The following is a 117,008-nucleotide window of genomic DNA, read 5'->3' on the forward strand; positions in this document are numbered from 1 at the left end:
ATAGGGTAAAGTCTTTCCAGACAAAAACTGTAAGAAAACTAAAAGAAAATTTTGATGAATTAGGCTATGTAAGAAGCAAAAACTTATACGTAGAAAAAAGAACAAAAAGTCAAATCATAAATACATTTTCTTAAACCTCACCTGAGGATGTTTATTTGTTGTTTTTGTTTAAGAGAGAGAGGAAGGTGGTGGGGAGAGAGTGAGAGAGAGGCATTGATCCTTCGATCTGTTGCCTCCTGTACATGCCCCAACCAAGGACTGAACCTGTAACGTAGGCATGTGCCCTGGCAGGGGATCAAACCCGCAACATTTTGGTGCAAAGGACAACTCTCCAACCAACTGAACCACCTGGTCAGGGCCATAATACGTTTTAAAACATATGGCTCTGACTATTTCCTTGGTACATAAAGAGCTTTTACAAATCAGTAACAACTAGAGGCCTGGTGCATGAAATTCATGCACGGGTAGGCTTCCTAGGCCTGGCTGGCAATTAGGGCCGATCAGGTTCCCCACCTCCCCGCCTCCTCCTTCCCTCACTTCCTCAGCACCCCACTGCTGCTGGTCTCCCACCATGTTCTGTGCCGCCTCCTGGGGGTCAGTGCACGTCATAGCGATCGATCAAACTCCTGTTCTCCTGGTCAAACTCCCGAGGGGGCACTTTGTATATTAGCCTTTTATATATATAGATAATAACAGCAATAGAAAAAGAAATGGGCAAAAGACATGAATATACACAGGAAAGAAATTTAAAATCCAATAAATATACAAAAAGCAGCAAGACAATAAGATAATCTTTTTTCATTAACAGACAGTCCAACATTTAAAACTTTGATAACCTCCAGTATTGGAGAGACTATAACAAAACCAATACTGTCATACACCACTGGTGAGGCTGTAAATTAGTACTAGATTTTAGGAAACAATTTGCAATGGCTATCAAAATTTAAAATACGTATATGATTTGATCTAGCAATTCCACTTCTAAGAATTTATTTTAATAGTAAACAAATCAACAAAGATATAGATAGACAGGTGTTTGTTTTCACATTGCTCTTAATGGGAAAGCAGGTAGCGGAAGATGGGGAACAACCTAAATGTCTGTGGTAGTGTTAAAATTCATCCCCAGATGGTACTCCTCCCTTTGAGTGTGGGCAGTAGCAGTGACTCTGATCAATAGAATGTGGTGGAAGCGATGGTAACAGACTTTCAAGACTGGGTTATAAAAAGCATTTTGCCTTCTTCCTCATTCTGCCTCTTGAATTAGTCACCGTGGAAGAAGCCAGCTACCGTGTTGAGAAGACACTGAAGCTGCCCCATGACGAGACCCACACGCAGGAACTGAAGCCCCTCGCCCGCCCATAGCCGCGTGAATGAGCCACCCGGGAGGTGAGCTCTCCAGCCCCAGCCAGGCCTTCCGGCGGCTTCAGCTCCAGCTGATTCCTTGGCTGAAACCTCATGAGAGACCCAGAGCCAGAAGAACCCAGCTAAGCTGCTTGTGAATTCATTACCAGGGGATCATGGATAAGAAATGTTTGGTTTAAGCTGCTAAGTTCTGGGGTCATTTGTTAAGCAACAATGGATAACAGATATAATATTAAATAATAAAAAGCTGGTTAATAAAGTATTCTTCTGACATAAATTGGAACTCCATGCTGCTGTTAAAATATCTTCTGCTTGAGATGTAGAAAGCTGGAAGGGGTACTATCTCCACACTTGCAAGATTTTTAAAAATCTGGAAAATACACAAATCCACAACTTTTCTTGAACTCATGAGAGAGCTGAGTTCACAAGGCAAAATCTAACCTGAAATTTAAAGAAAAACATTTCTTTCCCCTTCTTCTCCCCTCTGCTTCTATCCCCACAGGCACGGATCTCCTAAACTCTAAGGGTCCCTCTGGGACTTGCAACCAGGGGAGCAATGGGCAGCGGAAGCTCATCCAGGCTTACCCCCTGACCCTGTCTCTGAGGCCCCCTTTCTCTGACTTCTCAGTGAGCCGCAGCAGCCCAGCCTGGGCTCATTTCCCCACCTGGTCCTCTCCTGTTGCCTCTTCTGTCCTCGGCCCTTCCTTGTTTCACTGTCCCTACCTTAATAAACGTCCTCTAAAATTCACCTGGACTCACGATGTGAGATGTTTCCTGTGTGAAGTCAAGCACCCACACACTACCGGCCAGCCCTAGCAGACCCGCTCAGGGCCAGGGCCCCTTCCAGCAACCGTCTTCTTAAGTGCACCAGAACATCTAACAAGACAGACCATTGTTATGGGATGAATTGTCACACACACACACACACACACACACACACACACACACACACCCCTCTGTGTTGTATTGATCTCATTCTACTGATAGTAAACTATAGGCTACGAATGTATATTCTTCACTCAGACTCATAGGCCTGAGAGATAGATAATCCTCCGTTGTTTCGTCTAATTTAATAGAGGAAGGATGTAAGACATGAAAAGGTTGCCTTTCACAGATATTAAGTAGTTTTTGTGTTCCAGGAACTTTGGGTTTGTAAAACCACCTGGGAACAGGCATTATTTTCTCCATTACACAGCAGGAGAAACCAAGGCTCCGTGGGGTCATCCAAGGTCGTACAACTGGGGGATTGCAAAGGCCAGGTTCTAACCCACATCTCCCTGACTCCAAGCTCAGCTTCTCCTGCTCCTCACCAGGTGAAGCCCCAGGTGAGGCGGCCGTGGCTGCCTCAGACATTTAGTGAGCACACGGAGACGGACCATGCTCTAACCACTGAGCTTTAAGACTCCTGCCCACCCTCGTGACGGAGGGGCTGACTGTCTCCTGGCTGAGAGGCATCTCTGGCTTAATTCAAGGTCTTAAGGAAAATGAAGACCCACTGTAAGAGAGAATGGGCGGGCGCTGCCTCAGACCCCCACCTCTGGTGGAGATATGATCTCAGGTGCCCTTCAAATTGGCGGGAGGGGCGTCCCCACACCCCATCCCCCACCCTCACAAACCCTAGAGCCTGAGATGGAAGTGCCTGCTTTCTCCCCAGGGCCACTTGTGGTTCCCTCCCCATGGGGGAGGGCCTTCCAGCTACTCTCACTATGTAAACCACCAGCTTCTCTGCCACCGGAGGAGGAGGAAGCTGTCCTAGAATTAGCCTCGGGCTATTCAGAAAACCCAGCTGTGCTGAGCCAGGCCGCAGAGCAACAGCGCCAGCCCTCCGGAGTCCCAGGCCCCTGGCTCCCAGCCATGCCCTGGCAGCTCCCTGCAGCGATGGTGCTCTTCCTGTCCCTGGCCGGTGAGTGACATACATGCCTTTGCACAGGGACCCTGCCATGCCTGGTCCTAGTAAACGTAACTGCATTTTGGTGCCACTGACCGAGGTGAGACAGGACAGACTGGGGAGCTGTGGTAGCGTCCGTTACTGTGGGTACGTGGCTCCCAGTGTCTTGTCTCCTTATTAGCTTATGCAGGTGGGCGCACTTCATGGTTGCCAAGGGCTTCCACGGGTGCACTTGTCTTCTGTGCGCTGGGCAGAGCAGGTGGCAACCCCAGAAGAGTGACACTGGCCCTGGTTCCCAGATGGGTTTGGGGCATCTTCTCAGGGAGCGTCTGTAGAGATCGCTTATATTTAAGAGGGGGAGACCGGAGCCGGGACTTAGCAATGGGGCTCTCGCTCCACTGTCTGGGAAAAGCACCCCGTGTCTTGCTTTTCCTCTAATGGAAATGCCACGTTGATATTATATAGGCAGTGAATTGTGAAGATGAATGAGGTGTGATCTGACAAATCGCGCCATTTCCCAAAGTGGTAAGCCAGGGTGCCAAAGATTTGTCAATGTCACCCTTATACTTCGGAGCAGAGAGCCTGTCTGGGAAGCTGAGCTTTCAGTGACCATTTTATGTGCCCACCCCCTGCTTTCACCAAGAGCGCTGTCCCTCTAAGACACGGAGTCCTCTTGGGTGCCGTGATCAGGTTTGCCGGTTAATCCACAATTCCTTCCAGAACCACTGCCCTGAACACGGGAGGGAACTAGCTCTGTCCACATGGCCCTGCTGACGGGCTCCGGTGGGGACACAGTGGCACTGCAGTGTGACATGAATTGTTAGGGGCGTTGGGTGAAGGGTCAGACCAGCTGCCTTAGTCCAGCCTGTGTATTCTTGGGCCACATTCTCAGAATTGGAGTTTCACATTCTGTTGGAGGCAGAAGGGAAGGCATCATGTCACTTCGCAGGGCAAGCTAGTAAAAAAGCAAAAGGTCTCAGTCTGGCAGTAAGCCTCGGTGACCTGTGTGTGACAGCCAGTTCTATGGCTGCCCGATGACTGACAGATCCAGGAGCCATGGGTGCTCGGTAAGCGCAAGTGTGAGAGGAGATGCTGCAGATCCTCAGAGGCGACCTGAGTGAATGAAGCTTGCGAAGGTGCCCCGTTTGCCACACGAGGGTCCTGAGGCTGATTAAGGAATCGTCCATGGCCACTCCGCTGGCCAGAGCTTTCTCAGGGTGATAGCCCTGACACTGGCATCGCGAAAGCCCGGCTTGTGGCCCGGGCTCTGCACGGCTGCACCTGCACACGTGGGTTCAAGAAATATCTGTGGAATTGGAGATGAGAAAACCATTAGACACTTTGCTCGGAGAGACGTAGCTTCCAGGTAAACTAGCTGGGTAAGCGTTATCCAGTCACTTTGCTTCCCTGCTCTCAGATTCCTCCCTCGTGGAATGAGGGCATCAAATCTGTGTCATTTGAAGCAGCGGCCACCACCCGGTGGTCCGTGGACCACTGGGGGTCCGGAGGTCCGACAGGTTGGCGATGGCTGATGAAAAGTTTAGGTTCAGCTGCACATCAGAGACAAGCCCCAAAGGACAGTAAATTAAACAAGATAAATGTTCCTTTCTCTCTGATGTGAAAACAAGTCCAGAGGAACTCGGACCAGGTCTGGTGTGGGGGCTCATGATCATGGACCCACCATCCTGTGTGCAACTTGTGCCCACAAGGTCTCCCCGTGGTTCTAGACGTCTGCTGCAGCTCCAGCCATCACATGCACAGTGTCGCCCCAAGACCTGCCCGGCCTGCTGCTGTGCCCGCACCTCCCCTCCCCCTTTCCCACACCCTCCTTATGTTCCCGCCATGCTGACCCCCTGCTATTCTGCAGACACACCAGGCTCTGAGGCCTCCGTGCCTTTGCACATAGGCTTCCTCCTACCTGGGACACTGTTCACTTCCTTGTCCGAGGAACTTCTCCTTCGGTTAGATTCCTCACCCAACCCCTTAGCACTTGTCACATGGAGGGTGGTGGCCCGTTCTGCCTCGTGAGGCTTTGAGCCCCTGAGAACAAAGTGCCCCCAGCGCCAGCGTGCAGCTTGGCTCACAGGAGGCTTCTACATTTCTGGGGAATTGGGTGCAGCGGGGAAACCAAACAAAGGCTACCTGGGAGGGACTGACCGTCTGGGAAACACCTAGAGGAGAGGCCCTTGTGTGGCCACTGACTTTCCCAGAGCCTGCAGGTTGTGGGAGAACCAAAACCTTCTCACGCCTCTTCCTGCAGCTCACTCTCTAGAGGAGTCCCAGTCAGTAATGGGTCAGGCCCTGGGGTACATGTTTGCTGAGTCTCCTGAGTTCTGGAGAGGAGATGCTGGGAGGTGAGGGGCAGTCATCATGTCACTTTGCAGGGCAAGCTAATAAAAAAGCAAAAGTGTGTGGACTCCATGGCTGTGTTGTTGTTGTTTTAAGTAGAGGGAGTTTGACAGGTTCTGAGTTATGCCCTGCCTTTACTTCTGCCTACTGCCTATATATACGTATTTTAAGTGTTGGCATTTTTTAAAATATTTTTTTATTGATTTCAGAGAAGAAAGGAGAGGGAGAGAGGGGTAAAAATATCAATGATGAGAGAAAATCATTGATTGACTGCCTCCTGCACTCCTCACACTGGGGATCAAGCCTGCAACCCGGGCATGTGCCCTGACTGGGAATCAACCCTGGTTCATAAGTCAACATTCAACCACTGAGCCATGCTGACTGGCTAAAAATATGTTTTTTAAAAAAGGAGTTTAGGGGTGACTTTCATTAGCTGTGAACTTCAGGACTCTATAAATACCATCAGAGAGAGATCTCCTTTGTCTTTTCCCAGCGTTTTCCCAAGTCACTGCCTAGCACCAGGCAGCTACGTCTCCAATGAGTATTAAAATGCAATGAAATCACAGCTTTGAAGACACAAAGCCATCTCTCACTGTACCTCATCACAAACTCCCAAGGAACATCATCTGCCTTTGTCCCCTTTTCTGGCTTGCTAGGTGCCTGGAGGGAGATAAGGATAGAGCTATTGGTTGAAAAGAGCCACAGGCCTTCAGCCCTTCAGGAAAAGCCCAAGAAAGAACCTGTGACAATAATACACACTGCTTAATGCTCCATGAAGGCTTTCCCTTACACCAGCTCTTTTGAGCCTTACAATAATCCTACAGGTCTACAGTCCTCTTACCCTCATTCACTCATTCCGTTATTTATTCACCCCATCCACATCCACAGAATGCTTCCCATGCGCAGACACTGGTGGTGAAAAAATATGCATAGTTCCTACCTCAAGATTGCTTTTAATCCAGTGGGAGAGATGTGCAATCAACAAGTAAGTCAATAAGTAAACATTTAACCACCGCTGATACTCTTCTGGGACACACTGTCTGGCCAGGCTTATCGTTAAATATTTGTATTCTATCCCCTTATAGAATTACAAGTTGTGATCAGTACAGAGAAGGCAACAACTATAACTCTGTGATGGAGAATCACGGAATGGGGAGCTAGTTTAAATAAGGGGGACAGGGAGGACTCTGAGGAGCTGACATACAGGGCGGGCAAAGGTAGGTTGACAGTTTTAAGTATACAAAACACAGTTTATCCTTGCATTATTATTTATTTACTAGTGGCCCAGTGCACGAAATTCGTGCACAGGGCGGGGGGGGGGGGGTGTCCTTCAGCCTGGCCTGCACCCTCTCCAATCTAGAACCCCTTGGGGGATGTCTGACTGCCGGTTTAGGCCTGATCCCATAGTCAGACATCCCTCTCGCAATCTCACAATCCGGGACCATTGGCTACTAACAGCTCACCTACCTACCTGCCTGATCACCCCTAACCACTCTGCCTGCCGGCCTGCTCACCCCAACTGCTTCCCACCGCCAGCCTGCTCACCCCCAACTGCCCTCCCTTCCTTGCCTGATTGCCCCTAACCACCTCTGCCTCGGCCTTGCCACCATGGCTTTGTCCAGAAGGACATCCGGAAGGTTTCCCAGAAGGTCTCCCAGTCTAATTAGCATATTGCCCTTTTATTAGTATAGATTAGTTATCATATTATTTATTTGTATTATTGTTATTATTTTATATTCTTACTTATGACTTACCTTTAGGTAATGATGGCTGGTAATCTAACCTACTTTCGCCCGCCCCTTATAAGCCAAAACATGAAGGATAGCCCACCAGGTGTATCAAAGCCATTATGGCTTAATTTTCTTTCTAACTTGAGAGAGGCTAGGCCACTCAGAGGTTAAGGAAGGAAATGACAGGAACTGACCTATATTAAGAAAAATTGGCGGCAAGGTAAAACATGAAAGGGTACTGAATCTCCCATCATTGGAGATAATTAAGCATAGAGCAGATGAACACATGGCCACTCGTCGGTCCAATTTACACATCTGATTAGGGTTTGGACTAGAAGATCTTTAAAACCCCTTTTGAATCTGGGATTATATGGTTTTATGCAAACTATACAACTCTGTGTCTTTTTATTACCATTCTTCACACTTCGCCAGTTGAATCAGGTCAACACAGCCGCGCTCTACCCAGGAACACCTTCTTCCCAGGAACTGTCTTCACAGGTGAAGATGCGGAATGAAGAATGGACACTTAGCTGTCTTGCTGAGTGTGATCACTTGGTGTGTTAGTACCACACCCCATCTAGACAAGGGGGGTTGGATAGAGAAGACACAGGGGTTGGATGCAATATGATCACATCCTTGTAAAAAAAACATGGGTACCACCAAAACATTAGAGTTGTGGCCTTGTGGTAGAATCTCGGGTGATCTTCCCTTGACTCTTACATGCTTTTAACTTCCCCCCAAATCTGGAAATACGCATGTTAATTTTTAATGAAGAATGGGGGAAGACCTTTGTGAGCTGTTAGTTGAGTGTTATCCCTTTTGTTCCCCAATTTGCAGTGATTTTGCATCATGGCAGTCAAGTAAGAGCAACAGGGTTTCCAGAAATCACAGGCTCTTCTCAACCTACAAGAGGGGCAACAGTACAGGCCACAACAAAACCTTCTTTCCTGCAACTGACTAGCCAAGTGCCTCACAGAACTACAGCAGCAAGTTCAACAGGTGGTCACGTCCCCTCTCAAACCGCTGCCACAACCTCTAACTCTGAGACCCCAACCACACGCACAACAATAAAAACTCTAACAACGACCTTCCTGATAACTACAAACAGCACCCCATCCACCAGCCCAGAAATCCACACTCCAGGCACAACCCTGGCCACACCCAACAACTCACACACGGCTGCTCCCATCACCGAGGCTACAATCGGCCCCAGTGCAGCTCCTGGTTCACTGCCCCCCACCATCACCCCACCAGCCCATACAACTAGACCCAACCCATCGACTGTCAGCCACACAACTGGGAAGACCACCGAACCCAGTAGCCAGACCACCCCTCCAGCCACTTTGTCCACCTCACCACACATCAACACAGCCAGTCAGAAGTCCACTCAACCCACCCATGCCCTGGTCACAACCACAGCTGCACACACAGCCTCACCTGCCACCATGGCTCCAGGGCCCACCCTTGCACCTCAGCCATCACCAGCCAAGACTGGAATTTATCAAGTTCTGAATGGAAGCAGGCTCTGTATCAAAGCAGAGATGGGGATAGAGCTGATGGTTCAAGACATGGAGTCGGTAAGTTGGGGCCTCGGGACTATAACACTGTCTTCAAAAAGTTTGAGTGGAGTTTCCCTGCCAAGAATGAGCATCCCCCTGCATCCCGCATCTTTTAATGAAATAAATAGCGTGAGCATCTCTTTCTTCAAGGTGCTCCATTAAAACAGTGGTCGCCAACCTTTCGGACCTCACGGACCATCCATGGACCACTGGTTGGCGACCGCTGCTCCAAAGTAGGTGAATCTGTTTTAGAATACGTGTAAAAATAGAAACCGACAGTGACAGCTGGGAGAGAGGAAGGCATTCACCAAAAATTTAAATATGCACACCTGCCGCAACCTGCACGGCGGGGGTTCAGGATCTGAAGGAGGGGCTGACACACAAGTGAAAACACTAGACAAGAAATATGAATTTAGAAGGCATGGGGGGCCAGGTGGAGACCTCTGTCTTGGAGAGGCACCCTGAAACCTGGCCTTATCCGCTTTTTATTCAATTTCACATACACATCTTGCCCTCAGTAAAGCACAGCAAACAGGTAGCAGACAGACCGTCTCTAAGGTCAATAAAGACCAGTAAAGGCCAGTAAGGTCCAGTAAACATTTACTTTGAGGCTATCAGGTCAGGAAATTGCTTTGAGCCACCGCTATCCCAACACAGCCCTGCTAACGCCCAAGGTCCATCGGCCCTCCGAGTTCCTTGGTGCACTCTTATGACAGTATTGGGAAAGCGGTGGCTTCCCACACACACCCCTCACTTTTGGCCACCGTAGGCAGAGCACTGGGGGTGCTCAGTGTTGATCCCAGTCTGGCCCTATCCCACCCCGCCCGCCCAATGGCCTCCCAGCCTCAGCAACTTTTCCTGTGAAGTGAGAGGTTTGGATTAGGTGGTTTCCATGATTCCAGCCAGCTGGGACATGAATACGGAAAATCCAGATTAACAAGAAGATTGGAGAGGATGGAGGTGAAACTGAGATGATTTGATTTACTAAAGGAATCACCACAAAACTGTACTTTCTTTTTTTGTACCTTTTTTTTTATTATTGTTGTTCATACTTACCCAAGGATATTTTTCCATTGATTTTTAGAGAGAGGGGAAGGGAAGGGGAGAGACAGAGAGAGAGAAACATCAGAGACACATTGATTGGTTGCCTCTCACACCTGCAATTGAGGTACGTGCCCTTGACCGGAATTGAACCTGGGACCCTTCAGTCCACAGGTCGATGCTCTATCCACTGAGCCAAACCGGCTAGGGCTTTTTTGCATAGTTTTTATGATTTCAAACAGAACTTCCACATTTGAAACTGAAGTACATTACATAGCAAATCTTTCCGGCCGTACTTTTCAACATGCGTAATTTAACAAAAATTAACTTCCACACAGTTTATCAAGAATATAGCTGCCATGAGTTATCTACCAAGGAGCTCCTCTCTGAGGGAGAACTCCTTTAAAGAATCCTTTGAACCTAACTGTTTGGAAATGTGAGGTGTCATGCAGGGACTTTGAAATTCTCAAGTGAACACCCACTAGCCTTGAGTTTCAGGCTCTCTTACTAGTCTGTGCTTTTGCTTCCCCAGCTAGACTTGTCTTCTGTATCGACATGAGCTGATCTATTTTATCTGGTTTAGGTTTTTTCACCTCAGAGACACTTCAACATCGACCCCAATGCAACTCAAGCCTCTGGGAACTGTGGCTTCCGAAATTCCAACCTTATCTTGAATTTCCAGGGCGGATTTGTGAACCTGACATTCACCAAGGTGAGGACCGAGCTCTTCACACTAACTGGCTTCAACATCTCTCTCCCTCCCCCTCCCCCTGGGGCCCAGTGGTACAATCCCACACTTCACTTTGCGTTCCAGGGAAATAGATCTCAGAGCCTTTTGAGATGTTCTCTGATAAAAATGAGGGGCATGGAGATGGAGAGGAGGAAAGTGTCGACATCTTATATTTGCCTTCTCCCCCCTCCTGCTGCCTCTGCGCAGCTCAGAAGGCCTTTTGATGCCTCTTGGGGGAGACTTGGCCTCAGGGAACCCAGCAGCAGGTGCTCTTTGCAAACCACCCAAGGAGGAAGTTGTAGAGATGAATAGACCCAGAGGAGTTCCCAGTGAGCACCAGAGAAACAAGATTATTCTAAGACCAAAACCAAATGTCACAATGGGTCTTTCCAGCCACAGCAGGCAAAATTCAGGGACTAACCAGGCCCTGGGTTTTCTAGACCATATCCTGGGAGGGCGTAAACAACAGAGTAGAATGGAAAGAGCATGGGCGTGAGGCCAGAGTGTCACTTGTTCTCCTTGTGACATCAGGCAGGCAACTCAACCGGTCTGAGCTTTATTTTATCACTTGAAAAATGGGGGAAGGGAATTCGAGTTCACTTCTGTAAAGAGCATTGGCATTGTCCAATACAAGAAAAGTAGATGTTCAATAACCAGGAACTATGATTGAACTATGAGAGAGAGAGAGAGAGAGAGAGAGAGAGAGAGAGAGAGAGAGAGAGAGAGAGAGAGATCAATTTGTTGTTTCAGTTATCTTTGCATTTATTGGTTGCATCTTGTATGTGCCCTGACCGGGGATCGAGCCCGCAACTTTGGCACATCAAGACGACACTCCAACCAACGGAGCTACTTGGCCAGGACTGGTAATTTATTTATTTTTCTTACTTTTAAAAAATAAAATGTTTTAAATTGATTCAATTAACAAAGATTTTTAAGTAGAATAGAACTTAATGTTGGCAAGGACGCACATAACCAAGTGCTCTCAACATTTCTGGAAGGAGTTTGCATTTGTACCCTATGACCTTCGGTCTTCTATGTCTTTTTCCACATCTTGTAGTGAAAATATTTTTCCACCTTTTATGTGAAGGGAGATTTCCATTAAATCTGCATAAGAAAACATTAGAGTAAGTATGAGATGATAAGTGGCAACTAATAAGGCCTCTGTAGAGAGGAGACAAAAGGAAGGCTATGGAGTGCCTACCTCCCCGGGGGTGGGGGGGCAGCCACGCCACAGCTGAGGCTGGTGGGGCCAGTGGTGGGGCTGGCATCTAGCCCAGGGCACTTGTCACTGTCTTTTATGGTAGGCACTGCCCTACTGCACCAGTTGTTAAATATTATACACATTACCTCTATCAGGTGATAATGAGACCAATGTTGCCCAAGCTTCTGATTGTTCAAAGGAAGGCAAACACTCAGATCCTTTTATAAAAGCACATGATTTTTTAAGTGTTGCCAACACATTTTAAAAAATTTGAACACTCTCCTGGCCAAACAAAACATAGCTGTGGGCCAGACTTGACCTGTGGACTGCAGAGTGGTGCCTTCTGCCCTAATAGGTGAGTCGTGTGAAATGCATGAAGGCAGGAAAGCCATCTAGATTCTTCCACAAGAGAAATGGCTCAACAGCTCAGTCAGCTACTTTTCAAATATTGTTGTATTTTATACCAGTGTTTCTCAACAGGCGCAGCAGCAACATTTGGACTTAGATGAGTCTCTGTGGTGGGGGCTGTCCTCTACCTTGAGGGGACACCATCCCTGGTTTCTACCTACTAGATGCCAATCCCAGTTGTGGCAACCCAAAATGTCTCCTGATAGTGTTTAATGTCCTCCTGGAGGCAAAGTCACCCCTGGTTGAGAACCAGTGCTCTAGAGAAAAAGAGAGCCTTGGAAAACAGGAGTATATTTTAGTTATAATATAATCCTATCTAATAAAAGAGAAACATGTAAATTGACCGTACCTCCACTGTACCCACAAGCCACACCCACCAGCCAATCAGGAGCAAGTATGCAAACTAACCCAACAAATATGGAGGCAGCCACAGAGCTGGAGCAAGCAGGAGGTTTGGGTTGCCCCTGGCAATGGAGGAAGTCAAGCTTCCCGCCTGCCCTGGCCTCTGCTCAAGGCTACAAAGTTTCAATTATAGAAGATAAATAAATCCCAGACACCAGGGCCTCCGCTTGGGTCGCTGGTGGGCATGGCCGGCCTGCAAATCACCACAGGACCCTCGCCCAGGCCGCCCCACGCCCCAAGGGAACCCCCACCCTGATCCGGGACACCCTTCAGTGCAAACCAGCTGGCCCCACCCATGCACCAGGCCTCTATCCTAGCTAATAAAAGAGTAATATGCAAATTGACCATCACTCCAACACACAAGATGGCTGACCCCATGTGGTCTAAGATGGCTGCCCCCATGTGGACACAAGATGGCCACCACAAGATGGCCAGCAGGGGAGGGCAGTTGGGGGTGATCAAGCCTGCAGGGGAGGGCAGTTAGGGGTGACCAGGCTGGCAGAGGAGGGAAGTTGGGGGCGACCAGGCCTGCAGGTAAGGGCAGTTAGGGGAGACCCAGGCTGCAGGGGAGGGCAGTTAGGGGAAAACAGGCTGGCAGGGGAGCAGTTAGGCATCAATCAGGCTGGCAGGGGAGTGGTTAGGGGGTGATCAGGCTGGCAGGCAGAAGTGGTTAGGGGCAATCAGGAAGGCAGGCAGGCGAGCAGTTGGGAGCCAGCAGTCCTGGATTGTGAGAGGGCAGTCAGGCATCCCTCGAGGGGTCCCAGATTGGAGAGGGTGCAGGCTGGGCTGAGGGACATCCTCCCCCCACCCCCCATGCATGAATTTCATGCACCGGGCCTCTAGTCTATAATAATAAAAGCATAATATGCTAATTAGACTGGACATCCTTCCGGATGTCCTTCTGGACAACCTTCCAGATGAAGCCGCAGCAATGGGGCCAAGGCAGCCGCTGAGGTGGTGGGGGCCAAGCCCCTTGCATGAATTTCGTGCACCGGGCCTCTAGTAAATGTTATAAGTGAGAACAAGATTGTGGAATAATAAATGAAAGCTGATTAGCAAGCCTGATTTTCAACCAATTTATCAATAAGAATTTACTGAGCGCCTATTTCATCCTCAACACTGAGCTAGACATTATGGAGGAAAAGAAAAGAAATATAAGCAATAGTTGTAGGTTCTAAGTCATAGACAATAATTTGTAATTTTAAAAATTTAAATATAGTGACAGAAACATAGAGAAAAATCTGCCTCCTATACTGTCATTTGATGCCATTGTCCAAACAAGACTCTAATTCAGGGTTCCTCAAACTTTTTAAACAGGGGGCCAGTTCACTGTCCCTCAGACCATTGGAGGGCCAGACTATAGTTTAAAAAAAAAAAATTATGAACAAATTGCTATGCGCACTGCAAGCCTGAAACGAGTCGGCTGCTAAGCAGGACAGGCAGCGGCACCCGGCGGGCCGGATAAATGTCCTCGACGGGCCACATGTGGCCCGCGGGCCGTAGTTTGAGGACCCCTGCGTCTAATTACCCATATCATTTCCATGTGTCCATGGACAAGCTGCTCACTTTCTCTGAGCCTGTTTCCTCTCCTGTGTAGTTCACCTAGTCCAGGTGCAAGTGCTAAGTATGGTACCTGGCCCATAGTCGGGTTCGGAGAGGTAGGTTTCCTTTCTTGTTTTCTTTAGTTTCGATTTTTTTAAAGAACCAAAAACCTTTCTGTGACAATTCTCATTTGATTGAAATGACTTGCTGAGAGTTGTTCAGACCCTTCAGGTGCAAGATAAATATACCTTCCTTCCCCTGCCAACTTCCTTCCTGCCAGATTGTTTGTTTTAAAAACACCTTTCAGTAACTTTGGGTAGAGTTCATTTTTCTGTGCTCAACACAACGCCTGGCTGGCAGGGCAGCTCCAGGGCATGGGAGAAACCAGTCACCAGCGGGGAGGGGCACCGGGGCTACGCAGGACATTGGCCAGCTCAGGTCTGGAAATCTGCTAACCCGCCTCGTGTTTCCAGGGGCCTGCAGAGTCCTCTGAGCTTACAGACTCCTGAGAACTCTTACCAGCGCAGAGGGCACTATTTAGAACTTCCCAAGTACATGGTACCATTTTATGCTCTGTTTTCCCTTTCACTTTCCCTCTGCCTGGAATGCCCCTTCCACCCCTCACCCCCCTTTTGCATTTGTCCTTTAAGATGGCTCAATTATCTTCACCTTAAGAAGTCTCCCCACTCCACCTCCATCCCAGGTAAAACTGGGATACTCTTCTCTTGGTTCCCTGAGCCCCATCTGTTGTTCCGCCACCTCCATTAGGGCCCTCATCACACATTCTGCCATCATGAAGGCAAGTCTATGACATTCACATTTCTCTCTCTAGTGCCCAGCCCTGACTTGGTACATAGCACATAGCAAGTGCTTGATGACAAAATAAATCAATAAAGGAGTGAATCTAAATTTCACAGAGAACTGGGCCATGGTGCCCTAACGTAGATCAGCAGCTCTAAGGAAACAGGCCCTTTGGCTGTTGTGCTAGTCACACAATGCTGAGCAAAAAGACCTGATTGATGTTGAAGACAAAATTTACATCCTGAACATCTGTAACTATGAAACTCCTACAATGCATTTTGCAGAAGCGAAGGAGAGGACCCCGGGGCTGTGGTCAATGGCATGCTTCCTTCCTGAGCAGGCTTGACTGGCTGGCTTGCTCTGGACCCTGTCCTTTGCTAAGGAGGGTGTTTAGATTCCTTGAGGAATTAGGATCTCTTTGATAAGATATATCAAAGCTCCCTTTTGATACTGGCATCCCATTGATTGAATAGTGAGATGGGACTTTTGCAAATGGTCTATTCAAATGGACATGCTGTAAGTGCTATATACAACATTAGGAGACCTTGACCCCCTTTTGTCAATGTTGATGGGTCCACAAAGGATTTTCATTTTGTCTTTCACGAATCTGGCATGGGAGATGTTTGCCATTCTCCAAACCAAACCCCAAACAAGAAAAACACCTGGCAGAGAATGACCTCATGGGTGTGGGCGTCAAAGAAAAAGCAGACACTGTAAACCGAATAATGTGTGGCATGTAACTTCCCTTGGGTTTTAGGTTAAGTCTGACACCTGCTTGAAGCTTCCCACATCCTTGCCCCCCTCCACCGACTCCTGTCCCCTGGAGCTGAGCTTTCAGGTTCTTTAATCAACAGAGCTATGGAAGCGTAGCTCACTTGCTTGCTCTCTTTTTCTATTATCTGAATCTAGATCTGAATCTAGGAAATAGATTAAAAAATATATAATTTGACTTCAGTGAGAGAACTTTACTGGGAAGGGGCAATCTAATTTATTGTTGCATTGTGAATAACACCAGGTAAAATCTGAGTAAAGACTCTGTGATAAGTTTTTTACATGGATTTCTTCATTTAATCCTCCCATCAACCTAAGAGGTAAATCCTGTTATTATGATCCCCATTCTTCCACTAAATAAGTAAAAAAATTAAATTTTGACAATTTTCACAAAGATTCAACAGTCCAAACTAGGCTGCAAGGGAACAAAGAGATATTTTCAAAATAGTATTAAAAGAATTTTAGTTATTCTCCCAAATAGGAGGTAAGCCACTCTATATCATTTCATTACCAACTGATTTGTTTAACAACATTGTTTTTCATTGATGGTATGGACCCCAGACACAAAGCTATGGCTCCCAGACCAAATCCAGCCCATCCCCTAAACATATATGACCTGCAAGCTAAGAATGGAGGAACATGTAGGGCAGGATCCTGCGGACCAGCTCTTGTTTTGTCTGACCTCCAAACAATGAGAACTAAGGCTAGATGCTTAACTTCTGAGCCTATTAGTTCTCAGATGTAAAACAGGCTAATAATATTTATTCTGTCTCAGGGGGTTGTTGTGAGGATCAAAGGAGGCAATGTAGGTAAAAGCATGTGCTTAGTAAACTGTGAAACTTTTATAGAAATACTAGAAGCCCGGTGCACAGATTTGTGCACCGGTGGGGTCCCTCGGCCTGGCCTGTGCCCTCTCACAATCCGGGACCCCTTGGGGGATGTCGGACTGCTGTTTTCAGCCCGATCCCCACAGGCCAGGCTGAGGGACCCCACCGGTGCATGAATCTGTGCACCGGGCCTCTAGTATGCATATAAGATCTTTGGTTAATCTCTTCCCACCCTCCCTCTCCCCCTTTCCCTCTGAGATACATCAGTTTGTTCCATGTTTCCATGCCTGTGCATTGAGCATCTGCCCCCTGGTGGTCAGTGAGCATCATAGCTACTGGTCGAATGGTCTATGGTTGCTTAGGCTTTTATATATAGTATATATATATAGATAAAGCATCCTTTCTTCGTGTCAGGATGGATCAAGGAGATGCCACAGGAAAGGGGAACTGTCAGGAGGTCTCTCATGGGGCTCAGAACTGGCCTCAACCACTCTTTTCCTGCTGCTCCTTATATCAGTCTCACATGGCAGCCCAAGCAATTTCCCAAACAAAGTCATGCTCATGTCACTGTCCTGCTTAAAGCCTTTCAATGGATCCCCCTGCCTTGAGGATAGAGCAGGGGTTTTGCAAGAGTGACTTTGGGCACTGAAGTGCATCCAAGTGTCTCTTGAACTAAAAGGGAACCCAAATAAAATCTGAATAAACGGTATGTGAAAGCAACCCGAGAAGGGACTGGCTCACAGATGTTCCTCGCTAAAATGAATGGATGGTCCAAGCACACTGTTCAACTCGCCTTTGAGACCTGAGACTGAGCACCTCAAAGGAAAGAGCCAGGTTTTTTCTCCCCAGACTTAGAGCAATGCCTGGTCTAGAGTGAATGTAAGAGAGGTCAAAGGCTAGATTTGGAGACAGGCAGCTTGAGGTCATATCTTTTTGGCACCTATTGACCTTGTGCAAATCTAGGGTTCAGTGTATCAATAGCAGTGACCTTCTAAAAGCGTTTGTATTTCTGGAACCCTTATATTGTATAAGGAATAATTCCATCCACTAACAATATACAAATGGGCAGTAATGTAGTCAAGATTATTACTGTTAAATTTCTTTAATGCCTAGATTTGAAACTTCTAAAGGTAATTCAATTTGAAATTCTGTTTGCTCTACCACTTTTTGCACCTCTTATTTGTGGATAGTTTTCTAATGAATGTTTCAAAAACAATAACAATGTTTCAAAACAATAATCACCTACTTTAAAAAATAAAAACCTCTTTTTTAACTTAATTTTTTCATGTCTCAGTTTAGTTCCCTTTAATGTTCCACTCCCTCAGTCTCTCCAGAGATTATTGGGCTATTTTGTAATTTGTTTGTTTGTTTTGTTTTCCCAAAAAGGACAATCTCTGGGTATAAAGCACTGCTTTATATTGCTGAGCACAGCCCCCTGGGGTCCTGTTGTAGAGAACACTCAGTGATCTCAGGGTAAACCATTTCTTCCCAGCATCGCTCACTGTGGCCGCATGTAACCATTTTGGAAACATGAATCCACTAATCTGTTTAAAGTACTTGACACTCTACCCAGAAAAATTCAGGCAAAATTTTGCACTGCACTATTTTCCCCAGAGAGTTTATGGACCTGATAAAATCCACCCACGGTAGCCTTAAAGATGAGTGGTCTCAGTTTGAATCCCAACATAAAACATTAATTACAAAAGCTTACTCCAACCCATCCAGCTTCCAGACGGATTTACATTTTCTAGGGGGAAACTTGGCGCAACTGAAGGGACTCAACTTGTACTGGTGGAAATTTCACGTCAGGCTTTAGCAACAAGCATGCAGTAGAGAATTTTGGGCCAGGGGCAAGCCATTACTTATTGTTTATTTATCGTGTAGTATACCTACTTTTTTTAAAAAAAATTTCAAACACAATTATGGCTCCATACCATCACAGTCCAAACCCTTATATCAAAGATTGAATAGCTGGGATCCTGTTTGTACGCCAGAATCAGAAACATAAAAACAGAGATTACCCAACGATTAATGCAGTGATGTTTTACAGGATGAAAACTCCTATTATATCAGTGAAGTGGGAGCCTATTTGACCGTCTCAAATCCAGGTAAGAAGCTAGAGAAGGCTGGTCTATCAGCAAGGACACTGGTTCTGGTTAGCTCATTTTTCATCCCCTTGAATTCTTGAGTCTTTGATGCCGCTTTTGAGAAACAGTCTGAGAGAGTAGCCCACAGTATTTATAATTTGGGGGGACTTCGTACACCTTTGCGTACTTCAGTTTGCTCGTCTGCTCCCAAAGGAGGTTGGACTACATTAGGTCAGAAATCATTACCAGCAACTGTTAAGAGCGTATTGACTTTGGACAGATTTGTTGTTGATGGTGCAGTTGATTCCATATTCTTGTAATCATGCATTCATCCCATAAAAATGTAGCTAGTGCCCTCTAGTGCCAAGCCCTGGAATACAGGGGGAATCCATTACTATCTAAGAGTATCATCTTTGCTCTCAGAGAACTGTCATTCCAGAAGGGGAGAGAGGACCGTAAAGAGACACATTAAATTATAATACACAGTTAAGTAGTGATAAGTTCTATGAGCAAAACACAAGCAGGGTGGGGTGGGAGGACTGGGGAGTTACTTAGGTAGGGCATTAGGGGAGCCCCCTGAGGAGGAAGGCAGGCCTCTCTGAAGAGGTGAGGTTTGAGCAGAGAGATATGGGGACTTCTGGGCCTGGGGGAGCTCTTTCCAGGTGGCAGGGACAATGGGTGCATGGGCCCCAAGGAGTGAACATGCTGGTGTGTTCAGGGACCAGTAGAGACCAGTGAGCGAAGCAGCAGATGAGGTCTGAATGGCAGCCAGGCCAGGGCATGCAGGGCCTGTGGGCAAAGCAAGGCGAGGACTGTGGAGTTTATTCTAAAGTGTGAAAGGATGCCATGGGAGGGTTTAGTGTAGAAAAATGATATATCAGGTTTACATGTCTAAAGGTTCATTTGGTTGCTGTATGGAGGGTTGCCCAGTGGGGCAAGTTGAGAGAACTTCTACAATGTTCGCTCCCAGAAAGGCAATGCTCCCATCAAGCCGGGGAGTTTCTCAGGCCTCAGAGGAGTCTGTGGAAAGCCAGGTTTATATAAAAGGATCTTCACTGAGCACCTCCTCTGTGCCAGGTACTTACTCAGAGTTTTCATGTCTGTTTTCTCCTTTTGAAAATTCTATTATCTTAGTAAGGAACTTATACTAAAGAGACATGCCAAGAAATGAAATGTGGAGAAATGTCTATTTTATTAATTAATTAATTAATTTTTTAATCCTCACCCAAGGATAGCTTTTCCCTTGATTTTTTAGAGAGCGTGGAAGGGGTGAGAAGAGAAGGGGAAAGAGAGAGAGGAAGAGAGAGAGAGAAATCAATGTGAGAGAGACACATTGATTGGTTGTCTCCTGCTCACACCTGGACCAGGGTGGGGATGGAACCTGCAACTGAAGTATGTGCCCTTGGCTGGAAATCAAATCATGACCCTTTGGTCAGTGGGCCGGCACTTTAACCACTGAGCCAAACCTGCCAGGGCAAGAAATGTCTATTTTAAATATTAATTATATTATATTGATATTGTTCAGGAGGGTGTTGTCAATGATTATGGGTAAAATGTAAGTAGGATGTCAAGTCAGTAACTCACTTTCACATACATTACCTCGCTTAGACAAGTATACTCATATAGGCTGGGAATAAATACTATGACTGCTAAGATAAATTAGCTAATGTTACCACTAGGCATGGACCAAATTTTAGCCAATAACAGGGGAGTAATGTCTCAAGAGGCAGGGGAAAGGAAAGGAAGGCCAGAAAGTAATTTAGAGGCCGAGGGAGGAGATAAAACAACGCCAGAGCCCAACAAGCAAGGCTCAGCAGTAGCACTGGAGCTGTACCCGTATGACAGCACAGTAATGATAATGCTCATGTAAGTGGTGGTGGGGCTATTAGAAAGAGTAATTAGTTGTAATGACCATTGCAATGTTAGTGAGGGGCGGGTAGTAGTAGCCTACCCTGGGACATAACACATGATACCGTACTGTACACAGATCATTCAGTACGTCATGTAAGACATTTGCATGTACAAATGCAAGCGTCTACAGTAACTCCAAACAGAGCACCAGAGAAAGTTCCTGAAATGCAGGAGAGTGGTGATTTTTCATGAGGAGGAAGCCACATCTAAGGGAAGGCCATTTAACTGCACATGGGCCACCCAGGAATAGCTGGGACTCAACAGATAATATGCTGAGATTCACATATGCCTTTATTTCACCTTTGTTTTCAGAGAAAACTTACCAAGGAATAAAGAGCTCTGTGATGATGTTTGAGACCGTGATCGGGCATTCCTTCAAGTGTGTGACTGAGCAGAGCATCCAGCTGTCAGCCCACCTTCAACTGAAGACAATGAATGTCCAACTTCAAGCCTTTGATTTCGAAGATGACCACTTTGGAAATGGTAAGTAAGGGTTCGCCATGTCACAAACATAAACTTCAGAGACCCATGGGTAGTTTCAAGGTCTGTTTTTTGTTTTTGTTTTTTGTCTAAAGTTGTCAAAGGGACAAGAATCACATGAGCTTTCTAGAACAGTATGATTCCACAAAGCTCTTAGGGCCAACCCTCCCTCCTACCATCTCTCTATGAGTCAATACCAACCACAGAACCAGACACCTTAACCCACTCATGTCTACTGCTCTCCCATAGCAGAATATATTGTCCTTGTCTGAGTCATTTAAACACACACACACACACACACACACACACACACACACACACACACAATCAATAAGCCGGAAAACACCATCTTCAACCCCCCTTTATAAGCTGTTGAATACTAGTAAACTCAGGTGTGTTTGGAGAACAATTTAAAGATCCTGCGTGTTAGTGATATCTAAAATTCAAGTTTTCAGAATAGATTCTTTCCCACTTACAGAGGGAAAAGAGGAAAATGCCATGATCCAAGATAGAAATGTACTTTCTATCTTGGTTGGACCCCCTCTTCCCAATTACACTATTTCCTCATATGTTAGTTTCCATGTAACTTCTGCTTTGAGTTTTAACCACTGCAGAGGGAAGTGGGTCTTAGAAGGAAGGCCAGGAGCAGACTAGGGTAACTTTCCCCAAAAGCCCCTTTTGCCGCTGGAAGAACGGGGCTACAAGGATTTCTACGTATGTCCAGGCATTGAACTTCAGTTCCTGAAACATCCCTCTCATAATAACTCAAGTGTAAATGCTTAGCCTGGTCTTAGGCTCTACAGCAGCGGTTCTCAATCTGTGGGTCGCGATCCACAGGTTGAGAACCGCTAGCAAGGTCGCCTAAGACCATCGGAAAACACAGATATTTACATTACGATTCATTAACAGTAGCAAAATTACAGTTATGAAGTAGCAATGAAAATAATTTTATGGTTAGGGGTCACCACAACATGAGGAACTGTGTTAAGGGTCACGGCATTAGGGAGGTTGAGAACCACTGCTCCAGACCAAACCAATGCTTCTCCAAGTTGGATCTGCCTCCCAGCTGCATCAGAATGACGTGGCCCCACCTCCAACCCACTGAATCGCAATTTCTTGGGCCTAGGTATCTACCATGTCATATACATACACCCCGTAAGTGAGCCCAAGCACACAGTCAGATCACTGTGCTGCCCTTCCCCTCCCGGTTTGCACCCATCAGTATGTCGGAGGCAGCAGGTGGGGGGCCCAGCAGCTCCCTCTCTCCCTTGGTTTCCTTCTCTGCAACGCCGAGGCAGGCAGGGGCAGGATGGATCCCCGGCATCGTGGCTAGCCTGTAACACCTGTTACTCTGACTTCAGTTACAGCGGATGAATGCTTCAATGACAGAAACAAGAGAGAAATCCCTGTGGCTGTGGGCCTGAGTATCGCAGGACTGCTTGGCGTTTTGCTAACAGCATGCTTGGTGGCCAGAGAGAGGCCCAGTAGAGGATATGAACGCATGTAAAACCCCAGCTCCTTCAGAATGTGCGAGTTAAGGCCTTGGGAATTCTGGTTTCATATTCAGCCTAAAGCAAAGGGATTGACGTTTCTAATGGCCTCTCCCACCCTCCCAGTCTGATTAGGAAACCCAGCTTTCCACCAAAAGGCCATCCAAAGGCTGGCTAAAATGCAGCCCCCCCTGCTTTTTCCTGTTAGTGTGGGGAGGCCTGGCCTCATGGGCTCAAATTCCACCCTCCACACCTGACAATATGGACCTGGCGGTGAGCTTTGGGAACAAGTGGTAGGGACACGGGTAGGGTGCTTGTGAGGACAAAGCAGATACCCAAAGGGAGAACTGTGGGAAGGACACTTTCATATTGCATTGCTTTTTCTTATACATTTTTCAGAGTCTCGCTATCCAGTATTTTTATGCATATTACTTTAAAAAAATCCATTTCGAAATACATTCTAAACTGATTTCAAACTCCTGGTATTGCCCAAATTTTGATTTATTTAAATTACAGATAGTCTTAATAGACTATCATTTTTAAAAAGACATATTTTGCACTACTGTAATGTACTATTAGTTAAAAACTAGAAAACTTTCTAACCTTTCATTTTTTAAAATGTAAAACGTGTACTAAAGATCTTGGCAAACAAAAGAAGCTCAATAAATGTTAGTTCTCCAATTCCTTCACCTTCATTTGTTGTCTGTCTTCTTAACACGTTTTTTTCTGCTTTGTCTCTATTTTTCTTATTCTAGTCTATCCTCATAAATTGGTTGATTTGGGCCCTTGTGGGGTAGGGGTGGTGGGGAGGGCCAAGCCTGAAAACAATCAGAACTGGCCAGCAGAAGAGGTAGATCTACCCAGATTGTGTCCCACTTCCCTTTTTTTAAGCAAACATTTACCAAAAGAAGTTATAAACTGGGAAATTCCTGATGAGAGTGATTGCTATCTGGAGGGAAAGTTCTATTAAAATAAGGCTCAGAATGTTATTCCTGTTTTTCTCTTACGTGGTCTGTTTAAACAGGAGAAGTGGGGGTTTTATTTTAGAGAAAGAGGAGAGTCATGGCTGTCTGGGTGTTAGCCGCTTTTACTAACAGGAAGTTTCTTGTTTTGCTACACTTTCCAAAGGTGCTATTCATTATTCTTCACAGCAGGTTTATGAAAGTTGGCCACAACTCCACAGCCACTGTTTATCTAGGACGTGTACTGGCTTTCCCTTGAGGTATTTCAGCTCTCTCCACTTTCCAGAAGTGAGGCGGAGGGGAGGGCCCACAGCAGCTTCAAGAAGGTTCGAGAGCCCCGGACAACGTCAGGAGTGTCAGGAAGTTCTTTAGAACAGGAGATGTTGATGAAAAATCTGGGATGTGAGGACCCGGTGTTCTCCAAAGTGACTCAGGTTCAACAGCGAGGGCTTGGCTTTGGAGAGATGCCCTCTCTCTCCATGTGCCCCTTGTTGGATCCTGTTTCTGGTCCTGCCTCCGGTGGCCTTGAAGGACCAGAGCACGAGTTGTTTATTCAGCCTGCCACTAACCAGAATGACTAACAGAAGGTTCATCTCCTAGTGTGTCAAAACTTCTCCACAGCCAATGGAATTCAAGTCAAGAGGAGAGGGATAAGAGAGCTCGTTCACTTAGGTTTAATTTTTCCTTTCTATCATCTTTAATGAGTTCTTTGAGGTGATGGCTGCTCCTTAGACTCCTGTTATCTACCTGACCCCACTCCCCCAAACTAATTATCTATAAAATTATTTTGAGTTAACATTCTAGTAATCAAAAAGAACAAAGGTTTCATTTGAATAATTAGTAAATATCGGGTAACCCCTTCCCCACTTGGGTGTTGGGGGTGGGATCCTTACAATAGCTCAAGAAAAAGAATTTTCTGAGACTGCATGGGAGGATGAGTGATTTTTATTTGCATGGAATTACATCCCTGGGTTTCCCAAGTCCCATTTTCCTTAATCCAGTCCTGGAAGAAGTATAACTGGGGCTTCAGCAGGACTAGAAGTAAAGCCAATGTCCAGATGTTTCGTTCCGTGTTGGAATTGGGTCCGGTTTAACACTAGGCTAGTTGCAGTCCATTTATCCATTGTGTGGGGCCCACGTGGCTGTGGGCTATGGGGTGAGTGCAGGGGAGCTAAGAGAGCGTGCCCCCTGCAACAAGAGTCCCAGGGGAACCAAGAGAACCAGGAGCTTAGAGAGTGAACTCCTTTGTTTCGTGGATTAAATATTCCAAATCTTCCCGTGCTTGCAGTGGCCACGCCTACTCTGGCCAATGACCTGTTCCTAGGGGTGACTGGCAAACACCTTCCCTAGGTCACCCAGACTTTCCTGGGCATGTGTCTATTCTCCGCCTGTACAGTCCCTTCCCCAAGTGATCTGTCAGGGACAGACCAGTGGCTTCCCGGGGTGTGTTAACCTGCAGCTTGGGGCAAAGCTGCACAAATGGCATGCCTATACTATTGGGCCTTCCCTTCGCTCCTTTCCTGATATTAATAACCAGGTTCATTACAACAGTATCATTTTGACACAATTTCTTTTATGTAAGCACATCACACTTTGCAGAGAGCACACCTGGAAGAAAATGGAATTGCTGAGAAGATAAGGTTATCTTATTTAATCCTCCAACAATCTTATATATTATTGCTTACTTTATGAAAAGGGGAAATTGCAAGGTTAAATAACTTACCCACGTCCACACAGTTAGTTAGTGGTGGAATTAAAAAGAGTCAAGCTCAGGTTTCACTCCAGAGCTCAGACTTCCTACTCTAGCCTGCTTTCCAGTCTGCCCTCATCAAACCTTACCTGCGATATTGTATTTGTTTTTTCTCTTAGTGGACGAGTGTTCCTCTGACTACACAATTGTCCTTCCCGTGATTGGGGCCATCGTGCTGGGTCTCTGCGCTGTGGGTTTGATTGTCTATGGAATCCGCCTAAGGCGTGAATCATCTGGATACCAGAGAATCTAATTGGTGCCCAAGGGAAAAAAATAATGGAGCTTAGAGAATTCTTTCATCGTTTCCAGGGTGTTGGGGGCTTCCCTTAGAGTGTGGGTCCTTCCAACAATGTCAACCCCCTTTCACAAAAACCGAGTCATTTCTGATTTAACTTCAAACAGCACATCAATTTCTAAGTTTTTTTTTTTTCATTTTATGAAAGATCTAGTGAGCTGTTTAAGAGTATTTCCTAGTTTCCTTCCAAATATTTTAACCATTCGAGGTCAACATTTGAGATATATTAAATTAACATGATTTATGTAAAGTGGTATATGCCTTCAATTTACCAAAGCATCAAGCGTAATTAATGCTACCTGTGTTCACATTGAAGATTTTATTCTATCCTTGATTTTTTTCCATTTAAAAAAATGCCTCATTTTGTCTATAAAAATGGAATCACAATATTTTATGTTTTATATGACAAACATATGCCTGGCAATCTACTAAATCCTTTCCACTTTAAATGGCCTATCAAAAAGAACAACATTTTACAGGTAGCCTAGGTTTTTTATCTGACACCAACAAGAGGAACAAATCAGCTTTACTGTTTATATGGACGACTTCTGTTCCACAATTACTAAAGACTAAGAATTAGATAGCTATGAACAACAGAGTAAAATAATAAGCAAGGAACAGTAATAATGACCGTTAATTATTGAACATATATGTGCCAGACACTAGGTATACATAATTTAATTTATATAATTTACATCACTTAATTCTCATGGTTCATAGAACAGTAAACTCAGATTTAACAAAATTAATCACTTAAATGCCACCCAGCTAACAAGTGGCAGAGCCAGGATTAGACTTCCCATTGGTCTAGGACTAAGTGGTCAGCAAACTGCGGCTCACGAGCCACATGCGACTCTTTGGCCCCTTGAGTGTGGCTCTTCCACAAAATACCACGGCCTGGGCGAGTCTATTTTGAAGAAGTGGCATTAGAAGAAGTTTAAGTTTAAAAAATTTGGCTCTCAAAAGCAATTTCAGTCGTTGTACTGTTGATATTAGGCTCTGTTGACTAATGAGTCTGCCGACCACTGGTCTAGCTCTCCGGTGTTTACACCAAGTTGCCTACAGGAACAAATGATACTAAGGGCTGCCCAAAGCCTCACACTGGCATATGCTCCCTTTTACATAGGAAATAAATTTATCCAGAATGGTGACACATGAGGGTAGATTAAAGGAGGACTTGCCAGGTAATAAAGGAGCCTATCTTTAAGTTCTGCTCTCTTAAAGGAGAGGGAGGGGTTCTGTAACATCAGTCAGCTTCTCATTTTAATGGGATTGTTTAGCTGTGGCTCTAAAGATAAAGAAGTGGAGTAAAGTCAAGGTATTTTTTTATTTCTTTGAAAACAGCAATTTTCTAACCGCTAACCAACTTTTCTTTCTTGAGTGTAAATCCCCCTCTAGTGGTAACTTGCTACTTCTGCACTTTCATAGCCACATTTTCTATTTTCATTTTATTCTGTAAAGCAGCCTGCCCCCCAAAAAAATAATTTTCATGCTTGTTTTTATTGCTAAAGAAAGGAACTAAGTCAGGACATTAATATAAAGACCAAATGCCTCTAGCATTCTTTAGTAAAAGAATAATTCAAGTCACCCAAGACTTGTTCTCTTACAAGTCAAGAGTATTGGCAAGGTCCTGATTTTAGTCTTAAAAGAATGTTGAATTGTATTATACGTTTTTGTAATAAAAACATATTTTGGAGATTCACTTATTTCTTATAATTCAGTTTTTCTTGTATAAATATTTTCATTTACAATCTTAGTGGTTGGCCTTGAATATGGAGGTTGTAACTTGAATCAATAGGTTAAGACATCTTACTATAAATAATTTATTTTGTTCTATTCTTCATTGCCACATTATTTGAGATAAACTTAATTTCTGAGAAGATAAACCACGTTAAAGTTACAAATTAAATCTCTCAATTCAGTCCAGACTATCTGATTGGATTACTGATTTACTTAAATGCTCTCATAATTCATTCATTCATTCATTCATTCATTTATTCAATCAACATTGATTAAGGACTTACTAAATGCCAGACACTCTGGTAGGTGCTGAGATAAATAAGATGTCCTGTATCAGTTATCTATAGCTGTGTGACAAATTACCCCAAAACTTAGCAGTTTAAAACAACAAACTTTTATTTTTATTTTTTTAAATATATTTTATTGATATTTTACAGAGAGGAAGGGAGAGGGATAGAGAGCTAGAAACATCGATGAGAGAGAAACATCAATCAGCTGCCTCCTGCACACCTCCCACTGGGGATGTGCCCGCAACTACGGTACATGCCCTTGACCGGAATCAAACCTGGGACCCTTGAGTCTGCAGGCCGACGCTCCATCCACTGAGCCAAACCGGTTTCGGCAACAACAAACTTTTATTATCTCACAGAGTTTCTGAGGGTCAGAAATCTAGAAGCAGCTTAACTGGGAGGTTCTGGCTTACGATCTCTCACTGATTGGCAGTTGAATTGTTGGCCAGAGCTGCCGTCATCTGAAGGTTCAACTGGGGCTGAAGGATTTGCTTCCAAGTTTACACCACGTGGCATATCCATAGGGATGCTCACAACATGACAGCTGGCTTTTCCCAGAGCGAATGATCCAAAAAGGAGACTGACAACCGAATCACAGGAGTGACATACCAACACTTCTGTTCTACCCTACTGGTCACAAGGACCACCCCTGGTACAGTGTGGAAGGGGACTACACAGGCTGTGAATACCAGGAGAGGCGGAAATTGAGGAGGGCCATCTTGGAGACTGACTATCCCAGGTCAATTGTCAAGGTACATACTGTAGAATTACTGGCTTACATTTTTGGGAAACTCAGGTAAATAAATTCTAGTATGCACACTAAGAACAATGACTTAATAAGAATCTATACAGAGGGTAATAAGAGCAGGTTGCTCTCTAGCCTGCTTCCAACTCTGCCCCAGGTGTAGCACCTGCCTAGGAAAGCACCCCCTCAATCCCTGGTGCTGACAGTCCTTGACCAGCCACTGTTCAGGCTGACTTGACTTTCCATGAGGCTGATCATTGTCCCGTCGCTCTACAACACTCACTGACAGCTTTTCCTCGGGGATTTATTAACTCTCCTGTCTTCTATCATGATATAATCCAAAGAGATCTGGCACAGACAGACATCCCATGGGAGATCACACCGAACCACTACATGGATCACATCATGCTCATTAGATAAGCACAAAGCGGTCAGTATGCTGGAGGCCTTGGTAAGACACATGTTCCAGGAGGTTGGACACAAACCCTATAAGGATTCAGGCATTGACTACTTCAGTGACGTTTTTAGTGACCCAGGGGTTCAGGGGCATGCCAGAATAACTACTTCAAAATAAAAGACACATGTTTTGCATCTTGCATCCTTTCCACAAAGAAGGCAGCACAAAGCCAGGTCGGCCTCTCCAGGTTCTGGAGGCAGCATTCCACAGCTGGGAGAATCCCTCTGGCCCATTTACTAGGTGACATAGAAACCTATCAGTTCTGCGTGGGGCCAGAGCAGGAAAGGGTGGTAAAGCAACTGCAGGCCTGCCATCAGATACTGCAATCAGCCCTGCTGCTTACGTCATCAGTCAGGCAGACCTTATGGTGTTAGAGGTGTCAGTGGTGGGGAAAGGTACAGTATGGAATTTTTGACACAAGTCAGTAGGAGAATCATAACACAGACCCTGAGCATTCTGGAGCAAGACCAAGCCCATGCCATTTGCAGCAGAGAAACAGCTGTTGGCATGTCACTGGGTCCTGGAACACTTGACCTTGTGACTAATTATCCAGAATTGCCCCATTTGGGCTGGATTATGTCAAATCCACTCAGTAATAAAGTAGACGGGTCTCAGCAGTAGTCAATTATAAGCTGGAAATGGTACATCCTGGTTCCAGCCCGAGCAGGTCTAGAGGGCATGAATAGGCTACGTGGGTCGGTAGCCCAGGCCCCTGTGTCACCCACCAGAGTAGCACCAGTGCCCCTGTCGGGGGAGGGGACGCGTGTCACCCTTTGAAAAAGGAGGAAAGCCCAAACTGGCTTACAGATCAGTTGGCTTGGTATGTGGGTGCAAAGCAAACCTGGACAGTGGCTGCATTACAGCCACATTCAGAAGTGAACCCGAAAGACAGGAGGGAGGGGAATCTTCCCAGTGGGCTCAGCAGCAAGCAGGGCACTGGTCACCCAAATCTGTATGGAAGGGAAGGTAGCCCAGGGTGAGAAAATACCCGGTGTCCTGGACAGTGCATGGTCTGGTCTTCTGGTTAGGGGCCTGGCAAGAACAGGACTGGACGATCAGAGACAAGGCGCTCTGGGATAGAGGCATGTGGATGGACACATCAGAGTAGGCGTAAAGTATGAACAGTTTTGCGTCACATGTTAATGTCTACCAGAAAGCATCCACCTTGAAAGGGTCACTGAACAACCAAGTCGACAAGATGACTCCGCTGGAGAAGTTAGCTAGCTTTTGTCACAGACCACACCAGGATTTGCAAAATGGGCACATGAATGGGGTGGGCATGGTGGCAGGGGCAGAAGCTCTATATGGACTCCACAGCAGGGAACCCCACTTACCAAGGCCAGTCTAGCCATTGCAAATTAAAACCACAATGGGATACCACTCCACAACCTCCAAAATGGGTAAAGTTAAAAAGATTGGCAATACCAAGTGTTGATGAGGAATTGCCATTCATTGCTGATAGAATAAAATGAAACAACCATTTTAGGAAAACTTTCAGGCAGCTTCTTATAAACGTAAACATGTAACAATCCAGGGGTTGGCAAACTTTGTCTGTAAGAGCAAGATAGTAAATAGTGTAGGTTTTATGGGCCAGTTTCTATGCAGCCACACAACTCTGCTAGTAACATGAAAGCAGCCATAGACAATACATAAACAAATAGGCATGGCTGTATTCCACTGGATATCATTTACAAAAAACAGTGGCAGGACCACAAGACATAGTTGGCGGAGCTATTAATTTGACAAGTAGGTGTATATGCATGAAAAATGAGTACATATGTTCACAGAAGGAGGTGAGAAAAAATACCTATAGCAGCTTCATTTGTAATCATCCCAAATTGGAAACAATCCAAAGTCCATCCTCAGGTTACTGGATAAACAAATAGTGCTGTTTTCATGTAAAAAAAAAAAAATACATACAACATGAATGAAATTTAAAGACCATGTTGAGTAATGGATGTTCATTGTAAAAGTACACCTTCTGTGTATCAGTTATCTTTTGCTATATAATAAATTGCTCCAAAACGTAATATTTATTTAAGTCACACACACACACACACACACACACACACACACACACACACACACACCGGGGTGGGCAAAAGTAGGTTTACAGTTGTGATGACATTATTTTGAGTTAATAAAACTCTTGTAATAATCATAACCTGCTGCAAAGCGGATGCGCCCGGACTCGGGGCTTGTTGCCCTTGTTGGCTGCAGCCAAGGACGCCCTCCCTGCCACCTGGTGAGACTCGCCGCTCTTCACTGGACCCGCCTCTCAACCTCAGCAGCCTCCCACGCCCAAGGTCGCCAGCGCCGAGCCCCAGGACCGCGGAAGGAAGCGGGCCGGTGGGGGCTCAACCACTAGCGGCCGCAGGGAGCCCGGGCTGGCCGCCAGCCTCACTGGCACGCCCTCGCCTCTCGTTTTTTCTTTATACTTGTTCAGTTCCTCCCTCAACCACCCAGCTTTACTGCCTTTACTGAGGTATAAACATAAAGTTGTATATATTTGAAGTGCGGTATGTATGATTTGGTATATGCACACATAGTGGAATGATGACCGCACTCAGGTTCACACATCATCACCTCGCATAGTGCGCCCGCGGTGAGAACACTTAGGATCTACTCTCTTAGCAAATTCAAGTGTAAACACAGTGTTGGAAACGATGGTCACCGTGCTGTAAGTTAGATCTTCCCATTGATAACTGTAAGTCAAATTGAACTACAGGTGTGTGTGTGTGTGCGCGCGCGCACCCTATTTTTGCCGGATGTTGGTGCCAATGTTATGCTTATTTCATAAAAAGAATGAGGAAGACTCCGTTTTCCCTGCGCTCTGGGACAGGCTTCCAGCACTGGAGTCAACCACTCTTTACCACATGGGTAGGATTTCCTGGTGAGACCAGGTGGGCCACTGCTTTAGGAAAGGTGGTTCTTTAATAATAATAGTAATAATAATAATAATAATAATAATAATAATAATAATATGCTCTAGTTCTGTGGGAATGGCTTGATTAGATTTTCTATCTCTTCCAGGATCTGTTCAGGTAAATTGTATTTTCTTGTAACATCATCCATTTCATCCAGGTGTTCAAGTTTATTTGCTTAAATTGAGCAAAGTTAGTCTCTTACAAATCTATGTTTGTTTTCTAGATCTGAGGTCCCCCCTTTATATTTTTAGTTGTGGCAAGTGTTCACGCCCCCCTTCTTTTGATTACATTAGTTAACCATCTATTTTATCAGGTTGGTTTGTGGGTTTTTTTCCCCGAATCCCTGGGCTTATTATCCTTTGGTATTAGTTTTCTTAATTCATTTTTTCTTCTTTTATGTTTAATAATGTCTCTATTCTGCTTTCCGTGTGTTTGCTTTTATATTTTTCTAATCCTTGAATTGGATGTTTCGTTCACTTTCACTATGAATAAGCATCTACATGCAGTGCTTTCAGTATCTTTATTTTCTAGATATTCTGCAATTCCGGTTTTAACTTCTCTTTGCCGATAGTTCAATTAAAACATGTTTTCAAAAAGCTAGGGAGGTTTTACAATTTTATTTTAGCTTTTTTCTTCATTTTTGGAGAACAAGAATTTTGTATCCTGCTCTCCACCCCATTTGGCTTTTGCCCCATGACTCCTCCTCCGCTACTTCCCACGGCTCTAAGGATAAGATCGCAAGGAGGGAACTTCTACCTGCAGCCGGAGGGGAGAGCAGAAAGCCGGCAGGCGTGGCGCGGGAAGAAACCGCGCTCTGAAACCCTAGGTCCCAGGGAGGCGGCGGCCAGCACGACCCCTCGGGGGCGGGGGAGGCAGGGACCACACGCGGCCCGATTGGCCAATCGCCGCCCCGAAGCGCTGCTCTGTGTTTTGATTGGTTTCGGGGGAGACGCCCACCACACTGGGCTCGGCCCATTGCACGGCTTTGACCTGGACGGTGGCCGGCGGAGGACAAGAGGCTTGCGGGGCGGAGCAGAGCTTTTGCAGAGTGTGGGACGCAGCTGGTGTGCGCCCACGAGTGGGAGAGCCACGGGGCTGCAGGACATGGCGGCGACCTCCGTGGTGTCGGTGCGGCTGGTGGCGGCGGAGAGGAACCAATGGCAGCGTTTCCCGAGCTTGCTGCCGCCGCCGAGGTAGCAGCCCCTTTTTGGGAGGGGGGTTGGCTTTCAGTCCACGCATAGAGAAGAAGACTCCACGCCCAGTCTTTCCCTTTCCTCTCCTTCCCCTCATCCACCCTGCAGCGCTGGGTTTGCCCCTATTTTTTTTCATTTATGAGGCCTAGGGGAGGGTTGGAGCTGGGCCTGCCATCCCCTGCTCCCCTCTCCGTAAGGGCTAGAATAACGCGTGTACAGCTCGGAACCACTTACCCCGCGCTTTCACTGCGTTCCGTGAAGTGAGTGGGGGGGGGGGAGGGAGCTTTAGAATCCCAGTTCTAGTGAAACCAGGGCGTCAGCGACTTGCCTAAGGTGACACAAGTAGTAAGTGGTGGAGCCAGGACGCCCTCAAAGTCCCCTTTGATTCAGCTCTCCCTCAGAAGGTGTCCAGGTCAGACAAAGACTGCTGGAGTTCTTGCTCATTTTTGGAAAGAATCAAGTTAACAGAAACCAATTCACCTTCCGGGGGGCGGGGCAGAGAAATTGTTTTATCAGAAGCTCCATATGCAAATTTAAACAAAGCTGTCAGATGACTTACAGCTAACCTGACTCCAGAACATTTTCAAATTCTGAGCTTAAGCTTCTGTGACAATAACTTGTGCAGTAAACATACCCTTTTGTCCCAGGAAGCAGGCTTCTTTTTCTTCCTTTGTCTCATCATCATCATTCTCCATCATTCTGGAAAGACAGTATAGCTTAGTGCTGCAGGGCACAGTCTCAGAAGTCAGGGGTCTCAGCTTTGCTACTCGCTAGGTGTGTGAGAAACCTTGGGCAAGTTACTTAATACCCCTTTGCTTTGATTTTCTGACCTAGGAGGAGGTGATGATACTAGTACCTACAGGAGATAATACTAGTACTTTGGATTGTGCAAATTAAAAGAATTAATACATGGAAAGAGACTTAAATGGAATCTGGTACATATGAATCAACAGATGTCGCCTTTGCAGACTCAACCATTTAGATAAAATTGCTTGTTTGCTTTTGCTTTCCACAAGTTAATGTCAATGCTTTGGATTTTCAGTTATTTACTTGTAGGACTCGCCCCAGAGCAGAATAAAACAGAAAAGCACTATTAGCGCTCTTCTTGTTCTCCCGAGTTTCATTTTCTTAGGTTTTTGGGGGCTCTTCATGATACTATGCAGACATATTTTCTCTCTTTCCTTTCCCTCTTAAACCTTAGCGATTGGATATAGAATTGTTTTCTTGTAGCTGCCACCTGGAAAGTACTAGAGTTGCAATGGCATATGGAATTGAAAACCTTATCAGTGTAGAGGGTATTTATATTTCTTTTTATATCATGATTCTCTAGTAACTCAGAGAAAAGAAATCTAGTGGTAGAATTTTAGAAATGGGAATACTACCAATGAGTTTGGGTTCTTGTCTCCTGATATAAAAGAATTTAGACCAGAGACACTGATAATAGCAAAGATTTATTGAGGCTCTGCAGAGGGTGAGAAGACGAAGGCAGGGCCTCAGGTTCTACACCTTGAATGGGGGGCTTATTCCTTGGGAACACGGAAGTTGTTGGGCTTAACTCATCAGGACATTTACATTTAGGAGTTGGCTGGCTTTTTCCTTTTTAGGAACGCTGGATTCCCACTGAAGTACCCGTGTCAGGAAAGTGAGGCATTCTAGGATTGTTCAAGACTTATTATGGGATTCAGGAAGGGACTTTCCCAACAAGGTATTGAGTTTGTCTCTGGGATTTGTGGCTTGGCTTTAGATTTGAAAAACAAACTTAAAAGAAATCAGTGCACTTCCCATAGTTCCTGTTTTATAGATACCTATCTATAACTGCCATAGTTCTGACAGGGCTTACCTCCATGGAGCAATTTATTCTCGTAGGGCTTGACTCAATGGAGCAATTTGGGGGAATATTTTATTGTACCTGTTTCAGAAGCAACTTATTAATCTTGGTTTTTAAGCCATTTTTTTTAAGTTGTAGCTTAGGTCATGCTGAAAAATGGAATAGATCAATCAAAACATTGTTGGGATAGAGGATTATAGTTAAGTGGTGTGTGTGTGTGTGTGTGTGTGTGTGTGTGTGTCTGTCTGTGTTCACTAGAAAATGACATAAGAAAACTTTAGGTTAGCAATAGCCTTGAAACTTAAGTCCTAAGCTGGATTTAGCAAAAATCAGCCATTTCTCAAGTGGTTTTTTAAAATACGTTTTTATTGATTTTTAGAGAAAGAAGAAAGGAGAGAGATAGAAATATCTATGAGAGAAAAACACATATATCCAGGACAGGCCTTGAATCTTATCAGAAACCTATCTGGAGAGTGGGATGGGAAGATGCTATGAACTAGAAAATACCTTATAAAGATCAGGAAAGTTGATTCCCCCTCCTTGAAGATCAAAAAAGTGAGGTCAACCCTAGCTGGTTTGGCTCAGTGGATAGAGCATCGGCCTGCGGACTGAAGGGTCCCGAGTTCGATTCCAGTCAAGGGCATGTCCTGGGTTTCGGGCTTGATCCCCAGTAGGGGGCATGCAGGAGGCAGCCGATCAATGATTCTCTCTCATCATTGATGTTTCTATCTTTCTCTCCCTCTCCCTTCCTCTCTGAAATCAATAAAAATTTATTTTTTAAAAAAAGTGAGCCCTGGCCAGTTTAGCTCAGTGGATAGAGCGTCGGCCTGCGGACTGAAGGGTCCCGGGTTTGATTCCAGTCAAGGGCATGTACCTTGGTTGCGGGCACATCCCCAGTGGGGGGTGTGCAGGAGGCAGCTGATTGATGTTTCTCTCTCATCGATGTTTCTAACTCTCTATTCCTCTCCCTTCCTCTCTGAAATCAATAAAGATATATTTTTTAAAAAAAGTGAGGTCAGCCCTGACCAGCGTGGCTCAGTGGTTAAAGCATTGGCCTGCGCACCAAAGGGTCATGGGTTCGATTCTTGGCCAAGGGGACATATCTGGTGGCATGTTCGATCCCTGGGCCCTGTCAGAGGGTGCATGTGGGAGGCATCCAATCAATATGTCTCTCTCACATCAATGTTTCATTCTCTCCCTCCTCCTCCCTCCCTTCCACGCTCTCTGAAGATCAATGGAAAAAATATCCTCGGTGAGGATTAACACACAAAAAAGAAAGAAAGTGAGGTCAGCTGAATTGGAAAGATATGGGAAAGCAGTAGCATCTCGAGAACGTCTTCCTGTGGAAGTCTAATGTTGAAGCTGTGGGTCTTCTCATCAGTCCTTCATAGATGGCAACAGCTGATTGAGTGTGCATCATGGGGCAATAGTGCCCTATAGAATGCCCTATAGTGAGGAGGAAAAACTCCCCTCTACCCTTCAAGGTTCTTCGGGCTCAAATAATAATCAAATTGACATGAGAAACATTAGCAGGAGGAAAACAAATTAAAGTTTAATAACATGTATACTAGTACCTCCTGTGTACATTGGAGAGACCTGGGAAAACTAAGTAACTTGCCAAAATGGGGAAAGCCGTCACTTTAAATGCCATCTTCAGCTCCAGACTAAAGATGTTGGGGATGGAGAGTCAGTTATGGGATTAAGCACAGTTACAGGGTAAGATTGTTATGCAGATTGAAGTGCACACCTCCACAGAGAATGGTTTCTAGAGGTTTAGCTAGCTTCTTCCTGGTACAGTGAAGGAAGCAACCCCACAAAAGGAGATTTCCCTTACAAATGTAAATGTCCTCTTATAAAGGGTAACTTCTATTTGGTTTTCAGAGCTTCTCCCAGGTTTGCTGTTTCTTGAAATTAGCCAGCCTACAACGACCAATATCCTCCAAAGAGGCATATTTTGCGCTGACAAACTCTGCTCTAGGTAGGACACCTGTCACAAAGAGATGTATTTCCTGCATTTAGAGAGACAGAGGAGAGTCCGAGAACTCCTCCCACTCCTGCTGCTTCTCACGTGTTTTTTAAAAATATGTTTTTATTGATTTGTAGAGAGAGAGAAAATCATCGATTAGCTGTAGGCTCCCTATCTGGGATCCAGCCTACAACCTGGGCATGTGCTCTGATCAGGAATAAAAACCAGTGTCCTCTTGGCTCATGGGTTGATGCTCAACCACCAAGCCACAATTGCTGGGCTCAAGTGATTTTTAATTCAAAATAATGAACGTGCCATTGTGTGATATCTTGGGACTGCCTGTCCTGAGCCCTAGCAGTTGTAAAAAAAAAAAAGGTTTTTGAGAAAGTGAAAAAAACTTAGGTGTGTTAAAAAACAAAATTCCATCTAGCAACAAGAAAGGTGCTTCTAGGGGTTGTACAGGGGTATATTAAAGAAATGAAGGAATTGCTTTTAGACCAGATATCTTATTTTGGGGGGAAGGGAAAAGCAAGGGTTTTTATCACGGTAGATTGCCTTTTTTCCCTTCAGTTTTCTTTTTAATTCAATAAAAACAATTTTAAATATGATGTTACATGCAATAAACCTTAATATCTCAAGAAAAATGATTTTAAATATAATGTTACATGCAATAAACAAATTATTCAAGAAAAATGATCTTACATATAATAATATTACATGCAATAAACATTAATATTTCAAGAAAAAAGATTTTAAGTATAATAATTTTACCCAAACTGTACTAACATTGTATGATATCCAAAAGTTGTAGGAAACATTAAAGATCTACAAATAACAGGATTACTTCTATTATATTCTAAAATTTGTTTTCCCCCTCTGGCTCTATTTTTGTTCATCAGTTTATGTTGTTCATTATATTCCACAAATGAGTGAGATCATGTGATATTTATCTTTCTCCAACTGGCTTATTTCACTTAGCATGATGCTCTCCAGGTCCATCCATGCTGTTGCAAATGGTAAGAGTTCCTTCTTTTTTACAGCATTGTAATATTCCATTGTGTAGATGTATCACAGGTTTTTAATCCACTCATTTGCTGATGGGCATCTTAGCTATGGTAAATTGTGCTGCTATGAACATAGGGGTGCATACATCCTTTCTGATTCGTGTTTCTAGTTTCTTGGGATATATTCCTAGAAGTGGGATTAATGGGTCAAATGGGAGTTCCATTTTTAATTTTTTGAGAAACTCCATACTGTTTTCCACGGTGGTTACACCAGTCTACATTCCCATCAGCAGTGCACGAGGGTTCCTTTTTCTCTGCATCTTCGCCAGCACTTGTCGCTTGTTGATTTGTTGATGATAGCCATTCTGACAGGTGTAAGATGGTACCTTATTGTTGTTTTGATTTGCATCTCTCGGATAATTAGTGACTTTGAGCATGTTTTCATGTATCTCTTGGCCTTCTGTATGTCCTCTTTCAAAAAGTGTCTGTTTAGGTCCTTTGCCCTTTTTTTTATTGGATTGTTTATTTTCCTTTTGTTAAGTAGTGTGAGTTCCCTGTAAATTTTGGAGATTAAACCCTTATCATTGATATCATTGGCAAATATGTTTCCCATGCAGTGGACTTTCTTGTTGTTTTGTTGATGATGTCTTTGCTGTGCAGAAGCTTTTTATTTTGATGTAGTCCCATTTGCTTATTTTGTCTTTAGTTTCCATTGCCCTAGGAGCTGTAACGGTAAAGATACTGCTGCAACATAGTATGTCTGCTATTTTGCTGTCTATGGATTCTTCTAAGATTTTTATGGTTTCCCGTCTTACGTTTAAGTCCTGTATCCATTTTGAGTTTATTTTTGTGTATGGTGTACGTTGGTGGTCTAGTTTCATTTTTTTGCATGTATCTGTCCAATTTTCCCAACACCATTTATTGAAAAGACTATCTTAACTCCATTGTATGCTCTTGTCTCCTTTGTCAAATATTAATTGAGCATAATGGCTTGGGTCGATTTCTCGGTTCTCTGTTTGGTTCCATTGGTCTATATGTCTGTGCCAATACCAGGCAGTTTTGAGAACAGTGGGTTTGTAATATAGGTTGATATCTGATATTGTGATCCTTCCAACTTTGTTCTTCTTTCTCAGGATTGCTGCAACTATTTGGGATCTTATTTTATTCCAGATGAATTTTTGGAGAGTTTGTTCTAGGTCTGTGAAATATTCTGTTGGTATCTTAATGGGGATTGCATTCAATCTATAGATTGCTTTGGGTAGTATGGACATTTTAATGATGTTGATTCTACCAACCCATGAACATGGTATATTCTCCCATTTGTTTATGTCTTCCTCTATCTCTTTTTTCAACATCCTGTAGTTTTTGGAGTATAGGTCTTTAAACCTCCTTAGTTAAGTTTATTCCTAGGTATCTTAATTTTTTTTTTTTTTTTTTGCAGTGGTAAATGGGATTTTTTTTTTTTTTAGTTTCTCTTTCTGTGAGTTCATTATTGGTGTATTAAAAAGCCATAGATTTCTGGGTGTTAATTTTGTATCCTGCTACATTGCCAAATTCAATTATTAGGTCTAGTAGTTTTTTGATGGAGTCTTTGGAATTTTCTGTGTACAAATCACGTCATCTGCAAATAAGGACAGTTTTACTTCTTCTTTTCCAATTTTGATGCCTTTTATTTCTTCTTCTTATCTGATTGCTATGGCTAGCACTTCCAGTACTATGTTGAACAGGAGTGGTGAAAGTGGGCATCCCTGTCTTGTTCCTGTTCTTAGAGGAAATGGTTTTAGTTTTTGCCCATTGAGTATGATGTTGGCTGTAGGTTTGTCATATATGGCCTTTATCATGTTGAGATATGCTCCTTCTATTCCAACTTTGCTGAGAGTTTTTATCAAAAATGGGTGTTAGATTTTGTTGAATGCTTTTTCTGTATGTATTGATATGATCATGTGATTTTTTTCTTTCAATTTTGTTATGTGATGTATCACCTTTATTGATTTGTGAATATTGTACCAGCCTTGCATCCCTGAAATAAATCCCACTTGATCATGGTGTATGATCTTTTTAATATATTGCTGGATGCGATTTGCTAATATTTTGTTGAGCATTTTAGCATCTATGTTCATCAGGGAGGTTGGCCTGTAATTCTCTTTCTTTATAGTCTCTTTATCTGGTTTTGGAATTAGGATAATGCTAGCCTCATAAAAAGAGTTTGGAAGTGCTTTTTCCTCTTGAATTTTCTGAAATAGTTTGAGGGGTATAGGTGTTAATTCTTCTTTGGATGTTTGGAAAAACTCTCCTGTGAAACCACCCAGACCTGGGCTTTTGTTTGGTGAAAGTTTTTTGATTACTTCTTCTATTTCATCAGTTTTTATTGGCCTATTCATGTTTTTTTATTCTTCCTGATTCAGTTTTGGGAGATTGTATTTTTCTAGGAATTTGTCTGTTTCATCCACATTGTCCAGTTTGTTGGCATATAGTTGTTCATAGTATATTCTTACAATCCTTTGTATTTCTGTGGTGTCCATGGTTACTTCTCCACTTTCGTTTCTGATTTTATTTATTTGGGTCCTCTGTCTTTATTTCTTGATGAGTCTGGCTAATGGTTTACCAATTTTGTTTATCCTTTCAAAGAACCAGCTCTTGGTTTCATTAATTTTTTTATATTGTTGTTTGTTTGTTTTTTTGTCTCTATGTTATTTATTTCTGCTCTAATCTTTATTATTTTCTTCCTTCTACTTACTCTGGGCTTTTCTTGTTGTTCTCTTTCTACTTCTTTAAGCTGTAGGGTTAAATAGTTTATAGCTGCTTTTTCTTGTTTTTTGTTTTTGTGTGTTTTTTTCAGGTATGCCTCAGGACTGCTTTTGCTGTGTCCCAGAGATTTTGGGGTGTTGTATGTTCATTTTCATTTGTTCCCAGGAAGTTTTTGATTTCTTTCCTGATCTCGTTTGTAACCCATTCATTGTTTAATAACATGCTATTTAGTCTCCATGTGTTTGAATGTTTTTGGGTGTTTTTACTGTAGTTGATTTCTAATTTCATTCCACTGTGATCTGAGAAGATGCTTGATATGATTTCAATCTTCTTGAACTTGTAGAGACTTGTTTTGTGTCCTAACGTGTGGTCTGTGAATGATCCATGTGTACTTGAGAAGAATGTATATTCTGCTGCATTGGGTGAAATGTTCTATGAATGTCAATGAAATCCATCTGATTCAGTGTGTCCTTTAGAGACTCTGTTTCCTTGTTAAGTTTTTGTCTGGAAGATCTGTACAGGGAAGTCAGAGGAGTGTTAAAGTCCCCTACTATGACTGTATTGTTGTCAATCTCTCCTTTAAAGTCTTCGAGAATTTTTTTTTTTAATATATATATTTAGGTGCTCCTATATTGAGTGCATATATGTTTACCAGGTTTATATCCTCTTACTGGATGGATCCCTTTAGTATTATGTAATGACCTTTGTTGTCTCTTGTGATAGCCTTCATTTTAAAGTCTATTTTGTCGGATATGAGTATTGCTACTCCAGCTATTTTTTCTTTTCCATTTGCATGAAATTTTTTTTTCCATTCTTCACTTTCATCCTGTTGTGTCTTGTTTTGAGGTGGGTCTCTTGTACACAGCATATAGTTGGGTCATGTTTTTTTAATCCATTCAGCTACCCTACACCTTTTGATTGGAGCATTTAATCCATTTACATTTAGGGTTATTATTCAGAGATACTTATTTATAGCCATTTTAATTCTGTATGGCTAGGTTTCTCTCTCTGTTTCTTCTTCTCAGCAATCCCTTTAGCATTTCTTATAATGCTGGCTTTGGTGGTGATGAACTCCTTTAACCTTTTTTTTTTTTTTGTCTGGGAAGCTCTTTATTTGACCGTCTATTTTGAATGACAGCCTTGCTAGATATAGTAATCTTGGTCTCAGATTCTTACTTTCCATTACCTTGAGTACTTAATGCCATTCCCTTCTGACCTGTAGAGTTTCTGATGAGAAATCAGGTGTCAGCCTTATGGGAGCTCCTTTGTAGGTAACAGTTTTCTTTTCTCTTGCTGCCTTTAAGATTCTCTCTTTGTCTTTAATTTTTGGCATTTTAATTATGATGTGTCTGGGCATGGGTCTGTTTGGATTCTTCTTGTTTGGGGTTCTCTGTGCCTCCTGAACTTGTGTGACTTTTTCCTTTACCAGGTTAGGGAAGTTTTCTGCCATTATTTCTTCAAATACCTTCTCTATTCCTTTCTCCCTTCCTGTCTCTTCTGGCACACCTGCTATTCACATTGTCCCACCGCTCCCTTAAGCTGTCCTCCTGTTTTTTAATGTTTTTTCTTTTTGGTTCTCTGATTGAGTGATATTTTCAACTCTGTCTTCTAATTCACTGATTCGATCCTCAGCTTCCTGTAATCTGCTTTTTTGTGTGTGTTATATTAGTCTTTATCTCAGACTGTTCTTTTTTCATAGTTACTATATCTTTTTTCATACTGTTGAGCATTTTTACCATCATTACTTTGAACTCTGTTTCAGATAAATTTCTTATCTCTACCTCATTTGTCTCTTCTTCTGGAGAATTCTCTAGTTCTTTCATTTGGGGGTTCTTTGTTTCCTCATTTTGGTTATCTGTTTGGGTTTGTGACTATGTATTAGGTAGGTCCTCTACACCTCTCAATCTCTAGTGCAGGACAGTGTTAAAGGCTGTTTCTGACTAATTGGATCAGGCAAAGACTCAAAGCTTTCAGAGACCACCTCTGTTTACAGACTAATAGGATTCTGACTTGAATTGCCCTCAGGCAATTGTCCTCAGGTGTACTGAGAGATTTTTTTCAATAGGGTGGGGCATTGCTTCTGCCTGGAGGCTAATTGTTGCTTTTAATCTCTTAAGTGGCCTCAGGGCAATGTGTTTTCCAATAGGGTGACTCAACTGTCTTCCCCCCAGGCAAGGCAGATGTCTATGTGGGAAAGATGTCCTTCGCTGTCTGAGGGAATGACTCAGCCCAGGAAACTTGGGGTGTCTGCCTTCTGAGCTCTATCCAGTCCCCAGTCCTGGGTTCTGTTCTCACAGCTCCAGTTCACTTCACCCTCCCTCTGCCAGAGTACAAGGTGGGTGGCTCCACAGGGAATTTTTGTGCATTGGCCCTTCAAGAGGGTGCTTGAACGTTCAGCTGCCACTCCCTGGCAGACAGCACCCTGCTGCTTTTCACAGCTAGATGTTATGTGGGTACCCTCCTCAGATTTGGTGCTCTCTACTGGGGAGCCCAGCTTGGGAATTAGATCCCAGAGTTCTCAGTGGCACTCCCCCCTCCCCCAACAGCTGAGATATCTCTCTGGGACTTCAGTTGTTGTCTGTGGGTGACAGGCCAGCCCTTTTGCACCTCCACCCCTCCTACCAGTCTGTATGCGGTCTCCACCTTTGGTCCTTGGGTATCAGGGTTCTCTCCTGTGAGTTTTCCGTTGATTATTCAGGAAGCCTTTCCGCATTTCAGTTTAATTCCAGCTTGTTCCTGGGAGCATGTCCATGCAGCATCCACCTACTCTGCCGCCATTTTTAATCCTTAGATTGCCTCTTCTTTCTTTAGGAAGAAGGGATGGAACTGATGCAATTAGACCAGGTATTAAGTCTAGGTTTGCTGTCATGGGCTTTAGCACAAGTGAAACAATTCTGGGGCTGTGGTTTTCTTTTTTAACAGATATTAACATGATATTTTGGAGTGTGACCACTCCAAGCTCAGTCACTCCTACAAAAATCTTATTCCTTAGTATTTAAATTTTCTAGGGGGTGGCAATGAAAACAAAAGATTGATTAACACTGATGTAAAGCAACTTGTGCAGGACCCCCAGCAGCTGGAGTGGGTGGCTCCTCCAGCAGGCCCCACAGCCAGCACTTTCTGCTTCCCTTGTTCAGCTCCTTCCTTTTACTTCTCTGGGCCTAATTGTTCAAACCTGTCTTATCAGAGGGTTGAGATGGATTGGTATTCTTCAAACTGTAGTTTGACCAACATAGTTACTTAATAAAATGGAATAGAACAAAATAGAATGGAAAATCAAAATACAGGGAAAGTCTTCTTTTAGGAAACTTCTGTTTTGTGTGCATACCTGGTTATGAAGTCAAATACAGTTTTTACTTTGGGTTCTAGTAAAAAAAGAGTTAGGAAAAAGCTGAACTAGAATTTTATTTTAATCCTCACCTGAGGACATGCTTAGAGAGAGGGAGAAAGAGAGAGAAACAACAACGGGACCTCCATACACCTGCAACCCCAGTATGTGCCCTGACGAGGAATCAAACAGGTAGCCTTTCGGTGCCTGGGAAGATGCTCAACCAGCTGAGCCTCTCGGGCCTGGCTGACCTAGATGATCTTGAAGTACCTTGGCTTTCCAGTCATCATCTTTGACTCTGGTCAAATGCCATTCTCAGGAGCAAGTAGGTGAAATGATTCATTCAAGGACATGAACTGCCAGGGAGAACAGCCAGAACTGTAACTCCTGATTTCTAAATTAGTTTTCTTTCCACAAAGAATGTTTAGTAGTCACTTTGTAGGCTAAGGTTTAACTAAGGTCATATCTGTACTTGGTTTCAGGTTTTAAAAAATTTAGATTATTTGAAATAATATTGACTGATCTTGCATATCCTATTTAATTATAACTCCATTTGGATTCATTTTATAGGAGATGGGCTTGGAAGCAAAGAACCATGAAGTATGCAACAACCACAGGTATTAACAGTTTTTGTTGTACTGTTTGACTTTGCTTCAGATGGTGAAGTAAGAAACAGAAATGTTTAATTCTTTAATTGGTGCATAATAGAAGTAGTTCTCATATACTTTTGAAGTTTTGGATTTTTGTGATAATTTTTTTAGTAAGTATTGTCATCGTTTTTATCTCCTTTATGTCATATGTCTTGCTGTTGTATCTAAAATATGTAGGAAAATATATTTTATATTTATGTTATTTCTATCTGACTCTCATAGTGTATTGAATTAGAAAAACATAACTGTGATGGTCTAAATCAGTGCTTTATAACATGTATTTTAAGTAGCAGGACTTTTTTTTTTCAAATAAAAGTTTACATGAAATTCCCAATTATAAAACCCATTTAAATATAACTTGTGGGTGATTGGTGTAGCTCTCTCCCCCCTCCTCGCTAAACACAAATGTGTACTTCATCTCAACAGTCCCTGTGACCTGTGACAACTCTTGGGCTCTATAGATCCTTATTTAAAAACATTGTTTTAAATTATATATAACCTATTTTTTGAGAAAATAACTATTATGAACGGTCAAAAGAACAATAACTACATACCTATAAATAATCACTTTAAATGTAAATGAATTAAGTGCTCCAATCAAAAGATATGTGTGTAATGATGGAAGTGGATTTCATGTATTAGTATAATATCATGTCATTATAGCACTGATGACAGTGAACTGGTGCAATATTCATTTATATTACAAGAGAATCATACATCCCTGTGCTCAGAGTGATAGAGGTAGTGGAGCCAAATGTCTAAGAGCTCAAATTCTGGAGTGAAGCTAACCTGGGTTCAATCTTAGATCCACCATTTCTTTAGCTATATAATTTCAGGAATGTAATATCTCTTTCAACCTTAATTTCTTCATTTTAGAAATTGAGATAATAATCATATATACTTAATATAATTATTGTGAAGGTTTAACTCTAGATAGAGTCTTTTTAGCACAGGACCTGGAGCATAGAAAGTACTTAAAGATTAGTTATTACTGCAATAACTGAAATGATGAACACACTAGAAGGAATCAACAGCAGATTAGATGAAGCAGGGGGTCTAATCAGCGATTTAGAAGACAAGGTAGCAGAAAACACCCAATCAGAGCAGAAAAAAAATTTTTTTAAATGAGGAAAATTTAAGGGACTTCTGCGATAACATGAAGTGTAATAACAGCATAATAGGGGTACCAGGAGGTAAAGAGAGGGAGTAGGGAATTGAGAACCTATTTGAAGAAATAATGGCTGGCTGGAACCTTCCCTAACCCAGTGAAGGAAAAACACAAGTGCAGGAAGTACAGAGAGTCCCCCCCAAAAATGAATTCAAAGAGGTCCACACCAAGACACATCATAATTAAAATGGCAAAGGTTAAAGACAAAGAGAGAATCTTAAAAGCAGCAAGAGAAAGACAGTTCTTACAAGGGAACCCCCTTAAAACTGCCAGCTAACTTCTCAACAGAAACCTTTCAGGCCAGTAGGGATTGACATGAAATATTCAAAGTGATGAAAAGTAAGCTAGAACCAAGACTACTCTACCCTGCAAGGCTATCATTTAAAATTGAAGGAGAGATAAAGAAAAAGCCAAAGGAGTTCATCACCACCCACCCAAGAAATGTTAAAGGAGCTTCTTTAAAAGGGGGCGGGGGGAGGAACATAAATATGAATAATAAAATGCCAATAACTATGTACCTATAAATAATCACTTTAAATATAAATGAATTAAGTGCTTCAATCAAAAGATAATAGGGTAGCTCTATGTATATTCTGTATGATAAAAGATATCCACTTTAGATTGAAAGTCACACACTAGAAGGAATCAACAGCAGATTAGATGAAGCAGGGGGTCTAATCAGCGATTTAGAAGACAAGGTAGCAGAAAACACCCAATCAGAGCAGAAAAAAAATTTTTTTAAATGAGGAAAATTTAAGGGACTTCTGCGATAACATGAAGTGTAATAACAGCATAATAGGGGTACCAGGAGGTAAAGAGAGGGAGTAGGGAATTGAGAACCTATTTGAAGAAATAATGGCTGGCTGGAACCTTCCCTAACCCAGTGAAGGAAAAACACAAGTGCAGGAAGTACAGAGAGTCCCCCCCAAAAATGAATTCAAAGAGGTCCACACCAAGACACATCATAATTAAAATGGCAAAGGTTAAAGACAAAGAGAGAATCTTAAAAGCAGCAAGAGAAAGACAGTTCTTACAAGGGAACCCCCTTAAAACTGCCAGCTAACTTCTCAACAGAAACCTTTCAGGCCAGTAGGGATTGACATGAAATATTCAAAGTGATGAAAAGTAAGCTAGAACCAAGACTACTCTACCCTGCAAGGCTATCATTTAAAATTGAAGGAGAGATAAAGAAAAAGCCAAAGGAGTTCATCACCACCCACCCAAGAAATGTTAAAGGAGCTTCTTTAAAAGGGGGCGGGGGGAGGAACATAAATATGAATAATAAAATGCCAATAACTATGTACCTATAAATAATCACTTTAAATATAAATGAATTAAGTGCTTCAATCAAAAGATAATAGGGTAGCTCTATGTATATTCTGTATGATAAAAGATATCCACTTTAGATTGAAAGTCACACACAGACAAAGTCACACACAGACAAAATAAAAGGTTGGGAAACAGATTTCATGCAAATAGAAATAAAAAAAAAAGTTGGGGTAACAATACTTATATCAGACAAAATAGACCTTAAAACAAAGGCTGAGATAAGAGACAAAAAAGAACATTACATAATGATAAAGGTGATAAAGGAATGAATCCAACAAGAGGATATAGTCTTTGTAAACAGTTATGCACCTAAATGTATAAAGCAAGTCTTGATGGACATAAAAGGAGAGATGGACAGTAATACAGTCAGTAGGGAACTTTAACACACCGTTGACATCAATGGATATATCTTCCAGACAGAAAATCAATAAGGAAACAGTGGCCTTAAATGACACATTCAACCAGATGAAATTAATATTTTAAGAGCATTTCACCCCAAAGCAGTAGAATATACATTCTTTATAAGTGCACATGGAAAATTTTTCAAGATAGACCACGTTATGCCACAAAACAAGTCTCAGTAAATTGAAGAAGATTGAAATCATATCAAGCATCTTCTCTGACTACAATAGTATGAAACTAGAAATCAATTGCAAGACAAAAAACCTTAAAAGCACACCAACATGTGGAGGCTAAATAACACGTTACTAAATAGTTAATGGGTTAACAATGAGACCAAGGAAGAATTCAAAAGATGCCTTGAGATAAATGAAAATGAAAACACAACAACACAAAATCTATGTTACACAGTGAGAGCAATCATAAGAGGAAATTCATGGCAATACTAGCCTACCTCATCAAACTAGAAAAATCTCAAAACAATCTAACCTTATGCCTAAAGGAACTGGAAAAATAACAACAAAGCTCAACGTGAGTAGAAGGAAGGGAAAAAGGAAATAATAAAGATCAGAGCAGAAATAAACAGAATAGAGTAAAAAAAAAAAAAAAGGCAATACAAAAGATCAATGAACCAAGAGCTGATTCTTTGAAAAGATGAACAAGACTGATAAACCTTTAACCAGACTCATCAAGAAAAAAGGAGAAAGGACCCAAATAAATAAAATCAGAAATAAAAGACCAGAAGTGACAACTGACACAGAGAAGTACAAAGAATTATAAGACTCCAAACAATTATATGCCTACATATTGAACAATGTGGAAGAAATGGATAAATCCCTAGAAATACAAAAATTTTTAAGATTGAATCAAGAAGAAAATCTGAACAGGTGAATACTACCAATGAAATCAAAGCAGTAATCAAAAAACTCTCAAACAAATCCTGGATCAGATGGAGTCACAGTTGAATTTTATCAAACATTCAAAAAAGACTTAACACCTATCCTTCTCAAATTATTCCAAACAATTCAAGAAGAGGGAAGGTTCCAAAGCTCATTTTATGAGGCCAGCATTATCTTGATTCCCAAACTAGATAAAGACATTACAAAAAAGAAAACTATAGGCCAATAATCCTAATGAACATAAATGCAGAAGTCCTTAACAAGATATTAGCAAACCAAATTCAGCAATACATAAAAAAGATCATACACAATGATCAAGTGGGATTTATTCCTGGGATGCAAGGTTGGTTTAGTGTCCGCAAATCAATTAACATGATACATCACATAAACAAAATAAAGGATAAAAATCATATTATGATATCAACAGATGCAGAATAGCATTTTATAAAATCAAGCACCCATCCTAGCTAATAAAAGAATAATATGTAAATTGACCATCACTCCAACACAAGATGGCTGCCCCTATGTGGTCAAAGATGGCTGCCCCCATGTGGACACAAGATGGCCACCACAAGATGGCCTGCAGGGGAGGGCAGCTGGGGGGGGGGCAGGCCTGCAGGGGAGGGCAGTTGTGGGTGATCAGGCCAGCAGGGGAGGGAAGTTGGGAGGGACCCAGGCCTGCAGGGGAGGGCAGTTAGGGGTGACTGGGCCAGCAGGGGAGGATAGTTGGGGGGGGACAAGTCCTGCAGGGGAGGGCAGTTGGGAGGGACCAGGCCTGCAGGGGAGGGCAGTTGGGGGGGACTAGGCCTGCAGGGGAGGATAGTTGGGGGAGACCAAGCCTGCAGGGGAGGGCAGTTGGGGGGGTCCAGGCCTGCAGGGGAGGGCAGTTGGGGGGAGCAGGCCAGCAGGGGAGGGCAGTTAGGGGTGACCAGGCCTGCAGGGGAGGGCAGTTGGGGGCGACCAGGCCAGCAGGGGAGGGCGGTTATGGACAATCGGGCCAGCAGGGGAGCAGCTAGGTGTAGATCAGGCTGGTAGGGGAATGGTTAGGGCAGGGGTGGGCAAACTTTTTGACTCGAGGGCCACAATGGGTTCTTAAACTGGACCGGAGGGCCAGAACAAAAGCATGGATGGAGTGTTTGTGTGAACTAATATAAATTCAAAGTAAAGGAGCAGAGGGGAGAGCAAGAGAACCCTCCACTCTTTCGGCTCCGCGGGCCGGATAGAACAGCGGAATGAGCCGGATCCAGCCCGCGGGCCGTAGTTTGCCCATGGCTGGGTTAGGGGGTGATCAGACTGGCAGGCAGAAGTGGTTAGGGGCAATCAGGCAGGCAGGCAGGCGAGCGGTTGGGAGCCAGCAGTCCTAGATTGTGAGAGGGATGTGTGACTGCCCGTTTTAATGGGCAGTTGGATTTCCCTCGAGGGGTCCCAGATTGGAGAGGGTGCAGGCTGGGCTGAGCTACACATCCCTCCCCACCCCCCATGCACGAATTTCATGCACCGGGCCTCTAGTTTATGATAATTCTCGAAAGTGGAAATAGCAGGAACATGCCTCAACATAAAGGCCATATATGACAAACCCACAGCTAACATCATACTCAATAGGCAAAAATTAAAAGAGTTTCCCTTAAGATCTGAAACAAGACAGAGATGTCTGCTTTCACCACTCTTATTCAACATAGTACTGGAAGTCCTAGTCATAGCAATCAGGCAAGAAGAAGAAGTAAAAAGCATCCAAATTGGAAAGGAAGATGTAAAACTGTCATTATTTGCAGATGCCATAATACTGTATATAGAGAACCCTCAAGAGTCCACAAAAAAAACTATTAGAACTGATAAATGATTCAGTAAAGTAGTAGGATATAAAATAAATGTTCAGAAGTTGGTTGCATTTTTATACATCAATAAATGAACTCTCAAAAAGAGAAATTAAGAAAACAATTCTATTTACAATTCCATTAAAAAATACCTAGGAGTAAATTCAACCAAGGAGGTAAAAGACCTTTACTTGAAAAATTGTAAGAAATCAAAGAAGATACAAATAAATGGAAGCATATACCCTGCTCATTAACATTGTTAAAATGTCCGTACTTCCCAAAGGAATCTATTGATTCAATACAATCTCTATCAAAAATACCAATGGTATATTTTACAGAACTAGAATAAATAATCCAAATATTTATAAGGAACCCCAAAGGACCCTCAAATAGCCACAGCAATCTTGAGAAAGAAGAACAAAGTTGGAGGTATCACACTATTTGATACCAAACTATACTACAAGGCTAGAGTAATCAAAATAGCATGATTCAGTCATAAAAACTGACAGTAAATCAATAGAACAGAATAGAGAGCTCAGAAAAACCCTCACCTATATGGTCAGTTAATCTATGACAAAGGAAGTAAGAACCTACAGTGGGGGTAAAAATAGTCTATTCAATAAATAGTGTTGGGAAAATTGGACAGATGCATGGAGAAAAATGAAACTAGACCTCTTTCTCACACCATATGCAAGAATAAACTCAAAATGGATTAAAGAATTAAATATTAGATCCCAAACCACAAAATTCCCAGAAGAAAACATTGGCAGTGAACTCTGACATTTCTCTTAGCAATATTCTTTCTGATATATCTCCTTGGGCAAGGGAAACAAAAGAAAAAGTAAACAAATGTGTGGGAATCCTTTTCACGTCCCGCGTGGTTCTGGAGAAGGCCGCACACAAATGAAAAGAGACTAGAAAAGCATTAATTTGGGAATATTGGGGGCCAGGAGGGAGTCCACCTCTAGGGGGAGGACTACCACCCGCTCTGGCTTTGCTATCCCTTTTATTAAGGTTATGGGATACACCCATATCCTTTAGGCAGGAAATTCCAATAATAGCCAATCAGCAAAAATTTACATAAGAGTAACAGGTGGAGGCTGCTTCAACTACCAATATCTAAACTAAACAATGAGTGATTAGCTCCGACCTTTCAGAGCAATTAAGGTTGACTAGCCTTCCGGATTCCCTTTCCACATCTCTCTATTAGTGGGACAGTGATCGGTTTCCGGCACAAATGGGACTTTATCAAACTAAAAAGTTTTTGCACAGCAAAGGAAACTATCAATAATATGAAAAGACAGCCCACTGAATGAGAGAAGATGTTCCCAAATGATATACTGGCTAAGGGATTAATACCCAAAATTTATAAAGAATTCATACAACTCAACATCAGAAAAGCAAACAATCCAATTAAAAAATGGGCAGAGGACCTGAATAGACACTACTTCAGAGAGGACATACAGATGTTTATTAGACATATAAAAGATGCTCAATGTCATAAATCATCAGAGAACGTAAATTGAAAACAATGAATGTTACATCTGTCAGAATGGCTGTCATCAGTAAATCCACAAACAAGTGTTGGGGAGGATGTTGAGAAGAGGAAATGTCCTCGTACAATGTTTGAATGCAAGTCATTGCAGCCCCTATGGAAAACTGTGGAGGTTCCTAAAAAAGTTAAAAATAGAACTAAGTTATGACCCAGCAACTCCATTTCTGGTATATATCCAAAGAAACCCAAAATAGTCATTCGAAAAGATATATGCACCTCTGTGTTCATTGCAGCATTATTTACAATAGCCAAGATGTGGAAGCAACCCAACTGTCCATGAGTAGACAAGTGGGTGAAGAAGAAGTGGTTAGATATATACAATGGAGTATTACTGGGCCATAAAAAAGAAGGAAATATTACCATTTGCAACAACATGGATGAATCTAGAGGGTATTATGCTATGTCAAATAAGTCCTACAGAGAAAGACAAATGTCACTTATATGGTGAATCTAAAGAAAAAATAAAATAGAAACAGACTCAATAGATGCATTGAACAAACTTATGGTTGCCAGGTGGCGGGGGGCGGGGGAAGAGGGGTTGGAGGGCTTGGTGAAAAAGGTAAAGGGATTGAGAGGTATGAATAAATTGGTAGTTACAAAATAGTCATGGGTATGTAAAGTGCAGCATAGGGAATATAGTCAATAATATTGCAATTAACTGTGTATGGTGCCAGGTGGGTACTTGAATTATCAGGGAATCACTTTGTAATAAATTATATAATTGTCTAACCATTATGCTGTACACCTGAAACTAATCTATATAATAAAAGCGACCATTTCGGCAGAATGACCAGAACAACCGGTTACTATGATGTGCACTCACCACCAGGGGGCAGACACTCAATGCAGGAGCTGCCCCCTGTTGGTCAGTGCGCTCCCACAGGAGGAGTGCCACTCAGCCAGAAGCTGGGCTCATGGCTGGCGAGCGCAGCTGCCATGGTGTTGGGAGCCTCTCCCACCTCTGCGGCAGCAGGTGCAGTGGACTGTGATGAGTGCCAGCGGTGCCTGGCCCCGATTCGGGCTCTTCCCTGGTCACCTGCTGCTTGACGCACTGCTACATCCCCAGAGGGGTCCCGGACTGTGAGAAGGATTTCTGATTGCCAGCTTAGGCCCAATCCCGGCGCCATTCTCTGTAGAAGGCAGTCAGTCTGAACAACTCAGTGACTCAGGGAAGTGCAGGGAACTCAGGGTGAGCCTGCCTCTGTGCTTGACTCACCCACTCGATGGTGTTCACAGGACAGACCATGGTGGCCCAGCCTGTGCACATGCAGCAGCTGCTGAAGCTCATGCAGCAGCAGAAGGCCATCCAGCTGCAAGCTGGCAGTCGGACATTCCCCGAGGGGTCCTAGACTGCGAGAGGGCACAGGCTGGGCTGAGGGACCTGCCCCCTGCCCCCCAGTGCATGAATTTTGTACACCGGGCCTCTAGTGTAAAATAATGTTGAATGTCAACTGTAATTGAAAAACAAAAATTTAAAAAGATTATTATTAACTATGATTTTTAAAGATATTTTGATCTTTGGCATAACAAAGCATCTTTTTATTTTAAGTTGAAAAATCTGAGTAATTTAATAGTTTGTGTTAATAAGGATATCTTGAATTACAATGACAAAAAATGCAATGTCTAATATTAGTTAAAATGGTTATTTTAGGCTCTGCTTTGCGGATTTTACCAACATAAATATTTATCAGCTTGTTAATATCATAAAATATTTATTTTGCCTTTTTATTCCTTGCTCCCTGGTAATATTTTTTGTATGATTTTTATGGTGTTTTAGGCTGCAACATTACCAAGGTCCTCATTGCCAACAGAGGAGAAATCGCCTGCAGGGTGATGCGAACAGCTAAAAAAATGGGTATACAGTCCGTGGCTGTTTATAGTGAGGCTGACAGGAACTCCATGCATGTGGACATGGTATGTTGCTAAAAACAGGAGATCATATTTGTTTAGTGTGTCAGTATTTTAGTTCTTTATTTTGACAGTTTATATTTGCTAGTGTTTATAGTGTTGCAGTAGATAAGTTCAGCTGCTCACCAATAATTCCTTTTGGGGACATTTTCCAAATAGGACACCAGTGGAAAATGTGATGTAAACAGTGTACTCTGTGATGTAGTTGATTTACACGCCAGGTCCTGTCAATAAGGATTGGTTAAAGCAGTTCACAGAATGTGGCTGATGCACAGACCACACTTTGAAGGGCTCATATCCACATCCCTGATGTGCAAGGAAAAGGATCAAGATTCTAGTTTTAGCAACTACCACTTACTGGCCAAGGGTCTTAGACAAGTCACTCGGTGTTTCAGAGACTTGGCTTAACTGGAAAATTATAACGACAAGGACCTTCCTCCCCCAGGGTTTGTACGTGTTAGCAATTATAACTAGCTATTATCCCTTAGACAGAACCCAGGCATGGATAAATTCAGCTGTTGTCCTTCGTCATGTCCACAGCAGATCCCCAAGCACTGACAGATCCACAGTGATGCGTTTCATTGGCCTTCCAGCTTTGCGTAGTAGGCCCATGCAGCTTTCTAGCCACTTTTCTGTCCATATTGTGAATGCCTGTGGCTGTCTCTCCTAAGCCACTTTCATTTTACTTTAGTGTGTGACATATGTTATACATAAAAATCAAGTTTTGGCATTCTCCTAATGCAAAAGATTTCAGATTGGATTATTATTTTTTTAATATGTTTTTATTGATTTCAGAGAAAGGAAGGGAAAGGGAGAGAGAAATAGAAACATCAATGATGAGAGAGAATCACTGATTGGCTGCCTCCTGCACGCCCCCGACTGGGGATTGACGCCACAACCTGGGCATGTGCCCTGACCAGGAATCGAACCATGACCTCCTGGTTCATAGGTCAATGCTCAACCACTGAGCCACACCGTCTGGGCCACAGTGGCTTATTTTTATAGCATAGATATGAGCTGGTACTTTTGTACTGTTCTTGGGGAGCCGCATTTCTATATTTCTATTTCTATTTCTACCTCTGTTTCTATGTTCCTGAAGCAGTCCTATATAGAGTACTAGGTCTGTGGATTTCTAAACATATACCATTTGTTAAACAGGCAGATGAAGCGCATTTCATTGGTCCTGCTCCCTCTCAGCAGAGCTACCTATCTATGGAGAAAATCATGCAAGTGGCCAAGATCTCTGCTGCACAGGTAAGGGTGATGAAGAAATACACAACACAAAAGTAAACGTGTTGCCCAGTTTTCACAAAATTACTTGTTATTTAGAGAATACATTTTCTATTTTTATCCATTCCCAGTTTCTGTCTTTCCTGTTTAAAGCATTAATATGGAATGAACAATCCAAACAGGCTTACAATTTTGTGAACCACCAGGTGAATTGGCAGCTAAATATATGCCTGATGGGTAGGGAAATTGCCCACTGGTGGTAGTAGTATTGCTAGTTTTTCTTTTTTAATCCATTCAGATGCCCAAGAATACTGTGGTTTGGATATAGTAAGCTATTCTTCTTAAGAGAAATTAAACTTTTTGAGGTCATTCACAGAATGTGTGATTGAACTTGATACTCACAGGTAGATAGCTGCTTTTCTTTTTAGTTTGAAGGGAGGGTATTTATCTAGCTCATCAGAGTTCGATCAGTTTCATATCTGTTCAAAAGAAGGGAAGCTAGCAACACTTTGAAAATGAAATTAAGAAAACAGTTATAGTCATAAATGGTATCATCAAAATCAAATAGTAACCAAGTTAGCAAAAGTAGTTCAAGACCAGTGTATTGAAAACTAAAACATTGCTGTGAAATTAAATGAGTCCTAAATAAATAGGTAGATAAATTATTGGAAGGCTCAATATTGTTAAGATGGCAATTCTTTCCAAATTGACTGATAGATTTAATTCACTCTGTATCAAAATCCCAACAGGCTATTTTATAGAAATTGACAAGCCTAGTCCTCAAATAGCTAAATGCCTAGTATATAGTTAAAACAAGTTTGAAAAGACTAATAAATGTGTAGGGCATTTAAACGAGGCATGCGGCCTGCCAGCCACGAGTTTGACATGCTTGGTGGACCCTCTATTTCAAAACTCATTATAAAGCTACAGTAACCAATAGTGTGTTAACAGAAGGATAAATATACAGGTTAGTGTAACAGAACAGAAAGTTGCACATTTATGGTTAATTAATTTTTGAATAAAGTAAAGTAATGTAATAGGGAAAGGGTAGTTTTTTCAACAAATGGTGCTGGAACAATTGGCTATCTATATATAAAAAGATGAACCTAAAGTCTAGTTCCTACACTTTTATACTTTTCATAAAAAACAAAAATAACTTGAAATGTAGCATATATCTAAATGAAAGACCTACAACTATAAAATTTCTGGAAGAAAACATAAAAGAAAATCTTTAAGAGGGTTAGGCAATAATTTCTTCGATATAATATCATAAGCAAGATTCATAAAAGAAAAAATTGATAAAATAGACTTCACCAAAATTTAAAACTTTTGCTCTTCAAAAGAAACCATTTAGAACTTAAAAGACCAGCCATGGACTGGGAGAAAATATGTGCATAACATATATTTGATAAAGAGTGGTATCCAGAATTTTTAAGGAACACTTTACAACTCAAACAACCCAATTGAAGAAAATGGGCAAAAGATTTAAATAGACACATCACCAAAGAAGATACACAAATGGCCAATAAGCCCAATAAAAGATACTCAGTATCATTAGTCATTAGGAAAATTGACGTTAAAACCACAGTTATATACCATTTCACATTCATTAGGATGTTATAAATGTAAAAGACAGATAATAAGTGTTGGAAGGAATTTGGAGAAACTTGGAACCATCAGATATTGCTGGTAGAAATGCAAAATAGGACAGCTTTTTTAGAAAACTTAAAAGGTTAAATATATATTTACCATATTTTGACCCAACAGTTGCCCTCCCGAGCATTTACTCAAGAGAAATGAAAAATAGGTTTATATGAATGTTCATAACAGCATTATTTATAACTAGTGGCCCGGTGCACAAAATTCATGCACTGGGGGGGGTGGGGGTGGGGAGGTTCCTCAGCCCGGCCTGCACCCTCTCCAATCTGGGACCCCTTGGGTCCTAAACTGGCAGTCGGACATCCCTCTCGCAATCCGGGACTGCTGGCTCCTAACCGCTCACCTGCCTGCCAGCCTGCTCGCCCCAACTGCCCCCCCCCCGCCAGCCTGCTCGCCCCCAACTGCCCCCCTGCCAGCCTGCTCGCCTCCAACTGGCCCCCCCTGCTGGCCTGCTCACCCACAACTGCCCCCCCCCCGCCAGTCTGATCATCCCCAACTGCCCTCCCCTCCTGGCCTACTTGCCCCTAACCACCTCTGCCTCGGCCCTGCCACCATGGCTTTGTCTAGAAGGACGTCCAGAAGGTCTCCCGGCCTAATTATCATATTGCCCTTTTATTAGTATAGATGGCCCCAAACTGGAAAAAAATCCAAATGAAATCATGAACTACATGTAGAATATAGTGGAAACAATTCTATAAAAAGAAATAAACTACTGATGCAGATAATAACAAGGATGAACCTCAAAAAATTACGCTAAGTGCCCTGGCCAGTTTGACTCAGTGGCTAGAGCGTTGGTCTGCGGACTGAAGGGTCCTGGGTTCGATTCCAGTCAAGGGCACATGCCCAAGTTGCAGGCTCGATCCTCAATAGGGGGTGTGCAGGAGGCAGCCAATCAATGATTCTCTCTTATCATTGATGTTTCTATCTCTCTCTCCCTCTCTTTTCCTCTCTGAAATCAATAAAAAATATATATTTAAAATGTTTCTCCCCCAAAATTACGCTAAGTTAAAGACGTCAGACACATAAGACTATGTGTACTGTATGATTACATTTCTAGGAAATTTCTAAAAAAGGTGAAACTACAGAGACAGGTCAGTAAGTTGCTTGGTTCTAGAAGTAAGAATTAATTAATTATGCACATGGGCACACAGGAACTTTTTTGAGTGATAGAGGTGTTCTAAAACTGGATTGCAGTAATAGTTGCACAATTGTGTAAATTTACTAAATTCATGAAACTATAAATGGGTGAATGTTATATATGTAAATCATACCTAAAAAAAAAAAAAAAAAAGCTGTTAGCAAACCAGGGAGGACTGAGTATAGATCTTTTTCAGTTTGCCTAGCATAAATAACATTTGATCATTTCATAGAAAATGTCTAAAATTGAGCATTAGTTTGAAAGAAACAAAATTCCAAACTGACATCAAAATGTGACTTTTCGCATTTTATTCAGTATTTAGCATTTTGTTGTTTGCCATCAGTAAGATATGGTTTTTTCTATTCACATGAGTTTCCCAGACATTGGAAGCTAACTGCTTTAATTTTGAAATGTCCTTTAAATGTAACTATTTTGAAATAGGGTTGGCAGAGCTTTCTTTTTATATTCAACTAGAGGCCGAGTGCATGAAATTCGTGCACTGGGGGGGGGGGGTTCCCTCAGCCCACCCTGTGCCCTCTTGCAGTCTGGGACCCCTCACTCCTTACTGCCCCCCTGCTCACTGCTCCTTACCTCTCAGCTCACTGCTCCTTAGCGCCTCCCCGGAGGCGGGAGAGGCTTCCACCACCGCCACTGTGCTCGCCAGCTGTGAGCCCGGCTTCTGGCTGAGCAGTGCCCCACCCCACCCCACCCCACCCCCCGTGGAAGTGCACTGACCACCAGGGGACAGCTCCTGTGTTGAGCGTCTGCCCCCTGGTGGTCAGTGCACGTCATAGCAACCAGTTGTTCCACCCATCATTCCACAGTTCGGTTGGTTTGCATATTAGGCTTTTATTATATAGGCTTGGTTATAATTATTATTTTAGAAGAGCAGATGTCCTGAGGGCTACTGAAGTGGGAGATCGAGTTGCTTCCTCCCTCACTAAATTATCTGAGCTGCAGCTGTTTGCTCTCCTGTGTCTTCCCTCTTTACTGCTGGCATGTTTGCCCTAAGAAAACACACCGTTCTTGGGTCACCCATTGTCCTCTTTTGTAAGTGAGAAAGCCAGATACATAAATTTGTTAAAACTCTGAGGAACTTGCAAATAACTAGGCAAAAGTCTGAGGTGGTCTGCTTTCACTAAAGTATACACTGAGTGGCCAGGTTATTATGATCTCTGAACGCATAATAATCTGGCCACTCAGTATATATCCTATAAAAGGCTAATATGCAAATTGTCCCCTCGACCAGGAGTTCGGCCAGCAGGCAGGCCAGCCAACCTCCCATGTCCCCTCCCCCTGGCCAGGCTGGCCAGACCCCACCCATGCACGAATTCATGTACCGGGCCTCTAATATATATATATAAATACACACACACACACACACACACACACACACACACACACACTGAGTGGCCAGATTATTATGCATTCAGAGATCATAATAATCTGGCCACTCAGTGTATACAGGCTCTAGCATATGATTTTTTGTTTGCTTCTTAGTTTTCTTTTTAGAAAGGTGACATGGGCACATAGTAACCTGAAGATGGATGGGGTGTGATTGTGCTAGTGTGCTCTTCTCAGCTTGTGGGTTCCACAGTTTCAGTTCTGGGCCAGCCCTGTACGAAGGCAGAGTCAAGAAATCCCCATTACCTTTACTCCTACGTATACTCCTTGACATTCTACCCTAAAAGCAGTATTATTATAAATTAAAATACAGATTCCTCTGATCCATCCATTCCACTTGTAGATTGATACTTATAAGAATTTAAAGCAAGGACTCAAAGAGATACGGGTACATCAATGTGTACTAGTATAGCAGCATTATTCATAATAACCAGAAGGTGGAAACAATCCACATCCATCAACAGGTGAGTGGTAAACAAAATGTCGAATATATACATACAGAGGAATATTATTCAGCCTTGAAAAAGGAATGAAATTCTGATACATGCTACTACATGGATGAACCTGGGAAACATTCTGCTCCGTGAAATAAGCCAGACACAAAAGGGTATGTTTGTACAATTCCACTTATACCAGGTTCCTAGAATAAACCAATTCATAGAGACAGAAAGTAACATTTGTAAGACAGAAAGTTACCAGGGAGTGGGGGGTTAGTGTCTAATGGTACAGAGTTTCTGTTTGGGGTGATGAAAGCTTCTGGAGATGGTAGGTGGTAATGGGTGCCCAGAATTGTGCACTTAAACGTGGTTAAAATAGAGGTTTATCTTGTGTATATATTACCACAATAAAAAGAAATACAGATTCTTCTGGCTCAGGTAAGGCTTCAGAACCTGAGTGTGAATGTTTCAGATGTCTGTTTGGAAACAGGCTTTGATAGCGTAGTGTAGGTACCACCAGCATACAGAGAGGCCTCCCCACAGGAAAAGGATGCCGCCTGCATCCCAGTTTGCCAGTGGAGTGCTAGTAAATTTGTCTTTTCATTTCTCGCTTCTAGGCTATCCATCCTGGGTATGGTTTTCTTTCAGAAAACATGGAATTTGCCGAACTATGTAAGCAAGAAGGAATTATTTTTATAGGTCCTCCCTCGTCTGCAATTAGGGACATGGGTATAAAGAGGTATGAGTTTATGTTTTTTAAATAAGGTCAATTGAAATGATTTATTTTACCTATAATAGACATGCCAATAATACACTTTTGTTGTAATAGGCATAAGTTGTTTATCTGCCACTCCAGGGAGTTACAGAAAATATTCAGCTAATTAGTATTTCTATTCAACATGCTAATTCTTTTGGGGGAATAAAAACAAGGTAGGATGAGCTACCACATGAAAAATTGGATTGAGGGAAATCAACAGATATTTTAATATTTGTATTAATATTTGTTATCCTAGATGTAGTTCTTTCTTTATCTATGGGGTGTTTTCTTTGAAAAGTTCCATTATAATACAGATGATGTATTATAGAATTATACTCCTGAAACCTATAAAATTTTATTAACTAATATCACCCCCAATAATTTTAATAAAAAAGAAAAAATTAAACATAAAATAAAAAGTTCCATTATATTTTGTAGACTGGGCTGTATTTGTTTCTCTTGTATGAAATTTCATGGAATTTGGGTATCTCGGGTTTTTTATTGTAAAGTACATCCAAATCCATAATGGCTGCTGCTGGAGTGCCTGTTGTGGAAGGTTATCACGGTGAGGACCAGACAGACCAGTGCCTGAGAGAGCATGCTGGGAGGATCGGCTACCCCGTCATGATCAAAGCCGTCCGTGGTGGAGGAGGAAAAGTAAGACTGTGTGCGCTCATATTTTCCATTTCTGCCTACTCTCCTTTGTTTTATTTATGTTGTAGTCAAATCTACCTTTCATCTTAGGGTATGAGGATCGCTAGATCAGAAAAAGAATTTCAAGAACAGTTGGAATCAGCCCGGAGGGAAGCAAAGAAGTCTTTCAACGATGATGCTATGCTGATTGAGAAGTTTGTGGACACTCCAAGGTGGGGTTAGCTTTTTTTTCTGACTCAGATTTTTTAAATTATAAAAAATGCACACACATTATATAAAATACAAAGTTCTAGTAAGACATAAGTACATAAATTCCCCAATCCCACCCCTGAGGTACCCACTATAATGGTATGGTATGCATACTTCCAGGCATTTTCTATGTGAATAGATACATTTATACATATACAAACAGAATACAACATACATACAGAAGAACAGTGAATCAAATCTTATATAATATTGCATGTTAATATTATATCAGACATCTTTCCATGTCAGATCTTTCCATAGATCTCATTCTTTTTGTTGACCTTAATATTGGTTCCATGATATTGATATGCCATTAATTCATTCAATCCATTACTTTTTGATGTTATTTAGGGTCTTTTTAAAATAAAAAAATTCTTGTAAGAAATTAAGGTATATTGCCCTGGGTGGTTTTGCTCAGTGGTTAGAGTGTCAGCCCGTAGACCCAAGGGTCCGGGTTTGATTCTCGGTCAAGGGCATGTACCTAGGTTGCAGGCCAGATCCTGGCCCGAGTCAGGGCACATGCAAGAGGCAACCGATTGATGTCTCTCTCACATCGATGTTTCTCTCTCCCCCTCCTCCCTCCCTTCCACTCTCTCTAAAAATCAATGGGGGGAAAATATCCTTGGGTGAGGATTAACCAATGTGTTTCAAGAGCACACTAGCACAATCACACCTCATCTATCTTCAGGTTACTATGTGCCCATGTCACTTTCTAAAAACAAAAACAAAAAAGAAATTAAGCTATATTTTACAGAACTCTGTAAGCATCAGTTGAGATGCTCAGAAAATGGAAATAGTTACCCAACTAAATTATAATTGTAAGTGATGTGTTACCAACAGCTCACACTTTTATTGCACTCACCATATGCTGGGTCCTAAATATTTTACATATACTAACTAATCTTGCTGTCCAAATTCTAATCTAGTTCTTGCAAGAACCCCTTTAGAGGGTAGTATACCCATTTTGCAGGTGAGGATACTGAGCAACAGAATAGTCACATCAGATAACTTGCCTGAGGTCTCCTAGCTAAGAAGTAGTGGAGCTTGGATTTCAGCCCAGGCAGTTTGACTCTGAAATTCACACTCTGAGCCACTGCACTAAACTGCTTCTCCAGGTACCACAATAACAAATGCCATGTAAATACCTAATTTTTATTTTTATTTTCTGGAGTTTTCTTTTTGTGCCTATTGCTTAAAATAAGGTACTGATTGTAAAAGCTTCCTGCTTCATAGACTTTTTGGTAATTTAATAGATACAGATGTAGATATAGTTATCCTGTATGTCCAGTGACCTGATAAAGAATAACGCCTTTGGGGACCCTGACCAGAGAGGGATTTACCTTGAAGTTAATGAGCTGAAGCTTCCCTTGCATGAACCTCTTCCAAGTTCCATTACCTATTGTGTCTTCTTTTTAAAGAGGGCCCCCAAATAGTTTTTGTTTCAGATCATACAAGCTTAGAACTGTCCCTGAACATGGCACAGTAAATTAAATTCATTTAGAGTTTGTTTTAAAAAAAAAAGTCAACTTTAAAGTCAGCCAGTTGATTAGGAGCGCATAACATATGCCGCCTGCTAGTGGGAAGCCAGGAAAAGACAGAGAGATTCTAAGATAAACCAGGGCTCCCTCCCACAGTATCTTTCCAAAAGAATAGACCGATTCTCCAAGTGGCATACTCTTTTTTTTTTTTAACAATATATATATATATATATATATATATATATATATATATTATTGATATTTCACAGAGAGGAAGGGAGAGGGATAGAGAGCCAGAAACATCGATGAGAGAGAAACATCGATCAGCTGCCTCCTGCACACCTCCCACTGGGGATGTGCCTGCAACCAAGGTACATGCCCCTGACCGGAATCGAACCCGGGACCTTTCAGTCCGCAGGCCGACGCTCTATCCACTGAGCCAAACCGGTTTCGGCCCAAGTGGCATACTCTTGAGTTAGATTGTTGTGAACACATCGGCTAGCTATTTCGGTGACTATAACTCTAAGCTCCAACAGTTTTTGAAGCTGTAAATTCTTTCCTTGTGAAACGTTAGCTACATATTACTTCACATTGTAATTTATTCCTCCAATAGCTGGGAAACTCCTGGGAATCAAGGACCTGCTAGTCTATTTCTTTTTCATTTCCCCCTATATATTACTACCTGGCATATTACTTTCTTTATGATAGGCATCAATAATAGTTTTTTTAATATAGAAGTAATGTGAATACATTACAGATTTTTTGGAAAATACAGGAGTTGGAAAACAAAGTCACTCATAATCTCATTCTCTAAGTGTATTAATATTTCTATATATTTCTGTGCCGTATTTTCTAGTAATATTTTAATATCATGATAATTGTACTGAATACACTATGTTATATCCTGCTAAATAGTTACCTGTTGAATTAATGGAGGGTGAGAAAATTGTCAAGATGGTGCTGGTAACTGAGAAAAGTACATACAAAATGTTTTCTAGATCTGATCAGTTATTGTGTCTATCTGAAAGGCTGGGACAGAAAATAGTCTTCAAAGTGTACTATTTGGAGGGAATAAAAGAAACCGGATTCCGTCTTCACTTCAGAGTCAATAAATAATCTATGTGAATTTAAAATGTAACTAGGAAAATAAAAACTTTAGAACTTTTAGAAAATATCAAGGCATTTCTAATAGAATCCAGCTGTATCCACCTACCAGTATCTAGCCAGACCCCCAGTGGCTGATTGGAGCGGCTAGGATTGGTTCTGAGATAGTGCTCCGGATCCTCTAAGTTAGGTCAAGCAGCAGAAAAGATCAGTCAGCAAAAGGAAAATGGCACAAGTGACTTGATGATTACAGAATCAAAACAGAAAACAGATCCTCCGTGATCTTCCTTTGTACGTAGCCAAAGGAAAACTGTGTCAAAGTTTTGAGACCTCAGAATAAAAACTGTGTTGTGTTCTGCTCTTGGTGTGGCCCCAGCATGTTCCTTTCTAAACCTGGAGCCCCTGCTACAGTGCCGTCCTCTCTGAAGCAGCTGAAAGATAAGGGAGGGTCCGTAGAAAGTAGAATTTTATAATTGTAATTTGAAAATCAGGTTGTTCAGCTCCAGCATGGAAAGAGCTTGGAAGTTGTTACACCTGAAGAGCAAGTAAAAAAGCTGGACAGAATGAAAGTCAGTGACTTAGACCCATACGAGAACCGAGGGCACAGGGAAGCCACCACCCCAAAGTCTGGGCAGGCACGTGAACACAGCGAAGCACAGCCAGCATCCTCCTGCCAGGAGCAGGAGCCGCTGGAGCCATAAGCTTACAGGAACACTGAAATGGGAATTTTGACAAATTACTGGAGATTCATTGTGGACTAGCTTGATAGTGAGAAAATCCTTAAGCCCCCCAGTGTTAGGGGGGCCTTCCAACTTTTCATTAGTTTTATTGCCAGGAATCCCACCAAGTTCTCACAGTGAAAATCCAAGCAATTTCTTAAAATTTGGGGTTGGGGGGTAGAAAAGTAACCCTCTGAAATAGGCCCAGAGCAGTCTATTCTCAGGAACAAAGGCAAACACTCCCAGGGAAGCTTTGCCAGAACCTTTTCTGCCCTGGGGGAAGGGCAGCTAGCCAGGTCTAACCTCTAACCTGCCCGTTGTACCTAAGCGTGAACAGGATTAGGAAAACACTTATGAGACACAGAGTCAGGTCAGCTAAACCACTGAGATTTAATCATAAGATCATAGAGCGTTTTCCCGGCCCTGCACCCTACCATGTCACCGAGCTCCTGTACAGTAACAGTGGATTCCAACTGAAACAAGTGCAGGACACAGACTCTGTCCAGAAAGCAGTTCTTGTTGAAGCCCAAAGACAACAGGAGAAACAAAAGGAAACCAAGGATGTTGGAGGAAAGTGAAGCCTCTGGCACCGCCTGCTGCTGCAGACATGAAACACAACATGCCTCCAAACCCGATTAACATTAAACATTCAAGGCTTGTTTACCTCAGTTCCTGGTATGGGACACATCACATCTGGTTTCCTCCATCCCTCCCTCCCTGCCTCCTTCCCTCCCTCCCTTCCTTTCTTTTTTTGTCTATTTATTTTAATTGATTTTAAAGAGAGGAGGGGGGAGAGAGAGAGAAACATCGATGTGAGAGAGAAACATTGATTGGTTGCCTCCCACACGCATCCCGACCAGGGATGGAACTACACCCTGGATATGTGTCCTGACCGGGAATCAAACACACCACCTTTTGGTGTGTATTATACAATGCTTCCACCAATTGAGCCACACCAGCCAGGGCCATCACATCTGGATTTAAAAAAAAAAATTTCCAAGCCTTAAAGGTTAAAAAAAATTTTTTAAAGCACAATTTGAAGTGACAAGGCAAGTATCAGAACTAGACTGAGATGTGACACAGATCTTTGGATTATCTATGGAATTTAAAGTAAGTGGTTAATATGTAAATGCTCTAATGGAGCAAGTAAAAAAAAAACATGCAAGAACAGAGGGTAATGTAAACAAAGAGATGGAAATTTAAGAAAAAAAATCAAATGAAAATGCTAGAAATAAAAAACATCATAACAAAGGAAGAATGCGTTTGATGGACTAATCAGTAAATTAGACACAGCTGGAGAAAGAATCAGTGACCTTGAACATATGTCAATGGAAACTTCCCAAACAAATACAAAGAGAAGAGAGAATGAAAACAAACAAATACAATATAACTGAACTATCTAAGAACTGCAGGACAATTTTTAAAGGTGTACCAGGTAACATGTGCTTATTTGAATACAAGAAGAAAGAAAGGAATGGGAGAACTATTTCAAAGTAATAACGGCCAAAATGTTCCCAAAATTAATGACAGACACCACACTACAGAACCAGGGAGCTCAGAGGACTGAGCTCAGAGGACATCAAAGAGGATAACTATCAAAGAAATCTTAAAATTATATTCAAACGTAAGAAAACAAACACAAATAGGACATCTTGGAAAAAGCCAGAGGGGTGAAAACTTCCTGTAGTACATCAGACATCTCACAGAAACCATGCAAGCAAGAATCAAGAGGAGTGGAATATATATAAAATGTAGAAATCTATATGCAATGAAATTATCCTCCGACATGCAGGAGGAATAAACATGTCCTCAGACAAAATTTGAGGGAATTTGTCACCAGTAGACTTGCCTTGCAAGTAACAATAACAAGTTCTTCAAAGAGAAGGAAAATGATACAGGTTAGAAACTCAGATCTAATAAAGGAAGAATATTAGACAAGGACTTCACAGTTAACAATTTGTTCAAAATAATAATAAGAGGAGTATATTTGGCGATGTTAGCTTAAGGATAAATAAAAAGAGGAGGAAAGGTCAAGAAGGCAAATCCAAAAGGAAGAAATCAACTTCTATTGTGTTGGACAGGTAGGAAAATTGACAAATGGACCATCCAGTGGAACTGATAAATCAAGAAAATTAATTTTTCCAAGTGGTTTAATGAAGTATTTTATGGAATGAACAGAAAGGAACAGCTCTGAGCCACTGCTGAACAGGACATTATGAGACTTCTTGTTTTTTGTGTGCTTTTTTTGTTTTTTTAAAAAATTTTGTATTGTTTTTTTTGTTTTTTTTTAGAGAGTGAGAAAGGAAGAGGGGGAGAGAGAAACATGGATGTTAGACTGAAACATCAATTGGGTGCCTCCTGCACACTCCTTACGGGGATCCAGCCTGTAACCTGCGCATGTGCCCTCACTGGGAATTAACCCAGCCAACTGAGCCACACTGGCCAGAACTGACTTCCTGGTTTCTTTGTTTTATTATTTATCTTCATTGTTGAGAGTATTGCAGATGTCCCTCCCTTTTCCCCCTATTGCCCCTCTTCACCCTCCCCCCAGGTCTTCACAGCTCTATTGTTTGTGTCCCTGGGCATGCATAGCCTATCTAATAAAAGAGTAATATGCAAATTAACCACCACTCTGCTACACCCAAAAGCCACGCCCACCAGCCAATCGGGAGCAAGTATGCAAATTACCCAACCAAGATGTCTACAGCCACAGAGCAAGCAGGAGGCTTGGGTTTCCCCGGCAATGGAGGAAGCCAAGCTCCCGCAGCCCTGGCCTGCCTTGGCCTCCACTCAAGGCTACAAAGTTTCAATTATAGAAGATAAGTAAATCCCAACAAAAATGGCTGTGGCCATGGAGCAAGCAGGAGGCTTGGCTCTGCTCAAGGCTACAAAGTTTCAATTATAGAAGATAAATAAATTCCAGATACCAGGGCCTCCGCTTGGGTCGCTGGGGGGCGTGGCTGGCCAGCAAACCACCACAGGCCCCTCGCCCAGGCTGCCCCATGCCCCAAGGGAACCCCCACCCTGATCCGGGACACCCTTCAGGACAAACCAGCCAGCCCCCACCCATGCACCAGGCCTCTATCCTATCTAATAAAAGAATAATATGCAGATTGACCATCACTCCAATACACAAGATGGCTGCCCCCATGTGGACACAAGATGGCCACCACAAGATGGCCAGTAGGGGAGGGCAGTTGGGGGCGATCAAGCCTGCAGGGGAGGGCAGTTAGGGGTGACCAGGCAGGCAGAGGAGGGAAGTTGGGGGCAACCTGGCCTGCAGGGGAGGGCAGTTGGGGGGGACCAGGCCTGCAGGGGAGGGCAGTTGGGGGGGACCAGGCCTGCAGGGGAGGGCAGTTGGGGGGAGAGCCAGGCCTGCAGGGGAGGGCAGTTAGGGGTGACCAGGCCTGCAGGGGAGGGCAGTTAGGGGTGACTAGGCCTGCAGGGGAAGGAAGTTAGGGGCAATCATGCTGGCAGGAGCAGTTAGGCATCAATCAGGTTGGCAGGGGAATGGTTAGGGGTTGATAAGGCTGGCAGACAGAAGCGGTTAGGGGCCATCAGGAAGGCAGGCAGGCAAGCAGTTGGGAGCCAGTAGTCCTGGATTGTGAGAGGGATGTCCGACTGCCCGTTCAGGCCCGATCCTACTGGGATCGGGCCTAAACGGGCAGTCGGACATCCCTCGAGACGGTGTAGGCTGGGCTGAGGGACACACACCCCGGTGCACAAATTTCGTGCACCGGGCCTCTAGTGTGTAAAATAAAAATAGAGGAATCCTGGTCACCTTGGACAATAGTCTGGCTTATGGAATGTGAGATTTGTCATCCTTAGGAAAGTATATTAACATGAGTGTTCGCTTTTAAATAGGCATGTAGAAGTCCAGGTGTTTGGTGATCACCATGGCAATGCTGTGTACTTGTTTGAGAGAGACTGTAGTGTCCAGAGGAGGCATCAGAAGATCATTGAGGAAGCCCCTGGGGTAAGGACCTTGTAAAGAAGTTTGTAATCTTCTCTATAATGGAAACACTAGTCACTCTGATTTTCATATCAGAAATCTGTGAAGCTAGTGTCTCCCCCAAAGTCCTGCTGGACAGCTGCTTCCAAGTAGTAGTATACTAGTAAGGATAAGGTCCCCCCGCCACTTCCCCCTGGCAGTGTGGGGATGAGGGGTTGAAGTTCTGGGGCTACCACACAGGACACAACAGGGCTGTATTCCATCTGAATAGTTTTTTTTTTTTTTTTAAATATATTTTATTGATATTTTACAGAGAGGAAGGGAGAGGGATAGAGAGCTAGAAACATCGATGAGAGAGAAACATCGATCAGCTGCCTCCTGCACACCTCCCACTGGGGATGTGCCCGCAACCAAGGTACATGCCCTTGACCGGAATCGAACCCGGGACCCTTCAGTCCGCAGGCCAACGCTCTATCCACTGAGCCAAACCGGTTTCAGCCATCTGAATAGTTTTTAGGACATTCTCCTCTGACCTAAGGTTCTGACTTAGAGTGAGCAGCTATATCGTGTTTCCATGCAGATTTTAAATTGTAATTAACAAAATGTTTAAAGGAATGAAATGGTCTGGTTAATTGAATGTATTTTCTATGCAGAAGACTTGTTTTAACTGCTGTTTAAGGTTACCTGAAATATATCAGTCATCTTCCTACTGTATTGTGGAAGAGAGAGATTTGCTCTTATTTGACAAATTTTGACTGGCTTAGGTTGTTCTCTGGGTCCAAGGCCTACTCCTGGTTTGTCTGTTTTTTAAATGTTTTTATTGATTTTTAGAAAGAGAGGAAGGGAGGGGTATAGGAACATCCATGAGAGAGAAACATCATCAGTTGACTGCCTCCTGCACGCCCCCTACTGGGGATGGAGCCTGCAACCCAGGCTTGTCCCCTCACTGGGAATCAAACCAGTGACCTCTTGGTTCCTGGGTCGATGCTCAACCACTGAGCCACACCATCCAGGCATGGTTTTACTTATTTTTGGATTTACATTTCTTTGGAGCCTGCTACTGCCACAGGCTTCTTTTCTTGTTCCAGGTCGTATACAGTAGTCCCCCCTTATCTAGAGCTTCAGTTACCCATGGTCAATTGTGGTTTGAAAATATTAAGTCAGAAATTCCAAAAATACAATAAAATTCCTGAAAATCTATAAGTTTTAAATTGCACACCGTTCTGAGTAGTGTGATGAAGTCTTATGCCATCCCACCTGGGATGTGAATCACCCCTCTGTCCAGTGTATCCACATTGCATCGGCTAACCCGCCTGTTAGTCACTTGGTTATTTGTCTTAGTTATCAGATTGACTATCACATTACATACTTATGTTCCAGTAACCCTTATTTTACTTAATAATAGCTCCAAAGTGCAAGAGTAGTGATGCTGACAGTTTGGATCTGTCAAAGAGAAGCTGTAATTGCTTCCTTTAAGTTAAAAGGTCTGTAGGTATAGGAAAAACATGCATAGGGTTTGGTACTATCTGTGGTTTCAGGGATCCACTGAAGATATATATATATATCTTTAAGTAATTTATTGATTTTAGAGAGGAAGAGAAACATCCATTGGTTGCCTCCTGCAGGTTCCCCAACTGGGGATCAAACCCACAACCCAGGTATGTGCCTTGACCAGGAATCAAACCTTCCACCTTTCAGTGTATAGGACGGCGCTCCAACCAACTGAGCCACACCGGCCAGGGCTCCACTGGAGATCTTGGCACATTTCCCCATGGATAAGGGGAGACTAAACATGCATGTTTTTATCAGTGTGTAGTTTTATCAGCTCAGGGATCTGAGATTTCTGGTAATCAGTTTGTTATTCGCATATTAAAATTTTAATTTCTGTTGTAGAGTATATTATACCTTTTGAAGTAAATGTCAACAACAATAATTTCAGTAAAGTCTTATTTTGAAACAGTGACTGTTGTAGAGCTCAGTTTTTAAAATGTTAAAAGCTTTGGCTATTTATTGACATATATTTCTTTTTTTGAACCATTTTTATTAACTTTGAATCTCAAGGTTTGCCGTATTCCAAGATAATTATTGCACAGCTGATCCAGATTGCTTTATCATCTTAAAATAGGGACTGTTCAAAGTTTTTATATTGATACATTTATTTTAAGTAGACATATGGTTATAACAGTTATGTAGGAACAAGGGACACAGATATATCACTAAGCTGAGGAATATCTGCAAGTCATAGAAATTACTAGCAGAACCATTAAACTTTGGCCTTGTGACAGCTTTTTATCTTTATTATCTCTTGAATGTAATATTTGCTACATGAAGATGTAATATTGGATCTTAGTGGGAATTTCTAGTGGGACAAAGTACTAATGGAAATTTATTTAAATATTTGTTCATAGCCCGGTATTAAACCTGAAGTAAGAAAAAAGCTTGGGGAAGCTGCAGTCCGAGCTGCTAAAGCTGTAAATTATGTCGGAGCAGGTATGCTAAGATTTGTTTCTTAAAGAGGAGAAGTAATAATTTATGTATGCTTTAGAGGTAAAAGAAACATATAGCTTTTATATCAGTGGTTTTCAAACCTTTTGACCAGATCCACAAGAAAAAAACAAAACAAACACACCCATATTTTATATTGAGACCCCATATATATATGTGTGTGTGTGTGTGTGTGTGTGTTTATACTTATATTCATATGTGTTTGAAAAAAGCCTTTTACTAAATAATGCTTATCCTAATATGTATAATGCTATTCGATATTTTCAGTCTTACTTTAAATTAAAATTATGAAATTGATTTTTTAAATTAATAAAGCTTATTTTTTTTACAGCAGTTTTAGTTTCACAACAAATTGAGCAGAAAGTACAGAGATTTTCCCATATACTCCCTGTCCCCAGACACACACAGCCTCCCCCCCATCAACATTCCACATCAGAGTGGTACATTTGTTCTGATCAGTAAACTTACACTGACACATTATTACCACTCAGAAAACATAGTTCACATTAGGGTTCATTCTTTTTAAGACAATTAAAAAATATATTTTTATTGATTTCAGAGAGGAAGGGAGAGGGAGAGAGAGATGGAAACATCACTGATGAGAGAGAATCATTGATCGGCTGCCTCCTGCACACCCCCAACTGGGCATTGAGCCTGCAACCCAGGCATGTGCCTTGACTAGGAATCAAACCATGACCTCTTGGTTCCTGGGTCAGCGCTCAACCACTGAGGCACACCAGCCAGGCAAAGGGGATGAATTTTTATACTTTAACTGGAGGCCTGGTGCACAAATTTCATGCACAAGTAGGGTCCCTAGGCCTGGCTGGCGATCAGGGCCGATCGGGGCCTTCTGGATGCCGGGGCCTTCCTTCCCTGGTTGCTGGCGGCTGGCTAGGCCTTCCTTTATTCCACGCCGCCCTGTTGTGGTCAGTGTACGTCACAGTGAGTGATCGAACTCCTGGTCTCCTGGTCGAACTCCCGAGGGGACGCTTTGTTTTTTTAATTAAATCTTTATTGTTCAGATTATTACAGTTGTTCCTCTTTTTTCCTCCCATAGCTCCCCTCCACCCGGTTCCCACCTCACTCCCTACCCTTACCCGCCCCCCCGCACTGTCCTCGTCCATAGGTGTACGATTTTTGTCCAGTCTCTTCCCGCACCCCCCACACCCCTTTCCTCCCAAGGATTGTCAGTCCACTCCCTTTCTATGCCCCTGATTCTATTATATTCACCAGATTATTCTGTTCGTCAGATTTTTTATTCACTTGATTTTTAGATTCACTTGCTGATAGATATGTACTTGTTTTTCATAATTTTTATCTTTACCTTTTTCTTCTTCTTCCTCTTCTTAAAGAATACCTTTCAGCATTTCATGTAATACTGGTTTGGCGGTGATGAACTCCTTTAGCTTTTCTTATCTGTGATGCTCTTTATCTGCCCTTCAATTCTGAATGATAGCTTTGCTGGGTAGAGTAATCTTGGTTGTAGGTTCTTGCTGTTCATCACTTTGAATATTTCTTGCCACTCCTGTGTGGCCTGCATAGTTTCTGTTGAGAAATCAGCTGACAATCATATGGGTGTTCCCTTGTAGGTAACTGTTTTTCTCTTGCTGATTTTAATATTCTCTCTTTTTCTTTTGCTCTTGGCATTTTAATTATGATGTGTCTTGGTGTGGTCCTCCTTGGATTCCTTTTGTTTGGGGTTCTGTGCTCTTACTGGAGTTGTAAGTCTATTTCTTTCACCAGGTGAGGGAAGTTTTCTGTTACTGTTTCTTCAAATAGGTTTTCAGTATCTTGCTCTCTCTCTTCTTCTGGCACCTCCATAATTTGCATGTTGGTACGCTTGAAGTTGTCCCAGAGGTTCCTTACACTATCTTCAAATTTTTGGATTCTTTTTGCTTTTCCTGTTGAGTGTTTTTTGCTTCTTTGTATTTCAAATCTTTGACTTGATTCTTGCCATACTCTAGTCTGCTGTTGGATCTCTGTATATTATTTTTTATTTCAGTCAGTGTATGCTTAATTTCTAGTTGGTCCTTTTTCATATCCTTGAGGGTCTCACTAAATTTATTGGCCTTTTCTAGAAAATTCTTGAAAAACCTTATAACGGTAGTTTTGAACTCTATATCCTATAGTTTACTTTCCTCTATTTCTTTAATTTGTGATTTGTTTCTTTGTCTCCACATTTTGGCTGCTTCCCTGAGTTGATAGAGTGGCTTTGTGTGCTAGGTGTCCTATAGGGCCCAGTGGCTCAGCCTCCCCAGTTACCTGAGGTGGACACTGTTGGTGCACCCCTTTGTGGGCTGTGTGCACAGTCTTGTTGTAGTTAAGCCTTGATTGTTGTTGGTATCACTGGGAGGAATTGACCTTAAGTCCAATTGGCTGTGAGGATCAGCTGTGTCTATGATGGGAGAACTTCTGTGCTGGAGACACCCTTATGAGGCAAGACTTGCTTCAGTGGGGCTTTGGTGCTCACTGAGTCTGCCCCTGAGTGTGTCCCTTATGGATCTGAGGAGTTGTAATCTGGATGGTCCCACTCTGACCCCTGGGTACACTGGCTCTTGGATCTCCAAGGAGGTACTAATTTAGCCTCTGCCTGAGGCCACCCAGCAGGAGCTTCGGAGAGATCTGCAGATTCCTCTTCTTTGTTTGGGGTTTGGAGGTGCCCAGATGAGGCCCAGCTGTGAAGCAGTGCAACCTGCTGTGGGGACCTGGGCCTTCTTTTGGATGTTCTGGGTCTCTCTGACTCAGCTGCAGTTTGTTAGGTAAGTTTAGATTTCAAAGGACCAGACCATTCATATGCAGACGCCTCTGTGCACAGCTTGGATGGGGCGGAGTCTCAGGGTGGAGCAAACAGCAATGACTTCCCATCAGCCCTGCCCTAAGAGGCCCCCAGGTCTCAGTGTCCCTTGGTAATCGCTGCAAGCACCTCTGAGAGAAAGCCGCCCTTGAGTTCCGCCAGTTTCTCCCTGTATGAGTCTGGGTCCCCAGAGTCTCTCCCAGAACTGGAGTTCAGAGCAGTCGGGAACTTGTGTCTTCCTCCCGATTGAGAAATCCAGCTGCGTACTCAGTCGCCAGCCCTCTCTGCGCACACGGCTTGGTACCTCTGCCTTCTGCAGCTCCTCTGAGTCTCAGTGTGCTTTTCTCTTCCCTTCTAGTTGTAGAATTTCCACTCAGCCAGCCTTCCTGTGGTTCTAGATTATGTCCGTTTTGTCTTTTAGTTATAGTTTTGTGTGTTTTTTTTCAAATAGTTTAGAAAAAATTTTTTTTATTGTTTAAAGTATTACATATATTAGTACATATATCTCCTTTTTTCCCCCCATTGACCTTCCCCCAGCCTCCCCTAACCCCTGTCGCATGCCCTCATGCCCAGTGTCTTAGTTATAGTTTTGAAGTGGTTGTATGAGACAGCAAGTTCAGGTGTTTACCTATGCCGCCATCTTGGTTTCTCCGAGGGGACACTTTGCATATTAGCTATATATATATATATATATATATATATATATATATATACACACACACACACACACACACACACACACACACACACATATATATAGGTAAAGCTGGGGAAGTTTTGTAGTGCCTAATAAAATACCAATAGGTAAAACATTATTAACATAATATTTAGTTGCTAAGCAATTTTTCAATGCGTCACCAGCAAAAGGACTTTTAAAGGAAATTTCCAATAGCCCAAAACTAAGGAAAAAAGATTGTATTTTTCTGCAGAGGGTTAAAGTGAGATGGGATGTCACAGGGTACAGTTCCCAGGACCTGGTTGAACTGACGCAGTAACACATGGCAGTCATGTTCTCACTGCTTCGTATCTTGGGCTTACTCTTTGCTCAAAACCCCAAATACATTTTTCTGTGCAAAATTTCATGTGGCTCCCTGTCTTGACTGAGAGTCATTTGCTGCTACAACATGTGAGACTTTTTTTTCATGAAATACAAAGTACCATTGAATGAACACAGTGGTAAAACTGATACATCATTTTAATTTGCTACTAATTACATACTATTGAAATGTGATCATTGTATTTTACTTTTAGGAACCGTGGAGTTTATTATGGACTCAAAGCATGATTTCTACTTCATGGAGATGAATACAAGGCTGCAAGTGGAACATCCTGTTACTGAGATGATCACAGGAACTGACTTGGTGGAATGGCAGCTTAAGGTGGGAATGACTTTTCTATGAAATATCAGTCTTGAAACTGCGTTACCTTCTGGCCTCCTAAAGAAAGGTGTCTTTTTGGATAAGGGTTCAGTTGTTACTGGTTGTGATGGGCACAGGAAAATGGGAGGTTAAAGGTGACACTGCATTTCATGCTATGACATTATTGTCACTTTATGGACACAGATTCCCAGTCTGTTCATTACCATCATTTCCCGTTAGTCATGGGGCAGCCAACAGGTGAGCTGCTGCTATTGGCAATGGCTGGTGACCACATTGCCTCAAAACCAAAAGCTGGTACTCTACCTGGGGCCACATCACTCTGGGCCAGGCAGTCGTTAGATTTTAGAGGCAGGACAGATGCCAGCCAGGATGAAATGAGCTAACACAGGGTTGGGAAGGAAGGCCCTGGCCGGCAGCCAGAAGGAAGAGCCAAGGGAATGGTCTAAACCCGTGGTCGGCAAACTGCGGCTTGCGAGCCACATCCGGCTCTTTGGCCCCTTGAGTGTGGCTCTTCCACAAAATACCACGGCCTGGGCGAGTCTATTTTGAAGAAGTGGCGTTAGAAGAAATTTAAGTTTAAAAAATTCGGCTCTCAAAAGAAATTTCAATCGTTGTACTGTTGATATTTGGCTCTGTTGACTAATGAGTTTGCCGACCACTGGTCTAGACCCACAGAAGGGTCCATGTGCAAGTGTTGACTTAAACACTATTGCTGGCCCACAGTGGGATAAGTATGAGACAGTCACAGTACATGATTAGAAATTTTTAAAGTGATTTGGCGTCGGCCAGTGTGGCTCAGTGTTTGAGCATTGACCTATGAACCAGGAGGTCCCGATTCGATTCCCAATCAGAGCACATGCCCGCTTTCAGGCTCTGTCCCCAATAGGGGGCGTGCAGGAGGCAGCCAATCAATGATTCTCTCTCAACAGTGATGTTTCTATCTCTGAAATCAATAAAAATAAATATTTTTTAAAAAGTAAAGCAATTTGGCATTGCTGTGACATATCTACTGTTTTACAAAAGTTTTAAGTCCACACTGTTCTTTTATTTTAATAGTGTGAGAAGCACTGGCCTAAACCAGAGTTTCACAAAGCATATTATTTCAAATATTATTAATAATAGTTTAGCATGTTTTTCTCTTTATTGAAAACAATAGATTGTATCTCAGCCTTCTTTTTTTTTAAAGTTTTTTAAGTCATATGAATAGTCAATCTCTGTGGGATTCTTGGTTCCTTATATATATCCTGAATCTAAATTGTTTTTTTCAAATTGTGATGCTAAAATCTTGGTTATTTGGATAATTTTGTTTTTTTTTTTCGGAATGTCTGTGGACAATATGCTTCTTTTTCAATTTCCTTGGGGTTGATTGGTGGTTTTAATTGAGCCCAAAGACTCTTTTGGGCCTCTATAGCCTTGGGAGCTAATGAAAACTAGGCACATCGGGCTAGTAAGTGTTAGTGGGTGTCAGGAAAATTGTAGTGGATTTAGAAACTTCTGGAAAAGTGCTTATGTTTCCACAATTCGAGGAAAAGGAAGATTTTTTTTCTGAAGCAGTAACCCAAAAGAGTTCAGAATCTTGAAATCACAGAGGATAAAAGGTTCCTAAGGAATATGGCTGCAGTCTGTGGTTTGAAACACTGTGCCATAAAGACATTCAGTTCTGCCTGCTTTCCTTTTATTCCTAACTGCTGTGGTTCCTGATCTTTCTTATTTACATATTTAAAGAGATGGAACCTGCTTCTGTTTTATGCTTATCTGTTTAGTTCAATGTGATGCTAAGTTACTTAGAGATTTTTCCCTGTAGCTTTTGCTTTCTCAGGTTATCATTTTTTCATCTTGGAGGAAAACTTAAGGGGAAAGTGTGATAGCAAGTCTTCCAATAGCCTTTTTCTGTTTATAATGTGTGCTATGCAATGTACATAAACATAATAAAATTGAAAAACTATGTTCCCCTTTCTGTTTTGCTTTATCACGCATTTGCTGATTAAAATTACAAAGATGTCTAATGTTACACTTTACCTATACCTGTGAACACCAACAAATAATTTACTATTTTTTAAAAAAAGATTGATTTTGTAACTGAGTGCTAATGTTTTAGATCAGTGGTCGGCAAACCGCGGCTTGCGAGCCACCTGCGGCTCTTTGGCCCCTTGAGTGTGGCTCTTCCACAAAATACCACGGCCTGGGCGAGTCTATTTTGAAGAAATGGCGTTAGAAGTTTACGTTTAAAAAATTTGGCTCTCAAAAGAAATTTCATTCGTTGTCCTGTTGATATTGGGCTCTGTTGACGAATGAGTTTGCCGACCACTGTTTTAGATGAAAACTGAGAGCATAGTGCCAGAAAGAAATCTTAGTTTCAATTATACTGAAAATAACACTGATTTTTATATTTATAATTTAGTCAGCAGTTTGCTTGCATTTTCTATTTAAAAACTCTAGAAGCCCGTTGTAATTAATACTTTATTTTCAAGCTGCCTCTGGTTTTTTTGGTGTTTTTTTTTTAATTTTTATTGATTTCAGAGCGGGAGAAGAAGGGGTAGAAACATCAATGATGAAAGAGAATCTTTGATAGGCTGCCTCCTAAACGCCCTATTGAGGATTGAGCCCACAACCCAGGCATATGCCCTAACCGGGAATCGAACTGTGACTTCCTGGTTCATAGGTTGATGCTCAACCACTGAGCCTCGCCAGCTGGGCAAGCTGCATCTGTTTCTAAATATCTTCTTTATGCCCAATACTCGAGGCGGTGGGTAAAATCATGATTTTTATTTGGCTTCATTGTGAAGTCCAAATGTACACTTTACATAAAAAAGGCACGACCACCAACTTGCTAGTCTCATAGCTGCTTTAAGGTGGATTTTTATAGGAAGTACATACTCTTCTGTTACCAGATTGCAGCAGGAGAGAAGATTCCTTTGAGCCAGGAAGAAATAACTCTGCAGGGCCACGCGTTTGAAGCTAGAATATACGCAGAAGACCCTCTCAATAACTTCATGCCGGGGGCCGGGCCGCTGGTGCACCTCTCCACCCCGCCAGCGGACCTTTCCACGAGGATTGAAACTGGAGTGCGGCAAGGTAAGAGGAAGTGAAGCAGAAAGTCTTTTTAACTTTTAGTGCATTATTATTTTTGGATGGGGTCTTTTCCTTGTGTCTTGTGGAAATGTCTAGTATGTTTTAAAATACAGGATTTAGTTGATTTCTCTGAAATATTTATTTTTTCCTTCTGGAATCGTTATTTTTAAAGAATAACTAGTAGTTTAATCAATAGGCTCTTTTTTCGAACGCAGCAGTACTTGATCAAACTTAAGCAATAGATATTTTGTGTGTGTTGTTTTATATTTTTTACTTTGCCTGGTTCCAAACATGATTTAAGGTGACTGATATTCGCTATGCGTAAGGCACTCTGCCTTCAAGTCAAGCTGGAGAATTAATATGAAAACTTAGTGCAAGCTAAACAATCATAAAAGAAATTAAAAGTAAAAAATAACAACACAAGAGCTATCACAGTTCAGCATTGATCAGTAACAATGGTCATAGCTAACAATCATTTAGCACTACGTGCAGGTGCTGTTCTAGGTGACTTCTCTGTATAGGCTCCTTTAACCGTGAGCACTGTCCTATGAGTAGGTATTCTTACCCCCATTTTCTAGATGACAAAACCAGGACATGGAGAAGTTAAGTGACTTGCCCAAGATCACCCTTGCAGTCAAGACTCAGACCCAGGCATTCTGGCTCCAGAGTCCGTGCTCTGAGCTACCACCGTCTGTTGCCACCTTAACTTTAGTTGCAGAGCAGTTCCAGGACTAAGAGCTAATGTGAGACACTTTTAAAAGAGGAACTCTAGCGTGGATTTGAGTAGGCAGATGAAACACATTAAAGGAAAGTGAACTTGAAGGTATGTTTGAAGAACTGTAAGAAAATATGTGGCTGGGAAATGGTTTAGGATGGTAAGTAGTTGGAGGTATGGCTGGAGACAGACACAGGTTGAGAGTAAATCATATGGGTCTTGAAAGCCAAAATGAGGCATTGGGGCTTCTTGATGATACATTGGCACCACTTTGATAGCTCTTGCCTAAGCCACAGCGAGCTTTGGTAGTCAGTACATTTTTAACTTCATAGCAGAACATCTTGGAAAGAAAAGAGGGGCCCTGCAATAGAAAAGGAAAAACCTGTAGGGCAAGCAAAGCTTGCAGTGTACCTTAAACGGGCTCAAAGGATAAGAGATGCCGTTCTGAGAAGTGCTCCCAGAGTCACATCGTGACGCTGGGAGGGACAATCTAGTCCAGGAAGCTTCTCCCAACACTCCTCTTCTGCGTTCCCGTGCATCCCTCAGACCTGGCCCTTATTATATATTATCTTATGGTAACCTGTTCCTGGCCTGTTTTCCCGTCAGACTGTAAGATTCTTAAGGGAGGGACTGTCTTCTATGGTGTATTTGCAGCACCTTGCTCAAGCCTAGGCCTACAAGGTGTTCAGGATGTGTTGGTGGGGGAGTGGGGAGTGGGGGGGATGGATGGGTAAGGAAGTGTAATCCAACCCCTTGATTTTACATATGGAGACCCTGGGTTTTAGAGGGGTTAAGTGACCTGCCAAAATCACAACAAGGGTCACAATAGTCTTTGAAATATACCACATTCTTTTGCTTTGACCTAGTTTCTAACCAGTGATTGAGATTCTTGTTCTCTACCGTAATAATGATGACTGCTATTTGTTTATCAGCTCTGCCAGGTACGACATTTGGCACTTTATTGTCAGTCCTCCCAACAACCACAGGACGCAGGAATGGTTACCCTTATTTGTCTGATGGGGGAAACGGTGGAGGGAAGGGAATGCTGAGGGCAGAGCAGTTGTGATATGAGAGGTAGAGGGAGTTTGTTCTGACTTCCAAGAAGAAGAAGATAGGATGGGGAAACCGGCCCGTGTGTCATTGGGTCACCGTTTTGAACGGACAGGAGGGCCACACCCTCCTTGGACATTTGATAAGTTTTTAAACCCTATGAGCTTCAGTTCCTCACGAATAAAATGGTGATGGCAATATCTGTCATGAGGTCTGTGAGGACTGAGTGTGAAATGTATATAAAGCCACAGCAGAACATCTTGCTATCACATTGTATCACTTGGTTTTGACTTTGAGAGGTTGTTGTGGTTTTCAATTTCAGGGGATGAAGTGTCCGTGCATTATGACCCCATGATTGCGAAGCTGGTCGTGTGGGCCGCAGATCGCCAGGCGGCCTTGACCAAGCTGAGGTACAGCCTTCGTCAGTACCACGTGAGTGACGGGGCCATGTTGGTGACCCTGATGCTCTCTGTATCTCCACAGTCAAGCACATCTGTCAGGAGTGGTCAGCCTTTGTCCTTGTCAACTTATTTCCACCAACCACCCCTATGTCACGATCAAATTCATTTTATGTGGGAGAATTCCTATGGGCTTGAGGAGTTCTTGATTCCAGCTGGAAAAGAAAGCTTGCAGGACTGAAACTGTTAGGATCTGTGTTATACTTCAGGGAAATCGATAGGAAATTCCTCTTGATCCTGTAGGTAAGGCCAGCTCCACACGTGTGTGAGTGAACATGATAACCACTATACCACGGAAACGTGGTCGCTATACAAGTGTGGCCTACAGTTGGTATTATTTTCTCCAAAGGAAAATAATTATGTTCAGTTTTATCCATTTCATCGTTTGTTGCTGTTTTGTAGCACATTAATTTTCTTGGTGCAGTAAGTCCTGTACCAGCTGATTTAGCTTCATAGAAGGATTGCTTTTTAACCCATGATATTCTGATTGTTGTATGTCATTAAAAACCTCTGATCTCTGTGGCTTCAACCACACTGGCCGCCTTGCCATTCTTTAGACACACACAGCATTGCGCCATGTGTGTTTTCACTCCAGAGTGTTCTTCCCACACATGATCACAGGGCTCCCTCCCACCACCCTCAGGCACTGCTCACCTCCTCAGAGTCCTTTCAAGGCTGTCACATTTTAAACAAGATCCTTTTCCCAGTCAGTGTGGCTCAGTGGTTGGGCATCGACACATGAACCAGGCGGTCACAGTTTGATTCCCGGTCAGGGCACATGGCCTGGTTGTGGGCTCGATCCCCAGTAGGGGACATGTAGGGGATATGCAGGAGGCAAATGATCCATGATTCTCTCTCATCATTGATGTTTCTATCTCTCCCTCTCCCTTCTTCTCTCTAAAATCAATAAAATCTATAATAATAAAAGCATAATATGCTAATTAGACCGGACGTCCTTCTGGACCTTCCGGACGAAGCCGGGGCTGTGAGGGAAGCCCAGGTCCCAGGTGCCTGCCAGAGGCCGGAGGGAAGCCCAGATCCTGGGTGCCAGAGGGAAGCCGGTGCCGGCAGCCGGGGGAAGGAAGGCCTACTCTTGCATGAACTTCGTGCATTGGGCCTATAGTAAAAAATAAAGTAAAATAAAATAAAATAAAATAGGACCCTTTGCTGTTCTCTGTCCCCTTAGACAGCCTTATTTTTCTTCATATCACCTGACATTACATTAGAATTTTTTATAGATATTGTTTATTATCTTTCCCTAGATTGTAGGCTCTCTGAGGCAAGGACTTTGTGTGTTTTGTTCTTCACTCTGTCCCCAGTATCTTCATGAGGGTCTGGCACTTACAAGGTGCTCAGTATATGGTGAATGAATGAATGAACGAACAAACAAATGAAGGAACTCGAGGCTCAGATAGCTGGCTTTACCCTTGATTCCATTTACTGGGTTATGTTTTATACCTTTTTACTTTTATATCGGTATGTAAAATTTGAATTTTAGTGTTGGAAGGAAGCTCTTTTGAGGTAATTTCATCCAGTCCCCTCCCCAGTGTAGTAATGGTGCCTTCTGCTGTGACAGTGTTCTGAGTGGCAGGTCTTCAAAGTCTTGCCAATAAATTTCATTTAAGTTTCTTCACATTTATCACTTTCCTAGTCCAAGTCAGTTAAATGTCTTCTCCACGTTACCTACACTAACATCATTTCCTCTGGCCTCTTTATCACAGTGGATGTAGCTTTAAGTGTTAAGTCCAGAAATACAGTGATGGTGAAGTGGGTTTTTACTGTTTGCCTGAGAATTGTCGACAGTGGAAGATACTCAGCAAAAGGAGCAGAAGCCGTACAAATGTTTTTCTGAATATGTTGTTTTCCCCACTCCTTGGGACGTGGGCTTTATTCTCTTCCTAGATTGTTGGACTGCACACCAACATTGACTTCCTCCTCCGGCTGGCTGGCCACCCGGAGTTCAAAGCTGGGAACGTGCACACTGACTTCATCCCTCAGCACCGGGAAGAACTGCTGCCCAGTCGGAAGGCCACAGCCAAAGAGTTTTTATGCCAGGCAGCTCTGGGCCTCATCCTCAAGGAGAAAGCCATGTCAGATGTTTTCCAAATTCAGACACAAGGTATGCAATGCATTTCCGTTTCCCCTGCTTATCAAGATTTTATGAATAACTAGAGGCCCGGTGCACGAAATTCATGCACAGGTAGGGTCCCTAGTGGCTGCCGGCCGCCGGCCCGGACCTTCCTTCGTTCCGCACCGCCCCCTGGTGGTCAGCACACATCATAGCGAGCGATCGAATTCCCAGTTGGTCAAACTCCCAAGGGGACACTTTGCATATTAGGCTTTTATATATATAGATAGATTATTGACCATATGTTTTTTTTCTTTATGCTACTCTTGCCTCCCTTTCTTCTCTCAGTGATTGACACCATCCTCTGCTAATGTGACTTTTAGGATGAAGAGAGCTCTTCACATATTCTGGATACATTCCATAAACACTTCTAACCCTTTAGATAGAACTTAACTAATCACCTAACAACGTAGAGATGGATCTCTTTTCAACCAAACACCAGTGCTTGCTGCAGCCCATGCCGATCCCTTCCAACTTCTTTTATCCACCACTCCCCGTGGCCTGCTTTGCTGTAGCCTCTGTACCTGCAGCAACTTCCCGGGTCCAGGAGGCACTCGGATTCCACTGGGTTACCCATGATTTATGGTTATTTCCTCCGCTCTTTTTTTATTCTGTGATCAAATGTATGACTAACTAGAGACCTAGTTACTCCACGGTGTCATAGAGTCGGAGCTTGGGAAAGACAGGCAGAGGTTCGTCCTGACTGCCTGCCTCTGCATCTCACTAAGTCAGTGCCCAACTTCCTAACACCCCAGAAGCTGGAAATTCATGATGAAAATTCACTAGCTTATTACAGTTTCAGTCAGCTCTCCTTTAAACAGTTCTTCCCTCTAAATTGAGCAAAACCTGAGCTCTCCCAAACTTACTCAATAATATTTATTTACGCTAACTGACTTTTGGAGCAAATAGGAAAAAAAAAATGGAATCCACTTATCTCTTCACTATTGTTAGGATTATTATATTATTATAGGATGCTATTTTTAGGATCATTAATTTCTAGATTCAATCAAGAAAGTTATATTGAAAGCTTAAAACACATAATTACATCTTTAGGAGATTTGTGCTCTCTTCTCCTTTTGTCCTGTTACATTAAATGAAGTGCATGTAAGTGTGCTCCATATGGCATTCCTAAGCCTGCCTGTTCTTGGCCTTTTTAGAATGGAGTGTCTTCTCACTCTCACCTCTTTTTAAAATTTATAACCAGCACAGATAGGAACTTCAGAGTAAATTGCTTCAATTTAGTCATGCTGTAGCTTCTGGATATTGTCCAGCAGAGGATGTACACTCAAGCCCCTCTAGGTGGACCAGTAACATAGGAGAATAAGAAAGGCCAGGTGAAAGGAAAATGACGAGAGGTAGAGATTTGGGCGACCTGGAATGCAGTAGCCCCATCAGAAGGGATGGCCACGGTGCAGCTCATGCCGTCAGAGGATGAGAGTTTAGGCTGCACATATTCTCACTTTTTAAGAGAAGCTGGGATTTTTCATATGACATCTCCTGAGATGTAAATTGAAATATCTCATTTAAATTTAAAGCAATGAGAAGAACAAAGAAAACATATACGAGCTGCCAGTGGAACTGTGTTCCTGTTTTCTTTTGTAAGGTATAAATTTAGTAGGCTTGATGTTCGTAAATTTGCTGTTGAATTTTCTTTTAGATCAATATTCTCCTTTTGCATCCAGCAGTGGAAGAAGACTGAATATTTCTTACACCAGAAACATGACTCTTAGGGATGGTGAAAACAGTAAGTAATGTTTTATTAGAAGGGAAATGTGCTTTATAGAAATAGATCACATTTACCTGGGGAAAAAATGGATTCAGCTCAGCCACAATCATTCAATTATATATTTTTTAAAGATCCCTGGCCTAAACATTGTGAGGAAGTATGCCAAAATGATAGAATTGATTTGCTCTGGGTGGTAGAGTTGATTTTTTTTTTTTCTTCATTATACTTTTTCTGTATTTTGTAAATATTCTAAAAATATGTTATAAAACATACATAGCAAAATGACTGAAGTGAAATTTGCCAACATTTTAGTGAGGTTACCACTGGGTGGTAGGATTTGAGGCAGTCTTTCCCCCCCACCAATGCTTCTGTGTACTTTCTTTGCTTTGTATTTCTTCAGTGAGAATGCAGTACTTTTATTTATTTATTTTTTTACCCTTCTTTTCCCTCCTGAAAATGTATTACTTTTTTTTTTTTTAAATCCTCACTGGGGGCTATTTTTTCCATTGATTTTTAAAGAGTGGAAGGGAGGGAGGAAGGAGGGCAGAGAAAGAGGGAGATGGGGAGAGAGACAGAGAGAGAGAGAGTTAACAGCGTGAGAGAGATACATCAATTGGTTGCTTCCCACACATGCCCGACCAGGACTGAGGCCGGGGATCAAACCTGCAACAGAGGCACATGCCTTTGGTTCGCAGGCTGGCGCTCTAACCATTGAGCAACCCCAGCCAGGGTGAGCATGTATTCCTTTAAATAAGAAAAACAATATCCAAAACTCCAAGCAAGAAAGATTACCCACTGCTCAGGCAGTATTTCAGGTGGCAGTGTGTTAATAAAGAAATGTAATTTATTAAGTGCCTTATCACATGTAAATTTTATCTTCACAATTTAATAAGGGGGAGTCAATGTTACAGCCACGTATGGCTGATGAAACGATGGCATGGAAGGTACAATAACTTATTCAAGACTAGTAAGTGGCAGAACCAATGTTTGACACCTAATCTTTCTGATTCCATGCTATTTCCACCACCTTTCCAGTGGCAAATTGATTTTTGCTTGCACACTAATTTGAGTAGGCTCAGGGTGGGACCTGATTTATTGTAACTGAAGTTAGGAGAGGCTGACACAAAATTTGGACTGGAACAGTGTACCAGAGGGACCAGAATCATGTGGTAGCTGGTGGCTATATGCCTTCTGGCTGCAATACAGTTTGCATGGGAAGCCAGAGGGGGGCAGAGTCAGAGCAGGAAGGATGGGTAACCTTGAAGGTGAGGTATCCTCGACCTCTGACAACTCCATTATAAAACGTGCCTATCAGGTAGAACAGAATCCTCCTGCCAGCTCATCACAGCACCCTCCTCTCTACCCCAGTTCTATGTAGACACCCACTCACTTCCTAACAAATTCCTTGTTCACACAGTTGACTGGGTTACAGCGCTTAGATATGTTTCATCCTGAGCCTAGATGGTCATTACCTGAAGTGCACTGAGTACTTGGAAAGGAAGTTTGCAAACATCCCTTGTAGAGTAGCATTCTGCAAATGGTTAAGCTATCCATTTTATGCGGGTGTATTTATTCATTTCATCCTAAAAAACAGCCTCCGAAATGTGGAAGTATCTTACACTAGGCTGAATATGCTGAATACAAGTATCAGCAGCAATAAAATTTAAGTGGCCTCTTCAATCTAAATTAAACAGGAAAATAGCCTGTGATTATAATGCAGATGAGCCAACTGTGTTATTTGGCATGGATCTTCACTGAGGCACAGAGCAGTGTTTTGAATTATGTTGCATTTCTTGGATTTTTTTTATTTTAAAAACTAAATGTAATTGAAGAGCCAACATGATTGCTGTTCACTACTTCCTTTTGGCAGTATTTTTCAACGATAATCCAGGTCTGAATGTCACAGTTTTCAGAAATGTTAGGCTATCGCAGTGACTGTGGTTGAATGAGAGTGCACCAAACGAGAAGCCTAAGGGCCCAGAAGCATTTATGAATATAAAGTAGAACCAACTCTTAATGGTCTCAGTGAGAATGGCCAAGTATTTTAAATAATCAGGGCTTGAAAGATATTCTCACTTTGTTACCAGTGGCCATGTTTCACAGAACCCTGCCCTGCCCTCAATAATAATAATAATAGCTAAGCCCTAACCGGTTTGGCTCAGTGGATAGAGTGTCGGCCTGCGGACTGAAGGGTCCCAGGGTCCCAGATTCGATTCTGGTCAAGGGCACGTACCTTGGTTGTGGGCACATCCCCAGTAGGGGGTGTGCAGGAGGCAGCTGATCGATGTTTCTCTCCCATCGATGTTTCTAACTCTCTATCCCTCTCCCCTCCTCTCTGTAAAAAGTCAATAAAATATATTTTAAAATAATAATAATAATAGCTAAGACTTATTGTTTGGTATATGTGAGATATTGTGTTAAGCACTTTCCATGAATTATTTCTTTTGCATTTTCAGAACAGGCCAATGAAATTGGTGTTCTTATTAGTGTCAACTTTATAAAACCTTTGTAAAAAGCTTAGGGAGAATGATAATTTCCTTAAAATCACACCAAAAGGAATTGGTAGAGCCAGAATTTGAACCCACACTTCAAGGTAAATGTGCTTACCTAACACTGCATCATGTTAAACTTTCACACCTTATTAAATGCATAAGAGGTGTCTAAGATTCTCTTGTGGGCGGTCAAGAGATATCTAGGGGAGAGGGGAAAAAGTTGAGTTACCCTACTATACATAAAAGAATTTAGACATTTTCTGGCAATGTCTTTACTGTGATTCTATTGGCATTCATGTTATTACAAGATTTCATATTTTATAAATTGAAAGAAAACTGATCTGGGATGATCATATGCATTTTCTCTCTCTCTCTCTTTTTTTTTTTTTTTTTTTTACTAGAATAATAGTTGTGTTTTAAGTATGTAAGGACACATTAAAGACAGAAAATGATAAATGAGAATATTGGGAGGATTTAAGATAAAATGTATATAAGTGTGAACTGGAAAATTTGTATTATGGTTAAAAGAACATTAAAGTATATATGCATTCACTTATTCAGTAGCTCTGATTGAGTACTTAATATTTACTAGGAAAGGGGAGTAAACCAATAGAGGGCCATGATCTTTGCCCTCGAGAAGCTCACAGATTAGTTGGAGGCAGATTTTCAAGGTAAAATGTGTAATGTACTCTGCAAATACAGGTTTTATGGGATCTTCAAAGAGAGGGTCTGCATCCTGACTAAAGAAGTCAGGGAAGGCTTTGCGGAAAAGGTAATGATAGATTTAATACATTAAGAATGAGTAGAGATTTGCTTGCTAAATAATGAGGAGGAAAATCCCTGGGGCAGAAGTGACAGATTCTGGAAAGAGTGTGGAATGTTGGGAAATCAATAAAGGCTTGCTAAATGGGAAGCAAAGTATTCTTAGGGAGAGTGGTGGTTGATGAGCCTGGGTAGACGGATAGGGGCCGAGACTGAGGAGCTTTATGTGATATGCCAGCATTTTGATTTAATCCTGGGGAGAAAAATGTAGGCAAGGTAATAAGAAAATCCAGTATTCAAGTGAAAATGAGCTTTCTGACGGCAGAATGAATAGGAAGGTTTTGAAGATGTGATTGATTGATTGATTGATTGATTGATTTTTTTTCAGCTGTAACAGATTGCCACAAACTTAGTGGTTTAAAATAACACGAATTTACAGTTTTGGAGATCAGGAGCCCTAAAGTCAAAGTGCTGGCAGGACTGTGCTCCATCTGGAGGCTCAAAGAGAGAACTGGTTCCTTTTCCAGTTTCTAGAGGCTGCTTGCGTTAGTTTACCCAGGGCCCCTCTATCTTCCTGTCTTCAAAGCTGGCAGTGTAACAGCTTCATAGCATCTTCAAATATCTCCCCTCCCCTCCTTTTCCCTGACCCCTGCATTTTCTCTTAAAAAGAGTTAAAGTTATTGACAAGATACAGGATAGAGACGTTTCATTCATTTATACATTCAGTGCAAAGTTTATGAAAAAATAAATATTCTGAACAATGTGAAGAAGAGGTAAAAGAGGTCTTTGTTCCTGTGTTTTTCCCTTAAGGAATTTGCCGCTTGGCAAAGGAGAAGTGTGTTGGGAAGGGGATGGCGTAGTGGTAATGGTGCGGCCCTGGAGTCAGAGGACAGTATGGGTTTGAATTCTGGCTCCCTTGTTTCCTGTGACCTTTGGGCAAGTCCCGTACTCTGTAAGCATCAACTGTCCTCAGCCGTACATGGGCATGGCAGTGGCCGTTACTTCCTTGTGTTGTTGTAGATATTAAACGAAACAACATGTGTAAAGCACTTAGCTCATTGAATGGCATGTAGCGAGCAGTCAACAAACATTAGCTGTCATCATCATCATCATTATTATTTTGAACTATTCCCTTGCTACTGTTAAAAGAACAAAGTAGGTCTGTATGTCACATGTTAACTACAATAAAGTTGGTTGCAGAACAATAAGTATAGCAACGTCCTGTTTTTATAAAAGAAAAATACAAACCTGCCTGTGTATTTTGAAAGGTCCTAAAGGATTCACACGTTCCAGCGTTTCATAGTACTTACATCTAGGCAACTGGGAGGACTTTCAGGCCTTGTGAACATTTTTATTTTTGCAATTTTTTAAAACAATTGATAAAGAGAAAAATCACTCTATCATAACCCTGCTGAGGGGAGAATCCTAACGGTGTTTATATGTAGAAGTCTAAATGTACAGCGGAGAGAGGGTTCGTTCCTCCCCGACAGGCTCTTCCCCCGTGAGCGCGATGTGAAGGAGAGGTGGGGGGTCAGTGGGAGGAGCCTGGGCAAAGGGCACATAGAGGGGAAGGATAGAGACACCAGGAGAATGTTAATTGACCCATTTTCCCATGTGGTTGGACACAGGGCTGTGTGGAAGCATGGTGGGAAATAGGACAGAGTTTGGTGCTCTCCATACAAAGCCAAGTGTTTTCACTGTGGTGAGGACATGCTAGGAATCAGCTGGGAGGGTTGGGACAGGGAGCAGGAAGTCCTGGCAGGACCTCCTCAGGTCAGCCAGGCCTGAAGCCGCTGTCTGAATCAGGGGCGGGCGGAAGAAATGGGTAGTCCAGGCATCCAAAGGGAAGACTTTGGCAGTTTTGTGGTGAGCGTTGGAAGTAGAAAGCAAAGGAGAAGGTGAGAATGACAGGTTTTAAACCTGGGTGACAAGGGGAATAACATTGCCAGTCATGGCGCTCACAGGGCAGGAGGGAAAGCAGGCGGAGGCGGGAGATGATTTGTTGGACACACTATGTTCATTTTAAAGTATGGATGGAACATTTAACTGGACACGACTTAGAGTTCTGCAGAAAGACTGGGAACAGATAAGAGCTGGCAGCATAAACATGATGGTTGAAGTGTCAGGACTAGATGGAATGACTTTGGTCTTCATTCTCTAGCCCACAAAATTTTCGATTTCCATCTCCCTGGATAGTCTTTAACCAATTCTGTAGTCACATAATAATGAATATATTGTATATTATATTTGTACTAGAGGCCCGGTACATGAAATTCATGCACAGGGGAGGGGGGTGTCCCTCAGCCCAGCCTGCACCCTCTCCAATCTGGGACTGCTGGCTCCCAACTGCTCACCTGCCTGCCTTCCTGATTGCCCCTAACTTCTTCTGCCTGCCAGCCTGATCACCCCTAACCACTCCCCTACCAGCCTGATTGGTGCCTAACTGCTCCCCTGCCAGCCTGTTTTCCCCTAACTGCCCTCCCCTGCAGGCCTGGTCACCCCTAACTGCTCTCCCCAGCAGGCCTGGTCCCCCCAACTGCTCTCCCCTGCAGGCTTGGGTCCCCCCCAACTGCCCTCACCTGCAGGCCTGGTCCCCCCCACCTGCTCTCCCCTGCAGGCCTGGGTCCCTCCCAACTGCCTTTCCCTGCTGGCCTGGTCGCCCCCAACTTCCCTCCTCTACTGGCTTGGTCACCCCTAACTGCCCTCCCCTGCAGGCTTGATCGCCCCCAACTGCCCTCCCTTGCAGGCCTGGTCCCTCCCAACTGCCCTCCCTTGCTGGCCATCTTGTGGTGGCCATCTTGTGTCCACATGGGGGCAGGATCTTTGACCACATGGGGGCAGCCATCTTGTGTGTTGGAGTGATGGTCAATCTGCATATTACTCTTTTATTAGATAGGATAGAGGCCTGGTGCACGGGTGGGGGCCAGCTGGTTTGGCCTGAAGCGTGTCCCGGATCAGGGTGGGGGTTCCCTTGGGGCGTGGAGCGGCCTGGGCGAGGGGCCTGTGGTGGTTTGCAGGCCGGCCACGCCCCCTGGTGACCCAAGTGGAGGCCCTGGTATCTGGGGTTTATTTATCTTCTACAATTGAAACTTTGTAGCCTGGAGCAGAGCCAAGCCTCCTGCTTGCTCCATGGCGGCAGCCATTTTTGGGGGGATTTATGTATCTTCTATAATTGAAACTTTGTAGCCTTAAGCGGAGGCCAGGGCCGGCCAGGGTGTGCGGAAAGCTTGGCTTCCTCCATCACCGGGGGCAACCCTAGCCTCCTGCTCTTTCCAGCTCCGTGGCTGCCGCCATTTCTGTTTGGATTTATGTATCTTCTATCACTGAAACTTTGTAGCCTTGAGTGGAGGCCTAGGCTGGCAAGGGCAGGCGGAAAGCTTGGCTTCCTCCATCGCCGGGGAAACCCATGCCTCCCTCCTGCTCTCTTTGGCCGTAGCCATCTTGGTTGAGTTTATTTGCATATTTGCTCCTGATTGGCTAGTGGGCGTGGCTTGTGGGTGTAGCAGAGTGATGGTTAATTTGCATATTACTCTTTTATTAGATAGGATAATCTATTACAGTTTATAAAGTACTTTCACATTGATATCATCATTGTTACATCTCATCTATTTAATGGGTCAAATGGATCAGAAAACCAAGACCTGGAGATTTTAAGTGACTTAGTCAAGATCACAGAGATGATCATGCCACACAGATGGCAGATTTGGATCTTAAACCAGAACTTCTTTTTCCCAATTAATTACAGTTTTTACCATAACAATGCAGCCTTTCTTATAGAAAAAAAAAATACCTAAAATAGCCTACAGTCTTAAAAAGCTAAAACTCCATTTCTAAAGAGGAAATGTTTGAAATTCACCTTTTTTGAAACCTGCCTGATAAGTTGTGTGTTTTTTTGTTTTGTTTTGTTTTTGTTTTAATCTTTATTGCCAGGGAGTTAACAGATGTTGCTATCCCTAACAGCTAGTTATCTTTATGTTGAAAATCAGATTTTTGGAATCTCAGTTACTGAATAAAATGAAGGTCTTCTAATTTTGTTTAATTTTTATCCCCTGAAGATGTAGCCATAGCTGTAACATACAATCAGGATGGGTCATATAGCATGCAGGTAAGCCTTTGTGGTTTTGTTCTACATCTGATCTCTCTCATACTGAGAATGGTCTTTTTATGCTCTCCGGTTTCTCTTAAGCCACTGACCGTTCTGTCTATACTTAGGAGAATGTCATGTGCTTTTATTTCAGACCAATTGGAGGACACTACCCCCTATACATTTTCTGATTTTGTCCTCAGTTTGGCTGTGATTCAAAAGTTGGCAAAAAATAATAGCTTTGAGTCAGACACTGAAGTGTGTGGATATATTTATATCTAAAGCAGCGGTTCTCAAACTTTTCGGTCTCAGGACCCCTGTACATTCTTAACAATCACTGAAACTCCCTAAAGAGCTTTGTTTGTATTAGTTACACCTATTAATTTTTACTGTACAGAAAATTAAACTGAGAACATTTTTAATTATTTTGATGTATATTTTTAAGTATAAGTAACAAAATTTACCATTTTAACCATTTTTAAGTGTCCAGTTCAGTGGCATTGCGTTCACATTGTTGTATAACCATCGCCACCATCCATGCATAGAACTTTTCTCCTCTTGCAAAACTCAAACGCTATACCCATTAAACAAGAGCATCGTACTCCTCCTTCCCCCAGCCCCTGGCAACTGCCATTCCACTTCGTCTCTATGAATTTGGCTGCTAGGTGACTCATAAGTGAAACCATTCAGCATTTGTCCTTTTGTGAACTGGCTTATTTCACTTAGCATAATGTCTTGAAGGTTCTCCCATATTGTATCATGTGTCCAAATTTCCTTCCTTTTTAAGGCTGACTAATATTTTATTGACTGTATATACCACTTTTTTTTTTATTCATTCATCTATTGATGGGTACTTGGGTTGCTTCCACCTTTAGGCTATTGTGAATAATGCTACTATAAACATAATAGTAGGTGTATAAATATCTCTTCGAGACCCTGTTTTCAATTTTCTTGGGCATATACCCAGAAGTAGAAATGCTGGATCATAAATATGATAGTTCTATTTTTTTAATTTTTTAGGAACTACCATACTGTTTTCCATAGTGGCTGCACCATTTAATGTTCCCACCAACAGTGCACAAGGGTTCCAGTTTCTCCACATTCTTGTCAACTTTTTTTTCTCCTTTTTATAAAGCCATCCTAATGGGTGTAAAGTAGTATTTCATTATGGTTTTGATTTGCATTTATCTGATGGCTGATGATGTCGAACATTTTTTCATGTGCTAATTGGCCATTTGTCTATCTTCTTTGGAGAAATGTCTATTCAAGTCCTTTGCCCATTTTTTAAAAATCAGATTGATTTTTTTATTGTTGCGTTGTAGGATAAGTTGAGACGAGTTTAGAACCTAAGATTACACAAGCACACATTCCATTGCCACAGAGTGATAACATTATCGCATGTCCTGCATCTCTGAAAATTCCACTGTACACTTATGAGAGAATGTGGGTTAAAAAGGGCAAATTACATTAGTATTATTGTGAAATAGTTTGATTTCGTGGACCCCCTGAAAGAACCCCAAGTGATCCACAGGTCATTCTTTGAGAATCTTTAGTCAAAATTTTCATACTAGCCCTCAAGTAAAAGAAATCCATTACACTGGCAAATGAAATGCTGAAAGAGTTAAACAACAATGTGAGAACTCAAGCAAATTTCTATAGTAAGGTACAAATTCAGAGAATTGAATAAATCATTATTAATAAGACCTAAGAGATTTCAAATCCTGCAAAATGGGTTTGTTAATAACTAGAGGCCCGGTGCACGAAATTTGTGCATGCGGGGGGAGGGTCCCTCAGCTTGGCCTGCACCCTCTCACAATCTGGGACCCCTTGGGGATGTCCGATTGCTGGTTTAGGCCAGATCCTGAACTGGCAGTTGGACATCCCTCTCGCAATCCAGGACAACTGGCTCCTAACCGCTCGCCTGCCTGCCTCATCGCCCCTAACCACTTACCTGCCTGCCTGATTGCCCCAACCATTCTGCCTACCTGCCTCATCGCCCCTAACCACTCTGCCTGCCTGATTGCCCCTAACCACTCTGCCTGCCTGCCTGATTGCCCTTAACCACTCTGCCTGCCTGCCTGATTGCCCCTAACTGCTTACCTGCCTGCCTGATCACCCCTAACTGCTCGCCTGCCTGCCTGATTGCCCCTAACTATTCTGCCTACCTGCCTCATCGCCCCTAACCACTCTGCCTGCCTGATTGCGCCTAACCACTCTGCCTGCCTGCCTGATTGCCCCTAACCACTCTGCCTGCCTGCCTGATTGCCCCTAACTGCTCGCCTGCCTGCCTGATCGCCCCTAACTGCCTCTGCCTCAGCCCCCACTACAGCGGCTTCGTCTGGAAGGATATCCGGAAGGTCGTTTGGCTGTCCAGTCTAATTAGCATATTGTGCTTTTATTATTATAGATAAGCTTTTGATTGCCCAGCACTTGGAGAGACACATTGGTTTTCTTTCTATCAGTGAGAAAAATTATGGGAAGTCTACCTCCCTTAATTATAAGAGTTGTAATTCATATTGGTACTTTTTTTTCCCTTTTAAATTTTTCAATTACATTTGACATACAGTATCATATGAGTTTTAGGTGTATAACAAAGTGATCAGATTTTTATATAACTTACAAAGTGATCACCCTGATAAGTCTAGTACCCATCTGGCACCATACAGCATTATTATAATGCTAGAGGCCTGGGGGGTCCCTCAGCCCGGCCTGCACCCTCTCACAGTCTGGGAGCCCTCAGGGGATGTCCCACTGCCGGCTGAGGCCCAGTGCCTGGCTTAGACCATCAGTTAAACATCCTTAGCACGGCCACAGAGGGAGAGGCTCCCGCCACTGCTGCTGTGCTTGCCAGCCATGAGCCTGGCTTCTGGCTGAGTGGCGTTCCCCCTGTGGGAGCGCATTGACCACCAGGGGGCAGCTACTGTGTTGAGTGTCTGCCCCCTGGTGGTTAGTGCACATCATAGCGACTGGCCATTCCACTGTTCGGTCTATTGCATATTAGCCTTTTATTATATAGGATTATTGACTATATTCCCTGTGCTGTACTTTACATCCCTGTGACTCTTCATCCCCTTTTTAAAATAACTTCAGTTTCCTAAAGCTATCTGGGGAGTGTCTGTGCCATTCAATATGCCAAAATTGAGAATTTTCTAAGTATTTTAAATGTTATATAATAAATTTTATATAATACTGATTTTGGTGACCCCTTTTTGTCCCTTGACAACTGGTAAAATGGCAGATTTGTTCTAATCTACTCATGGAACTACATTCACAAATTTACAATGTGCTATTGTAAACCTTTAAACAAAACTGTTCCCAATCTAACCTTTATATCCTTAGAATTTTACCAAGTTTCAAATGGCCATTTGAGTGGGTTACAAAGCATATTTAATTTAGGATAGATGAAAGCAGTGTATAAATACTGCAGTATAACCTATTTCACCTTAGCCTACATAATATATTTGAAAAGAGTAGCCACGGGATTTTGACACTAACATCATGGGAATTGAGATGAAAAATAAACACAGAAGAGTGGATTTTCTGTATGTAAGGGGAATTTTGTTTGAATATATATGAGAGAAAACATTCTTTAAAACAGAATGGTTTCATGTCCTTTTGCCAGCTACCTTGAAAGATTTAAGTGTAAAATCTGTTCTTTGGAACTTTCTCTTAGAGAAAATTGTGGTCAATATCCAGCTAACTTATCTTCTTAAATCACAACTGAAACCCATAAATAGGATCTACATGCTGGTGAGATAAAAGAAATACCATCTAATTATGTGGTTCTGGCTTTTTTCACTACTGACTTAGGCACAGTAAAACTAAACTTGACTTTGGATACTCAGAAATGAATGCAAACATGTACTACATATATATTCCCAACAAAATTCTAATAATTTTGCTTAATTTGATTTATACATCTATTTCACATGTATTGCTATTCTTGCATGAACCTTTATCTGTAGCATTGTGAGTGCTATGAATATGTTATGTAACTATGTTTTCCTCTCATTATCTTACTACTGTTTCTACCTAGAGTATTTCGTTTATGTATCTTAAGGGGAAAGTTTCTACATGACTTTAAAAAAAAAAAAGACATTTTACCTGTTACCTTTTGAAACTAATTCTGATTTTATTAATTATGTAGTGTTGTTCGTTTACTTTAAGGATCTTCTCTGTTTTTTTGTGTTTTTTTTTTCTGTTTTTTTAGATTGGAGATAAAACTTTCCAAGTACTCGGTGATCTTCATAGTGAGGGAGACTGTACTTACTTGAAATGTTCTATAAATGGAGTTTCTAGTAAAACTAAGTTAATTATCCTGGAAAACACAATTTACCTATTTTCTGTGGTAAGGTCTCTTCTTTGTAATAACTCTGTTGGTGTTGGGAGAAAATTGCTTGACCAGAGATAAGGGGATTAGAAAGATCCACTTCCTTCCTTCAATCTCTTCTGTGTTTCCCTCTCCACTCTGTTTCTTTGCCATATTCCCGCCTTCTCTTGTTCTTTTGTTCACACAGATTCTCATTGATAGACACATACTCGTTTTCTTCCTTTAATTCTGAAACATGTCCTTACACCCTTCTTGTCAGAATATCTCCCTGCTCAGTGGGCCTGTTCTCTCAGGGATTTGATACCTTAACACTTTCCCCAACCGCCATCCTCCTGATACTTGAAACCTGGGGAATTGGGAGGAGGTGGCCATTGGGAGAGGAGCTGGACCAGATGTTCCCGGGGGCAAGGTGTTCAGTAGGAAGGGAGTGGGGTGAGTGGTGTGCTCTTGGCAGATGATGGAGGCAGGCTTTGCGTGGATTTGGTTAGGAATTTATCAAGAGACCTTAGGGTCCTGCATGGGTTATCAATTATACTGTGGTCTCTTCAGAGTCTTCTCACATTTGGGAACCATCTCACAGATCACAGTCCTTCGTGATGAGGTGCCTTTAGTCATCAAGTAAAGTATATGGAGTCGAGGATGACCTCACTTTGCCAGGCATTCCTTCCCATAGTCAGTACGCTGTGACCATATGATGGAGGAGGCAGGATGGTGAGTGGCGAAGAGCTTACGTTCTGGAAAATGAAGCTGCTTTCATTCAAATTCAAACCACTGAGCAGCTGTGTGACCTTGGGCTTCAGTTCCCTCATCTATAAACAGGAATAATAACTATACCTACCTCATAAGGTTATTGTGACAATTATATAAATATAATTGTTAAGAACAGTTCCTCCCTCAGACTAAGCACTTGATGGCGGAGATGTTACTAAAAATAACCTCCAGTCAGTGGCTGTCTTTTACCAACAGCTATATATGTATTAATCCCTTGCATCCCCTCTGAGGTTTGTATACCATTACTCCTGCATAATGGGGACCGAAACCAAGGAGTTTAGTAATTTTCTTAAGGTCACAAAGCTGGATTAGAACCCGGTGTTAAAGACGACGAATATTTAACAGATAGCTTGAAAATAATCATTACGTCAGGTATATTAGTAAAATTACAGGAACAAGATATTGATTTCATTTCTGGTTTGTTTCCTGTTTATAGGAAGGAACTGTTCAGTTTGATATTCCAGTCCCCAAATACTTGTCCTCTGTGAGCTCAGAAGGAATTCAGGCAGGTGCCATAGCGCCCATGACTGGAACCGTTGAGAAGGTAACCATGCGAATGTGTGCAGAATAATGCCCAATAAGGCCCAATAGACGTCTTTGTTGAACTATGCCATATATGTTCTTTTTCTCCTCTCTAAATGTCATTCATTGGAAAGCATTCATTTCAAGAAATCAAGGGACTCTATGATAGATTCAAGTTCTATATTACAGTCTTCAGTGAAAATACCAATTTACCTAATTTACAATAAACACTGTTAACATAAATTTTGAAAATGGGAATTTCCATAAAAGTACAAATACTTTAAATTGTCTTGTTATGATTAAAATAAGAGTATTCACCAAGCATTATTCTTAAGGGCTGTCTTTTTTAAACATGTTTTCATTGACTTCTTTTTTTTAAGAGAGAGAGGAAAGGAGAGGGAGAGAAAGAAACATCAATTAGAGAAACATCAGTCAGCTGCCTCCTCCACTCCCTCTACTGGGGATCAAGCCCACAACCCAGGCATGTGACCTGCCCGGGAATCGAAGCGGTGACCTTGGTGCTCAACCAACTGAGCCACACCGGCCACGGCAAAAGGGTTGTTTTGTACTGTTAAATTTAACAGTAATTTGTCATGAATAATGACATTTTCTCTAAAGTACATAACTGCATCAGTGTTAAAATGTGAAAGACTGGTATTGGTGGAGAACAACGTGGTTTGGTGTTGAGTGCAGTATGTATCCAGAGCTGAGATCCATACTGATATACCCTCAAGTGGTAATAGGTCAGACATCTCCTTTTAAATACTTGAATGTAGTAGCGTGCCCTCAAATTAATTTAAGTCTTAAAAATTCAACTGTATCTGCTTGGTACCACTCCAAAAAGAGAAGAAAAAAACTATTTAAATAGTTTGAGTGATTTCACCAAACGTTCCCCTAGAAATGTTTGCTGAGAGGCAGTGTGAGCTGGAGACTCATTCACTCTCGGTCCTCACAGGCCTCCCAGGACGTGGGCATTGCTGCACAGGGTGCAGAATAGGGTCTTACATTTAAAGATGCATGTTTTCCCCAAAACGGCCCTAAACCCAGACCATTGATTTCCTCTGACACCAAGGCCTCACCCAGCATTGCAGATTTGGGGGGCTTTCAAGGCTCTTTCTCATTTTTCATAGTTTTGGTTCTACACATGGACTGTAGAGACTGAGTTTACTGTGTTTCCAAACACTCCTTGGTAACTCTGTTAGCAAAAACAAGCAAACAGTGAGACCATATGGGCTGCATGAGTTCATTTATACATATAAAAAGGAAAATAGATTTTTCTGGGGTTGCCAACAAGTATAATTCTTTCACCTGAAGATAGTCTATTTACTGCACTGGGCCAGAGGACCTGAAACACTATATCCTAGACAACCTAAAAACTAGACAAACAGAGGCAAGCCCTTCTATTCTACTATGGTGAAGACATTCAAGGATAGTAGTTCTCCCCATTTGGTGGTATGTCTTTCTTTCCTTCTTCCCTTCCTTCCTTCCTTCCTTCCTTCCTTCCTTCCTTCCTTCCTTCCTTCCTTCCTTCCCTTCCTTCCTTCCTTCCTTCCTTTCCTTCCTTCCTTCCTTCAGCTTCCTTCCTTCCTTCCTTCCTTCCTTCCTTCCTTCCTTCCTTCCCTTCCTTCCCTTCCTTCCTTCCTTCCTTCCTTCCTTCCTTCCTTCCTTCCTTCCTTTCTTCCTTTTCTTTTTTCCATCACCATTTATCTCTTCTATGCCCTCTTCTGCCTCCACCCACCCTCCTTCCCTCCACAATCACCACACTGCTGTCCATGTGCATGGGTAGTATGTCTTGTCTGTACACTCATGAAGGGTCTCAAGATACATAAGACATATTAATCTGCTTCAAGGAAAACTAGATGGCTTGGGGGTGGGAATGGGGAACCAAGTAGTGCCTCCCGCTGACAACAGTGCCAGCGATGCCAGGCTGCCCTGTAGGTCTCTGCATTTGTCTTTGGCAGACAGGACAACCACAGACTCATGCGTCCGCTGTGTTCATTTATGTATCAGCTCTGTGGACCACAGAGGACCTCTGTGTTCCCAAGGATTAACTTGTCCCTCTGGACCCCTAGGTGCTTGTAAAAGCTGGAGACAAGGTGAAAGCTGGAGATTCTCTAATGGTCATGATCGCCATGAAGATGGAGGTAAGTACGTGCCATCGTGAGGTCAGTTGCCAGGTAAACTGTGGGCAGTTAGCAGACCTAATTGTTCTTTTCCCTTATTTAGTAAGTTAATACCATTTTACATATTAAGAGCCATGAGCTGATAAAGCTTTAACTGCGGGAAAAAACAAACATTCTTCTCATTTTAATTTTGTGAAATCGTACCTGTCGTTTGATTATGAAATGAATGAAATCATTAATATCTTAGATTCAGGCAATAACCCAACTGAATATTAGCTATGGGTATTTTCCAGGGCCAAACCTAGGGTGCCAACGCTCCGTGTCAAGGTGAAAAGCTCAGTCATATTAAATTAGCTCTTTAGGTTTTCAGGTGGTTGGAAATTATAGGCCAGTGGTTCTCAGACCTGGCCACACTTTGTCAGCCACACCTGGGAGCTTTTAAAAACTACTTCCCTGCACCCGTTGAAACTGGGATCTCCCAGAAAGGGCCCCAACGCTTTTTAAAAGCTTCCCAGGTGTGATTCTACTGTGAAGGTTGGGAGCTTCCTAGTTGGTGACCTTGGGTGGGCTACAGGTGTGTCAGCTCACTGGCGCACCATGAACATGTTATTTTCTCTGTTCTGTGACGTGAACATGGTTGGGAAACATTGATAGACAACATAACATCAAAGCAGTTGGCTTCCTTTCACTCTGACTTCGGTATGTGCTTGGTCCTCGTTAGTGTCACAACCGTTGCCTGTCGTGTCTTGTGTCCCTGCAGCACACCATAAAGGCTCCGAAGGACGGCACCATCAAGAGAGTGCTCTACAAAGAAGGCGCTCAGGCCAACAGACACGCTCCGTTAGTCGAGTTTGAGTAAGAGGAATCCAACGAAAGGGAAGCAGAATACACTCCCTTCAAAGAGATGGCCGGTGAAACAACATCTTAAGTGCAGTATCTCTACACCAAAAGAGCAAGTGCCTTCCTGCTTTTCTCGGGGTCTGGAAACAGCAGTTTTATTCAGTGATTCTATGATTATGTTAAAGCCCTTTCATATTTGAGAATCATACACTTTGATCACAAATAATAAATTATCTTAAAATATTTCATACTAATAACATTGAATTATACTTTTTTATTGGAAGCTAATATGGCTTGCTTCTGCCTCAAATTTTATACAATGTGGTCTCTTTTAGGAAGACGGGCGCAACTTTATCAGACGAGAATGAGTGGAGGAGAGAAGGTCATTTAACTTATTGGGTTATTTCCCAGTCACAATCATGACAAAAATGACAGTAACACATTTCAGGGACAGATGGCTAGTGCTAAACTCAACCGAGGTTTTGTTTTCACCTTATTAGGGAGTTTATTTGGGGAGTTTACAGGCATGGGTGTTAGCTCTTGTCTTTGTGATTGGAAAGTTTCTGTCTAGACGGCTTCTGCCTTTATTGCACCTACTCAGGTTGTACAAATATATATACAATCTCACACCACTTAACAACAGATACTGTACGGAATACTGTAGGCAACTGTAACACAGCGGTAAACACAAGCACATTATACAGCTGTACAAAAATAGTACAGTATATTCTTTATATCCTTATTCTATAAGCTTTTTTCTATTTACGTTTATTTTTTTTTACTTTTTAAACCTTTTGTTAAAAACTAAAACAAAAACACACATTAGCCTAGACCTACACAGGGTCAGGGTCATCAAGATGTGTCTTCCACGTCCGCCTCTGGTCCCCCTGCTGTATCTTCAGGGCTGTGACACTCCAGGAGCTGTATCTACGAGAGCAGTGCCTTCTTCTGGAGCACCTCCGGAAGGACTGCCCCAGGCTCCTCCTGAGGAGGGGTGGCTCCTCAGAAATATGTCCATGGTCATTAACTCCATTTGTTTCTTTGTTTTTGTTTTTGTTTTTTTATCAGAGATTTGCTTGCAAGTACATAAGGCATCATGAACATTCCTATTAATGAAAACCTTTCAGTGTTGGGGTCCGTGTTTTCAAACTTTTTAAGGAGCTTGATGCAACCTGCAAAAGCTTCTGCTAACAGCTTTCACTAAGAATTTCCTTGGGGGTTGGGCCTTCTTTTTTCTTCTGCTGGTTCTTTTTCTCTTGCCTCTTCTTCAGCTATGCACTCCTCATTAGCTAATTCCTCAGGAACACCTCTAGAAGCTCCCCAGTGTCACCGCATCCACACCCAGCTTAAAGCTGTTTGCCATGGCAACCACAGCCCTGTTGGGTTTTGCAGCCTTTGCGCTATGATGCTCTGATGGCTATGTCACTAGGCGGTAGGAAAATTTCAGCTCCATTATAATCTTGTGGGACCACTGTCCTAGATGTAAGCAGTCCTTCACAAAAACATCGTTGTGCAGCACTTGACTACTTTTCTAAGAATATAGTTTACTATACTTTAAAAAGTAGAAGAAATTTCCCTAGCCGGTTTGGCTCAGTGACTAGAGCATTAGCCCATGGACTGAAAGGTCCCATGTTCAATTCCAGTCAAGGGCACATACCTCGGTTGCAGGCTCAATTCCCTGGCCCTGGTCGGGGTGTGTGCGGAAGGCAACCAATCGACGTGTCTCTTTCACATCAATGTTTCTCTCTCTGTGTCTCCCCTTCCCTCCCACTGTTTCTAAAAATCAATGGGAAAAATGTTCTTAGGTGAGGATTAAACAAACAAAAAAAAGTAGAATAAATAAGTCAACATTTAAGTCTATATATATATATAGAAACACCTCCCACTGGGGATGTGCCTGCAACCCAGGTACATGCCCTTAACCGGAATCGAACCCGGGACCCTTCAGTCCGCAGACCGACGCTCTATCCACTGAGCCAAACCGGTCAGGGCCAGCTCGCTCATTTTCAACAGAGAATCCCTGCTTCTTCATTGCTAGTCCCTGACTTCCACCACCCTTCTCCCCCCCCTCCCCCCCCCCCCCCCGCCAACTACTGCCCCCTGGGTTCTCCTTCCTTTATAAACACTACCTGATCATAGCTGCTCACAGAACTCTGAACCTGGCTCCTGAAATACCTGTTTTCTGCACCAGTCAGATGGCATCCATCTTCACCCCACTCACATCTCAGGGTACTGACTTTCATGTTGCATCATTGGAAAAATGAGCATTCTAACAAAGCTGTGTAATCAGATTTATCTGAGAACTCAGCATTTCCAATTTTAGTATTTGGTACCTTTCTCATCACTTTATTTTTTTAATATATTTTATTGATATTTCACAGAGAGGAAGGGAGTGGGACAGAGAGCCAGAAACATCGATGAGAGAGAAACATCGATCAGCCGCCTCCTGCACACCCCCTACTGGGGATGTGCCCGCAACCAAGGCACATGCCCTTGACCGGAACCGAACCCGGGACCCTTCAGTCCGCAGTCCGCAGGCCGACGCTCTATCCACTGAGCCAAACCAGTTTCGGCTCTCATCACTTTCTTGACAATGGAATTGCTTCCTTGGCAGCCAGGAGATAAATTAATTTTGAACCTGATGTTTCCTACATAAATTTTGACATAATTATGTCTTATTTTCCCAATTAAATCATAGGCATCTTAAAGCAGAGACCATCTCTTATATTTCTTTGTATTCTCCACAACATATAATATAGTCTCATATGCAGCAATAACTCATTCAACAAACAATTAATACTTCAGTGGAAATGTGAAAATGCAGAGGGCCGTATATCTATTAGTAATAGCAACAAACAGGGTCTAGACAAAAATGAAAAAGTAAAATAGAAATCTTTTTCCTAATGAAAGCATGAAAAAAGTATTTAGCACAGTGAGGCTTTCTATACTTAGCCACACTTTCTGTAAAATTACTTTTTCTAAATGTATCCAAGTTAAATATTAATAATAAATTCTAGTACATAGTATGTAATGATACATATATAAACATGTGTGTGTATGTGTACACAGGTGTATGCATATATAGTCACAGGCAGCAGAGCAACATTGCAGTCAGCAGACTGCATACACATGGTGGTCCCGTAAGATTATAGTGGAGCTGTCTCCCAGCTGTCATAGTGTCAACGCATTACTCACGTGTTTGTGGTGATGCTGGTGTAAACACACCTGCACTGCCAGTCACATAACAGTATAGCACATACAATTATATACAGTACATGGAGTTGATAATACTAATAAACAACTGTTCCTGGTTTATGTATTTACTATATTCTTATTGTTGTTTTAGAATGTACTCTTTCTACTTATAAAGTTTGCTGTAAAAGTGTGCCATGTCACACCAGCAGCAGCCTCAGACATCTTTTCTTCATGGAGTCTCTTGATTGAATCATTTTCTCTTGTGCTTGATTTGATCTTGTGTTGTTTTGTAGAGTAACATGATGCATGGGTTTATAGCCTAGGCCCTAGGCCCTAGGCCCTAGACCAGTGGTCGGCAAACTGCGGCTCGCAAGCCACATGCGGCTCGCGAGCGCAGTTTTCCGCTCTGTTGACTAATGAGTTTGCCGACCACTGGGATAGGGGCTTAATCGCAAGGAACAACAACAGCCTGTAATTATTGGAATCGAGAGTCTAGGTCAGTGGTCGGCAAACTCATTAGTCAACAGAGCGGCAAACCGCGGCTCGCGAGCCGCATGTGGCTTGCGAGCCGCAGTTTGCCGACCATACAGCCCAGGTGTGAAGTAGGCAATACCATCTAAGTGGGTGCAAGTGCACTCTATGATGTTCGCACAATGACAACATCATCAATGACACATTTCTCAGAATGTGCCTCCGTTGTTAAGCAATGCATGATTATAGAATAAAAAGTTCAAAGTTAAAGATGGTGATGGGCTCCCGGTATTAGGCACAGGGTTCAGCTTGGTGAGGTACATGCAGGGAGATGTAAGCTACCATTGTTTTAGTTGTAGGACTGGGTGGCTGGTTTGTTTGATTTATTATACAATTCTGTTTTGTAATTAACATGTGCCATGTAAACTTTTATAATTCAAATACACAATATGCAAGTTGGATGGAGGAAGAAGACTATCAGCTGGGAAACTAGTTAGGAAGAAGTACTTACAGATATGTAGGCGGGAGATAGGTAAGGACTAGGAGCCATCTAAACCAGTGCATTTTATTTTTTTTAAATATATTTTATTGATTTTTACAGAGAGGAAGAGAGAGGGATAGAGATTTAGAAACATTGATGAAAGAGAAACATCGATCAGCTGCCTCCTGCACACCTCCTACTGGGGATGTGCCCACAACCATGGTACATGCCTTTGACCGGAATCAAACCTGGGACTTTTCAGTCCGCAGGCCGACGCTCTATCCACTGAACCAAACTGGTTAGGACAGCATTTTAAACTATAGTCTCAGCAACAGAGTCTTTTCTTCTGTCCAAACAAAACTGTATTTACAAGAGGGAAAAGCAGAAGTGCACTGGTAGAAATTTTGGGTTGCTTTTTCACTATTTCATATCCTTCATTGGAACAAGGTAGAGTCCTAGGGAAAAACACTTAAAAAACATTTTAATAATGTACTAATGTCTTTAACCTGAAGCCAAAACTTCTGGGTAAGGGTAATGCCTTACCGGTATTTATTTCATTAAGTGACTGTGTTGCTCACGGGTGATAATGTGTAAGAAGGAATTTGAAGCCAGTTAGGCCAGTTACCCACCTACTGGCTGAATCCGCTCATGGCCAGTTGTGTGCTGTGTAAGCAGTTCCCTGGTATGTGACTTCCTGTGTTTCTTCCTAAGATAAAGCATTTGCTGTGTTCTACAGCCTCTGGAAACAAAGATGGTAAGAAGTAGGTTTTGCCCTTACCCTAATGAATGGAAACAGAAAAAGGCCTATAATGGATTGGTAGTAATATAATACACCTGTGCACTAGAGGCCATGGTGGACCAGGTGAGTGGAATAAGAAATTCTGCTTTGGGCCAGGAAGCTGAGGGAGCAGCAGTGACACTGGGCCTGGACTTTGCAGGACAACCATTGGCCAGATGGAGAAAGGAGGTAAGGCAAGGCCGTTACAGGAAGAGGGACTGGCAAGGGCTAGTAACTAAGGCCTGAGAGCACACTGCGTCTGGCGCAGAGAGAGCCAGCAGCAAGGGCTGGACCACCGGGGTGTGGCAGAGAGGGGATGGGGAGTGGCTGTTTTCAGAGTTATTTCAGCCCACAGTCTGGAGTACAGATTGGAAAGTAGACAGAGACTGAAGACAGTGAATCCAAAAGAGGCACCAAATATTGAAGCCTGGGCTGCAGTCCGGTAGGGAAGATAAACCACATCTTCTTGACTTAAAAGTAGCTCTTCTTTTGACCTAGCCAGTTTGGCTCAGTGGATAGAGCGTTGGCTGCAGATAGAAGGGTCCTGGGTTCGATTCCGGTGAAGGGCACGCCCGGGCCCTAGTCCTGGTGCGTGCAGGAGGCAACCAATCAATGTGTTTCTCTCGCATTGATATTTTTCTCTGTCTTTTCCACTCTCTCTAAAAATCAATGGGGGGAGCGGGGGGAAAGGAGCTCTTCTTTGGATAAGACCCATTTGTAGGCATGGATCAAAACCAGAGTCATATAGTTGGAAGAAAGCAATTTGCTACCTTATCTTTGACAATAACATTCTCGATGCAATGTATGTGTTCAGGCCTATAATAAGCAAGAAAACAATAAAATTTAAGAGCCCTGATGGTTGCTTTCTAATCATTGGGGAGGCCGCATAGCATTGTAATCAAGCAACTTTGAAGTTAAAATGTTTGCATTCAGACCCTAACCATGCTATTTATAGTCGTGTCTTGGGCAAGACACTTTCCATGTAAAATGGGCCGGCAGCACGACCACATAGGGTTGTTTTGGAGAATAAATGAGAAAATGTAGAGGTTGCCTTTAGCGCTGTGCCTGGAACATCATTTATATTCAACTGGTAGTTATTAATTTCTAACTCCAGTTATTGCTCGAGAGCAATTATGAAACTGCTCTAATTTAGCCCAGCTGGTTTCTCTTGCCAGCAAAATTCCCAGGTCCGGCAGGGGTGAAACACCCTGCCTGGACATGCATCGCCCTGTCCCCTCGCTGCTCCCTCCACAGCTCTAGCCTGCTCCAGTGTCTCCCAGATGGTATTGTCAGGGGAAGCCCCATCTTCCCCTCCCCCTGGGACACTGCTCCCAGGCTGGCCTGTGCACTAACGGACAGCAGCACGCCCAGAAGCAGCTCACCTCTTGCATGAAGGCTGGGCCTGGACTCGCTCCATCTGCCCCATCAGTTTTCACATGTGTGCATAGGAAGAAAGACCCTGGTGTCTGGCTTCAGCCTCAGTGTGGGTGGGTGGGCATCACCACTTCTGCTGGGACCAGAGCAGGGAGGTCTCTTCCTTAGTTGAACTCACCATCTTTTTTTCCTCCACAATCAGCTTCTCTTCTCACTCTTGCTATCCTTAACTCGTTCTTTTAGGAATATTAGAAGTTGAAATATGCATCTATGTTCTGCCTGCCGGTGGCACTTCTGCTCTGGTCATTAAAATATTTACAGTGTTAATAGTAATACTTTGCCTTTCTGTTGCACCTTTCATCAGAGGATCTCAAAAAGCACTCTTGATATTCACACCAAACTTCAAGACACCCAGAAAGAGGGAAATGGTGAGAGAGGAGGAGTTGGATGTGCCCAAAAGCTTGCTCCGTGCCCAGAGCAGGAACCTTGGGTCACTGGTTTCTTCCTACTGACGACTCACTGCTCTCCAAGGGCCTTAGTGGCACTTCCCCACCAGACTGTGTTTAGGGCATTCCAGGGGGCCCGGCCCACGGCTCTCAGTCACACTGCCCCCTCCCTGTGAGTAACCCTGGGACACCATTCCTTCTGGAGCAGGGGGTGCAAAACAGTCCTGATACTAGTGATTACCCTGTCACCCCGACACTTATCTCCCACCTTCTGGATCCCAGGAGTCAGGATGCCTTGGTGCCTCTAACTGGCTCAGCTCACAGTGAGTTGCAAGTACACTGAGTACTGCTCCTTAAACCTCCAAGCCACAGCCCTGCTCTACCTCCCTCCTTCCTAGGTGGCTAACATCATTCTTCATACATACACCCTTCTGATTAGATCAGAAATAATTATAATTCTCATTCCAAATTCACTCCCTCCTCACCAAAAAACAAAACAAACAAAAATAACAACACCACTAAAAACAACAAAAAGATAACTTGGGGACTTCTCTCAATTTTTCTTAATCCTTTATCATTACCACCTCTATCATAGGAACATGTGGTTTCTTCTATTACTGCAAGCAGGCTTCATGTTCACTGTAATTCAGACTGGCATTCCGCCCAAGTTTGTTCCCCTAGTGCTCACCAGGCCCCACTTGGAGCACCCATTTTGGATGGGCCAGAGTAAACAGACTGCCTCCTCCATGATGGGCAGCACTGCCCCTGGACCTTCCCTTCTGCTCTCATAGGCCTGGCCCAGTGGTCAGCAAACTGTGGCTCGCGAGCCGCGGTTTGCCGCTCTTTTGACTAATGAGTTTGCCAACCACTGACCTAGACTCTCGATTCCAATAATTACAGGCTGTTGTTGTTCTTTGTGATTAAGCCCCTATCCCTGTGGTCGGCAAACTCAGTCAACAGAACGGCAAACCGCGGTGCGGCTCGCGAGCCGCAGTTTGCCTACCACTGGCCTGGCCCATCACACACCTTCACCTGGAGTCATTTCACATTAATACAAGGTATCAAATAATTATTGAATATTTATTCTAGCAAAACCATAGGTCTTTAGTTCCTTGGTCATGTAAATATTGTTAGTCGCTTCTCAAAGAAGTATTAATTTAATTTTTGAATAGATAATGCATTTAATGGTTCCAAATAAAAATATATATATTAAAAGGTAGGTTACACTCACCTCCTCCCAGGACCAAACTAGAATTACAACTTAAATATAGAGCAGTCAACCTGAACAGTCAACTGAAGACTAGCTGAAGAGAATTCTTGTAACCAAGGATGTACAGAAAAAGCCACATTGAGACTGGTAGAAAGGACTAAGACGTGAAAAGGGCCCTGTGAAGCCAGACACAGGTGGCTGCTGAGATTCTAGAGGGAGATCCAGCTGCAAAGTTCCCCTGAGAAGGGTGGGGTCTCAACCTCAAACCAGGCTTCCTACCCCAGAGCACCAGAGTCAGGAAGAGGCACCCACGTAACATCTGGCTGTGAAAATCAGTGGGGATTCTGTACTGCAGCACAGACAGCAGTCTACTAGGGACACAGACACCCTCTTAAAAGGCCAATCACAAAGACTCACTCTCAGCCACTCCCCCTGGGTTTGGTGCGGGGAGGGGGGAGAGGAGTAGACTTGAGTGAGGAGAGACTGGCGTTTGTAGCTCTGGGGAGGGAGCTGAGGGGACTCCTCTGCTGAGTCATTCCCCACACCACAGACACCACCTTTCTTGGGTGGAGCACTCCTCCCAACAAACATCCTCCAGACAAACGGGTCCTCTGATTGCTTCTTTTCTAGAATAAGATTATTCACTTGAAACCTTAACAGAAATACCATGCTTCCACATTAACAGGGAGTTTGCTAATCTCTCAGATGAAAATTGCGGGATTGAGTGGTGGATGGACAGGCAATGAGTGCAACTCTCAGAGATTTTGCGAAAGGATGTTGGACATACCTGATGTCTGGAAAAATGTATAGTAGGTGGACTCAATGATGGTGCAGTTCTTTTAAGCAGAAGGGTAAAATGTCACCCTCCTCCTGGAGAATAGTGGAGACAGGTGAAAGAGGAAAATGTGACTTAACTAAAGCTGATGTTTCACTAATAAAAACAATGAGATTTTTAATATGTTTTTAAGTTGATTTTAAAGAGAGATGAAGTGAGAGGGAGAGAGAAACATCAACTAGCTGCTTCCCGAGCACACCCCACTGGGAATGGAACGGGCACCTCAGTGCTGGGGATGACACCCAACCAACTGAGCCACACCAGAAGGCAAAACTGAGGAATTTATTAATTTAAAGATAGTTTCCTCATCCACTATTTTTTTAGATGTTCCATTTCTTGTATATTTTGCACACTTCTATTATTTGCTAATGTAATTTTCCTTTAAAAAAATCCGACTTGCTTAATTGAATGTATATTTAAAAAGTTAAAAACGACATAGTGAAATCTACTTTATTTGTCCTTTCCTCAAATAAAATAAGATAATCACATGCCTAGCAATTCAATTTTGTTATTAAAACACAGGTGTTTTGATCTCTTGGAGACAGTAATAGAACCTACAGAAAAATATGTCAACACCTTGATTTCTTGATTCCCAGTGAGATATGCACTTGTCACTCACATCAGAATACTTAGAGTATTGATTTGACCGTTGTGTTTCTCCTGGTTTTAAAAGCACATGGAAGCCCAATTATAATGACAAGTTTTCTTGAGGAGAAGGGACCCAGATAAAAGGAGCTTGGTGCTTGTTAGAGGATCTGATGATTTGATGCGTCTCTCTCCACAAAAGGAATGCATACCAGCACCTATAGAGCCCCACATGGTTGAAGACATGCTACCAATTTTCTCCCTTGGAATTTCCCAGTGTTTTATGTTTCATTGCTCATCTCATTTTATTAACATACTAGAGGCCCAGTGCACGAAATTCATGCACGGGTGAAGTCCCTAGGCTTGGCCGGTAATCAGAGCCGATCGGGGCCAGGCCAGTCAGGGCCAGGCCAGAGAGGAGGCGATGGTTGCCAGGCCAGGCATGGAAGGAACAGACGCCAGATGCCGATGCCACCATCATCAGCGCCCCACCAGCACACGGTTCTCCACCTCCCCACCTCCTCCTTCCCTCACCACTGCACCTCCACCATGGCAGGTGGGTGGTGGGCTGATCAGAGCCTGCCAGCTAGGGGGAGGGACAGAATATGGGAGGTTGGCCACTGGCCCTGAGGAGGGAGCCGGACCTCAGCCCCTGTGGGAAAGGGGCCATGTCTGCCACCACCCACCCCTGGTTCCCTGTCCCAGCCTGGGTCCTGGCCCCGATCAGGTGATTGGGGCCTGCCGGCCAGAAGGAGGAACCATGGGAGGTCAGCCAGCCTGGGGAGGTTGGCTGTGGGAGCACACTAACCACCAGAGGGCTGCTCCTACATTGAACATCTGGCCCCTGGTGGTCAGTGTGCATCATAGCAACTGGTCGTTCCGGTCATTCTGGTTGTTCCAGATGTTCAGGTCGCTTAGGCTTTTATGTATATGACTAGAGGCCCGGTGCACAAAATTCGTGCACGGGGGGAGTGTCCCTCAGCCCAGCCTGCACCCTCTCCAATCTGGGACCCCTCGAGGGATGTCCAACTGCCCTTTTAGGCCCGATCCAGGTAGGATCAAGCCTAAACGGGTAGTCGGACATCCCTCTCACAATCCAGGGCTGCTGGCTCCCAACTGCTCGCCTGCCTGCCTTCCTGATTGTCCCTAACCGCTTCTGCCTGCCAGCCTGATCACCCCCTAACTACTCCTCTGCCATCCTGATTGATGCCTAACTGCTCCCCTGCCAGCCTGTTTGCCCCTAACTGCCCGCCCCTGCAGGCCTGGTCCCTCCCAACTGTCCTCCCCTGCTGGCCATCTTGTGGTGGCCATCTTGTGTCCACATGGGGGCAGCCATCTTTGACCCACATAAGGGCAGCCATCTTGTGTGTTGGAGTGACAGTCAATTTGCATATTACTCTTTTATTAGATAGGATTCTTTCTTTAGATTTATTAATATTATCCTTAGCCTAAACTTTCCTGATGATAAGAATCACCTGGAATGGTTGGAAAAATAGATTTCTAAATAAGAATTTCTAAGGGAAAGGCCTGGTATTCTGTATATTTAGCAAATGGCCCAAGGGTTTGTGTTTTGTGTGGTTTTTTTTTTTCTTTAACCAGGAAGGTTTTGTAATGGTCAAGTTAGTCCGGTGCATCTCAACATGTAACATTCCTACAAACCACCTGCAGATCCTGATTCCACTGGTCTAAAGAGGGCCTGAGAGTCTCCAATTCCTGGCCAGCTCCCGGGCATCTAGCCTGGGGACCACATTTTGAGTGCATGCATCAGGGATCCTCAAGGAGTGCTCCAGGGCCCGCAGTATGGGCAGCAGCTGGGAACCTCTTACAAATGCACACTCTCAGCTCCACTCTACACCTACTGAGCCAGAAAAAAACTCTGGGGATGGGCCCAGCAATCTGTTTTTAGGTCTCCAGGTGAGATTTTTGATTCACACAAAAATTCAGGATTGACAGAGTTAGACGTAGTGCTTCTTACTGCTTCTAAGTGGGAAGTTATGTCACTTGAGATGAACCTTTGTACATTTCTAATTTTATTTGTGTGTACACTTAGATCATTTAACTCCATTTGGGGAGGTTTCTTACACGCAGCTTTGTAAAGAGCTCAGGAACTATAGGCAAGAAAGGCACCTTGTATTTGGGAGAACTTGTTCCTTGCTGGCTTTAAATTTAATTTTTCAAAATCACTGAAGAGACCATTTTGTACTAACACAAGATACTAGGTTAGAGCCGGTTCCCAAATGCCTAAAGGGACCAAACACTCAGATAACACCTGTAAGTGAGGGAATGGTGGTTCAGGGAGGAGGCGTGGCCTCAGCAAGCAGCTGCTCCTCAGCTCCACCCAGTCAGTGCCAGGCCCTTGGCCTTCAGGGAATGTGAGCCAGAGTGGTCACATCTTCCACGTGCTCAGAGGAAGTCAGAGAGCCAATGTTTTGCGTGAAATCTTTTGACTCTTAAATGGTGGCAGACTATTCAAATTTGTTGTAAATATTCTATGTCTAACAAGCTAGTCTTCTGTTAGTGACTCTGCTTTAGAGGCACTAGTCCGGGAGGTGACTGACTGGCCTCTCTCTGCTCTGTGGGTCCCTGTTTGTCTCATAAAGAAGAGAAAGCCAAGCAGAGGCCTCTCCGCAGCTCTCGTGGTCCATTTCTGTGAAACAGACTCCAAACCTTATACCGTGATGCTGTGAAAAGCCAGTTCATTCTCTCTAAGCAGCTCCCCGAGCAGCCAAGGGTCAGAGCTCATGGAAATACTGGAACATTTTAAAATGGGAAATGGACAGTTTCACATGGTATAATCCATCTGGAGGCAAAGAATGCCTCATAGTCATGACAGTGGGTCTAGGGGCAGATCTAGATTTTGTGGGCCCTGAAGCTAATACAATTTGGGGGGAACCCTATTTAAGACAAAGAATGGGACATGATGAATTAGTTATGAAAGTACAAAGAGGTCTTAACTGAATGTGGGAAAATGTTTATGTTAGGTCTGATCAAATAATTGAATTGATACCCCCTCCCCTGGGAACTGACCTTTAGGCCACTTCACAACCGACATTCCCTTTCGCTTAGACCACATTCCATCTACTAAGACCATTATCCTTCCCCTCCAGTCTTTCCCAGGATCCGGATCGCCCACAGAGTTCCCCACCGAAAAAGCTCACCTAGAGTCCTTTAAAATCTCCAACTCCTCATCCATGGGTGCTGGCGCCACTGGGGGCCTCAGCCCATGTGGTCTCCAGAGGACCTAACAAATTTATAAACCTTTACCACTTTTGGCCTCGTGCATTCCTCCTTCGGCCACCCTAACAGTTTACTTTTGCCAATTTTAAGAAGAAAAGTGAATGTGCTGGGAAGGGCCCACAAAAGCAAGGACCCTGGAGCTTCCTCAGCTGCCGGCACACTGGCCTCTGTCCTGGTGACCGCTGGGGCACAGGCAGAGGTTAGGATCGGGCCAGAAGTGTTATAGCTCTGGGGCACTGAGATGTTCTACTTCTTGTCCTGCGTGGGAAGGTTGGTTACAAGGGGATTCATTTTACAACTTTTTTGTTGTTGTTAATCCTCACCCGAGGATATTTTTCCTGTTAATTTTTAGAGAGAGTGGATGGGAGGGAGAGAGAGAGAGAGAGAGAGAGAGAGAGAGAGAGAGAGAGAGAGAGACTGGGGCTGGGATTGAGCCTGCAATGGAGATATATGCCCTTGACCAGAATCGAATCTACAGCCCTTCCGTTCGTGGGCCAATGCTCTAACCACTGAACAACCAGCTAGGGCCATTTTACAACAATTTGATAAACTGTACACATGTTTTTTGCACCTTTAAGTACACAATTATATTTTATAACTTAGAAAATCACTTGGTCCTTTTCTAAGTCAGCAAAAATACTCATTTTATGGGGGGCGTGAAGTAGGTCTTCAGTAAATGTTTGTTTAATAAATGAACAAACGAATGAGTGATTTCAAATCTATTCAACCAATATGTATCAAAGGCCTACATGTGTAAGATCCCTGCTACGTATTGTGTTATTAAATACATTATATTATTCACTATTTAATATTTAAGTAAAATTTAATGAAAGAAATAAAATACCTATATTTTATTTTATTTTGCCATATTTTAAAAATTAAAATTGGCCCTGGCCAGGTGGCTCAGTTGGTTGGAGCATCATTCTGTATATCAAAAGGTTGCAGGTTCAATTCCTGGTAAGGGTGCATATGAGAGGCAACTGATTGATGTTTCTCTTTCACATCAATGTTTCTCTCTCTTTCACTCACTCACTCACTCTCTCTCTCCTCCCACCCCCTTTTCTCTCTAAAATAAATAACAAATCCTTGGGTGAGAATTTTTTTAAAAGTTAATTGTATTCTTTTACTATTGTTTTACATATAAATGAAAAATATAAATATAAATACACATATACTGGATACAGGCTTTAAAAAGAAGAAAATTTAGTTTTAAAGATGTTTAATTTACAATCATACAATTTTAAAAAATGTTAGGTAGCAGAAACAGAAAAACAGAAGAAATTGGTTGGTATCTACTAAAGACCAGACATACATATTTTAAAAATCATACATAATTTCCCTACATTAACATAACCACTGTTATTATTTTATTGCATTTTCTTTCAACCTTTTATTTATAGGCACACTTTTAAAAAATATATTTTTATTGATTTCAGAGAGGAAGGGAGAGAGAGAGAGTAATAGAAACATCAATGATGAGAGAGAATCATTGATCGGCTGCCTCCTGCATGCCCCACATTGGGGACCGAGCCCACAACCCAGGCATGTGCCCTTGACTGGAATTGAATCTGGGACCCTTCAGTCCGCAGGCCAACACTCTATCCACTGAGCCAAACCAGCTAGGGCAATAGGCACACTTTTTACATAGTTAAAATCATAGTGTTTCTAAAGTTTCAATCCTGATGGTTTCTACCTAACATATCATAAGCATTTTCCACGTTGCTACATGATCTTTATCATTCTAATTTTTAAAACTGCATAATTATCCCTTACCGAGTCCCAGTAAATTCTAAATATGACCGGAGCCCCAATAATCCACCACGCACCATTCGATACTCTCTCCACCTTTATGTCCCAGCCTGCCTGCCTGTGCTCTTGCCTGGGTCTCTCCCCGACTCCGCTGCTGGGGTCGCAGCATCGGTCCTGCATCACTTAGAGGCATCCACCTGGAAGGGAGAGGATGACACAGAAGCTTGGTTAGTGAGAAACTGCTTACTTGACTCCTGTCTGAACTTTAAAATCTATGTTTATTTGGGAATAAAACAGAAATGATTCATCTTATGAGTTTCCTCAGGGCCAGTGGAATCCTGAATTCTCTTGGATGAGTTTATTCATTCTAAGCTCTAATTGAAACCACAACATAAAAACCAGTTGGCTCTTCTCTTATATATTCTGTTAGAAGCGGCAACATCTGCCAGCATCTTGATTCCTGCCTTCCTTGGCATTGGATTGAATTAATCAATAGAGCACACAGCTAACAGAACAAAAAAATAAAAATAAAAAATTTCCAATAAGACAAATGGAAAATTACAAAACAAAAGCTTTGCTTCTCTGCAATTTTTCAAGTCAGGTGAAAATGACTCATTTTTCTTTATTCAAATTGTTTTAATTAAAATTGAAATTGACATTATAAACCTGTAATACTATCAGAAACTATTTCTTTTGCTATATGTCCTTTGTTGAAATTGTTTCCTTTAATTCATTGCATTATTTGATTTTAGATTTATACTATACACAATAAGGGAGTGAATTTTTAATATTTTGAAGACTCAGTTTTTAATATCTATTCTAATATGTATTAATATCTAGTATAGTGGTTGAACATTTTTATCCTTTTAGAGTCTCCTCAATTATTTCAATTGAAGGAACACTAGATGTTAAAACAATTTCCCTAACAAATTACATATATTTATTAAGAAGTTATCGAGTAATTTCTCCTTTTATTAAAGTAATTGAATAACATATAGGGTTTATAATGAGCTTGGAATAATTGTGAATTACCACCCTGAATGAAAATAGTCCCTGCTAAAAGAAAAAAAATTAATCTGTTAGCAGTAGAATGCTTTTTTTCTTTATCCAAACATTACTGTTTGACATTTTTACATATTGAAAATGGTCTCTGATCCATATTACTACCTTGCAGACAGTAGTTGGAGTAATAGTTCTACTCATTAAATCATATCATTCAGGGCTCCTTGTAAAAGAGCCTTGGTAGCAAAAAAAAAAAAATCATATTGCAGATGATTTTTCCCACTTCTCATCGATAGGCATCATTACACATCAAATTGCATGAACTAGCAAATAACTGGGGGAGGGAGGTATGCGCTCTTACATTCTTTTCATTCTGTGTTTCCTTGCTAGAAAGCCGATGTCCCTGGCTGTGGCTGGAGAGAAGAGGAATCCCGAGGCTGACATGTGGACATGCATTCACCAGGCAGGCAGGTGGTAATGTTTTTTAAAAGTAGTTTATTTTGAAGTCCTTATCATCCTACCAACCCTCCTTTTCCCTTGAGTTTTTAGTCCCATTCAATTTAGTTCATTGCCCAGAGTCCTAGGCCAGTTGAAAATACTCTGGGAGACCTAAAAATGTATGACACACAGTCCCTGCCCTTGGAGGGACAAGTAGTTAATAGAGGAAAAATGACATGGGCAGCCATATCTAAGAGATGAGGCAAAATTAGCCCAGTGCTCTAGGGATCTCAAATAGCCTGCGTGGGCTGCACAACTTTTTCTCTGTGCATGTATGTGTGAGGGTCACTCTTAGCTCTAGGTCCTGGGGCAGCTTCATGGAGAAACTGGGTGTTGAAAGAAGAGGACACCTGTAGAAGATAGAGATGGGGACAAATGTATACCTGATAGAGAAGCAGAACCAATAGACCTATCATCCATCCATCCCTCCATCCCTCCATCCATCCATCCATTCATCCATCCATCCATCCATCCATCCACCCATCATCCACCATTACAGGGAGTTGGCCTTGCACAGTTGTGAGAGCTGGTTAAGCAGTCTCTGGAAGGCTATTGTCTCCATGTCTAATGTTGACACTTGAAGTCCACTGTGTAGGTAGTTATGATGCATGTAAAGTGGGGGAGATCAAAAGAAGGCTGGAACCCACAAACATGAGCTGAAGCCCGACAGGATGAACTTGAAAGCTGTGTCGGTTCTTATCACCTCTGACATTTTGGTGTCAAGGCTGTTCTGCAGAAGCGAGGGCCCTATGTCACACAGCTGAGCACAAACACCTGGCTGTTGTGTTAAAGGAGCTGAAGGAGGATCCAGGGGAAAGGAGAGAAGTTGTAGGCCTAGTTGCTGCTTCATGCCAATAAGATGATTCAGCAGATCAGCTGAAATGTGTTTGAGTCCCAAATGGCTGCTGCTTCCTATCTGCCCTCTGACTCCCAGGAGTTTTCCTTTTGGCTCACCCTAATGGGAAACATGCAAGAAAGGAAATTTTTTTTTAAACTTACCACCCTGGCTGGTGTGGCTCAGGTGGTTGGAGCATTGTCCCATGCACCAAAAGGTGGAGGGTTTGTTTCTTGGTCCCGGGAC

The 117,008-nt window shown here is 42.8% G+C and overlaps 3 protein-coding genes across 10 annotated transcripts in view; all 3 read left to right on the plus strand.

Annotated features, from left to right (window-relative positions):
- Positions 1–2,109, plus strand: part of MCF2L2 (MCF.2 cell line derived transforming sequence-like 2) — a 204,964-nt gene extending 202,855 nt beyond the window's left edge. For all 6 annotated transcript variants that reach the window (XM_080653993.1, XM_080653995.1, XM_080653996.1 and 3 more), the window contains one exon: positions 1,265–2,109. The gene's annotated coding sequence lies outside the window, so the exon portion shown is untranslated. The remainder of the gene's footprint in view (positions 1–1,264) is intronic.
- A 992-nt stretch (positions 2,110–3,101) lies between these two features.
- On the plus strand, positions 3,102–27,289 carry LAMP3 (lysosomal associated membrane protein 3). Of its 2 annotated transcripts, none has more exons than XM_080656085.1 (6): positions 3,102–3,265; positions 8,167–8,906; positions 10,513–10,641; positions 18,662–18,719; positions 20,922–21,092; positions 22,451–23,273. In XM_080656085.1, the coding sequence occupies exons 1-6, from the start codon at positions 3,217–3,219 to the stop codon at positions 22,594–22,596; spliced, it is 1,293 nt and encodes a 430-aa protein (XP_080512211.1). In that variant the 5' UTR covers positions 3,102–3,216; the 3' UTR covers positions 22,597–23,273. The 2 variants fall into 2 exon arrangements, with proteins under 2 accessions (XP_080512211.1, XP_080512212.1); XM_080656086.1 differs by lacking the exon at positions 22,451–23,273 and adding an exon at positions 25,411–27,289 and having other exon boundaries at positions 3,103–3,265.
- A 5,448-nt stretch (positions 27,290–32,737) lies between these two features.
- On the plus strand, positions 32,738–100,352 carry MCCC1 (methylcrotonyl-CoA carboxylase subunit 1). Of its 2 annotated transcripts, XM_080654023.1 has the most exons (20): positions 32,777–32,938; positions 37,711–37,748; positions 44,383–44,429; positions 53,404–53,540; positions 54,693–54,788; positions 60,020–60,141; positions 60,669–60,816; positions 60,904–61,025; positions 68,228–68,339; positions 70,724–70,805; positions 74,866–74,993; positions 77,885–78,068; positions 80,153–80,262; positions 82,191–82,407; positions 84,074–84,160; positions 91,452–91,501; positions 95,691–95,828; positions 97,018–97,125; positions 99,176–99,247; positions 99,987–100,351. In XM_080654023.1, the coding sequence occupies exons 1-20, from the start codon at positions 32,903–32,905 to the stop codon at positions 100,083–100,085; spliced, it is 2,133 nt and encodes a 710-aa protein (XP_080510149.1). In that variant the 5' UTR covers positions 32,777–32,902; the 3' UTR covers positions 100,086–100,351. The 2 variants fall into 2 exon arrangements, with proteins under 2 accessions (XP_080510148.1, XP_080510149.1); XM_080654022.1 differs by lacking the exon at positions 37,711–37,748 and having other exon boundaries at positions 32,738–32,938; positions 99,987–100,352.
- Positions 100,353–117,008: the final 16,656 nt, after the last annotated feature.

Source organism: Plecotus auritus (assembly GCF_963455305.1).
Source record: "Plecotus auritus genome assembly, chromosome: 2".
In the NCBI taxonomy this organism is placed as follows: Eukaryota; Metazoa; Chordata; class Mammalia; order Chiroptera; family Vespertilionidae; genus Plecotus; species Plecotus auritus.

Excerpts from the sequence above, each read along its gene's own strand:
- LAMP3 (XM_080656085.1), top strand. The coding sequence starts at position 3,217 with ATGCCCTGGCAGCTCCCTGCAGCGATGGTGCTCTTCCTGTCCCTGGCC. Across the intron at positions 8,907-10,512 it reads TGGTTCAAGACATGGAGTCG|GTTTTTTCACCTCAGAGACA; the intron begins GTAAGTTGGGGC and ends TATCTGGTTTAG. Across the intron at positions 21,093-22,450 it reads AGATGACCACTTTGGAAATG|TTACAGCGGATGAATGCTTC; the intron begins GTAAGTAAGGGT and ends CTCTGACTTCAG.
- MCCC1 (XM_080654022.1), top strand. The coding sequence starts at position 32,850 with ATGGCGGCGACCTCCGTGGTGTCGGTGCGGCTGGTGGCGGCGGAGAGG. Across the intron at positions 44,430-53,403 it reads GAAGTATGCAACAACCACAG|GCTGCAACATTACCAAGGTC; the intron begins GTATTAACAGTT and ends ATGGTGTTTTAG. Across the intron at positions 60,817-60,903 it reads TCCGTGGTGGAGGAGGAAAA|GGTATGAGGATCGCTAGATC; the intron begins GTAAGACTGTGT and ends CTTTCATCTTAG.